The sequence below is a fragment of the Oryx dammah genome, unplaced genomic scaffold (genome assembly GCF_014754425.2).
Source record: "Oryx dammah isolate SB20612 unplaced genomic scaffold, SCBI_Odam_1.1 HiC_scaffold_8, whole genome shotgun sequence".
NCBI classification, from domain to species: domain Eukaryota; kingdom Metazoa; phylum Chordata; class Mammalia; order Artiodactyla; family Bovidae; genus Oryx; species Oryx dammah.
In genome coordinates this window covers 39,018,743-39,158,136 of record NW_024070192.1, presented here as the reverse complement: position 1 = coordinate 39,158,136, position 139,394 = coordinate 39,018,743, and the positions used below count along the sequence as shown (strand labels likewise).

The 139,394-nt window shown below is 54.0% G+C and overlaps 5 protein-coding genes across 8 annotated transcripts in view; 3 read left to right on the top strand and 2 right to left on the bottom strand.

Annotated features, from left to right (window-relative positions):
• Positions 1–21,914: 21,914 nt before the first annotated feature.
• Positions 21,915–99,398, bottom strand: RTN4RL1 (reticulon 4 receptor like 1). Its single transcript, XM_040244454.1, has 6 exons — positions 99,336–99,398; positions 99,226–99,283; positions 98,644–98,863; positions 98,162–98,288; positions 79,185–79,269; positions 21,915–27,932 (listed from the first exon to the last, which is right to left on the bottom strand). Exons 1-6 carry the CDS (start codon positions 99,396–99,398, stop codon positions 26,605–26,607), a joined length of 1,881 nt encoding a protein of 626 aa, XP_040100388.1. The 3' UTR covers positions 21,915–26,604.
• A 4,036-nt stretch (positions 99,399–103,434) lies between these two features.
• DPH1 (diphthamide biosynthesis 1) lies at positions 103,435–113,656 on the top strand. Its single transcript, XM_040243782.1, has 13 exons — positions 103,435–103,527; positions 105,324–105,476; positions 105,623–105,686; positions 107,337–107,458; positions 107,847–108,004; positions 108,124–108,245; positions 109,828–109,896; positions 110,297–110,453; positions 110,570–110,670; positions 111,344–111,422; positions 111,697–111,837; positions 111,994–112,101; positions 112,824–113,656. The coding sequence occupies exons 1-12, from the start codon at positions 103,467–103,469 to the stop codon at positions 112,081–112,083; spliced, it is 1,317 nt and encodes a 438-aa protein (XP_040099716.1). The 5' UTR covers positions 103,435–103,466; the 3' UTR covers positions 112,084–112,101; positions 112,824–113,656.
• Positions 112,113–113,656, top strand: OVCA2 (OVCA2 serine hydrolase domain containing). The gene is made up of 2 exons (XM_040243783.1): positions 112,113–112,460; positions 112,824–113,656. The coding sequence occupies exons 1-2, from the start codon at positions 112,148–112,150 to the stop codon at positions 113,321–113,323; spliced, it is 813 nt and encodes a 270-aa protein (XP_040099717.1). The 5' UTR covers positions 112,113–112,147; the 3' UTR covers positions 113,324–113,656.
• A 9,216-nt stretch (positions 113,657–122,872) lies between these two features.
• On the top strand, positions 122,873–127,484 carry HIC1 (HIC ZBTB transcriptional repressor 1). Of its 2 annotated transcripts, none has more exons than XM_040243781.1 (2): positions 122,873–122,997; positions 124,469–127,484. In XM_040243781.1, exon 2 carries the CDS (start codon positions 124,489–124,491, stop codon positions 126,631–126,633), a length of 2,145 nt encoding a protein of 714 aa, XP_040099715.1. In that variant the 5' UTR covers positions 122,873–122,997; positions 124,469–124,488; the 3' UTR covers positions 126,634–127,484. The 2 variants fall into 2 exon arrangements, with proteins under 2 accessions (XP_040099715.1, XP_040099714.1); XM_040243780.1 differs by lacking the exon at positions 122,873–122,997 and adding an exon at positions 123,887–124,127.
• Positions 127,485–127,628: 144 nt separating this feature from the next.
• SMG6 (SMG6 nonsense mediated mRNA decay factor) overlaps positions 127,629–139,394 on the bottom strand; it is a 198,714-nt gene continuing 186,948 nt past the window's right edge. For all 3 annotated transcript variants that reach the window (XM_040243774.1, XM_040243775.1, XM_040243776.1), the window contains 4 exons: positions 135,862–136,015; positions 132,803–133,014; positions 132,470–132,551; positions 127,629–129,322 (listed from right to left, as the gene is read on the bottom strand). In XM_040243774.1, coding sequence (XP_040099708.1) covers positions 129,192–129,322; positions 132,470–132,551; positions 132,803–133,014; positions 135,862–136,015 — 579 coding nt within the window. In that variant the 3' untranslated portion in view covers positions 127,629–129,191. The remainder of the gene's footprint in view (positions 129,323–132,469; positions 132,552–132,802; positions 133,015–135,861; positions 136,016–139,394) is intronic.

Sequence of the window (139,394 nt, the reverse complement as noted above, 5' to 3'; positions counted from 1 at the left end):
GTAAGCAGGTGTGTGAGCACGGTTTGTGAGGTGGTGTGTGTGCACATGTGTGCCCTTGGCTATAGGAACCTGGGCTCAGCGATGGCTGCTGCTCCCTCTGGGGGGCCCACTTCAGTCCTCTTGTTCTCAAGAGAGCTGGTGCATGAGCCCACCTTACCCTGGTCTTCCTGAATTTCCCAGGTTCACCCCCAAATGGAAAAGCATTGATGACCTTATTTGTAGGGAAAGGAATGGAGACGCGAATGTGGACACGGTGGGGGAGAGGAAGACTGGGACGAATGGAGAAGGCAGCATCAACGACATACAGACACTCAGGTGTCAGAGGGACAGCTGGTGAGAAGTTGCTGTGTGGCACTGGGAGCCCAGTTGGGTGCTCTGCGGGGGCCTGGAGGGATGGGATCGGGGGAGGGATGTATGTATAATTATGGCTGATGTTGTTGTTGTTCAGAAACCAACACAACATTGTAAAACAATGTTTTAAATTTAAATTTAAAAATAGGGGAAAAAAAAAAAAAGGAAAAGCGGCCAAGTGGATATGAACATCAAGGCAACTTTCTGCTGCGCCTGAGTGAACTAGGAAATGCACCCCCACACATCCCCCGCCCAGGCAGAGGACGGCGATGGGGCCGGAGAAAAGGTATAGGTGCGGAGGGAGAGAGGTCATTTTAACCTAAATTAAATAATGGAAATGACAATTATGAGCAGCACTGAGAGCGATGACTAGGCAAGCCGGGGCTACCTGACCATGACGAATGGCTCTCCGGGGTGGGGGGTGCGGGCGCAGCCTCCTCCTGGTGAAGCCGAAAAGGGGTCCCTCCACCCGCTGGGGCGAGAAGGCAGGGCGGGCGCTGCCTGATTTAGCCTGGAAGTTAAAATCGCTGGAGCAGTTTATAGAAACAGAGGAGTGAGCTGTACCGCACAATCAGTAGGCAGGATCCAGAGATGATGGCATAAACGTTTCAAATGTGCTCAGGGTAATTAGTTTTGAATTACCATGTGCATATTTTAAACATTTAAATGATCATCCCAGGTTTTCGAAAAACAGTTTCACACGGCCTCACGTCGCTCCCCCTCCCGGCGCGGCCTGCCCGCGGGAAGGCAGCCGGCGCGGGGCTGGAGATGGAGCCAGGTGGATGGAGCGGAGCGGTTCTGCGGCAGCTTCGGTGGAGAGAGCAGAGCGGGAGCCGCGCTAACCCCGCGGATCAACGGGGATTAGGCCTCAGCCCAGGTCCTGGCGCAGACAGCTCGCCCAGGACTCTCCTTCCTCCAAGCCGCTGTCGTCTGTGCCAGGTGTTTTTTTTTTTTTTTTTTTCAAAACGATTTGTTCAGCTTTCACGTTTTCCATTGTGCGTGAAAATGAAATTCCATTTGGGTAGCTTCTCCCCACCTCCTGCCCCATTTTATTTTATGAAGACCTGGACAGCTGGGAAACGTGAAAGATGGTTAGCCAGGTAGGAATAACATGAGGGGTTGTACACGCGGGTCCATGTCCACCAGTCAACTTCCAGCGACTTTAGTCGACCCCTGTGTTTGGGCCAGAATGCCAATAGAAGTTTCTAAAATCCCTAACTCGGTGGAGAGTGGAAAGGGCAAGGGTTTTTCAAGCTACAAACCTGCAGTCTCTCTCCTCTTACAGGAATTGCTAAAGGAGGTGCACGCTGGTGGTATCTTTTACAGGACCTTGCTAGGTCCTTCCCGTTTGGAGAAGCGGGTGTTTATAAAGTCAGGTCTCTAATAAAGGACCTGAATTTAGTGCAGAGGCTTAGAAAGCAGCCCCGCCATCCTTTTCTCCCTGTTAGATGCTGTTCTTCCAGCAGGGGGAGCTGGGAGAATAAAAACTAGGAGCCCTTGTCTAGGACCTTTGGAGTGGGAGCTATCTTTGCTGAGATCCTGATTGAATGAAAATTGTTCATTATGCAAACTGTGTGGTGATACACAGAGGCGGCCCCCAGGCACAAACCCCAAGTAGTTGCTTTTTCTCTCTGCAGATTAAAACATATGAATTGCTTTGATGTAATCTTATAACAAAGCCTAATAGAAATTTTATTTCTTCTGAAGTTGCCTGTCATTTCTTATTGCCCCCCTTCTTCTGTCCTATTAATACCCTTACAGTCAGGGATACGCGGCTGAGTTTAGACTGTATCTGAGGATGGGAACAGTGAACAGTGTGCTTTCCTTGGCAACGGCCGGGGTTATTTAAATACACGTACACTGCTTGCGATATGTTTAATCTCTTGGTTTTTCCCACCCCCCCACCACTGCTATTTATCATCTTAATGGAATGCTACAGAATATCACATTATGCAATGTGTTTAAATTGATAAATTATATTAGAAAAATATTGGATCGGATTTTTTAATGGTAAGTGGGTTTTGTAGAAATATTTCCTCATTAGTAGATCAGCTGCTTGCAGGGTAGACATTGTAAGGATTTGGGAATAAGCTATATTTATGACCTATTTGGCTAATTAAAATTAAAGCATAATTTTAGCATGAAGTTCCTGCAAGACTTTGCAGAGAGGGTGGAGGAAGAAACTTGCCCAAATCCAGTTACTTTTAAATGTCAGTTGCCATAACAACTTCACATGAGCCATATTTTTGCTTGAAAATTCCTTTTAGGATTCGGTTGCTATAATAATTTGCCTCAGCTCTTTTTAGGAGGCATATTTTCCTGTTTTCCTTTTGTGATCATTTCAAGGCTTTCAGTACTGTAACAAAAATGACCATGTAAATAGCACCACTCTTCTTTCCTTCTACAGGAGCAGAGTACCCCCCCACCCCAAAATAGAAGTGTAGGTTACAGGGGATTCTTTTACATGGAGGGGTCTCCCAGACCACAGGGGAAGAGAGCAAAGTTCTAGGGCTCCGTTGCTGCAGGAGCCTGTGTCCTTGTAGTTGGGAATCATTAAGCCCACAGAATTTTCTGAAGTGTCACTGTTCAGCTTTTCTGTGTCCTGGGGGTTTTGCATAAGGCAAAAGCAGGTCTGACCCTCTGAAGGAAGTCTAGGTCCTCTCATGTATTCTGGAGGCCTATCACCTGCCATCAACTTGTTGTTCAGAGGAAATACTGGCATTTGATGACTGAATGAGGCAATCCCCAAAGTATTTACTTAGAAGCAGAGTGGTAGCAGAGTCAAGTTCAGTGGCCTTTCTTTAGCTGTTTAAGCTGTTAACCTTAATTCATTAGATGATGTGACCTCAGAGAAGCACTTGCATCCAAGATCTTCTGGCCACAGGCACACCAGAGGGGACCAGTTGCCGCCAGCCTTCCAGCTCTCTCCGGGCCCGACACTGTCTTTGCTGAAGGCAAGCTTGGGGTCCCAGGGAAAAGGTGTTGCAAGTGGGAAGAATATTTAATTTCAACAGACTTGTGGTCCTGTCTCCTTGGAGGAGCTCTGCTGTTCTTGCTCACTTCCAGTGTCCCTTCCCTGGGGCAAAAGTTGCAATCGAGTCTCTGAATTGACCCCACCATGACTTTAGTGACCCCAGCTTATCTTCTGGGTTCTCACCATGGTCCTTCTTCTCCCTTGACCATCTTTCCTGTTCTCACCCCAGCTCTTTGGCAGGATCTTGAATTGTCACATTTTTCCTGTGACTTGGAGGCTTGCAAAGGAACAGTGGGACTCCTGCTAGGAGAATAATAAAGAAAAGAGAGGATCTGATGGCTCCCCTATGGTCCCCAGGGACTCCGCAGTAGGCAGCCCACTTGGCTTTCTGCTGTCCATGCCTGTGTGGAGAGGGTAACCCCTGCCACGACCTCCACCTCTAAGGGTGGAAGTGAGCATCAAATGCAATGATTTGTGACAAAGAGAAAGCGTAAAACCCTCATAAATGTGCCGGGGAATAATAAGTATTATATTTTCTCCTTGGAGTGAAAGCAGACTTTGGAAGTATGGAACTTATACTCTAGAAAAATCAGCTGGGCTGCAGACACGAGCTTCTCTTTCCACACCTTGGCGGTGTGTCTCCAAAGGAGACTTTGGTGAAGGTCTGCGTCTGTTTGGGGATGTTCAACCTTTTGATTGTTCTGTACACGTTCGCTGAAATGTAATACTTGACATTTCTCAAGCACTGGTTGTGCTTTTTTTCTTGTTTTTCAATCTGAATGTAACTGAACTATACGTTCAGGGAAGTGGAAATAAAACATGATTGCTTGGTTTCGATGTGAAGCTGGAGTTTCTGCTTCATTCTCATCCTCCTTTGAGGATTTTCATCCTTTCCTCGAGTTTCAGTCCCCAGGCACTGAAAGCAGACTGTTCCTTCACACAGGAGGAAGACAGAAGTGTCGGGGTGGGGCACAATCTGAGGCCTCTGCGGTTAGATAGATATGGGTTCAAATCCCACAACCTCCACTTATCCAATGTCAGAATTCAATCCCTCATGTGAAAAGCATGGATGATAATGACCCACACCTTTCAGACTGTTGGGTAGATTAGAAATAATATTTATAAATTTCTAGCATATCTAGCATCAGTTCATTGGAGAAGGAAATGGCAACCCACTCCAGTGTTCTTGCCTGAAGAATCCCAGGGATGGGGGAGCCTGGTGGGCTGCCATCTATGGGGTCACACAGAGTCAGACACGACTGAAGTGGCTTAGCAGCAGCAGCAGCATCAGTTCAGTTCACTCACTCAGTCCTGTCCGAGTCTTTGCAATCCCATGGACTGTAGCACACCAGGCCTCCCTGTCCATCACCGACTCCCAGAGTTTACCCAAACTCATGTCCATTGAGTTGGTGATGCCATCCAACCATCTCATCCTCTGTCATCTCCATCTCCTCCTGCCTTCAATCTTTCCCAGCATCAGGGTCTTTTCCAGTGAGTCAGTTCTTTGCATCAGGTGGCCAAAGTATTGGAGTTTCAGCTTCAGCATCAGTCTGTCCAATGAATATTCAGGACTGATCTCCTTTAGGATGGACTGATTGGATCTCCTTGCTGTCCATGGGACTCTCAAGAGTCTTTTCCAACACCACAGTTCAAAAACATCAGTTCTTCTGTGCTCAGCTTTCTTTATAGTCCAACTCTCACATCCATACATGACTACTGGAAAAACCATAGCCTTGACTAAATGGATCTTTGTTGGCAAAGTAATGTCTCTGCTTTTTAATATCCTGTCTAGGTTGGTCATAGCTTTTCTTCCAAGGAGTAAGTGTCTTTTAATTTCATAGCTGCAGTCACCATCTGCAGTGATTTTGGAGCCCGCCAAAATAAAGTCTGTCACTGTTTCCACTGTTTCCCCATATACTTGCCATGAAGTGATGGGACCAGATGCCATGATCTTGGCTTTCTGAATGTTGAGCTTTAAGCCAAATTTTTCGCTCTCTTCTTTCACTTTCATTAAGAGGCTCTTTAGTTCTTCTTCACTTTCTGCCATAAGAGTGGTATCATCTGCATATCTGAGGTTATTGATATTTCTCCCGGCAATCTTGATTCCAGCTTGTGCTTCATCCACCCTAGGGTTTCTTATGATGTACTCTGCATATAAGTTAAATAAGCAGGGTGACGATATGCAGCCTTGATGTACTTCTTTCCTGATTTGGAACCAGTCTGTTATTCCATGTCCAGTACTAACTGTTACTTCCTGACCTGCATACAGATTTCTCAAGAAGCAGATCAGGTGGTTCTGGTATTCCCATCTCTTTTAGAATTTTCCACAGTTTGTGGTGATCCACACAGTCAAAGGCTTTGGCATAGTCAATAAAGCAGAAATAGATGTTTTTCTGGAACTCTCTTGCTTTTTCCATGATCCAGCGGATGTTGGAAATTTAATCTCTGGTTCCTCTGCCTTTTCTAAAGCCAGCTTGAACATCTGGAAGTTCATGGTTCACGTATTGTTGAAGCCTGGCTTGGAGAATTTTGAGCATTACTTTACTAGCGTGTGAGATGAGTGCATTTGTGCGGTAGTTTGAGCATTCTTTGGCATTGCCTTTCTTTGAGATTGGAATGAAAACTGACCTTTTCCAGTCCTGTGGCCACTGCTGAGTTTTCCAGATTTGCTGGCATATTGAGTGCAGCACTTTCACAGCATCATCTTTCAGGATTTGAAAGAGCTCAACTGGAATTCCATCACCTCCACTAGCTTTGTTTGTAGTGATGCTTCCTAAGGCCCACTTGACTTCACATTCCAGGATGTCTGGCTCTACGTCAGTGATCATAACATTGTGGTTATGTGGGTCGTGAAGATCTTTTTTGTACAGTTCTTCTATGTATTCTTGCCACCTCTTCTTAATGTCTTCTGCTTTTGTTAGGTCCATACCATTTCTGTCCTTTATTGAGCCTGTCTTTGCATGAAATGTTCCCTTGGTATCTCTAATTTTCTTGAGGAGATCTCTGGTCTTTCCCATTCTGTTCTTTTCCTCTATTTCTTTGCATTGATCACTGAGGAAGGCTTTCTTATCTCTCCTTGTTATTCTTTGGAACTCTTCATTCAAATAGGTGTATCTTTACTTTTCTTCTTTGCCTTTCATTTCTCTTCTTTTCACAGATATTTGTAAGGCCTCCTCAGACAGCCATTTTGCTTTTTTGCATTTCTTTTTCCTGGGGATGGTCTTGATCCCTGTCTCCTGCACAATATCCATAGTTCATCAGGCACTCTATCAGATCTAATCTCTTGAATCTATTTCTCACTTCACTATATAATTGTAAGGGATTTGATTTAGGTCATACCTGATTGGTCTAGTGGTTTTCCCTACTTTCTTCAATTTAAGTCTGAATTTGGCAATAAGGAGTTCATGATCTGAGCCACAGTCAGCTCCTGGTCTTGTATTTACTGACTGTATAGAGCTTCTCCATCTTTGGCTGCAAAGGGTATAATCAATCTGATTTTGGTATTGACCATCTGGTGATGTCCATGTGTAGAGTCTTCTCTTGTGTTGTTGGAAGAGGGTGTTTGCTATGACCAGTGCGTTCTCTTGGCAAAACTCTATTAGCCTTTGCCCTGCTTCATTCTGTACTCCAGAGCCAAATTTATCTGTTACTCCAGGTATTTCTTGACTTCCTACTTTTGCATTCCAGTCCCCTATAATGAAAAGGACATCTTTTGGGGGGTGTTAGTTCTAGAAGGTCTTGTTGGTCTTCATAGAACCATTCAACTTCAGCTTCTTCAGCATTACTGGACAGGGCATAGACTTGGATTAGCATGATATTGAATAGTTTGCCTTGGAAATGAACAGAGATCATTCTGTCATTCTTGAGACTGCATCCAAGTACTGTATTTCGGACTCTTTTGTTGACTATGATGGCTACTCCATTTCTTCTAAGGGATTCTTGCCCACAGTAGTAGATATAATGGTCATCTGAGTTAAATTCACCCATTCCAGTCCATTTTAGTTCTCTGATTCTGAAAATGTTGATGTTCAATCTTGCAATCTCCTGTTTGACCACTGCCAATTTGCCTTGATTCATGGGCCTATCACTCCAGGTTCCTATGCAATATTGCTCTTTACAGCATCAGACTTTGCTTCTATCACCAATCACATCTACAACTGGGTGTTGTTTTTGCTTTAGCTCTGTCTCTTCATTCTTTCTGGAATTATTTCTCCACCGATCTCCAGTAGCATATTGGGTACCTACCAACCTGGGGAGTTCATCTTTCAGCGTCCAATCCTTTTTTTTTTTTTTTTGCAATTAAAAAAAAATTTATTTACTTATTTTACTTTTGGCTGTGCTGCATCTTTGTTGCTTCTTGAGCTTTCTCTAGTTGTGGTAAGTGGGGACTGCTCTTGGTTGCGGTCCGTGGGCTTCTCGCTGTGGTGGCTTCTCTTGTTGCAGAACACAGACGTTAGGCACATGGCTTCAGCAGCTCTGGGTCATGGGCTCTAGAGCAAGGACTCAGCATTTGTGTCACATGGGCTTAGTTGCTCCACAGCATGTGGAATCTTCCTGGACCAGGGATCAAACCCATGGCTCCTCCTTGCAGATTCCTATGCATTGTACCACCAGGGAAGTCCTGGTTCTGCAGTTCTTGTGACCACGTTTTCCCTATAAGGCTAGTGGATGGCTGCGAGAATTACTGAGACAGTGTATACAAAAAAACCTAGCGCGGTGCTTTCCAAACAATGGATGAATTTCTTAGGGTTCTTCCTTTCTAAGCACCTGACTCTGCTGCTGCTGCTGCTAAGTCGCTTCAGTCGTGTCCGACTCTGTGTGACCCCATAGATGGTAGCCCACCAGGCTCCCCCGTCCCTGGGATTCTTTAGGCAAGAACACTGGAGTTGGCTGCCATTTCCTTCTCCGAAGCACCTGACTCTAGATAAGCAAAAAGTGGAAAGCTATAGAAAGGCCATTAGAAGTTCACAGACATATAGAAGGCTAGAAAACCAGGCTTGGAAATGGGTAGGAACCAAGGTAATTAGAGGAAGAATCTATCCTCAGAACTTCATATGGGTCAGACACCAAAATTTAGTGATACATCAAAATGAGACATAATGCTGTAAAAGAGATTTCCCAAAGGAAAACACAGGAAGAAGGAGTGAATGCTGGCCAACAATTTATGACAACTGTCTGACCTAAATAATCTTGCTGGTTTCTCAGTATCTACATCCACGTGCTTTTCACTCATATACTCCCCAAAATGCTCCTGCCTCACATAACACTGTTATCAAACCTGCATGGTGTGTGCGTCCTCACTGTGTCTGACTCTTCACAACTCCACAGACTATAGCCCGCCAGGCTCTTCTGTCCATGGAATTTTCCAGGCAAGAATACTGGAGTGGGTTGCCATTTTCTTCTCCAGGGCAGCGTCCAATCTTTTTGCCTTTTCATACTGTTCATGGTGTTCTCAAGGCAAGAATACTGAAGTGGTTTGCCATTCCCTTCTCCAGTGGACCACATTTTGTCAGAACTCTCCACCATGACCCGTCCATCTTGGGTGGCCCTACACAGTATGGCTCATAGTTTCATTGAGTTAGACAAGGCTGTGGTCCATGTGATCAGATTGGTTAGTTTTCTGTGATTGTGGTTTTCAGTCTGTCTCCCTCCTGATGGAGAAGGATAAGAGGCTTATGGAAGCTTCCTGATGGGAGAGACTGACTGAGGGGGAAACTGGGTCTGGTTCTGATGGGCGGGGCCATGCTCAGTAAATCTTTCATCCAATTTTCTGTTGATGGGGCGAGCTGTGTTCCCTCTCTGCTATTTACCTGGCATATATGGGCTAAATTTAAAAACTGCAGTAATGATTGCTGCCCATGACTGTGGACGGGTCGAAGTTCCTTTGGTCAGTCTGGCCCAGCTGCCAGTGCCCTGTGACCTCTGGGGGGAGGGTATATTTTTCACCCCCTCAACTGATTAGAATAAAACCTGAACTCCTGAGCCCAAGAGTGACCTTCATTTGCAGAGTTCTTGAAGGTAAATCTGGGCCAGTAGGAGGACAGCATTCCAGGTAGGTCACTTAAAAAAAAAAAGTCATTTATTTGGCTTTGCTGGGTCTTAGTTTTGGGATATGAACTCTTCTTTGTACCATGTGAGACCTAGTTCCCTCACCAGGGATTGAGCCCTGGCCCCCTGCTTTGGGAATCAAGGAGTCTTAGCCACTAGACTACCAGGGAAGTCCTCCAAGGAGGTCACTTTGAACTCAACCACAGAAAGCGTTTTGTAATGATCAGAACTAAGGAATGACATAAGAGGTCACTTTAGAATATAATGAGCTTCTATCCATTTTCCGTTAAGAAAAGGCTGGTAAACATTTGCAAAACCCCTGAAGGAGAGGAGCCCTGTGCTTGGCTCTTGCAGCTCAGAGCTTGGGAGAGGACAGACAGTGAGGAGGAGCATTTTGGCTGCAGGGTTCGGCTGACACTCCCCTTTGATTCTTTCTCCCTGGGGATTCCTGTGGGGAGGCGCTCTGTGGTGGCTGCCATCTTAGAAACCGCCTCCAAGGTCTCTGAGGCTCTCATGGTTGAGTAACAGTCCAGAGACATGGTTTAGAAAGGTGTGGCCTGGCTCTGAGGAAAGGCTTGGTGTTGTGGGGGCTTTGTTACAGAGCCAAAGTCCCAGGCGCCTCAAGGGTAGGCAGAGGGTACAGTGGGAGGTGGACTAGAGAGAAAGTTTTGCCCGGGAAGCAGTTCCCCAGATGACTTCTAATGTCACTGTGAGTTGAATGGTGTTTCCCCAACAGATATATCCAACTGAATCTGTGAGTGTGACCTCACTCAGAAAGAAGGTCTTTGCAGATGAAATTATGTGAAGGCTCTTGAGATGAGATCATTCTAAACTAGAAGGTGGAAATGTTAGTCACTCAGTCATGTCCAACTCTTTGAGACCCCATGGACTATAGCCTGCCAGGAATACCCTGAAAGAGAGGAGCCCTGTGCTTGGCCCTTGCAGGAATACCCAATTCTCCAGGCAAGAATACAGGAGTGGGTAGCCATTCCCTTCTTCAGAGGATCTTCCCCACCCAGGGATCGAACCCAGGCCCCCTGCATTGCAGGCAGATTCTTTACCATCTGAGCCACCAGGGGCATTACCGTCCTAAACTAGAGTGGACCCAAAAGTCAATGACCAGTGTCCTTAGAAGAGAAGGCTTGAGGACACAGAGGAAGTAATGTGAAGCTGGAAGTAATGCTGCCTCAAGTCAAGGATGCCAAGGATTGCTGGCAGCTATGAGAAACTTACAGAAAGGCGTGGGGCAGCTTGTCCCTCAGAGTCTTCAGGAGGAAACAAGCCTACTGACCCCTAGATTTCAAACATCTGGCCTCCAGAACTGGGGAGAATAAATTTCTGCGGTTTTGAGCCACCCAGCTTGTGGTTATTTGTTTCGGCAGCCCTACAACACTATGCAGCTGCTATCCTGCTGTCTTGAATTCTCTCACGCTCTTTGCAGTGGGGCAGTGAGGGGAACCCTGGACCCAACCACCCAAGTGTCCATCATATCCTATTAACAACGAGCTCCCTTGCTCCTGGGGCTGTTCTGTGAGGTGCCTCAGTTCAAACTGTCCCTTCTCTATCTCCAAATGCTCCCTGGGATCTGACTCCTTCTGCACTAAGGTACAATTGCATTGTATTCTTAGTGGCTGGGGTTTTATTACTTAACAATGTCTGAGCCACGGCATGAAGAAACACAGGGCCACCGCCACAAGGCATAAGCCCTGTGCAAAAATCACCAGCAGAAATAACATTTTTGAAAATCACCTAAAAAATAAAGGTAGCACCAAGCATGCAATAAACAGCTTTCAGCCACAGTCTGCCAGCCATAAATTTAATCTGTTTTGACCTGGACACAGCTGTTTTCCTCTCCTTTCTTCAGCATCTTATTCTGAGCTGGCAGCGGCCAAGTGCCCATTGTCATTGGCAGTGAGTTTTCATGTTGAAAGACACTTTAATGAGAGAGTTGGCACCACATTCCGCACCTCGATGGGTATTGTTCCCTCAGCAAAGTTTGCAGTTAACGAGTTTGGGGTTTTGATCTCAAAAGCACTAGGGAGATAAGCTAGGAGGCCTGGCAGTGACATTCCTTTGGAGACAGGCAGGAGCCAGCACTGTTTTCCAGGAGGTGCTGATCAGCCTGGGAAAAGTCTGCAGGCAGACCACACAAAAGGGGTGAGCATGCTGGGCTATTTCATCCCACTCATCATAGCACCCACCTGAGCTTCTGCTTTCTCCTGGGAGAGAACACCAGAACCCCTGGGTCTGCTTCCTTGAGCTATGGTGGCCCATCTTGCTTTTCAGAAAGATGCCTTTCTTCCCAGGGCAGCCCAGCATTAGCATGGAAATTGAGACATCATTCTTGAGGGGACCTCTGTTGACATGTTCCTTACACATCAGTGCTGGGGAACCAGTCCCTCGGCTGTGCTCTTAGCAGAGAGGATACATTTATCCTATCTCCTGGCAGGTGGTACCCAAGGAGCCCTTGCATTGGACCCTGTCACCACAGAATGTCAAACAACACGCCAACTTGGATTCTCCGAGCCTGGCTTGGATGTCTCCGGAGGGAGCCTTTCTCCTTCCTGGGACTAATGAGAACCTTTCAAACCGTCTTTTTCTCTTTCTTTCTTCTTCCTATTTTTTCCTTTCAATATTCTTTTCTGTCTGTGTGAAAGTACTGAGTCCTGAGTGCTGCTGAGAATGGAGTTGTCAAAAGTGAAAAAGGCAAGGAAAAATCAAATGTTACTCTCATCAGCCACAGCTGAAGGTGTATGACAACTGTCTCCCACGGAGGGCCCATGCCAGGCACATTGCCCCCTGTCTGCAGCCCTGGGTGGTCACAAGGAACTCAAGCACCAGGTACACTTAAAATGACTGAACAGTTAAACCACGGCCAGCTACCGCCCACGCACCTCTGCTTGGCTTTTCTTTTTTGACCGTGCCATGCAGCATGTGGGATCCTAGTTCCCCAAGCAGGGATCAAACCCACATTGGAAGCACAGAATTTAAACCACTGAACCATCAAGGAGGCCCCTCTGCTTACTGGCCTCACTTGACTTCCAAGGAAGCCTCTCGTGCCCATGGAATCCATTTCCCATCTTTGTGTGAACATGGGGTGGCCTCACGTACAGAGCGGGGCGGCATGTTTGGTGGGCAGGGGTTGTGATTTGGAAGAGAAGGTTGGGATCCCTGAGGCCAGAGAGAGAGAGAGGCTGGGAGGGAGGAGCTGTCCTGGGCGGAAAGGCAACTTGTCTTTAATGGAGTCCTTTGCGGGAGCAGAAGAAGAGGGGCTAGAGGGAGACGCGGAAGCTGCAGCGCAAAGTGTAAACAGGCTGATTGCTGTCTCTTTCTCGGGAAGTAAATAAATCAGTTCCGTGTAGATTCGAGAGGTGGCTGGCGATGCTGTGTACTTACACGGCGTCCTGGACCCGGCCTCTTCATCGCGCTCCCAACGTTGATTCATGACGCCTTCACCAGCCCACCGAGGGCGGGAGGTGGAGAGAGTTATTATCCTTCCTCTAAATCCAGAGACTGAGAGAGGTTAAGAGGCAGTAAGTTGGGAGTCGAAGGTGGGGTCCCAGCAGCCCTTCCAGCATCTCCTCCACTAGACCATGCTTCACTTAGAAGCAAGTAATTGTTAGGTAACCTATTTTTCGGGGGCTAATTTCAGCGTATGAGGGTTTTGTCTCCCCCGTATATTTCTTTGCCTGAAAAATGTATGAGCTTATGGAGCAGGAAAGAAGAATTTTAGTCATGTGCCCGAGCTCATCTGGGGACCAAAGGTCCAAGAGAGAGCGAGCAGAGGATGGGATTTCCCGCCCCACCCCACTGGAATGGAGTACCTTTGGCACCCAGGTGAAATGTGGACGGGGAAACGCCTGTATCGGTGGAATCATGGGGCTTCTGGCCTTGGGTTTCCTGAAAATGTGGATCTGAAATGATTTTCTCATTAAGAATCTGTTGACCAAGTGTCCTGGGGGAGGGCTCAGTGTGGGAGAAGAAGTCAGACGCTTTGGCTGTGGGTTTTTTCTCAGCAGTGGTGCTGTGGCAGTGGAGCTGGCTGCTGGGGTTTGCAAATGGGTGGAAAGGGCATAAGCCTCTGTTATCCCAGGCCTGGAGTTCAACCCTGGCTGGAGGATGGAAAAGCCTGGCAGTGAGGAAGGGATGAGACTCAGATCTCAGATGCCAGAAGGGAAAGTTCTTTGGAATAGTTCTCCGCAGCGCTATTGCTATACACTAGGCCATCCGGAGCTCTTCTCACCCCAAATCCTGCAGCTCTCCCCAGGTTCCTGAGAACGGGCGGGGGTAGGGGGAAGCAGGCGAGCTGCCGGTGGAGCTCTGTCTTGTGTGTTACCAAGGAGCAGGTGAGCAGAGGAAACTGCCTTCTGTCCCCAAAGACCAATTTCTTCCAGCACCAGCAAGTGTGCAGAGCCTCCACCGGGTCCCACACGTCAGGGTGGCCCCGGCTGGAGCCTCGCGGATGGCTCAGAAGATGGATGCAAACTCCGCATCCTCAGGCCCCCTGGGGAGACGCATGGCTCCTTCTATGAGGAAAGGCACACCTGAGTATGCCTGCCCCGCCATCTCCTCCGCCCCCCGCATGCACACCATGGGGAGAGGAAGCTCTAGGCAGGCTGGGCCCTGTTCCCTTATCCTGAAGCGGCAGGGCCCACACCGATCCGTCTATATTGGGTAGGCCCTGCGGGGACCTAACAGTGTGTGTTTAGCACCATTGCAGGGACCTGCCACCATTATAGCCGTCTGACGTCTGACGCAGTCTGGCGCCACACCCCCCCAATTGCTTCCCTTCATTCCCTTCTTCCCCTCCCTGCCTCGCTTCTCCATCTCTTTTTTTCTCTCACTCAGCCTCTGCTGAATTCTGCATTGACATCAGCACTTCCAAAAACAACAACAAAGGAAAGTAGGTCACTGGCGGTTTCAGGTTGGAGCTGGGCCCTGGTGCCAGCTGAGTCAGGGGGTACGACTCCTCCCATGGAGAGCAGGGAGACACCCCAAATGCTGCTCCTGCTGCTTTGTAAGTGGGGCTGGGTTCCCACCCCTTCCCCGTATTCTCTGGGAAGGGTAAGACCAGGCACATATTCTGTGTGTTTGCACGCTGGCTCACCGACAAGGCAAAGTTGGGGCTCTGGGACTGAGAGCCACGCTCTGATCCTGGTATAGGGTTGGGGTTCAGGGACCCCGGGGTGTGCACAGCTGATCTTGTGAGGGGGAAGGCAGCCTGAAAATCCACATGTTTATTCACACATGTGTACATAGGCCCGTTGCCTCGGCCTCTTCTGCCCTGTTCCTCGGAGGCATCACACGTAATATTTCCTCTGCTCTCTGTGGTCATGGAACTCCCAGTTCTACTTGAAAGATACCCAACATGCTAATTGGGACTCCTGCTATGATTAAAAAGAAATTTCAGATTAGAGCCACCGCGCTCTAGAGCCGGGGAAGAAAACAGCTCTTTATAAACGCAGCAGGAGCAGACTTTAGAGTTGTTTTTTTTTCTTCTAACTTTGAAAAAAATTGCATCTTGCTGGTGTTTTGCCCATGACGGCTGATGTACAAATAGCCACTGGGTAGGGCCCAACCCATAAAGAGAGGGGCGCTCACAAGGAGATGAAGTTGCAGCTTCCCCCGACCCTTTCTAACACAACAGCTGCAATGGAGTTCTTTCTGTGAGCCTGGATCCTGCCTCACCGGCATCTCTGGCCTCCTGACTTGGGAGATGGCAGCATCCATTCTAGGGCAGCCTTTGCCCAGGATAAAGCATTTATGAGCAGCCAAGGGTGAGGCGCACATTTCAATCAAGCTCCCTGAAGCGATTAACTCTGGAGGTCCCCAGGGCTGGCCTGGGGGGCGATTTAAGCTGTGGTCAGTCAGCGGCAGGAGGCACACCAATGAGGGCAGCGCTCCTGAATGATTTCACTGCAGGGCTGAGCTCATCGCATGGGTACTTTTAGATCTCATTAGCTTGGGGAGAGCAAGAGCACACTGTACCGGTCCCGGGGGCTCCTTACCTTCTCAAGCAGCTTCTCTTGTTTCAAGAGGGATCAAGTTCGCCCCACCCCTTCCTACCCCCAGCCCTCAGGTATGATGTTTAAATTTTAATGTTGAACTCAAACCCTCCTCAAAGGGGACCATTTGACTCTATGTAGATGAAGTGTCTCCTTTATGTCGGTTTCATTAAAAGACCCAAGAAAAGAACATCAATGTTTGCTGATAGAAGAGTATAATTGTCTTTAAGGGTAATTGGGTAATTATTGAAGATAATTGTCTACAAATAACGGAGAGGCAGGTAATAAAGAGAGAGAAGGCTGCATGGAGGGGCTGGGGCAGGTAAGGAGACCTCACTGCTTCAGTGGGATGAGGTTGAGGCTAGGAGAGTATAAGGCCAGGACTGCACTGTCTGACTCCTCCAAAATCACCATTTTCAGGGTCTTGCGATTCCCCAGAGCAGGAAAATTCCAGAAAGAATTTGGAGGTCCTCCCTGGGATGGCCAAGGAGAGACGTGCAGAAACAAGAGCCCCTGTGCACTAATTCTATCAGTTCACAAAAGGAGGGGTCCTTTCAGGACCCCTCTCCATCTCCCAGCCAACACCTGGACTCAATTTCAGAAGAAAGGATTATCTTTATATTGAATAACTTTGGTTTAATGAAAAGTTTGCTACGTTAACGTTTCATGCAAATCAGTAATATCACAATCACAGGCTCCCCTTGTCTTCAGACCACTGTTTCCCAGAAGCAGTTGCCACATCTTTTGGAATGAAGAGGAAGCAGAGAATCTGGGTTTGGCATGTGGGATCTTAGTTCCCTGACCAGGGAGGGATTGAACTCGTGCCCTCTGCAATGGGCGCATGCAGTCTTAACCAATGGACCAACAGGGAAGTCCAAGAACCTGGGTGTGAAAGACTGTCACCATTTTATTCTCGTAGTCTTTCAATCTTCCCTGCCCACTCCCCTCATTTCCTTCGTGTGAAGTAGACGATTTGGTCAAAGCCAAGCTGGTCAAGAAGGACTATTTCCACTACCGCCTTAGCCTGGTCTCTGTCCAGGGCTGCCCTGAGAGCCAGGGGTGGCATCTGGAAGGCAGAGCGCCTCCTGTGGGCCAGGGTGGAGAGTGCAGCAAGGATTACTTGAAGCTTTAATTAGACTCCCAGTTTTTAACTTTTTTGAGGATCTGATGAAAAGCTCTGTGTAGAAACTTGCACATACTCAGAGGGCCTTGCATCAGTGCCACACAGTTTATGGACACACTCCCTCATTCCCCAACTCTGTTTCAGAATCCTGAATCTTGACAAAGCTCTCTCATCTTTCTCATTTCAATGACATATTTACACTTAAAATCCCAATGTTTCATTCAGAAACATCCAAGCAAAAGTGTAACCATTTATATCATTGTCCCTAAAGTTGAATAAAGTTTCAATAAAGTTGAAAACTTTGTTTTTCCTAATTAAAGTTGTTTAAATAGAAAACTCTACCTAAATACGTAAATAGCATAAATTGAAAATAAATTGAGAATTGAAAAAGCAAAATAACCTGAAGTTATACAAGATGTTACCATTGGGAAAACTGGGTAAAGTCTGGACCTCCTTGTACCCTTTTGTGGTGGGATAGGGGATGGGAAACTTCCTGTGAACCTATATTATTTTTTTTTAATGTTTTTTAAAAATGGAAAAAAATTTCACCAAAATAAATTATTAAAAAAATACTATCATCTACAATAAATTATTACTTGAGCTAGTGATTGCCTGTTCATGTTTTACCCAATTTGCTATTAGACAATTTAATATTGGAACCAAACTTTCAAAATTCATGAAAATACTCCAAACAAATAAAAAGCAGATATATTTGACTGAAAATATTATGATGATGGTAAGTTAATTTTCCAAATGAATAAAAACAATGAAAAGAAAATCTAAATGTCCAAAACAGTCTCAACAAAGCTCTGAGGAGAGGCCAAAAATAAATTATCAAAAATGCTGAAGGGGAATTTCCCTGGTGACCCAGTGGCCAAGACTCCATGCTCCCAATGCAGGGAGCCCAGGTTCGATCCCTGGTCAGGGAACTGGTTCCCACATGCTGCAACTGAGACCAAGTGGGGCCAAATAAATAAATGAATTTTAAAAAATGAATACTGAAGAGACTTCCCTGGTGGTCCAGTAGTTAAGACTCTCTGCTTCCACCGCAGGAGGTGCAGGTTTGATCCTTGATTGGGGAACTAGGATCCCACATGCTGTGCTGTGTGGCCCAAAAATAAAACAAAAAAATGCTGAAAGCACAAAAACTTGTAAAAAATGCAGGCGCTTGAGAGGAGCAGCTAGGAAGGTACCTGCTTTCTGTTTGTACATAGGGAATTCCACGTTGTTCTCACAGGTCTAATTGTCGACTCTGAGTGGCTCTTACCCACTGTCTTCCTGTCACAAGGCGGGAGGTGTGCTGCAGGGGAAAAGAACATGGGGCTGGGTCTTCTTTCTCTGCCTTTACCATTGGAATTACTCTGCTATCAATATGTGGGGTCCTTTCAGAAATGGAGACACAGATACCACTGTCAAGAAACTGGAGAGGGGCTTCCCTGGTGCCTCTATGGTGAAGAATCCATCTGTCAATGCGAAAGACACGAGCTCGATCCCAGGTCTGGGAAGGTCCCACATGCCGTGAAGCAACTAAGCTCATGTGCCACAACTTCTGAGTCTGTGCTCTAGAGCCCAGGACCCGAAACTACTGAGTCCATATGTTGCAACTACTGAATCCCGTGTGCCTATGCTCCAAAACAAGAGAACCCACCCCAATAAGAAGCCTGCTCCATGCAGCTAGAGAGTAGCTCCCACCCTCTGCAGTTAGAGAAAACACCCGCACAGCAATGAAGACCCAGCATAGCCAAAAATAAATAAATAAAATTATTTAAAAAACAAAAGAAGAAAGAAACTGGAGAAATAACCCCGCCAGTGTGGAAGTTCATTGTTACTGTACCCCGGTACTTGTGGGGGTGTCTGCCAGCTCCTCCAGCCACTGGCAATCCCAGTGACTCAGTTTGGAAAAGTTTAGGGGGTCAGGAATGCAGAGAGAACCTCTAGGAAAAGATTATGCCTTTTGATTGATTCTGCAAATCAGTTCTTCTGAGGGTAAAATTCCTGAAGGTGGGAGGAAAGAGTTGAGTCCCACCCCACCCAGGGTGGTCCCACTCTTAGCGCTGAGTCATGTGGGAGGGAGTCTTCCACTAAGAAGCCCAGAGCTGTGTTGGGGAAGACCCCAGTATTGGGCTCAAAAGCATAGATTTGAACTATCAGGAGACTAATTTTTTCCATCTGCAAAATGGGGATTGTGATCCAGTCTCCTCAGAGGTGACACTTCCCAATTAACTCTGAGGTTGTGTCTACAAGGGGACTTTAAAAAACTCTGAAATTCCACCCAATTCTAAGTTGCTTTTTTATTGTCACTCATCACTGGTCTTAGGAGAGAAAAACAGATGAGGAGGAAAGATTCCCAAGAAGACAGGGTCATGACCTTGCTGGAGCTGGTCTCATGGGCTGAGGTGGGTCAGCGACTCTGAGAGAGGAAGCTGTCCCTGAGTGAGGAGGCTGAGGGGAGTGGGCCACAGGAGGCCACTTCTGATGATGGCTGGTGGCCGCTGGCGAGACCGAGGCCAGGCTGGGCCCAGTGTGGGGTTGGTAGGGAAGGAGAGAGGAGCTCCAAAGACAGAGAATGGTTGCAGGGAGAAGCCCCCCACCCCGCCCCAGGAGCATCACCTGTGAGGCCAGGAGGGACGTTCGTCTGGTATAGGGAGTGGGGAAGGGCTGCTGCAGGACAGGTCCAGGCGATCAGGGACAGCCTGGCGGTGTGGAGTCCACAGCAGTCACTCCTACATCACCTTCCACCCAAGATATCCAGTCTCCACCCTTCCTGCCTCTGTGGGCACAGAACTGAGGGCACGTAGGGCCCCCAGGGTGGTCTGAGTCACCTTTCCGATGAACTCGGTTCACAGCCAGCAGAGACATAGACGAGATGAGCCTGGAGTGGCGTCGGGAAAAGAGGCTGGTGTGGAAATTCAGAAGAGCCTGTGCCTTAGACTTGCAAAGTGCCAGACACTCGGTGGCACTTTAAATGCCACAGATAAAACAGTGAGAGACTCTCTGGGCGGCAGGCGAGACGAGGGGTCAGGGACCTCAGGGCTTCTGAGGCTCAGACGCTGGCATAAAGAATAAAAACACCTTGGAGACCTCAGTGATCCTGAGCATGGGAGTGGAATGCCAATACGGAGAGGCACCCGTCACATGCCCATGGACATGGCCTCCAGGAGATTCAGGACTCAGCCCCCTGGAGCCGCCTCGGGGCTGGGAGGCACACAAGCACTTTCAGGGTCAAGGCTCAGTGGGAAATGCCGCCCCCCAGGGCTCACACCAGGTTCTGTCTCCAGCCACATGCCTACCAGTCCCTAAAGAGTGGCCACCAGCGTGTGGGCAGGGCAGGACTCGCGCCACCTTCCACTCTCCCTGGGCAGCGGGGAGTGGTGTCTACGTGACAAACCCCTCCACCCTGCTCCTGGCTATGCTCCTTGTAATCCTCCCTGGTGGCCCAGACAGCAAAGAATCTGCCCACAGTGGGAGAGACCCAGGTTCAATCCCTGGGTCGGGAAGATCCCCTGGAGGGGGCATGGCTACCCACTCCAGAATTCTTGCCTGGAGACTCCCTATGGACAGAGGAGCCTGGCAGGCTACAGTCCTTGGGGTTGCACAGAGTTGGACATGACTGAGTGAATAAAATTTTCACTTTTTTTTTTTCAGTCAAACAAAGCGGGGTGTTGGTGGCTGGAAGGTAAGTTCCTCATCAGTGCATGTGGCGGGCATCCAATCTGGGGACCACGTGCATGTCCCATGCTCGGATGCACAGGGGCAGCGACAGGACACGGTGCCTGAGAGACGCAGTTCTTTCCCTACTGTACCCTCCTGTCTGTCTGCCTGCATCTTTCCTGCCTCTGACTCTGGCTTCATGATGCCCCAGAGGGTTGTTTTTTCTTTCTCCAAGTGACACTATGTGTGTGTCTTTTGGGGGTCTCGCTTGGACTCCACCAGTCCACAGGGGGACCCCATCCCCTCACCACAGTTCCCTTGGTGGGTTTGTCCTGCCGGCCCTGGTCCCTGAGAATGTCTTATTTGGTGGCTGTCCCTTGCATCTTTCTCTGGCTGGAGCAGTGAGCAGACACCTGGATGCTGCCATGTCTCCACCTCTGGTCAGCTGCCACTTGGAAGGCATCCTTGTCTTGCCCATGACCGTCCTTGAAGCTGGGGGGTTGGGTGATCTGGAGCCTCTTGCCTTGGAGGCCTCCCACCTGTCTAGGTCCTGAGCACTTGTGTTTCCTTCTTCCTTAGAGTCTGTCTCCTGGGAAATGGTACTTACAGAGATTGAAGAGTTTAATACATCTCTCGCTTCCTCTATTTTCTGAGAGGGAGCTGCAGAAACTGTGGTTGGCAGGGGCTCCCCAAAATGCCTGGGTGAAGGAGGAGGTGGGGGTGGGGTGGAGCCTCAACCAATCTGGACCGCACTGTGACCCAAGCCCGCTCTGCAGCAGCAGTGTCAAATTCTACTGTTCAGACATGCCATTAATGTGCACGCTGCCACACAGGAATCTGTGACACAAAAGGCACAGCCTTCCCCACCCTCCTGGTGCTTAGAAGCAAAGAGCTGTAATGAGAAATAAGAGCTGAAAGCAGAGAGATGCAGGGCAGGCCACATCCGTGCAGGAGGGTGGCGTACCTTGGAGGAGGCTGACCCACTTCTTTTGGAGGTAAGGGGCCTTGTGGGCCGGCTCACTGAAATCCCACTTAAATTAGCCACTGCTACCCACACACGGGTCTCCTTTGTTCTCACCCCTCCTGCATTGCTTTTGGAGAATGTCAACACGGACTCACAGTTATCCTGCGCTCACTCCCCCTCGGGGCATCCTCTGCTGCCTCGCCCAGTGGACATTTTAAGACCACAACCCACCCTGATTCTAGGGGCCCTCTTAAAAGAGACAGACTGAGAGAGACAGCACAGGTAGGTATGTCTCACGCTGAGCCTCCCTTTCTTCCTGGCTTTTTGGGCAATGGCACCCCACTCCAGTACTTTTGCCTGGAAAATCCCATGGACGGAGGAGCCTGGTAGGCTGCAGTCCATGGGGTTGCTACAAGTCGGATACGACTGAGCGACTTCACTTTCACTTTTCACTTTCATGCATTGGAGAAGGAAATGGCAACCCACTCCAGTGTTCTTGCCTAGAGAATCCCAGGGACGGGGGAGCCTGGTGGGCTGCCATCTATGGGGTCGCACAGAGTCGGACACGACTGAAGTGACTTAGCAGCAGCAGTCAGTTATTTAGCCAACAGTAGATCCATGGGATTTTCCAGGCAAGAGTACTGGAGTGGGGTGCCATTGCCTTCTCCGAGATGTTTATGTATACTTTTTTAGAGCTTGTATTTATTAACAGCCTGCAAAGAGGGGAGACGGGGAGATTTATACTGAAAGCACAGTGAGTTAAAAGGGACAATTAGAGGAGCAGAAAGAGATATCGAGTAGAGAGTTGAAAAGGATATTTTAATGCACAAAGGTTCTTGAGATATTTCCCAAGTAGACAGAAGGTAAAAGAAAATTGGCCCATTACAAGCTGATGGGGGGGAATTGGTAACATGGGATGGGAGTAATAGCTGATGGGCTAAACTCCTACTTAGACCAGAAAGCCAGGCTGGGAGGAGGTGAGCTGTAATGCGACCACAGTCGCGTCAAGAGGCTGAACATTAGATATTGAGAGGGACCCCATCAAAAGGTATACTCGCTGTGGATCCAGCAAAGAAGATACACAAAGCAAGGCTGCCATCTTCCAGGTCAGGATGGAAAAGGCCCCTGTGGAGCTGGGTCCCAGAGTTGGGTCCACCCAGGGGCTGGTGGGGACAGTCTGAGTGGTGGAAACTCCAGGGCAGGTTTGCTGGGAGCCACCAAATCCCTGAGGCTCCCAGCCAACTTCAGGGAGCCCCACTCCCAGAGCAAACCTGTTCTCTCTGACCCTAGATGCTGCAGCTTGTCCTCCAAGAAGCCTTCCTGGCTCCTCCCAGCCCCCTCAAACCTGCCAACAGGCCTTCTGGAACCCCTCATTTGCCATAGTGGCAGAGTGCTGAGTGATTAGTTAGGTGACAAGTAAACATTTGCTAAATGGGATTCTTGGCTCCCTGGTAATGAACAGCCCCAGCAGGAGAGGCAAAAAGGGAGGTGCAGTCTGTGGGGAGTTCTGGGGATCACTGATGGTCTGCTGGAGCCAGCACATGCGGAGGTGTCTGGGCAGACCTGTGGAAGTGCGGAGAGGGGCTGAGGGGTGAGCCCTTTGTGGATGGGGAAGGAGGGAGTCTGGAAGATAAAACAGCTCTGGGGTATTTCCGAGTTTGGAAGCAGCAGGTGTCTGGGAATGGGACTCTGGCCCAGGCACACTTCCAGGGAGTGCTCCAGCCTGCTGGCACAAGGGGAGGATCTGGCTGAGCAGAAAAGGCAAGGTTTCGATGATTAAATCCACTGCTGAGGAACATTGGCAAGTGTGCCACGGGTGCGGGCCACGTGCTTGCAAAGGTGCTGGGGGTCTGGAGCAGGGACGAGGACCCCAAGGTGGGGGGCTCACACCCCCACTTTTGGAGTAGAATCCAAGTTCCCCAAGTAGGATCCCTGGGCCTTTCCCTTGCCAGGCTCACCTCCCACACCTCCCCAAACAGCATTCCCAGTCTTCAATTCACAGTTGGTTGCAGATAGCCCAAATGTGATGCTATTGTATGCCTCAAGCCCTCTGCCTGGAATACTCCCCACACTCTTCTCTGGCTGCCTCCTCATCCTCTGAGACCCATCCAAGTGTCACCTCCTCCTGGAAGCCCTCCCTGACAGCCCCCACCCTGCCTGAGTTTCTCATGGTGGTAATGGGGTGCACTTACAGAGACACCACTCCCACTCTGGTTTCACCCATCCCATACTTGTTTCCACATCTAGGCTCTGAGGTCCTTTTGGCAGAGCCACGTCTTCACACTTTTAGGTCCCCAGAGCCTGGGCCAATAGTTGGCGTAAGTAGATCCTTGTTTAAAGCTTGCTGAATGAAGGGTAGGGAGCTGGCCAAGCTCTGGGGTCTGGGGAGGAACTTGTGAAGAGAAACGCTGAGACCACTGGTGGCGGGTGAGCAGATGGCTCCCTCCTGGGGCCTGGGGACAGCAATGAGCGAAGATGGCAGTGGGGCTGGCCCCGCCAGGAACAAAGGGGTGGGGGATGGCCCTAGCCTCTGGGAGGAGGATGGAGCTTTCCAGGCAGGAAGCCACCCCTCCCTGCCCTGAACCACCCAGAAGAGATGCCGGGTCTGGTGAACTGAGGGGCCTTGGCTTAGCTCCCAACTTGTCAGCTTGCTCCGATGCTCTGCACAATGGTGTCACTGTGCCTGCGTAGCGTCTGAGCCACTGAATGACAAGTGATGTCATCCACCACAGAGCTGCTTTTATTCCCTCTACTCTTAGAGGAGCAAGCTGCTGAAACACACCTGGCATCCTGGGCCCCTCTGCCCCGGCTCTAATAACAGTCGGCAGCCAGAGACTGCGCTCTGCTTGACAGAAGAGGATCGTTTATAAAACATTAGCATTTCTTGTCCTGACATTTCACTCCCATATTACAGGACTTACAAAGTCTTTAAAAAAAAATTTAATAAAGTGCTTGGACCCTTGATTTTCCCGCCGAGGGCTGTGCTGTCTAAAGTTGGAAATGAAATCAACAACATAACAGCATCCTCAGGTTCTAAAGGGGACAGCTAGGCCCTGGCACCGGCCTGGGTAAGAGCAGGCAGACCACTGGGAGCAAACGCAGATAATTTGTTCTGCCGCCACCAGACTCCCTTTAGGGCACATTTCCAGCCCTGTAATTAGGAGGATTTGTCCAGGCCTGGAAACACAGCCTCTTTCTTCTATTTGCGGGAACTCGCTCCTTTCTTCAAAGCCAGGGAGGTGGGTGCAGCCTCCAGACCCCACATACATCCACCTCTCCATAGAGCAGTCTCTGGCTTCCTGGAACACCCTCTGGGTCCTGGGAACTGGCAGTTCCCTTCCAACTAGCCCCTGGAGCCCACTTAAGAGTCGACAGCTCAGCTGCTGTGGGTGAAGCTCTTAGGAACAGGCCAGGAGTGGTCCAGGGCCAGCCTGCTCTGGGGACAGCCAGTGCAGCCAGAGCATGGGAAGTAAGTCACGTCCTGTGTCAGTGAGCAAAGAACCGAGAACGTGTGCATGCGTGTGTGTGTGTGTGCAGGCACACGTGTCCCAGTGAGTCAGTGTGCCCCTGCTTCAAACAGCTCTTCCCACCGACAAACGTGCTTGTGTTTGCAGAGCTGAGCCTAGCCAGGCTCGCCCACCCCCACAAAAGCCTGGGATCTGCCACTCCTTTAGGAATGCGGGGTTAGGAACTGAGAAACAAGGTTCTTTCCAAGAGAATTTTTTTATTATTATTATTTTTCTCTCTTAATTGGATTCAATGTTTCTTGCACCTGACACACAGCCTCTGTGGTGGGGAATTCGGGTTTGTGCAAAGCCAAAACCAATCTTGCCCGCTCAGACCCCAGCCAGCAGCGTGGCTGACCTTGACTTGAGCCCCTCTCCCCTGTCTCTGGGCTTTCCTGCTCCCTTCCCTGCATGTCCCCATCTTTTGACCCCTGAGTCTGGCCACCCCCCCCGAACTCTCCCTGTCCCCAGGGCATCTTCAAAGGGTCCAGGAGGGATGGGGCCTCCGTAATCCAAAGTGCCTGAGATGGTTCTTGAAATGCCCTCTTTGTTCTCCTTCTGCTAAGGCCGCCAGATGCCACCCTCCTGCCACTCTACCCAGGACCCTTGCTGGGACACCCACCAAAGAGCCTCAAGGAAAAATTCAGCAGCTGAGCCATGCTGGAGGCCTGGGTTCATGCCCAGAGTCTCCCTGGCCGGTCCAGACTGTTGCTGGCAAAGTCCTAGGCTGACAACACTGCCCAGCCTATTGGACTAACACTGTGGATGCTGCCTCACCTGCCTGCCTAAGAAATCCAAATCGCCTTCCTGCCCCTTCTCCTTCCAGCCCCTTCCCAGAGCCTGGCTCCCTGATGTTCAACAAGCTGCTTCTAGCTTCTCACCCTGATGCCAACAGCTGCTGTACTGGGAGTGAGCGGGTGCTCTGGGGTAGCAGACGGTCTTGTGTTGCATATAAAAACATGGTGATGCTCTAAATAGCTAAGAATATTGGTCCCCTGAAGTGATTCTTGTGGCATCCCCTTCTCCCTGACCCTCCCCACTGCCCCTTGGCCCCAGGCCCGGGAAAGCCCAGGTTACACGGGGAATACCGTTGCCAGGTTGGGATTCTAGACAAAAATCCTAGAACTCCTTTCTTGCTAGAAATCACCAATACAACCCTTAGTTCCGCAGATCTAGTTTTCCGTATAGTTTATAAACATGATAAGACATACAGTTAGGTAAGGGAGTAAGGGAAGGGCCTGTGCATTTGTGTATATATATGTAGAGAGTGTGTATATATATATATATAAGTGGACATAGTTATAAAACTGCACCTCCTGTGAGAACCCCATTGCACATGATGAAGTTCTAAATTTCAGCCTCTGATGATCTTGCCTTTGGTAATTGGTTCTTGGAGCCCAGCAGCTGGGCCTGGTCTGCCAGGGTTGCCTGAGACATCAGGAATGAGAGGCGTTACCCCCCAAAGGAGGGACTGAAGGTGGCACATGGTTGGATTCAGGGCAGGGTGACTAAGTGGCCTCAGGCAAGAGCCAAAATGCCACCTGCTCACGTGCCCCCACATAGCTGGTGGACCCAGCCTCTCGTCTGTTCGCTGAGTCCTGCTTCCTCCAGGGGTGGCGGGGCCCCTTCAGACATCTCCAAATGACCAGGATTCCACAGAGCTCAGCTCCCGTGGTGCACTGTCCCATTGTTGTTAATGAAGGATTCACCTTGTGGCTTTAACTGCCTTGCTGGGTGGATGCTGTCCGTGGTTGCTCGGCGAGGGGGCTGGCTGGGAACAGCTGGGTGGGATGCACTAAACCTCCCTCTGCTTGGGGCTGTACACTTTGGGTTTTTAATCCACTGGCCAGGGCCCAGACAGCAGCCGAAGCCTCTACCAGCCTTTGCCTGAAACCCAGCAGATCCTCCACTTGTAAAAATAGAAAAGAAATCCTGTTCCTTGGTGGACATGTAGCAGTGCTGGGTGCTGGCACCCCGTGTCCTCAGCGGAGAGTGACCACCAGCCCCAGTATCCAGGCCAGGAGCGAGGCCCTCAGGGAGGTGCCCAAGGAGGCCTGCTGCACCCCGCTGGGGGCACGGATGGGGGTCCTTCGGGCACACTTGCCCTTCCTCTTGGGCCGTGACGTGGGCATGAAGTCAAAGCTGAACTTGTGCTGGTAGTCGGGGGCGTAGTCCTGCAGCTCGGGGGCCTGCTTCCTGGAGCCTGCCTTCGAGACCTGGTTGCGATTCCTATGGCTGGTGCAGTTCTTGCCCGGCTTCTTGGAGCCTGACCGAGAGCCGGGCAGATGGCCGTGTGGGTGGCCCTTGTCCCTGGCAGGGCCGTGGGGGGGCGGGTGGTGCTCCTTGCGGGCAGCCCTGTCGGTGGTGGTGAGCGTGTGCGACTTGATCTGGTGCGGGGACGCCGGCCCCGTGCAGTTCCGGAAGTCCTCGGCCCTCAGCAGCTTCAGGTCCTGGCCTTGCAGACGCTCGGGGGACACGCAGGGGACGGCCGAGCTGGAGCCCCGGAACCTCTGCAGCCATTCCCACAAGGAGCGCGCCCGGCAGCCACAGTCCCAGGCGTTCCCATTGAGGCGGAGGAACTCCAGGGCCCCCAGGGGTGCCAGGCAGTCACCTGGCAGCTCAGAGAGACTGTTGTTGAAGAGGAAAAGGGTGGTCAGCCTGCGGAGGTCGTGGAAAGCCTTGTGATGGACCCACTGCAGCTGGTTCTCATGCAGCAGCAGCCGGTCCAGATTCACCAGGCCCCGGAAGGTGTCCTGGCCCAGGCTCCACAGCTTGTTGCCGTGGAGAAACAGGTGGCTGAGGTTGACCAGGTCCACAAAGATGTCATCCTGGAGGTACTCGATGTGGTTGTCCTGCAGGTAGAGGTACTGCAGGCTGTGCAGGCCGCCAAAGATGCCGGCCGGCAGGGCGCTGAGCCCACACTTATAGAGGTAGAGGGCGTGGAGCTTCACTAGGCCCTGGAAGGTCTCGGGCGCCAGCGTCCGCAGCTGCCGGTTGTCGCCGAGGTCTAGCTCCTCCAGGTGCACGAAGCCCTGGAAGGTGTTGGGGTCGATGAAGGTGATGTTGTTGGAGTAGATCCACAGGGTGACCATGGCGGGGCTGAAGTGGCCCTGCCGCAGGAGGGCGATGCGGTTGTTCTGCAGGAAGATGCGCTCGCTGTCCTCCGGGATGCCCTCGGGGATGGCGGCGAAGTTGTGCGCCTGGCAGCTGACTGTCATGGGCGCGGGGTAGCACACGCAGTCCCGCGGGCAGCCGCCGCCCAGGGGCAGCTCCCCGGCCAGCAGCAGCAGCAGCAGTTCCACACAGCACCCTGGAGGGGGAGAAAGAGAGCACAGCCAGGTCACGGGGGCGCTGCCCGGGAGGTGAGACACTCCGAGACACTCGGAGAAGCCAAGCTCCACGGGTATGTGAGCCTCCTTGGTCGCCGGGGCTCTGTCCTCGTCTTAGCCGCACTCAGCGATCTGGGGTCTGGGGTCATGGCCCCCTGACTCCTGATGGCTTCCCGCCCTGGCGCCTCACCTCTTCTGGGGGTTTCTATTCCAGCCTGGGTTGTGAGGTGGGTTGGTGCAGAGGCTGCGGTCCCGCTACATCTGGCAGACTTCTTTAGCCCCACCCTGCAAACCCCTAGCCCCGCCCACAGCTTCTGAGCCCCTCCCCCTTAGGCCCTGTCATCCTGGCCAGGATTGGGGTCACCGCTCATGCACCCAGCAGCCCGCCTCGGGGGTCCTGTCCCCCTGGGGTCCCAGCTCTGCCACTTACTTGCCTTTATCTGCATGAGCAGATAGTGGGGCAGGCTCCTGTTCTAACAAAGTAAATATCTCATATGGGCTCCTGAAGCGTCTTTTTATTTCAATTATTCCCAATAACAAACAAAGCGAGCAGGCATATCACCAAAGTTTATCTTGAAAGATTTCTCATTTACAGTGCCTTCCACGTCCTCAAGCATGCATCATTCCCCCATGACTTAAGTTTCCTCATTCCTAAGTAATAATAGTTGCTCTCTGCAAAGGACACGTGTGTGTATGTATGTGAGAGAGAGAGAGAGGGACAGAGAGAGAGGAGGACTGCGGGAGGCACCAGGACTGATGGTTCTGGGGTCCTAGGAGTAGCCAGAGAGACACTGCCCCCCACTGCGATCCACCGTCTGGTCCCTCCCCTCTCCCCCACCTCTGGAGATCCCAGGCTACCACTGCAAATCAGGCCTTGCCTCTCGATTGTCCAGAGCATTTCCTCTGTAGCTTCTCTCTAATTGGGCATTAATTAGGCATTCGTTAATGGATCCTTAAAATAATTTATTTTCGGATGTGTCCAGCCTGTGGTCGGATAACAGCCACGCACTCATTATCGCAGCAGCCTCATTATGGATGATCGTCATTACCTGCCTTTTTCCAGGGTTGCAGCTGCCCCGGGCAGCCTGGCAGGCACGCCAGTGTTGTGGGGACCGGCTCCAGGCCTGTAGACCCCCGCCCTGCAGGGCCAGGCCGTCATCTCATCCCTGCCAGGGTTGGCTTCCTGATCCTTCCCTTCCAGCTTGGCTGATCACAGGCCTCTGGGGAGAGCTGGGTGCCTAGGGCAGCTTGGCTGGTTCTTCCGGCTGCCAGCTGTACCCAGAGCATATTGGATGAGAGGACTAGCCCTCCCGGCCACTCTCAGGCTGGCCCCTACTCCCAGTCTCAGGCCGGCCGCTGCCCCAGCGCTGCCTGCCCGGGCTCCAGCGGACCTCACCACCCCTGCTATCCTCTCTTTCCTCCCAGAAACGGCATCGTAAATAAGTGACAGCTCCCAGCTGTTGGGAGTTATGGGCTCCCAGAGAGTGGCAGCTGCTTCCTGTCCCCCTGTAATCACCCAGCTTCAACAACGTTTCCAACACATAAAAATCATTGCACATAATTCGGTTTCTGCATAATTGTGTTGGGTTGCGATTTCAGAGCAATTATGACCTCGGCGGTTGTGGCGATGGTGGCAGAGCAGCTGTGAGTTCCCATTCTGGGCTGGGCCATGCTCTCTGCGGCCGCTGCCCCGCTTCAGTCATCACCACCATTGAATAGTCTGCAGCCCCAGCCCCAGGCAGGGGGGCCTTTTCAGCCTCAGTTTCCCTGTGTGTAACAAGAGTAGGAGAGGATTGCTACGCCAGCACTCCCTGAGTGAAGTCTGTCCTCACCCATTACTGCCCACCTAGGTCTGGCCAGGGAGCCCCAGCCCTTCAGGAGGAGACTCTACCTTGGGAGGACCCCCTAGGAGCCTGGCCCCCCAACCCAGGCTGACTCTCAGGGAGCCTGCCCACTGCCTTGAGCTTCCAACACTAGGGCTGGGAGGAGGGCCCAGCAAATACCGGGTCCACCTTCCACACAGCCCGCCACCCCATCTCTTGCTCATCTCTGCTCCTCCGCCCGGCCCAGATGGCCCTGGGGAGGCGCTGCCACCCTGCCACCCTGAGGGAGCCCAGGGTCCCCTTCCTAGCTCAGGGACATTCAGGGCGCTCACTGTGCTGAAGAGGACAGGGCCACAAAAGACCCCCACCCCACCCCCACCCCCACCCCCTGGAGTCCTGCAAAGACAAGGCACTTCCTTCCTTTAAGTCAGGCAGGGAACGCGGCCTGCAGCGGGAGCAGGCTGAACCCTGGCAGGCTCAGTGTTAATACCACCGACATTTGTGCAGCTTATAGAGTTTACAGAGTGCTCTGCTCACATTCCTCGGAGCCTCAGAATATCCTGTGTGGTGGGGGGTGGGTGGGGGAGGAGGTTTCCTGCCCCCTGACCTGGGGTGGGGCAGATAGCCCTTCTGCCTGCTACTGTGGCTCTGTCTCTGAAAGGCGCTGGGTGGGGGTTTTCTGAAGTCGTCCTCAGAGAAGCTGGGGGTGCTCCATAAAAGCCACACCTCTCCCTCAGGCAGGTGCCCCTGGGGGTGCTGGGGTACAAGGGAAGCCAGGCAAAGACCCCGGTTTGGGTAAAAGAGCCAAAAGTCCAAAAATCTAGGTATGGCCTTAGCGGTTGGCATATGAACACATTTTGGCAGGTGGGAGGGGTCAGATATCATGGGTGGGGGAAGGGGTATAAAGGTGGCAGTCAGGGCCGGAGCCTGAGAGGGGCTGTTCCCCTGAGAGGGGCTCAGGAGGAGGCAGGGACCCCAGGTGATGCTTAGAGCTGCTCTCCATCCTCTGGTACCATCCAGATGCCAGGGGACCCGGGCCAGTGGCCGCTGCCCCCTCCCACTGGGCACTGCAGTGGGTCTCAACTGAGTCTGCTTCTCCAACCTGGAAGCTGGTTCCATCTCCAAGGCCCTGGACCTACTCTCCCAGCCTACCCCACCTCCTCTGCCCGAGCCAGCCTGTGCCCTGGTCATGGATCATCACCCTGCCTATTTCTTCCCAGGGAGGCTGGCACTGCTTCACCACAGCTCCTCCTGTGCCCCCATGCCCGCTCTGTGTGGCCCATGGGAGCCCCGAACCACTGATTACTGATTAATGTACTAACAATGACACTGGTGCCTTTGCTGTGCGTTTTAAGATTGCAAATTAGCATGGATACAAGTCTCCGTGGGGGAGCCTTATGCTTCCTCCCATCAGCTTCCTTGCCCCCTCCTGGGGAGCAAGGAGGTCACTCTACCTGAGGGGGCTGGAGAAAGTAAGGTGCGGACTCAAACTCTGGACTTCCTCTGGCTCTCATCCTCCACTGTCTCCTCCCCTGATACCTCTCCCTCCCCCTGCTGCCCGCCTACTCCAGGGGCATGCACCTGATTGTCTACTCGGCTGCTCCCAGACCTCCTGGCCTCCCACACACAGATCTGCAGCCTCATTCATTCCTTCTTCCATTCAACACTTGCCGCCAAAGTCCTGGAGTATGCAGAGTGCCAGGGTAGGGAGGGGCCTGGGAAGAAGTTGGCAGGTGGGTTCTATTCCTGGGTTGGGAAGATGCCCCTGGAAAAGGAAATGGCAACCCACTCCAGTATTCTTGCCTGGAGAATCCCATGGACAGAGGAGCCTGGTGGGCTACAGTCCATGGGGTCACAAAGAGTCAGACACGACTGAGTGACTGAACACACACACACAAGAAGATGGGGGTCTCAGTGCCAGACTGTCCAGCAGGCGCCAGGCCCAGAGTAGGCGCCTTGGTGTGTGCATGGCAAAGGCACTTGCTGCCTTGTGCCACTTCCTCCATGAAGTCTTCTTGCTTCCTTGCCAGCACAAAGGATGTGCAGAAAAGGAGAGCCATTACTGTCTTCATGTCCTATGTGTGTGTGTGTGTGTGTGTCAGTGCGTGCTCAGTCGTGTCTGACTTTTTGCGGCCCCATGGACTGTAGCCCACCAAGCTCCTTTGTCCATAGAATTTTCCAGGCAAGTGTGTTGGAGCAGGTTGCCATTGCCTACTCCAGGGGATCTTCCTGACCCAGGGATCGAATCCACATCTCTTGCATCTCCTGCATTGGCAGGTGGATTCTTTACCACTGTGCCATCTGAGAAGCCAGTCTTCATGTCCTCTTTGCCTCAAATCCCCAAATCCCTCACCTGCTGAGCAGGGACCTATGAGTAGCCTGGGTGAGTAGCCTGGGCTTGGGCAGGCCCCTCACCCAAACTCAGCAGCCCATTCTCAAGCTGTGCCTATGAAAAGTTCCATAGGGGCTGGACCTCGTGGGCTGGGTGGAAAGGGCATTCCAGGCAGAGGGCAGCACGGGCCAAGGTACTGAGGTGGGGAAGTAGTCAGCAAGCCCTGTCTTACCTCCGCCCTTCTCTTAGCCTCTAAGCAGCTTGAACTCCCCAGAGAAGGCAATGGCACCCCACTCCAGTACTCTTGCCTGGAAAATCCCATGGATGGAGGAGCCTGGTAGGCTGCAGTCCATGGGGTCACTAAGAGTTGGACACGACTGAGCTACTTCACTTTCACTTTTCACATTCATGCATTGGAGAAGGAAATGGCAACCCACTCCAGTATTCTTGCCTGGAGAATCCCAGGGACGGGGGAGCCTGGTGGGCTGCCGTCTATGGGGTCGCACAGAGTCGGACACAACTGAAGTGACTTAGCAGCAGCAGCAGCTTGAACTCCTTACGAGGCTATAACTACGGCTTAAGCTGGGTGAGGGCTATCCTGGGCTGGGGAGGCCAGAGAGCTCCCCACTGGGACCAGGACCACTAATAGGGCCCCTGCTCCTCTCTCAGGGGCCCTGCAGCTCCCCTGCCCCAGAAACAGGAAGGGAGCTAACCAAATGGGACCCAAGCCTGTACCAGAACTGAGTGGCAGGTTCCTTACATAGCATCCTCCTGCTACCCCACAGGTGGGAAGCACAGAGGGGAGGGGCCAGCCAAGGCCATACGGCTGGCGAGCAGGACAGTGGGGGCATCCTTGTCTGAGGACTGGTCCGCCCTCCCTGGCCCCAAGATCTCAGGCCTCACTCTGGCCTGAGTCTGGTGCCTGCCCCTCCCCACACCCATGCAGGGTGCCAGCCCGGTGGGCTGATATCCCCCGGAGCCACCAGGCAGCTCCATGGGTTCTGGAGGCTTAGAGACCAGTCAGCTGTGTGGTCAGTCCTCCTGCCTCTGCAACCTGCCCCCCCCTGCATGGGGCTCGGCTCCTGGTCCCCCTGCTGCCCCAGCCTGCCCTGGCGCTCCTCTCCAAGCCAATCGATGCTAACGGGATGGCTCTGCTGCCAATAATGGCCTCAGGCCAAGCCAGCTGTGTTCACAGAGTGACTGGCGCCTCCAGCTAAGCGGCACTGCCCCTCTGTGCCACACCCAAGCCCAGGTCACTTCTGGAGACAAAGAAGCCAGCCAGGGCGGAGCTGGGTTTCCCTCCTCTTCTACTTTCCAAGCCCAGCTCGTCCTGCCTCCAGCCTTCTGCACACGCCGTCCCCTCTGCTGGAAGCTCGCCCCAGGACACCCGCAGGGCTCCTGCCCTCACCTCTCTGTTCAAGCCCCTCCCCTTGTCACCTGCTCGGGGAGGCCTTCCCCAGCAGCCTTTGAAAATATTTGATTATTTCTTTAGGGACTTCCCTGGTGGCTCAGACAGTAAAGAATCTGCCTGCAATGCAGGAGACCTGGGTTGGGAAGATTCCTTGGAGAAGGGCCTGGCAACCCACTCCAGTATTTTTGCCTGGAGAATCCCATGGACAGAGGAGTCTGGTGGGCTACAGTCCATGGGGTGGCAAAGAGTTGAACACAGCTGAGTGACTAACATTTTCAATCCATTTATGTTTTTTGGCCACACCACTCAGCTTGTGGGATCTTAGTTCCCCAACAGGGATGAAACCCAGGCCCCTGGCAGTGGGAGCACAGAGTCCTAACCACTGGACTGCCTGGGAATTCTGCCCACCCCATAGCCTATTTTAAATGACCCCTTCCCTGTTTTACTTTTCCCCATAACATTTCTTCTTTCCTAATAAATTCCCGTCACTTTTTAATTGATGTTATTTTCTGTCTTCCCTCACTTGAGGGGCAGTTCCATGAGGAGCGATCTTGTCTAGTGTTCCCTGCTGTGCCCTCAGGGCCTAGAACAGTGCCTGACACACAGTGGATACTCAGGAAGAAAACCCTAGGCCCAGAGCCTGGCTCATAGTGAAGTCCTCAGTGATGTCCGACTCTTTGCAACCCTGTAGCCCATCAGGCTCCTCTGTCCATGGGATTCTCCAGGCAAGAATATTGGGGTGGGTTGCCATTTCCTTCTCCAGGGGATCTTCCCAACCCAGGGATCGAACCCGGGTCTCCCGCAGTGCAGGCAGACGCTTTAACCTCTGATCCACCAGGGAAGCCATAGTAGGTGCTCAACAAACACAATGGTCTTGATTAGTACACAGGCCTCCGGGGTGAGCAGAGACTCCGCCGTGGCTCTCTTTCAAGGGGCCAGCACAGAGGTGACCGAGGAGGACTGGGGAGGGAGGGGGTGCGCCGGGCCTGCCTGGGGCCTGGGGCAGGGTGACCAGCACAGGTTTGTCTGGGACTCAAGAGTTTCCCAGGACACAGGACTTTTAGTGCTAATATCTGAAAGTCCCAAACAAATGTCAGTCAACCTATCTGGGGGCCAGGAGTGCCGTGGCCCCCCAAAAAAACTTCTGGCCACAGGATGAGGAGTGAGTAAACAGGCAGGCATGAGGCACGATTTTTCTCCAGACCCACACTTCAGGCCCTGTGGCTGCAGCTTGGGGCCTAGACAGAGCCTGTGTGTGTGTGTGCGTTCGTGTGTCTCTGCACATCTACACGTATGTTTATCTATGTGCGTGGACATGGCCGTGTGCACATACCTGCGTGCCCGCATGTGCATATTTCAGCAACCTTTATCTCTGGAGACCATCGAGGGGGCTGGGCACCCAGCCCTTTCATCCTGAGTGTTCCTGAACTCCACCCCAGGGAGGGGGCTGGCCTCTTCCGAGGAGAGGCACGCCCGCCCATGACATTCCCGTCTTATCTCAGCGCCCACTCTGGCTTTGCCTATAGCTCCCGCTCTCCTCCTGACACGCTGAATTATGTGCCCACCCCAAGCCCCTCCAGCACACCAGGATCACTCTCAGCTGGGAAGTGGGCGGCACCTTATTGGAATAACCTTTCAGCTTTCATCTGCTGCAGCTAGTCCCCCGAGCGGGCCTGGCCAGGAACGCCGTGCTAATTGGGCCGCCAAGCTCTCAGGAGGCCTTGTTGGAGCAAACTCAGCCTCCTCTCTCCTCTGTCTAACCGTGTCTATCACTTCCTCGCTGCGGGGGTCCCTGCGTGGGATGGAGAGGTTGGGGGGGTACACTGCAGGCCGGCACAGGCAGCTCTGTGTCCATGAACTGCCTGGGCCTGGGACCAGTCCCAAAGGCAGCACGTTTCAGCTGGACAAGCTCAGACAGGTCACTAAACCTCCACAGCCTCAGTTTCTCAGTCCGAGAATGGGGACTTAGAGCACCTGCATTCTTGGGTGTTGGCAGCACTCATTGAGGCTGTGCTCTGAACTGGTACCCAGACTGGCTGCAGGGCAGGGCATCCCCAAGGCTGAGGGCTGCCATCAGATGAAGCCACTGCCTCCCTACTCCCCACCCTGTGGACCCTGGCTTTCACCCCACGCACCCTGGCGCTCCCAGACCCCAGAGGCCTGACAGAAGGATCTGATGGATTAGATTCCAAGTCAGGGCTTAACCTCAAGTTCCTGCCAGGTCTTGGCTGCCCCAGGGCATAGCAGGTGGGGGGGGACGAGGTCTTGACCTTTGTACTTGGCTCTCTCTCCCAGTCCATCCCCCCACACACTGCCAGCTCTCTGCACAAAGCCCTGGTCATATGAGCTCTATCTTCACTTTGCAAAGCTGCCCTGGGGCTTATAATATGTGTTCAGTTCAGTCGCTCAGTCGTGTCCGACTCTTTGCGACTCCATGAATTGCAGCACACCAGGTCTCCCTGTCCATCACCAACTCCTGGAGTTCACTCAAACTCACGCCCATCGAGTCGGTGATGCCATCTAGCCATCTCATCCTCTGTCGTCCCCTTCTCCTCCTGCCCCCAATCCCTCCCAGCATCAGAGTCTTTTCCAATGAGTCAACTCTTCGCATGAGGTGGCCAAAGTACTGGAGTTTCAGCTTTAGCATCAGTCCTTCCAAAGAAATCCCGGGGCTGATCTCCTTCAGAATGGACTGGTTGGATCTCCTTGCAGTCCAAGGGACTCTCAAGAGTCTTTTCCAACACCACAGTTCAAAAGCATCAATTCTTCGGCGCTCAGCCTTCTTCACAGTCCAACTCTCACATCCATACATGACCACAGGAAAAACCATAGCCTTGACTAGACAGACGTTTGTTGGCAAAGTAATGTCTCTGCTTTTGAATATGCTATCTAGGTTGATCATAGCTTTCCTTCCAAGGAGTAAGCGTCTTTTAATTTCATGGCTGCAGTCACCATCTGCAGTGATTTTGGAGCCCCCAAAATAAAGTCTGCCACTGTCTCCACTGTTTCTGCTGCTTGAATTTGCTTCTCCGTCTGTGGGCCCCAGAACCTGGGCTGTGCCACCAGGACTCCGAGGCTAGGGACAAAGGCCTCTGAAAGCCAGCCCTTCCCAGGGGCTTCGGAGAAGGTTCTGGGCCCTCTCTGCTCCATCTGGAACCAACTGTCTGTCCCCACAAACCCCAGAAAACTGTAGGCCTACCTGGAACCGGACAGGCCCCCTGACACCCACGTGGTGTGATTACTGGGGCTGGGAACATTTGCAGGGTTGGGACAGTCCTGAGGGGCAAGTGTCCATTCAGATGCCTTCCTAGGGGGCTCCTGAGGGCGTGTGAGAGAGGGGAGTTGGGGGAGTGCTCTGCCAATCCCTGAAGGAAAACAGAAGATGGAACCCAGCCTTTGAGAAGCAAGAGTAGAGCTCTCTACCTGCGCCCCTCATTCTGAGTCCCTGGAGCAGCCACTCCTTCCTTGCTGTTTATGAAAAGCCTTCAGAACTCACGTCCTGTTTATCGATCACCCCATTCTGAATCTAGCTTCCAGTTCTTTCATTCATGTGAGGAACAGCTCCGCGCTTGGTGCTACAACAGTAAGAGACGTGGCTCCTTCCCTCGTGGAGCTTACAGTCTAGGGGGAGATGATGTAAACAACCAGAGATGCCCAAACTGACACAGAGTGCTGGGCACTGGGGACACAGGAAGGCGGTTTAAGACAGCTGAATGAATGAATGGCCTCTCTAAGCAGTGGGTGACACTTGGGTTGACACCTAATATTAAGAAGGAGCTGAAGAACAGCTTTCCAGGCAGTGGGAACTACAGGTGCATAGGTCCTGGGGCAGAACTGAACTTGATGTGGATGAGAGGGACATGTGATGGGGTCAAAAAAGGCTTTAAAAGGCTCAGTCAAGAGTTTAGTTCTGGGACTTCCCTGGTGGCACTGTGGATAAGAATCCACCTGCCAATGCAAGGGACATGGGTTCGATCCCTGGTCGGGGAAGATCCCACAGGCTGCGAAGCAACTGAGTCCGTGTGCCACAGCTATTGAGCCTGTGCTGTAGGGCCTGGGAGCTGCTGTGAAGCCTGCGTAACCTAGAGCCTGTGCTCCACAACTACGGAGCCCGCGTGCTGCAACTACTAAGCCTGTGCGCCTACAGCCACGCTCCGAAACAAGAGAAGCCACTGCAATGAGAGGCCGGTGCCCCACACTGACGAGCAGGCCCAGCTTGTCGCAACTAGAGGAAGCCGGCACACAGCAGTGAAGGCCCCACACAGCCATAAATAAACAGAGTTTAGATCTGATTCTGTTTCTGGCAGGAAACTGAAGTACTAGCAACCTGATCAGATTTGGGGGGAGCATGGATTTGTGGGGGCAAGAAGGGAGGCAGGGAGGCCTACGGCTGTCATCCACGAGAGACATGGAGGACTCAGAAGGGGTAGAGGCCATGGAGACAGATAGCAGTGGACAGGTTGAGAAACATCTGGGTTGCAGAACTGACAGGACATACGGATGGACCGTTGTGAGGGAGACAGGAGGCTGCAGAGGGTGAGAGCACAGCAAGATGGGAGGAGCCTAGGAAAACAGGCTTCGGGGCCGCGAGGAGCTCTGCTTAGGATGAACAAAGTCATAAAACTTATAGAGATGATTAGCTGGAAGCTGGGTGTCCAAAACTGAAGCCCAGAGGTGAGAAGCACACCGGGGAGGCATCGGCATAGAGATGGTATTTCCATCCATGGGAATGGATGAGGTCACCTCTGAGAGTCAAGAGAGAAGTTAGAGTCAAGACTTCCCTGGCGGTCCAGTGGTTAAGACGCTGCACTTCCAACGCAAAGGGTGTGGGTTCAATCCCTGGTCAGGGAAGTTCCACATGATGCATGGCACAGCCAAAAAAAAAAGAGAGAGAGAGAGAGAGAGTGCAAGAAGATAAAGGATTGAGGACTCTGGCAACACAGCAGAAGGTGTGTAAAGGAGAAGGAATGGGCGATGAGGTCAGAGGAAAGCCCAGAAAGTGTGGCATGACCAAAGCCAAGAGTGTTTCGAGAAGGAAGGAGGAATCAGTCATGATGAGAGTCGCTGAGAGTTTCTGTGAGGACTGGAGAGTGTATTTGACAACGTGGAGGTAATGGGTGATGCTGGAAAGTTCACTGCTGGTAGAAAGGTGATGCTGGAAAGTTCACTGCTGGTAGGAAGGTGATGCTGGAAAGTTCGTTGCTGGTAGAAAGGAGGGGGCAGAAGGCACGTGAGAGTGGGATGAAGAGTGAATGGGAGCTGAGGAGGGGAGACATCACTGTATCCGTCAGGACAGGCTGGGGCACGCTGATGTGACAAGGGACCCAGAATCTCCACGGCCACAACAACAAAGACTGGCTTCTCGCTCAGGCAGGGCAGCTGCCGCTCTGCTCAGGGATGCAGGGGAGAGCTCACCCTCCACCCAGGACACTGCTGGTCTCCTGGCACTTGAGGCTTTCGTTTCCAGGGGTGCATGTCACTCCGGTTCACGCTTCACTGGTCAAGGTCCTTCAGAGGGCCCAGCCTGTCATTGGTAGGAGAGGGATGAAGGCTCCCAAGGGACTCCGGGATCAGCAGCTGGGAGCACCCAGAGGCCACTCACTAGGGAAGCTTGGCTGCAAAGGGAGCAGAGAGTCTGGGTAGGACCTGAAGGGGTGTTGTTTGTTTCCTAAGATGGAAGAAAAGACACTAGAGTCTGTTTGCATGTTCCTGGGGGTGATCCAGGAGGAAAGGGAGAGAGAAACTAATGCCTTAGGAGTGAGAGGACCAAAGAGACCAAGATCCAGAGGTCCAAAGAACACCTCTGGTGCAGGTGTTCCTCCTGAAGAGAGGAGGATGTGTTAGCTTCTGAGGGCTCCTATTTTCTCCCGGAAGTAAGTGGGGTCATCAGCTGAGAGCGGAGAGAGGGAAGTGGGAGGGAGTTTGAGGAGGAAGAAAACGGAATGAAACAGGCCCTCTGTGTGGTGAGAAATCAAGCCACCCTGGTCACACACAAGGTCTGTGGGGACAAGGAGACAACGTGCCTGCAAACCCAGGCTTCCACGGCCACTGCCCCAGGCTCTGCCCAAGTTCTCCTTACCTTTCATTGGACAGGTGGGGCTGTCTGGCCCCTCCCGTGAAACCTGCTCAGGTCACTCCCCTGCTGACATTGTGCACTGTGTGTGCGCGCGTGTGTGTGCTCAGTCATGTCTGATTCTTTGCAGCCTCATGGACTGTAGCCTACAAGGCTCCTCTGTCCATGGAGTTTTCCAGGCAAGCATACTGGAGTGGGTTGCCACTTTCTACTCCAGACCCAAGGATGGAACCCGTGTCTCTTATGTCTCCTGGATTGGCAGGCGGGTTCTTTACTACTAGCGCCACCTGGAAGCCCTGACGGTGCATTAGCTCAGCAAATATTTACTCCCCTACTTTCCTCTGACCAGGCACCGTGCCAAGACGGCTCTGGGGATAAAAGATCCCGTTCCTGGCTTCCATGAACTGAAAGTCTTCCCCAGATGCCTTCAGGAGAGTATGTGTGGACATCTGTCACTCTTGCCAGCCACCCAGCAGCTAAACCCTCTTCCTGTACTTGGCAGATCTTCCAGTTGAGGTAGATGAGCCTTTCCTTCCCTGTGGAAGCTGAAAAGGTCCAGCCCTCATTTTCCCAGCCTCCCTTGCAGCTCCGCCAAGACCCAGGGTCAGGGCTCTGCCACTCGACATGACTACCTCAAACTTCTGAGCTGGGAGTTAATGAGGTAGATACACGGGGGGCTGAGCAGGACCCACGCTTGCCAGGATGGCAGCAGCAGCAGAGCCAATGGGGGCAGAGGCTGTGGTGAGAACCTTAGAGGTGCTCACTGGAGGTGTCTTTGCCTTCACTTGGGCTGTTGTTCCTACCTGTGGAGTCCCCAGCCTTCTGGGAGATTCTGTGAAGGACTCAGTATACTTCCAAAAGAATTGCCTTTTATATAAGTTAGTCAAGGCAGGTGTCTGTTGCTTGCAAATAAGAATCCTCACAGATGTGAGGTCCCTCCTGCTGAGCATGACTCCCAAGCCCTCCATGGTCTGGCCCTGCTCCCCCAATTCCTGCTCTTTTTGTGGGAGCAGTGCCCTATCCTTGGGGTTGGGGGGAAACACCCCAACTAGTGCCGGGTATGTGGAGCTTACCCAAGCATGTCTGGTGAGTGCATGAATGAATGATTTCACTGATGTAATTCTAGCCCAAAGCAAGGAAACCAGGTGCTAGAGTTGGCTGAGATGGCTTGTTATGGGTAAATGCATGCGTGCGTGCTCAGCTACTTCAGTTGTATCTGACTCTGTGACTCTGTTGACTGTAGCCCGCCAGGCTCCTCTGTCCATGGGATTATCCCAGCAAGAATACCGGAGTGGGTTGCCATTTCCTCCTCCAGGGGAATTTCCCCACTCAGGGATCGAACCTGCATCTCCTGAAATGGCAGGCGGATTATTTATACCACTTGAGCCACCTGGGAAGTCCAAATATATATTTTACAGTAAGTTCTAGCAGCAGGAGAGACCTCGTGCGGAAGAGGGTAATTTACCAGGCATTTCAGGCCTCACCTCACAGACCTTTCTCTTTTGACCCTTTTGCAGAATCTCTCTTGATTGGCTCCTGAAGACACTTGGTAGGGAATGCTCCCAATGGATGTGTGGTGTTCTGTGTGTTAAACTGAGCAGTGGGCTCAGGGATGTTAACTTTCTTATTCTTTATGCCTTATATTTGCTTACATTTACTCTTCAATAAAATAAATAAATCATACAGAAAAAAAAATAGCCTGCCGAGTTTAGCTGAGAATCTTAGGTCCCAGGCCTTGAACTGCTGTCTCCTCCCTGCTGGTGGAGCCCCCTGCTTTCTTCAGGGACCTTCGTCTGGCCAGCCAGCAGCACAGGGCAGCCTCTGACCTTTATCCAGAGAGTTTTAGTCCAGGTGGCAGGGGGCTTCCCGATATCCCCAAGCCCTACCTATTTCCCCCCACAAGGTTTTCCTTTAAAGTCACTCTTCCTCACTTGTTTTAGCTTTAAAATAATACTTGCCAATTGTGGAAAATGTGAAATGTATAGAACTAAAAAGGGAGAAAAATCACCACAATCCTATTATCCTTGACAATCATCCATGGGGCCTTCCTGTACCTTCTTACGAGACTTCCTTCATTTATGTAGGGATATATAAAATTTAAATAAAAATTTTATTTAAAGCAATAAAACTGGGATCATGCTATATATGCAGCTCTGTAGCCTGCGTTTTTCTGCCTAACTTATTCATTCGTTCAGCTGCTCTCCAGGTGCCTCCATCTGTGAGTCTCTGCTCTAAGGCAGCCTTGGGGAGCCCAGCAGACAGACTGACCCCACCCTCCAGGAGAATACAGTCTGATGGGAAAACAGACACTCATTGAAGGGCCATATCCATATCTAATCACACCCTGTGCTTGGATGGCATCACCAATTCAATGGACATGAGTTTGAGTAGACTCCGGGAGTTGCAGATGGACAGGGAGGCCTGGGGTGCTGCAGTCCATGGGGTTGCAAAGAGTCGGACACGACTGAGCGACTGAACTGAAGGAGGAGTATAAGGAGAGAGATCCAGGTAGCCAGGAGAACTGTGGGGGCTCCCCTTGTCCATGGAGGTGGGAGGGCTTGGGGTCTGAAGGTTGAGCAGGACTCCAGTGGGGTGAGTGGGCATTCCAGGCAGAGGGAACAGCAGATGCTGAGGGTCAGAGGCAACACACAGGCAAGTGACAGAAGATCGGGTATGGTTTTAGAGACTGCAGAGGCTCCTACTGTATGGACAGACCATAGTTTATCTTTCTGAGACATTTAGATTGTTTTCCGTTTTTCGCTGCTATAAATTATCATGGCAAAACTGGTAATATCAGTTGCCTCCTGGGAGACTCTCCTGGAAGCTTAGGGACTGGTGTGGAGGGAAATTCACTTGTATACCTGTCAGGAGTTCTCGATTTATTACCATGTGAATGTACCTATTGATTCTTTTAAGAGTCAGTTAAGCTAAAACTAAATAATATTGAAATGAACATCCTTATGCATAACACTTTATCCAAATTTTTTTTTTAACTCTTTCCCTAAATCAGAGATTCATTTTCAGTCCTTCTGATACACGATGAGAGGTCACCCAGAAAGGTTAGTCCATAGAGCCTTACGTTCCGTGCCCAGGAAGTCACCAACCACGGGGTTTTCAGAAACTTGAACTTTTCCTTTGTCTGCCTTCCCATCTAGGCTGTGAGCTACTCAGGAGGCAAAAGCTGTGTGCCTCCTACAAAGAGGAGACCTCTGGGGTGCGGAAGCAAAGATGGACACGTGCTGAATCCCTCCTGTGTGACAGATGTACCATCCTGGCAGCATCCACATATACTCTTTAGAAGGGTATGTGTGTGTGTTCAGTCGCTTAGTCGTGTCTGACACCTTGCGACCCCCTGGATTGTAGCCCGCCAGGCTCCTCTGTCCATGGGATTTTCCAGCAAGAACACTGGAGTGGGTTGACATTTCCTCCTCCAGGGGATCTTCCCGACCCAGAGATCAAACCCTCAACTCATGTGTCTCCTGCACTGGCAGGCAGATTCTTTACTACTGCTTCACCAGGGAAGCCCACTCATTAGATACCCCCCCCAAAGATTATTTGTTTATTTATATGTGTTTAGTTGGCTGCATCCAGTCTTAGTTGCAGCACACAGGATCTTCGTTGAGTCGTGTTGGATCTTTCATAGCAGTGCACTAGCTCTCTAGTTGTTGCATGTGGGCTTAGATTCCTCTTGGCATGTGGGATCTTAGTTCCCCTACCAGGGATTGAACCTGTGTAGCCTGCGTTGCAAGGCAGATTCTTAACCACTGGACCACCAGGGAAGTGCTTCCCCAAAAAATTATTAGGAAGGTATTCATATCCTTATTTTACAGCTGAGAAAAGTAAGGCTCAACAAAGTACAGTGATTCACCCGAGATGGTGGAACCAAGATCCAGACAAAGATGGATCTGGCATTGATCGATGGGAAGACAGCTCTCTCTCTTCTTCGAGACCCCTGGCCCCTCAGGGACCCTCACCCGCGTCCCACAGACACTGTCTCTGCTCCCTTGCCGACAGCTTCACCACCCCCCCGCAACCCGCCCCATCGTCATCATTTATTTCCTCTCCTTGTGCTTCTCACTTGCAAGGCTGGGGAAATGGAGGAGGCGGATGGGGAAAGAAGTGGCAATTCAGTGTAATACCATTGACTGTTATCACAAAACTTGTCTTAAGTGCCAACCCTGGGGATTTGCCAGAGTTGGTGCGACAGAGGCGGGGCCGAAGGTCAGATTAAATTGGGCTAGTAACCCCAGGGGGATGTTTGAAAGGGGTAGCTAAAGAAAGCATTTCCAGCAGGAACGCGAGGCAGCCGAGGCAGGCAGCAAGCCGGCCGGCCAGGTCAAGCCTGCTTAGAGAAGCTTAGTGGTGACAGGCCTGGGTTCACACATCCTCCCCCAGAAACCTGAAATCTTGCCTTTTCCCCCCAATAATGAGTTGGTATAAAAATGGATCCTGAATAAAATCGTCTGCAGTTTTCAAATTTCAAACTGCATTAGTCAAAATATATCAAATTTCCGTGTACTGACTTACCACCTGCTCAAAATCGGATCCTTTTTCAGCTGGAATATATTGAAATATGAATCACCTCCTGAAGGAAAAGGGGAGACGTGGAGGGAAGGCCCTCACAAAATGTGCGGATGGGCAAGCCAGCATCCTGTGCTTCTTGGGCTCCCCGGCCTCCACCAGCCTCCCAGCCTCCCTCAGTCTCCTTGTGACAATGGGCTCCCTGGTGGCCCATGCTCCTCAGCCACTTCCCCTTGATAGATACCTGATTTCTAGCTCTAACTCTGATGCTCTGGGCAGTCTATGCTGCATAGTCCAGAACATGCTCATTTCAAGTCCTCCAGCCTTTAAATAAGCATCTACTATGTGTTGGGTGACACAACTGAGCAACCAAGCTCAGCACAGCACACAGGTGCTGGGTGCTCAGACTCACAGGTAAAAGTGGAAGTTGCTCAGTCATGTCCGACTCTTTCAGTCCATGGAATTCTCCAGGCGAGAAAAATGGAGTGGGTAGCCTTTCCCTTCTCCAGGGGATCTTCCCAACTCAGGGATCGAACCCAGGTCTCCCACATTGCGGGCGGATTCTTTACCAGCTGAGCCACAAGGGAAGCCCAAGAATAATGGAATGGGTAGCCTATCCCTTACTCCAGGGGATCTTCCTGACCCAGGAATCGAACTGGGGTCTCCCGCATTGCAGGCAGATTCTTTACCAACCGAGTTATCAGGGAAGTCAGACTCACAGGGAGCCCAATCTCTAGTTACACTGCTAAATCCTAAGATGACTCCTTTGTCCCCTTCTCCTCATCCTCTCAGCAGCACTCACTGAACAGTGTGGGCCCTCCCTTCTGGAAACACTTTCTCCACTGCAGAGGTAGAATTGCCGTTTTTTTCCTCCTGCCTTGCTGGCTGCTTTTCTTGGTCTGCTGTGCTGGGGGCTCTTCTTTGGCTTGATTTCTACATAGCCTGACTCCCTAGGCACAACCCTGGGATCTTCTCTCTTCCATACCCACACCTATCCCCAGGGGAGCTCACCCAGGCTCAGATTTTAAATACTGTCTCCATGGGGATGAAGATCAGACATGTGTCTCAGTCCTGAACTCCAGACCTGCCCACCCAATGGCTCCCCTGACATTGCACATGGATATCTAATAAGCTGCTCAAACTCTGAGTGCCCCAAAGGTATTCCCTGCACAGGCTTCCTCATCTCAGTAAACGGCAACCCCATCCTTTTAGTTGCTCAAGTTGAAAATGTAAATGGCATTCTCCATTCTTCCCTAGCCCTCAGTCTCTTTCCCTTTAATCCATCAAGTCCCACTAGTTCTACCTTCAAAATAAATCCTAAGTCTGTTCTCATCGCTCCATCCTCACCGCCTGCACTCTGTCCCAGGCCACCGTCGTCTCTCCCCCGGACCCTAGCAGCAGCCTCTCCACCCAATCTCCCTGCTTTTATTTAGGTCCCATCACCACCCACGGCCCACACACAGCCACCAGCATCTTTAAAAATGGTAAGTGCTATCTTGTTCCTTTCCTGCTTGAAGACTTCCCAGTGGCTCCCCCACTGCACCAGAATAAAATGCAAGCTTCTTACCAACCTCATGACCAGCTTTCGTCACATCTCCAGCCCCATCCTCTACCGTTTTCCCCACACTGGCCTTTCGGTACCTAGAATACAGCAAGCTCATCCTTTTTTTTTTTTAATGTATTTATTTATTTGGCTGTGCTGGGTCTTATTTGTGGCACATGGGATCTTTGATCTTCATTGCGGCATGCAGGCTCCTGAGCTGTGGCATGTGGAATCTAGTTCCCTGACCAGGGATCAAACCTGTGCCCCTTACACTGAGAGCTTAAGAGTCTTAGCCACTGGACCACTAAGGAAGTCCCAGCAAGCTCATTCTTTTCATCATCCCAGAAGAAAACCCCATAACCGTTAGCAGTCATTCCCATTCTGCCTCCCCGCTCCCCCCCCCCCGCCCCCCGCCTCTGGCAACCATTAGTCTGCTTTCCATCTCTGATTTGCCTGTACTGGAAGTTCCATACAAATGGAATGATACAATATGTTTGCCTTGGGGTTTTAGCACTGACTATTCCTGCATGAACCACCCTGCCCCTGGCCCTTGTGGGACCACCTCCCTCTCAGCACTCAAGCCACAGCTCCAGCATCGCCTCTTTGTCTAAAGCAGACGCCCCCGACCACCCCAGTCCCTCTTGATTGCAGAAGTACATTGCGCTATTGCCCTCTTAGCCCTCTTACTTAATTATTTGTTTACATGTTTATTGTCTTTCCTCTCATCTGCCTGTTCCCTGTCATGTCCCAACCCCCAGGACAGTGCCAGGCACCTGGGAGGCACTCAACAATTATTTGTGGATTGAGTTACCAAGGGCAGCATCAGTGCCATGATGGAGCATTGAAAATGCTCTTAGAGACATGGGTGAGGGTGGGAGCCAGTTGTGCTGCCAGGGAGTGGAGGGGTCACAGTGGAAAGGCTGCCTCCAAGGGCGAGTAGAAGCTCCCCCTGGCCTTTGTGTTAGGTGGAAGGAACCGCCATGGTCAAAGGCCTAAAGGCAAGAGACAGCCTCTTTGATTTGGAGTCCATGAGGTCTCCTCTGGTTTGCAATTTGTCCCCTAATTCATCGGTCCCCAATCTTTTTGGCACCAGGGACTGCTTTCACGGAAGACAGTTATTCTCTGGACCAGGGTGCAGGGGATGACTTTGGGATGATTCAAACACACTACATTTATTGTACTTTATTTCTAATCCAACACCACCGCCGACCTCACAGGAGGTACCTGTCTGCAGCCCACAGGCTGGGGGCTCCTGCCCTAACTCTTTCACTAGCTTCCCACAATGAGGAGACACAGATATGTCTAGGAGTTGGGTTTGATACAAGATGCAAGGTACTGAGGAGAAAGAAAAGATGGAGTCTTTTTCATGTTTCTTCTCCCCCAGCCTGGTCCTGGCATGGGCTGGACACCCGCACAGATGCAGAGAAAAACAGACCGGTTCCAAGTTTTCTGATTCTGAGTCATTCGCAGCTACCTTTCAGAGACATGGGAAGGTGGGAGGAGATGGCAATGTATATTACAGACACTTGCAACTGCGTTTTGAAGATGGGGCTGAGCCAACGGCCCCTCTGGGCGCTGGACTGTCTGTGAGTCCCACATCCTTTATTTCTCCTGATCCAATCAGGCCCTGCCAGCCTAGGCCCGGTGGCTCTGGGAGTCCAACTGGGCTCCCAGGAGGAGAGGCCCTTCCCCAAAGCCAGGAGGCTCAGGAGGGCAAATTCAATTGTGTGCAAGGCAGGAACCATTAACCTGTCTGTGGACTGCAGTCCCCCAGCCTTTCTCCGCTTGGCCAGCCTGGCCTGTTCAGGCTGCCTCTGCCAGAAAACAGCCTCCCACCATCCCGAGGGCCCCCTGCTGCCCCGGGGCTGTGCGAAACCTTTCCTGTCCCTTGGTGCCCCATAGCTCCCATCACCCCTGCCTCTAAGATCAGAGCAGGTTCTGAGCTAAGAAGAAAAACCAATCCATGTGGCACTCACTCCGCAGTCAGAGGCAAGCCTGTATCTTGGTGCTTCCTGCCCCTCAAACTTCCAGGTGGAATCTGCCCTTGTGTGTCCATGTTCCGTCACGTCCAGCTCTTTGCGACCCCATGGACTGTAGCCCGCCAGGCTCCTCTGTCCATGGGATTCTCCAGGCAAAAATACTGCAGTGGGTTGCCGTGCCCTCCTCCTGGGGATCTTCCTGATCCAGGGGTCGAACTCAAGTCTCACATCTCCTGCCATGGCAGGCTGGTTCTTCACCACTAGCGCCACCTGGGAAGCCCATCTTGGCAGGGATACCCAGCACATTATGTGGGAGGGCAGGCTGGGAGCACTCCGAGTGCATCTGCCCGCCCCTCAAGGGTGCAGAGGAATTAGCTCAGAGCAGGGCTGGCCTGCACCTCTCCCAGGTGGCTCTCCTGAAAACTCCGGGCCCCTCTCAGCCCAACCTCAGGCCTTGGCAGGCCTTCCTGCCCACTGCCCTGCCAGCCACACACCCAGTCCACACTCCAGAAAGTCTGGCTCCTCTACCCCACGATTTTCCGTCCTCACCTGGACTCAGTTTATCAAATGGCTGCATGCCACCATGGATGATTGTGGCTTCTTTCCCCCACCCCAGAAACACACAACTTGCTCGCTTTCTTGTTTCAAAGCCCAGAGTACCCTTTCAGGCTCTCCACTAAATCTGCTGCTTTCTGTTCAGGATCGGGCCAGCTTATTTAGGCAGCTGGAACGAGGAACAAATCAGGAGCACCTCCAAAGCTAATGAATGATCCGAGCCTTCGGCTCAGGTCAGCAGGCCCCCGCCAGCCTCCTGGGTCCTCTGTGATGGCTCATTATTCCAATATTCCCAGGAGATAGACGGAATTTTCCCCAACATCGCCTAATTACATTCCGGCTCTACGTGATTCTGTGACATGTGTGCAAGCTCGCACCGTTCCCCACACGACGCAGACCGGAGCATCCCTGCAGAGGGCGCGGACGGGATGTTTTCATCTCGAGGTGTGTGCTGAGAGCTGTTACCTGGGGAGGCTCAGGGATGATACCCACCCCCGCTCTCCTGTCAAGAGCAAGCCCCATCCCAGGTGACAGAGAACCAGCCGCAGAGGCACAGACAGAAGGGACTTCAAAGGGAGGACAGCTGTAGGGAGGGGACCTGTGTTTCCTGAGGGCCTGCCGCAGAGGATCGGAGATGGCTCTGATGTGGAGTCTCGGGAGCACTCATACGCAGGGCCCTCCTGGACTTGAGTCCCTCAGGGTGCCATGTGGAGCTTCCCAGTGTGCTCCCAGCCTGGGAGGGTCCCTGGGACAGAGGAGGGCAGGCTCTCTCTTCTGGGGCCCTGTCTGTGTGGCCCCAAGGCCTGGGGACAGCCCAGACCCACTAACAGAGCCAAAGGACACGGAGGTGGGTGCGGAGGCTCCTAGAGAACCGAGCAGCCTCCTTTGCGCCCTCCCCTCCCTCCAGCTTCTTTTCCATCACCCGGGGGTGTAGGCTGGATTGAAGGTCCCTGCCCCCCCAGGCTCACTCCATGCAACCTTCACAGCCTCCTCTCCCGTTCTCCTCAGTGGCCTTTCCAAACCTTTCCCACTCTCCCTAAATCGCTACCCTTGGCCTCCAGGCCTGCCTCCGCACCTTCTCAGCACCCTCCCTCATCAGACCTCCTGCTGAGGCTGGCTCTGGTCTGCCCTCTCACCTCTCCTCACCCCAAGGTTTCAGTGCAAATGTCTGTGCTGTGCTCAGTTGCTTCAGTCGTGTCCGACTCTTTGTGACCCTGTGGACTATAGCCCCCCAGCCTCCTCTGTCCATGGGGTTCTCCAAACAAGAATACTGGAGTGGGTTGCCGTGCCCCTCTCCAGGGGATCTTCCCCACCCAGGGATCGAACCTTCGTCTCTTAGGTCTCCTGCACTGGCAGGCAGGTTCTTTATGACTAGCGCCACCTGGGAAATGTCTCCTGGGGCCAAACAGGAAACACAAAGAGTGAGAAGGGCAGGTAGGATGAACGGGTGGCCACCTGGAAGCCAGGCCCATCTGGAGAGGACCAGGCTCCAACCCCTGCTGCCTGTGGAAAGGGGAGGAGGGGAGGGCTTTGGTTTTTCTGGACAGTGGGAATGAAAATTTCCACATGTCATTGTTTAGCAGCAAATTCCACCCAAAACAAAACACGCTGTGGGCCAGCGCAACCTCACCTGCAGCCGGATTCTGCCCGTGGCCATGGTTTCTGACAGGGGCCTCCCTGTCTGATGTGCGCCCTCTCAGCATCTCCAGTTCCCTGCCCCCACTATTGACTGCTCCCCTCTCCGCCTTGAGACTCACTCTAGCCTCTCCCATTGAACAACAAACCCTGCCAAACCAACATCGCCCTGCGGCCACTGCCTCTCTCCTCCCGACTCAGGCCAGTCAGAGGCAAACCACTTGAAAAGTCTCTCTCCTCGCAGTCAGCCCACTTCCTCTCACTTCCAGCCCCTGCCCTGGGATTCCACCTGCTTCTCACGCACAAACTCCCTGCTCTGCCCAATTCCAACCGTTTTCAGTCTCTCTCTTGGATCAATTGCCCCTTGAAATCTCCTCCGCCCTCAATTTCCTCAACACAGCTCTCTCCAGGGTCAGCGCCGCTCAGGTCTACTCCGGACGTTCCTTCTCAGCCCCTACCATGGGCACCTCTTCCTCTTCCCATTCTATCCGCAGTCCTTGTGGGGCCACCAGAACCCATACAAATCCATCCCCCACTGAGCTCACTCCTAGCTCCAAATCCGAATCTCCAAAGGCTCCGTGCACGTTTCTTTGGATCACCCAGACTCTTCCTACTCAGCATTCCCCAAACGAGTATCACCCCCTCCAAACCTCCTCCTCGCTCCCTGAGTCACCTTCTCAGGGACCACTGACTCCTCAGTCTGCACAAAACCTGGACTCTGCCTTCTCTTCCCTTCCCTTGAGTCCCATTCACCCCTGTAGCTTCCACTTTCAAAACTCCTTCCCAAGACAGCAGCTGCCTGCTCATCTCCTACCTTCATCCTTTCTCCCTTCCAGCTCCTCCTTCTGACCCTATCACTCCAACGGCTGTGACCCTTTTTGTCCAGTGCCCTGGATCCCAAGGCAGCATTCAGCCCCTGTCAGAAGCCCAACCTGGTCCACCTGGCGCAGCGTCTCCCCCATCTCCAGGCCTTGGGTCATGCTCCCCTCGCCTTGAGATGTCCCTCCTTCCCTCATCTACCTGCGAGTTCTCACCTGTTCTTCAAACTTAGTGCAAGCTAAGTGTGATTTTCCTTCTTTTGGGCTCCCCTAGAAAGCTCTGTTCCTTCCACACGGCTTCACTATCATCAGTTCACTTGCAGGAATCTGTTGTCATATGAGAGACTGAATATACAAACAGGTGTCAAACCACATAGAAAAACAGAACTCTGACACTCAGGCTGCAGTAACCAGCCCAGGAAACTGTCCCCTTACCTGCAGTAACCAGCCCAAGAAGGCAGCCTGCTACCAACAAGTCAGACTTGTAGGAAATCAGTCCACATCTCTAGCAAACAGCCCAGGAAGCCAAACAGTAACCCCTGAGACAATCAGCCCCAACCGGCAAGAACTTGACTAGCTTCCCTAATTTTTGTCCCCACTTGCAACTTAAGGTCAAGCAGGGGAAACCAAATATGCTCCTAACCACACATAGAGGATACCCTACTTCTTTAAAAAAAAAATACTTATTTATTTGGAGCTGCACTGGGTCTTTGTTGCTGCTCCACACTTTCTCTGGCTGTGGTGAGCAGGGGCTCCTCTCTAGTTGCAGTGTGCAGGCTTCTTGTTGCGGTCAGGAGTTTCTGTGTTTTCAGAGCATGGCCTCTAGAGCTCTCGGGCTTTGTAGTTGTGGCACACAGGCTTAGCTGCCCTGAAGTATGGGGAACCCTCCCTCCAGACCACGGATTGAACATATATCCCCTGCACTGACAGGTGGATTCTTAAGCACTAGACCACCAGGGAAGTCCAAGGATGCCCTACTTCTAAAGAGTCCATCCCTAGCTTCCCCAGGCCAATCAGGGCACAATTGAGGCCTTCCTTTTATTCCACTCTAAAACTTTCCCACTCCTCTGCCCGCCTCGGACTCTCTGCCAAAATAAGTGATTGTTACTTCAAAAAGCAAGCTCTGAATAAACTGCCTTTACATGTTCTCATTCAGTTGGTCCATTTATTTCCACACGTGTAACAAACTATCCCAGACTTGAGCCATTAAAACAAAACTCATGACCTTGTGCTCTGTGGGCTGAATGGGCTCTGTGGGATGGTTACTCTGTTGTTCTCACTTGGGGTATCTCTTGTGCTTGCAGACAGATGGTGGAGAGCCCTGGGTCCTCTGGGCTCAGGACTAAGAAGTTGGGACTCTTGAACCCCTCTCTCCTCCTCCATATGGTCTTGGGGCTTCTCCTCTCAATGTGGTCACTGCCTGTGATCTCTCCAGAGGAGCCTGGGGAGCCAGACTTCTTACACCATGGCTCAGACCTCCCAAAATCTTCTTCAGACTTGGGAAAGTGAAGATGCTGGCTTTGATCAAGAACTGGGGATGGGAATTGGCACAGCTTCACTTCCACTGCATCTGAGTGGTTAAAGCCAGTTGTGTACCAGCCCAATTCCATGTGGGAAGGGACCCTTCCAGGCTATGACGACAGGAGGCACGGGGGCCACCTTTGGAGACTGGCTTCCACACATCTTCCCTCTCACTGACGTTGTTCTTAGTCTCTGGATGTTGGCATTGAGCAGGAGCTTGGCTGAATCAGGGCTCAGCAAGGCTTGACAATTGGATATGAACCGACAGAGGGTTGGCGTGTCCAAGAGATGAACAGAAAGGCTCCGCACTGGAGGCCCTGCCCCCAGGCCCACACCACCATGTGTCATTCACATAAACACTGCTCTCTGCTGCTCAGCACACTGCTATTTTTAAACCTCTCAAGCAGTGAGTGGTGCTTAACATTTTTTGAATCAGGGACCCCTTAGGGAATCTCATGAAAGCTGTAGGAGACCCTCTCTCTGGAGAAGTCACTCACAGTTCTGCAGCATATTAATGACAGCTGCCCTTTACCGAGATCTTTAGAGCAAGCCAGTGACCGTGTACAATGCAACATGTCCATGATCTGGACTTATTACCCCAAACATACTGCAGGCTAAATGCTACCATTTAGATCCATTTCATAGAGGAGAAAGCCGAGACTGAAAAATATTGAGGAGTGGGACTTCCCTGCTGGTCCATTGGCTAAGACTCTGAGCTCCTAATGCAAGAGGCCTGGGTTCAATCCCTGGTCAAGGAACTAGATCCTACATGCTGAAACCAAGACCCAGTGCTGTCAAATAAATAAAAACAAACACTAATTTTTAAAAAAAGCTTCCTGGAGAAGGAAATGGCAACCCACTCCAATATTCTTGCTTGAAAAATTCCATGGACAGAGGAGCCTGGTGGGCTACAGTCCATGGGGTCACAAAGAGTTGGACACAACTGAGTGAGTGAGTGCACGCATATTAATTCCTACTTGTAGATGCTTTATGCCTTTCAAAACTAAAGCCTCCTCTTAACAAGAAAAACTTCACAGACCCCTGTGGTAATTGTGTGCTTTAGTCCTTGATTAGAAAAAATGGACAGTGACAAGAAGCAACTACTCAGACATTTGCAAATGAGAACTATTTCATCATCTGGAACAGATTAACACTTATTTGAAAACAGTAGCCTAGTAAGAACCTGCTGTATGGTGCAGGGACCTCTATTCAATGCTCTGTACTGACTTAGACGGGAAAGGAATCTAAAAAAGAATGTGTGTACGTATATGTGGCACTGATTCACTTTGCTGTGCAGTAAAAGCTAACACAACATTGTGGACCAACTACACTCCAGTAAAAATTAACTGGGAAGAAAAAAAGGTTAAGGAGTAACTAGAAAACAGCACTAGAACTCGGTGCAGGAAGGTCTGAAGACAAAGCCCAGACCCTTCAACCACTGCACCCTACAGTTTCGGGGTTTCTGGGATGCTCTGAGTCCATCTGGGAACCCCAGGTTAAGAATCCCTTCTCTACGGGCTCCCAAAGTCCTACTTCCTGATCTAAATACCCTACCTGTATTTAAGGCTCTGAATAAGCCAGACCCACTCTTTGCTTCCCCCTCCCCACCCCCAACACCTGGATTTCCAGCTACTCCCAGGCCACACTTAACTGCTGCCTCAGCCTGGCTACCCCAGACTCTGAGCTGGCCTCCCTTGAAATGCCCTCTCCACACTCTGTCCTCACCCAAAGGTCAAGTCCCCTTCTCCCGAGAGCTTTCCTTGACAGCCTGCCCTGGACTAGTGCTGGCTTATCCCTCTCCCACTTGGGGCTCTCATCACTTCTTGAGTAACTGCTATTTTCCCAACTTAGCTCTGATCCTCTTGAGAGCAGAGACCCATCCTCCCTGTCTTTCTCACCTTTCTAGATAGATACTTTCGTAAACACTAACGGTTCACAGACTCCTCACCAGGCCCATTTCCTCTGCTCTCCTTTTCATTCCTGGACCCTCAACCCCAAAGGCTGAATGAGACTCCAGAGTAGACCAGGTCAGAGAGGCGCTGCCTAGACCCAGACATGTTTCCTTTTCGCAGAGAAGCAGCTGCTGAAATACAGTTTTAGAACCCAGTCCAGGATCCAACCCACACCTGCTGCTCCAGCAGGAATATCTGGTATCATCTGTTTCCTTCTTTTGCATTCTCAGGGGACACTATATTGCAGGAAATCTGTGACTGTTTTGTTTCCTGATAACAATAAATAAAGACTGAAAAGAATGTGTATCAGTTGGATACACAGCTTCTGTGGAGCAAACAGGACAAAAGAAACATCAGCTTCTCAGACTTCTCTGTGGTCCAGGGGTTAAGAATCCACCTGCGAAGGCAGGAGACACGGGTTCAATCCCTGGTTGGCGAAGACCCCACATGCCTCGGAGCACCTAAGCCCGTGCACCACAACTGCTGAAGCCCATGCATCCTTCAGCCCGTGCTCTGCACGAGAAGCCACTGCAATGAGAAGCCTGTGCGCTGCAGCTAGAGAACAGCCACGGCTCACCACAACTAGAGAAAAGCCCGCACAGCAACAAGACCCAGCACAGCCAAAGTCAGAAAAATAAACAAACAAAATTTAAAAAGAAAGAAATACCAGCTTCCCAGGTTCCATGAGAGTCTGCTCTCCTGGTGCCCCACTCCTAAACCAGGCAATCGGTCAACAGGCCCTGGCTTGTGGATGGAAAGCTGACAGCAGGATGTAAGACCGTCACAGGCAGAAGACCAGGACAGACAACTGCCAAGGACAGAGATGACTGACCAGTGCCCCCAACACACACCATTTCTGTCCCCGAAGGCTAAAGTTACTGTCCTCCAAGCCCTGGGTCAAGCACTTTGCACTTGTTACAACCACATGAGCAAACTGTTGAATAATAAAATTCATTTTATAGGTGAGAGAACCAAAGCTCCAAGAGGTAAGTGACGTGCCCAGGACCACTGAGTCCATCGGGTGCCATTAGGTATTTTGAGAATAGTTCAGTAAAGGGACAATTGACCAAGGTATGGGCAGGGCCTAGGCAATCCTCAGGGATAGCAAATAGCAGGCAAGGAACCACCAGTGTCACCACCCCTAGGCCTGAAGAGGGGACAGGGGGGAGGGGATTGAAAGTCAACCCAGAACACAGAAGCTGTGTGAGGAGGGCAAGAGTTGAGACATTCAGTCAGGGATGAGGATAAATACCCAGCAAGCACTTTCCTCCCGGCCTCTAATTGCCTTCCCTCCCCATGCTACCTGTTGGCTGGGCAGGAGGTCACAGTTGGGAACAAATAGGTCAGACTCCAGGGGTGGGGTGGGGGAAGGGCTAGCACCTTCACCCTCTGGAGAGGGGCACATTTCTATCGGGTGGAGGCCAAAGAGGCCCAGAGGGGCTTGTGCCCAAGTCTGGGGTCCTGCACTGCCCTGGGTGTTGGCACTCCCATCAACTCCAAGCACTGAGGTCTCACCCCTCATTTGTTCCCAACACGGTCCAGAGCCCAAAATGAACCTTCTAGTTCTTTGAGAAAATACTGTGCGGGAGGTTTGAGAAGTCCCCAGCAGAGGGGAGCTGTGGTTTTACAATTAACCTAAAAGCCTCTTATTAGCATCTTGGCCTAAAAGTCTCCAAACACCCACGCAGAAACAGGTCTTCCCCCACACCGCCTGGCTTTCAGCTTTCGGGTAAAGAGAGGGTTTCAGCAGAGATGTGGGCTGAGGCTCTGCAGTTCAGCACAGCCCCTTTGGGGGTGGGGGTGGGACCAGCCTGCACCCTTGTGACAGGAGGCTCAGGGAGGGCTAACATCACATCAGCTCATCAAACCCTCCTTCATTTGCAGATTTATTAAGTCGAGAGCCAATTCTGACACAGTTTCTTTCAAGCCATTCTACCTTGCAGGTGTGCAAAATTTATCTGAGATAAAGAAAACCATTACAGAGAGAGCACAATCTTCAAAGCCCACCTCTGAGACCAGGAAGAAATAAAAACAGTAGCCTATACAAATGTGCAATTAAGTTTGCAAATACTTGGGAGCCAGGAGAAACACCTTCCCTGTGGAGAGCAGGTCTTTAAGGCAATTTTCTTGAACTCTATTCAACACTTACTCAGAATGCCTTTAAAAAAATAACATATGATTTTCTTCTCTCTCCAAAGGCTCCCTTATTCTTTCTCTTCCAGGTAAGAATGAGCCAGCTCTGGAGTGAGAAAAGCAGTTGCTCATATTGATAGGGGATGATGGACTATGTTTCAGGGGAGGTAGAGAAGAAAGACAAACATCCTTGGCCAGGGAGCAGGGTTTTGCTGAGGTGTAGGGAGGCCCAGAGCCTAGGGGCTGGCCCTGGGGGTCTTCACCCACCAACAGAAGGCCGTGGTTCCAGAGATCAAGACTCAGCTCAGAGGAAGTGTCTATCCATAGCCTGGCCTGGGCTCCACAAATGGTCAGTTTCCCCAGGTGGGGATTTGATTCCCCGTGAGAGGCAGAGGGCTTGTTTCTGCTATAGTGTTTACTAAGCATTAGATTCATTTTTCTACATGAAGTTGTGTGTGTGTGTGTGTGTGTGTGTGTGTGTGCTCAGTTGCAACCAACTCTTTGCAGTCCCCTGGACTGTAGCCTGCCAGGCTCCTCTGTCCATGGGATTCTCCAGGCAAGAACACTGGAGTGGGTTGCCATTTCCTTCTCCAGGGGAATCTTCCCGACCCAGGGATCAAATTCACATCTCTTGCATTGCAGGCACATGAAGCAGAGCTACAAACAGGTATAAGATGGAGTCAGTGCCGCAGAGATAGGACTCACATTCTGGCTCTGCCACTCAGCAACAGTGTGACTTTGGGCATGTGGCTTGGCCTTCTGAGCCTCAGTTCCCTGAGCTGTAAAATGAGACACTTCATAGGGCTGTTGGCTGAATATGTGGTTTAACTATACGAGCACCTAGCAGGTTATACGTCCTAGACCCAGGAAAAAACCACTGCAGCTGGGGCTCAAAGCATTGTCCTAATTCTGGAAAGGGCCACCACCCAGTTACCAGGGCAGAGAACCAGAGGTTGAGACAGCACAGTTTTTGGATGCTGCTGCTGGTGCTGCTAAGTTGCATCAGTTGTGTCCGACTCTGTGTGATCCCATAGGCGGCAGCCCACCAGGCTCCGCCGTCCCTGGGATTCTCCAGGCAAGAATGCTGGAGTGGGTTGCCATTTCCTTCTCCAATGCATGAAAGTGAAAAGTGAAAGTGAAGTCGCTCAGTCGTGTCCGACTCTTAGCAACCCCGTGGACTGCAGCCCACCAGGCTCCTCTGTCCATGGGATTTTCCAGGCAAGAGTACTGGAGTGGGTTGCCATTGCCTTCTCCGAGTTTTTGGATGGGACTCAGCTTTTTTTTTTTGGCTGTGCCTGGTCTTAGTTGCGGCACATGGGATCTTTGATCTTCGTTGCAGCAATCTTTAGTTTCAACATACAAACTCTTAGTTGTTGCCTGTCAGATCTAGTTCTCTGACCAGGGATTGAACCTGGGCCTTGGGAGCCTTGGGAGCACAGAGTCCCAGCCACTGGACCACCAAGGACTCACCTTTGAAACTTAGTTCATAATTTAGTGCCTATCTGTCCCTTGGCCAAAGCCCTTAGCTTCTCTGTATCTCAGTTTCACTGTCTGTGAAATGGGAACATGAATAATATCTGATCAAAAGAGCTAATCCATGTAAAATGTTTAGCTAGTGTCTGGCACAGAGTAAGCATTAATAAGCATTGTTTTGTTGTCATTATGGCTTTCCCAGATCAGACTCCATGTGCTAAAATTTAATAACATTTTGTTTTTTTGTATTTATTTCTGCAGTTACTTTCTATTTATGGCAAGTGGTACTGTCTCCATTTACAGAGGTGTTATCAAGTTTCCCTTTTAAATACATCTATTTAAGCTAAAGTGGGTCAATATACAGAAGAGAAAAGAAATGAAAAATTAGTGCAGGTGGCTCACAGATGGGTGAGACGCTGAGACGGTGTGAAGCATAAATTGAAATTTGGGAAACACCCAGATAGTAAGCCGTGTGTAAAGCCAGAAGCAGACCCAAGCCATGCCCCACGCCCGCCCCAAGGCCATCCCAAGGTCGTTCGGAGGCCAGCGACCTGAAAGCCTGCTCTTCCCTGCCTTCAGAGTACTCCTTGGATAGCCCACCCTGCCTCAGGCAGAAGTCCCCAGCTCCCCTGAGGATGATTCCCAAAATGAGGGTGCTGTGAGGAGCTCCCAAGGCCCCTTGCATTCCTGACTCCCTGGGGTGCCTGGGCCCCAAGAGGGAACCATGGAGCCGGAATCTCGGGGCAAGTCTGGTGGAAGACCTCCAAGCTGGGGGCTGGAAACTGGAAGGTTGAGGTGTGTGGTCCCTCTGAGGAGGTAAACCGAATGCCATTTTTCTACAACTTCTAAGGAGAGACTTGGAACTGCCTGGAAAATAAAAACAGAAGCCTTGCTCTCGTCGCCGAGGTGTTACAACTCAGTCCCAGTTGCCTGGCAACTGTGCAGGTGTGTGATTGGGTGAGCAGCGCTCCCAAGGAGCCAACCAGCGCCCGCCGGGCCGGCCAAGGTGGGAGCCGGTCCGGGAGCAGGCCAGCGGCCGCATCCGCATCCCGCATCCGCTCGCCGCCCGCCGCCACCCTCCTGCTGCCCCTCCTGCCCACTCCGCGAAAGAGGAATCGCTATGGCCTCTGGGGGTCGCGGTTTGGCCGGTTGCCAGGTACAGGCACCCGTGCTGCGGCCTCCACTGCTGTCTCTAGCCCAGGAGGGGTCACCGATTTCAGAATCCGTGTCCGAGAGCCCTGACCCGCTACAGACTGGCCTCCCAACCCAGCCCAGCCCAAACCCGGCATTTCAGAGAAACCCGAGAATGAGAACGGGTGGGACCTCCGCCTCCGGGATCTAGGCTCTCTTTTGGTACATAAATACACCTTCTGTCCCCAGAGAAGGTGCTAAGGGAGCAGAAGCTTTCAGAGGAGGGTTTTGGTGGACTTTTTTGGTTGACTCCACTCTCCAGGTGGGTTCTCCCAGCGCCAACAACCAGGAGGAATAGTGGCTAAGACGGCAGGCCTGAAAGCAGGCCTGCATTTGAATTCCAGCCAATGACCAACGGGGCTGTGTAGCCCTGAGCAAGTCACGTCGCCTCTCAGTTTGCTGATCTGTAAAATGGGGGGAAACATCTGCTTCCTAGGGCTGCTGTCATGGTTAAGTAATAAACAGAGCATTTAGCATGGTGCTTGACAAATTCTCAGCCCTCAGTCCCAGAAAGATAAATAGTTCCATTAGGGCCTAGAAGCTGGTGCCACCAGGCATAAGTCACTGATGCTGGGGTGCCTCCCACTCAGCACATGGCATTCCAATCCCCACCCCTTTTTCAGTAACCTGTGCAGGTGGCCTCTCAGAGGTGGGTCCCTGTGATGAAAGGTGGGCTGGCTACCTTGCTCCTCATATGGTGGCCCCTCCCAGCCAGCATCCCTGCATTTGCCACCTCCTGGCACCATTTACAACCACCCTAAAGAAATGCTGAAGAACTTCTCCGGTAACCCAGTGGTTAAGAATCCACCTGCCAATGCAGGGGATACGGGTTCGATCCCTGGTCCAGGAACTAAGATTCCCACACACCATGCAAGAGGCAACTAAGCCTGTGTGCCACAACTACTGAGTGCACGCTTTAGAGACACCCCAATGAGAAGCCAATGCATGGCAGCTAGAGAGTAGCCCCCACTCGCTACAACTAGAGAAAGCCCACACACAGCCAGGAAGACCCAGCGCAGCCTAAATGAATAAATAAAAAGGAGTGCTGAGTCAAGGGGCAGGGGGTGGGGGCAATCAAGGCTTCTGCCTGGCTCCACCTGCTGTTTGCTCCACCCGCTCCTGGCTCTGCCTTTTCACTGTCCCTCTGAGGCAGCGCTCTCCATGGGGTCCTCTGCAGCCTGCACTAAGGACTCATCTTCTCAGGGCAGGTGTTGCTCACTTGCAGTTCAGTAGGACTGGGCACTCCCCACCACCCCCACCAGGAAAGAAAAAGGGGAAGCAGGTCAGCTGACTCTGCCCCTTGGCCAGTGGATAGCTCTTCTTTTCGGAGAGTATCACCCCCCCACACACACCAATCCCTCTCTTCCATCCTCTACCCTTCACTGCCTTCCACAGACCCCAGGTGGCAGGCGGAGAGGCCAAGTGTGAAAGCACTCCTGCCGGGCAAGAATGTAGAGAAGGAAATCTCTGAGATTGAGGCAAACCCCATCCCACCTTCTGGGAGGCTCCTGGAAAGACTTGCTGAACCCCAGGGGCTGAAGACCCAGACTTTGTTCACACTCCCCAGCCTGGAGGGGGTGCCTGCAAATCCCCTACACTCCAAATGCACTTGGTTCAGATGTGTTTTCTTAAAAAGATTAATTCCATGCAGTCCCAGGCAGCCTTTGACACTGATGTTTACATGGGGTTTTTAAAAGCTTCTGCTTTTCAGCCAACATATTAACATGTTAACAGTTGTGCTTGACTCTGCTTTGGTGTCTGGGCTTTTTCTCCTGCTTCTTTAGAGTTTTCTACACTTTTTTTTTCTCCAAAATTTCCACAGATGGCGTGTATTACTTTCATACCAAAAAATTAAAATAAACAAAAACAAAAGATTAATTAGTGGGCCCGCTCAACAACCTGTTTAAATCCTTATCGGAAGGGTAGCAGAGTTTCCCAGAGGGCCAGAAATGGCCCCTGTCTCTGGATCCACGCTGCTTTCTGAAGCCACTCTGGGCAAGAAGGGCAGGGAGGCACTGGTGGGACAAAGTGATCCCAATGATTCTCCTGGGACCCTCTAGGGAATGGCTGTGGTCCTACCAGGGAGCAAGTGGCCAGCAGGTTCCTGGAAGTCACTTACCCATGGTACCCGGCAGAAACTACCCTCTTAGGAAACTGGCAAATGAAAACTCTGGTTTTCCCTTTGTTCACCTCTGCACTTCCAGGAGGGCTTCCCAGGTTGTTCAGTGGTAGAGAACCTGCCTGCCAATGCAGGAGACATAGGTTTGATTCCTGGGTCTGGAAAATCCCCTGGAGGAGGAAGTGGCAACCCACTCCAGTATTCTTGCCTGGAAAATTCCATGGACAGAAGAGCAGGGTGGGCTAAACCATCCATGGGGTTGCAAAGAGTTGGACTTGAATGCGTGACTGGGCACACATGCACGCCCTTTCAGAGAATTAGGGAAACAGGCTGGAAGGGCAGGGTCGGGAGGTGGGTTGTCCATCCCTCATTCCTGCAGCTTCTTCATCTGCCCGTCCTGACCCAGCCCCGCCCAAGTTACCAACCCCTTCCAGCTTGGCCTGCTCCAATTTGTTGCAACCAGTACTGCCCAAGGCACTGCCCTAGGAGATCCATCCATGCCTTGGCCTTGACCAGTCTTCTCCCAGGAAGCTCTAGGACCCAGCAGAAAAGGAGACTTGCCAAGCTGCTAGAGAGAAAAGGGTGGAAACTCCAACGGGGCAGGGATGGCTCTTCCAAAACAATAACAGTAAGTGAAAATTTAGAGCCACTGACCACAGGGTCAGCACTGTGCTCAGCCCTACATGTGTGAAATCCCTAACCTTCTCAACACTCCAGCAAGGCTGGTGTTATTATCCATTTTCTAGATGACAAACTGGAAGCGCAAAGAGGTTCAGAGGCCTCCACAAAGCCCACAAGTACAAACTGGCAAAGCAAGAGCCAGATCCGGGTCCTCTGGGGTCAGCCTCTTGCTCCCAACAGCATCTTTCTTGCCATCATATCTTCAGTGTCGTGCAAATACCGGTGAATAGATAAGGCAAGGATGGAGGGAAGGGACTTCCCTGGTGGTCCAGTGGCTAAGACTCAGCATTCCCAATGCAGGGCGCCCAGCTTTGATCCCTGGTCAAGGAACTAGATCCTACATGCCTCAACGAAGCATTCATAGGCTGCAAAAATCAAAGATCCCTCATGCTGCACCTAAGACCCAGCACAGCCAAATAAATAAATATTAAAAAAAAAGAAAAAGAAAAAGATGGAGGGGACTTTCCTGGTAGCCTACTGGTTAAAAATCCATCTGCCAGTGCAGGGGACACGGGTTCTATCCCTGGACCAGAAGATTCCACATGCTGCCACAACTACTGAGCCTGTGCCAGGAGAAACCTGTGCACTGCAATGAAGACTAGTCCCTGCTTGCAGTAACTAGAGAAAGCCCTTGCAAAGCAAGGAAGACCCAGCACAGTCAAATAAATTACATTTAATTAATACATTAATTTTTTAAAAAAAGATAAAGGTAGCTTCTATGCCCCCTAACCCTCCATCTTCCAAAGGGCCTGCCCCAAACCTGGGCCTGAACAAAGCATCATACTCAGCTCATCTCAACAGAAACTATGGGAAGAGACCATGCCACAGACATGGGACCCCTCCTTAGAGGCCCTGCCGACAGCCCTCTCCCCTTCCTGCACAGAAGCGGATAGCCAGGACCCTTTTTCTCAGTGGGATAACCCTGAAAGTGAAGCCGGGGAGGCCCCACCACTTGCTGAGCTGGGGGGATGCAAGGTGGCTCAGCAGGCAGCAAAGCAAAAGCTGGGGGAGCTGCAGTGGCCAAGGGGTCATTATTTACCCGTAAACTGGGTCTTCTGTCACTGGGAGCTCCTTGAGGGTAGGCTGATCTTTTCACACATCCATCTCAAGCACCCAGTGGGGCAGCATCCAGAAAACTGGGTCAGTGCCCCTGGGAGGCCACAGACCTTTGGCGGGTGAGCAATGCTGAGACCCCATATTCTCTTGAGGACACTTGTTTAGTAACAACACCAGCAGAGGCAGATTTACAGGGATCCTAATAAAGCATCCACAGTCCTCCCAAGACCCTGCACCTAGTTCTGTATTCATGACTTTTTTTTTTTTAATATTTACTGATTCATTTATTTGGACTTCCCCGGTGGCTCAGTGGTAAAGAGTCCACCTGCCAATGCAGGAGACACAGTTCGATCCCTGGGTCAGGAAGATCTCCTAGAGAAGGAAATGGCAACCTCCTCCAGTATTCTTACCTGGGACACCCCATGGATAGAGAAGCCTGGTGGGCTATAGCCCAAGGGGGTCACTAAAGAGTCGGACATGACTTAGAGATTAGCCACAATGATTTGTTTGTTTGTCTGCCTCAGGTCTCAGCTGCAACCCATGGGATCTTCACTGCACCATGTGGGATCTTCCTTCAAGGCATGAGGGCTCTAGTTGTGGGTCCCGGAGTGCACAGGCTCAATGGCTGTGGAGTGTGGACCTAGTTGCTCCTTGACATGTGAGATCTTATTTCTCCCACCAGGGATTGAACCTGCATCCGCTGCCTTGCAAAGTGGACTCCTAACCACTGGACCACCAGGGAAGTTTCTCATGACTTGTTACACTTTTTCATAAAAAGGGGAGTCTTAACTGTGTAAACTTCACAATTGCTGGAACCAGCCCAGAATGTCAAAACCTGGAACCCGCCCCCGCCGACCACATACACACACCCTGCTCCTAGCTGGCACATGTAAGCTGGTTTTCCAGGGAAAGAACAGCAAGAACCAGGGTAGAATGAGAAGGGCTGGCAGGGCCCTGAGGCCAAGGAAAACCCCAGATCACAGCCAGGTTTGGATCATGATCGAAGATGCGTAGAACATCAAATGCAGGTGGGAGGGTTGGGCAATGCCCCCTCCACCCAATAGTCTCAATATCAGGGTCCAAAAAAGCCTTCAATCTTTCTGAATGGGGGAAGCTTTTTAATGTTATATGACTCTCTCTTTCTTTTTTTAAAAAAATGTTTAATCATTTATTTTTGGCTGCCCTGGGTCTTCGTTACTTTGTGCAGGCTTTCTTCAGTTATGGTGAGCAGGGGCTACTCTTTATGGTGGTGTGTGGGCTTCTCATTGTGGTGGCTTCTTTTGTTGCAAAGCACAGGCTCAGTAGTTGTGGCACATGGGCTTGGTTGCTCTGCAGCGTGTGGGATCTTCTCGGACCAGGGATTGAACCCATGTCCCGTGCATTGGCAGGCAGATTCTTATCCACTGTGCTACCAGGGAAGTCCTTGAATGGGGGCACCTTTTGAGAATCTGATGAAAACTCTGGCGGCATTAAAATGCACTCACACACAGAATAGTGCATATCTTTGCAGGGGGTTATGGCTCCTGAGGCCCATTGGTTGGCCCCGCCAGAGGCAGGGAGGCCCAGGTTGAGGCCCCTGCAATGGAGGCAGTATGATGTGATGATGTACAGTGGTAACTGTCAGGAAATTGGGTTCCATCCAGCTTCTGCTACTGCTGCTGCTAAGTCGCTTCAGTCGTGTCTGACTCTGTGCAACCCCATAGACGGCAGCCCACCAGACTCCTCCATCCATGGGGTTTTCCAGGCAAGAATACTGGAGTGGGGTGCCATTGCCTTCTCCGATCCAGGTTCTAAGTCTCTTCAATTCCCCAAACCTCTACTAAACTTTGCATGAGGTGTTCTCTAAATTCCTTCCAATTCCTTCTAGAATTCTGATTATTTCTGTGACTTTCATCTTCTGCAGGCCTGAGCACTGCCCTAGGCCTTTAGGGAAAAAAAAAAAAAAGAACCAAACCACCCATTCCATGCAATAAGAGCTTTTCATATGTTGCTTGTTTAATTCTCTCAGTTACTCTATGGAGCAAATATCCTTTGCTCCATTTTACAGACTAAGAAACCCCTCTGTTGGCATGAAGGGTAAAGGAACTCCCCCAAAGTGACAGTAGGTAGTGAGGTTCAGATTTGAACCTGGATCTGCTGGGCCCACACAAGCCTGTGCCTTTGCTATGGGCACACTGATGTCCTTAGTCCCCGCTCCTTCTCACACCCACTGTCAACTAAGCCTTGAAATACTGGTTTTTCCCCCCACCTCTTGGCCTCAAGCCACTTGCTTCCCACTCTCTGTCCCTAGGGGTCTGCTTGCCACCCAACAGATGGGGAATGAAGACCCCAATCCCATCCGGCTGGATCAGATCCTATTGAACCTGATTCCTCCTGGGGCCACTGCTTTGTCAGGGGACAATTAATGGCCATGGTTGATTGTTGGACACTTAGACATGGAGCAGCATCACCCAGGTTTGCCTTCCCAGCTTAAAAGCCCAGATTAATCGCCCTGGGCTGGTTCTGTCACACACGGGGATATATTTTCCTCTTGGAATTTACAAGTAGTTTCATCTGAGAAATAAACAACCGGAGATAAAAATTACATTGTCACAGTGCAGGTGTGATAGATGTAAGAAGCAAGCCATTGTCGTGGTTGCCACGGAGGTGCTCTGCAGACAGAATCCACCAGATGAGACCTGGAGGAGCCCCAGGGAAGGGCAATGAGATGCTGATGGGACCTCAGCCGAATGAGAAGCCTGGACTCTCTGCAATTTACATTCCATCACTCTAAATCATAGGGTTCCAGGCCGGCCTCCCGGAGCCAGGGTGAGTTTGATTGACAGGAGACCTCCTCAAAAAACTCCGCCTCTCAGCTGCAGGCCTCAGGAAGGGGGAGCCTGGACAACAGAACAGGCCCCAACTGAAGAGCCAGCAGGGGACACTTGGCTTAAACTTGGCCAAAATGTCTTCCATCAAGAGACCAACTAGGGACGTCCCTGGTGGACCAGTAGTTAAGAATCTGCCTTCCAAGGCAGGGGACGTGGGTTCGATCCCTGGTCGGGGAACTAAGATCCCACTTGCCACCAAGGACATATGTCACAACTAGAAAGAAGCCTGCTCACCACAGACAAAAGCCTAGATGCTGCAACTAAGACCTGACTCAGCCAAATACATAAATATTAAAAAGAAAACAAGACACCAACTACTTGACTTGTCTCTACTGCTACTAGTTGAGGGAACCCAAGCCTACCTAAGTCTACTTGTAAAGAAGGCCACTTCAGAGAAGCCCACAAGAAGACCAGACTGGACCTGGGTTCAGAATAACTAACCTTTACTGAGTACTACATGCTCGGTCCACTGTGAAGGACCCAGCAAAAATTATCTCATATTAATCCTCAAGGCAATGCTATGAAGTGGTATTATTCCCATTTTGCAGATGACAGACTGAGGTTCGGAGAGGTTAAGTGACTTGTCCAAGGTCCCTGGAATGGATTCAGTCTTGTTGTTTAGTGGCTAAGTCGTGTCCAACTCTTTGCAATCCCATGGACTATAGCATGCCAGGCTTCCCTGTCCTTCACCATCTCCTGGAGTTTGCTCACAAACTCATGGTCATTGAGTCAGTGATGCCATTCCATTCAACCATCTCATCATCTGTCACCCCTTCTCTGGCTGCCCTCAATCTTTCCCAGCATTAGGGTCTTTTCCAATGAGTCCTCTCTTCACATCAGGTGGCCAAGTATTGGAGCTTCAGCTTCAGCATCAGTCCTTCCAATGAATATTCAGGGTTGATTTCCTTCAGGATGGACTGGTTTGATCTCCTCGCTTTCCAAGGGACTCTTAAGAGTCATCTCCAGCATCCACAGTTTGAAAGCATCCATTCAGCACTCAACCTTCTTTATGGTCCAACTCTCACATCCGTACATGACTACCAGAAAAACCATTCAATGAATGGCCCCCAAAATATATGTCCACATCCAAATCCTTGGTACTTGGAAATGTGACTTTATTTGGAAAGAGTCTGCAGATGTAATTAAGGATCTTGAAATGAGATCATGCTGGATTACCCAGATGGGCCCTAAATTTAACGGCGAACGTCCTTCTAAGAGAGAGGAGAGGAGAAGATAGCGAAGAGAGAAGCCTGGTGAAGACAGGGGTGGAGACTGGAGTACCACGAGGGCCACCAGCCTCCACCGGAAGCCACCGGCACCGGAAGCTCCCCCCAGAGCCTTTGGAGGGAGAACAGTCCTGCCAGCACCTTAAGTTCAGATTCTTTTTTATCTCCAGAACTGTGAGAATACATTTCTGCTGTTTTAAGTCACTCAATTTAGGATTCGTTGTTGCTTGTTTCTTTGTGAGTGCCTGCGTGTGTGGTTGTTTTTTTTTTTTTAAGTCGTGTCACACAGCTTAAGGGATCTTAGTTCCCCAACTGGAGACTGAATCTGGGCCCCGGTATAATGAAAGCACGAAGTCCTAACCAGTAGACTGCCAGGGAATTCCCTAGCCACTCTATTTGTAGCAATTTAGAATACAGGGCCACAGCTGACAAATGGCAGAGCCAGGATTCAAATCTGGCAAGTTGGCCCCAGACTCAGGGTCTGCCCACCAGGTGATGCCTGGATGCCAATCCTGTCTCCACTGCAGTCGTGGTGTGTGACCTTGAGAAAGTTGCTAAGCCTCAGCCTGCTCACCTGCAAAATGAAGAGGTCAAACAAGACAAGTGGGGTGACTCCGGGGCTGCCATGGTGACAAGAAGGACAAATGGGGTTCTGAGTACATCATCTAGTGTACAAAAAGAAAAAGGGCTTTCTTAGCAAACCACTTGCAGACTGCAGCTTCTGTGGGGTTTTTGCCACCCATGACACAGTCCCCACCTTCTGGTTACAGTCCCCCATCAGCACACTTTCCCAGGCCTCAGTGACTGGTTCAGGGCCAAACCAAGGTTGTGACGTCAGACCCAGAAAGATAAGCTTTCTCTTTCTGAGAGGGAGGGGGGTGTGAACTTGGAGTTGCTGGGCCTTTTGAGCATGTGCCAATGCAAGAGAAGTCATGCTAAGATGCTAAGAAGCAGAAACCAAGTCCTGGTGGTCAAGTCACACCTGAAGATGAATCTCACAGTTTTACGAGCCTGGGAAATTTCTTTTTTTGTTTCAACAGTCTGAGTTTCTGGCCTTTCTAAACTGAGTGTCCCAACCCTCAAGGAAAGTGTGGGATGCACTGACAGAATAGCAAGGAAATATATACATTACGATATGTAAAATAGATAGCTAGTGGGAATTTGCTCTGTGACAGGGAGCTCAACCCGGTGCTCTGTGACAACTGCCTGCAATGCAGGAGACCTGGGTTCAATCCCTGGGTTGGGAAGATACCCTGGAGAAGGGAAAGGCTACCTACTCCAGTATTCTGGCCTGGAGAATTCCATGGACTGTATAGTCCATGGGGTTGCAAAGAGTCGGACACAACTGAACAACTTTCACTCACTGACTCAGGATGTACAGGTACGTGGAAGGGAGGTTCAGGAGGGAGGGGACATATGTATACCTATGGCTGATTCATGTTGGTGTATAGCAGAGGCCAACACAGTATTGTCAAGCAATTATCCTCCAATTAAAAAAAATAAGAAAAGAAAAAACATATAAGCCAGTTTTCTCTATGGGTCTCCATCACCCTGAGGATAGCCTCCTGTGATCGCCCCATGACCCAAAAGGTCTCATGTGAACTGAACACTCTGCCCACACTCCTTTCCCCTGATCCCTGTGCCCCGGCCACTGGGGCCATCTTGCTGTTCCTGGAACACGCCAGGCACACTTCTTCTCAGGGACCTGGCTCTGGTTTTCCCCTCCGCCCAGTCCCTCTCTTGCCCCAGCATCCACATACTCCATCCATCATTCATCTGGCTGTCTGATCAGTGTCACTTCCTCCTAAGGTTTCCTTGAGCACCTTATCTCAGACTGCCCACGCCCACTTTCTGTGCTGTCACCTCCGAAGTCCTCATCAGCCTGCCATTGCTTTCTCGTCCCTTACCCACCCTGGAATGTGGGCCTCATGACAGCAGGGCTCTGCCGGTCTCATTCACCACGGTGTCCTCACCATCCAGGCTCCTAGTATGGGGCAGGTGTCATTACATGCTTGTTCAGTGACCAAATGAATGAGTGCTGGATGCCCTGGATGCCTGTAACTGGGGAACCTGCTGTAGTCTGGCAGGCTCAGGGCCGCTTCTTGAGAAAGGGTCATTTGAGCTCAGCTCTAAAGGAAGAAAAGGAATTATCCAGGCGAGGGGGTGGGGCAGAGGCAATATTACAGGCAGCATCATCTGCTTGTGGGAGGACCCTGACCAGGATGAAGACTGACACAGTGAGGGACCGAAAATCAGTAAGAGGGGTAAGTCGTGTGAGGTGTGATCAGAGGCGTAGGCAGGAGAGGTCAGTTTACACGAAGCCCTGAAAGCCCTGTTAAAAAACGAAGCCTCTGATCCCAGAGCCGTGGGAAGCCACTGGAGGATTTTAAACAATCAAAATGATCAGATCATTTTCCCTAACATCACCTTTCTGCAGGGCAAAGCCTGGAGACAAGAGAAGAAGCTAGAACATCAATCAGGAGACTACTGCAATAGTCCAAGCGTGAGATGCAGGGCCCTGGTTTAAGATGGTAGAAGCAGGGGACGTGGAGAGAGGGGGATACGTTTGAGCAATCTGCAGGGGATGGGCTGGACTGGTGGAAGATGACGAAAAAGCGGATGACTCAGTGGGTGCGCAGCAGATAGCAAAGCAGGCCCCTCAGTGTCCTAGATTTGGACACTTCTATTAATGTGGCCAAAGATTATAGCTGCTTGGTTTCTTTTTTTTTTTTTTGGAAGGCACATCAAACTTTCTGACTCACTGCACTTGCAGGCAAACTCTTCCTCATCAGAACAACCCTTATGGGGACAAGAAGTCTCTACTGTGAGGGAGGTGGAGCCCGCAGCAAGTTGCTGGATCACAGCCTGGAGAGAGATGCTGGGGCATCACACATTGGCAAGGTCTGGAGAACCGCTGGGGGCGGGGATTTTATTTCAAGAATGAGAAAGTGATCATGGGCAAGGGGTATATACTCTTTCCTTCCACTAGGCTAGAGAATTTTTGCTGCTGCTGCTAAGTCGCTTCAGTCTTGTCCGACTCTGCGACTCCATAGACGGAAGCCCACCAGGGTCCCCCATCCCTGGGATTCTCCAGGCAAGAACACTGGAGTGGGTTGCCATTTCCTTCTCCAATGCATGAAAGTGAAAAGTGAAAGTGAAGTCGCTCAGTTGTGTCCGACTCTTAGTGACCCCACGGACTGCAGCCTACCAGGCTCCTCTGTCCACAGGATTTTCCAGGCAAGAGTACTGGAGTGGGGTGCCATTGCCTTCTCTGAGAGAATTTTTGAGATGGGAAAAAAAGAAATAAATAGTTGGAGCTGCTGCTGCTGCTGCTGCTAAGTCGCTTCAGTTGTGTCCGACTCTGTGCGACCCCATAGACTGCAGCCCACCGGGCTCCCCCATCCATGTCACCAAATTATGATACCTATATCACTGTTTGTAGAGTCTTCCATGACCCCCTCCCCGCTTTGGTGTTCTACCGGCCTGTCAATGCCTGTGGATGATTATAGAGACCAGAGAAGGAATCCCCTGGATGGCAGTTTCAGAAGCTGGAATCTGGAAGACTTATGCGGGACACAGGCCAATCCTGAGCAAGGATGAGCTCCTTAAGCAGAAATCAAGTGGCCATGAATTTGGTGGCCTTTCTCTGCTTTTTAACAACCATGCCCCATTAAAATCGGTCATCATGGGTTGCAAACCAGTGTGAAGGTACTTAACGCTATAAAACGGCACACTTTAAAACCTCTCAAAATGGTACATTTTATGTTATGTGAACATAAACACGAAAAATGTAGTCCACCAAAACAACTGACTACTGAAGCTTTCATTTCTCCTATACCTGCCTGCTAAGTGGCTGTCTTCCAGCCTCAGGTTGAATGTATACAGCAACAGGTGAGTCACTGCCATGGTCACGGAAGATGCCATCTTTTCTATCACTATTAAAAACTTCTCAGAATAAAATCAAACTGGCCAGGGACTTCCCTGGTGGTCCAGTGGTTAAGAATCTGCCTGCCAATGCAGGGGACCCAGGTTTGATCCCTAGTCTGGGAAGATCCCACATGCTGTGCACCACATCTACTGAGCCCGTGCTCCAGAGCCCATATTCCAAAACAAAAGAAGCCACCACAGCGAGAAGCCTGGAGACTGCAACCAGAGAAAGCCCCCACACAGCAACAAAGACCCAGCGCAGCTAAAAATTAATATTTTTTTAAAAAAATCAAAGCGGCTAATACCTAAAAGAAAAAAAGAGTCATGGAGTTTTGGGGCCCCTCTCCAGATGCTCTTCTGAGTCAGAATTGTTCCAGAGCTGGACCTCCCTGTCGATCACACCATTGTTCTGTCCCACTTCCTCAAGTCCCTCTGAGTTGTGTCTCTAGGAGAAGAAATGGTATACACAAAAAGTGCCCCCAGGTCATGTTGGAGCCAGGGTTCAGAATGCATGCAGGGAAAGAGCCCCTCTCTGAATCCAGTGAGCCAACCTGTGTGGGATTTGGATGGCTGACCTTGGCCAATTAGTGCCTTGCTTGGTGTAACCAACCAAGTCACAGATTCAATTCAATTCGGCAAACATTCATCGAGCATCTCAGAGCCAGCTGATTTCTGTCTGTTCTGTAAGTGCAATGAAGCTCAACCTTCTCTCTAGATTAGAGTTATTTGTATTTCGAGGCGAAAAGGTAGGTTTTAAGTACCTCTGAGAGGTGGTAATGGATCCTGGAGGAGGGGTGGGGAGGGGTGGGCATGGGCTGGGGCTGAGAGAGCGGAACTGAGAAAAGGCCTGTGAGTCAGGACCTGAGCACAGAGACAGGGAAGAAAAAGTACCTGAGAAGCCAGATAAAACCTGAGGATTTCTTTAAACTCCCCCTCCCCTACACACACTTTCTTTTTAATCAAAAAGATAATGCATGCACATAGTTTAAAAAAATTTTTTCCCAAAAAACACAAAAGGGAATACAATGAAAAACAAGTCTCCTTTCCTCTCCCAGACCTCCAGTCCCTAGTATCTTTCTTCAGAGGCATCCCACTGTTAATAGTTTCTTTTGTGGTCTTTGCAGAAAATTTCTATCACATACAAGCATATCTTTCTTTTTAAAATCCAAATGGGAGTGCAGTATATTACCACTGCTTTTTCACTTAGCAATGCATCTTGGCATCTAGCCCATATCAGTGCTACACAGTCACCCATTCCTTAGAGCACAGAATCCGATTGTACGGGGCTATTGTAATCTACCCAATCGATCCCCTACTGATGGACATTTAGGTTGCTTCCCGTTTCTGCTATTACAAGCAGTGATAACGTGCATGCTCCTATATGTGCATTTCTGCCCACAGGTGCAAGGGAATCAGTAATAATTTCCTGGAAGTGGAATTGCTATATTTAGATAGATGTGACTGACTGTGGCTGAGAAGTCCAGTTGGAGCTCTCTCTCCGGGAGAGGAGCTGCTGTGTACTGAGCCTCTACCTGCACCCCTTCCTTGCACGGGACCCCAGTTCCCTCACTGCCATGTGGCCATATCAGAGCAAGGGTTCAGACTGCATGTTGGGAAAGAGTTCCTCCCTGGATTCTGGGTTCAATCCCTGGGTAGGGCAGATCCCCTGGAGGAGGGGATGGGAACCCACTCCAGTATTCTCGCCTGAAGAATTTCATAGACAGAGGAGCCTGACAGGTTACAGTCCGTAGGGTTGCAAAGAGTTGGACACGATTGAGCGACTTTCATTCATTCACTGAATTCAGAGGAGCCAACTTGCATGGCTGAGGACCCAACTGGGAGCTAAGAGTATGCAGACCCCCTCCTCCAGTCAAAGAGGATAAAAACATGCAGAGAGGGAATTCCCTGGCAGTCTGATGGTTAGGACTCTGCACTGGAGATGTGGGTTTGATCCCTGGTCCGGCAACTAAGATCCCACAAGCCAGTGTTTCGGAATCCGCCTGCTAATGCAGGGGACACTGGCTCAATCTGTGGTCCAGGAAGATTTCACATGTGGTGGAGAGCTAAGCCCCTGGGCCACAACTACTTAGCCTACGTTCAGGGCCCTTGAGCCGCAATAAGAGAAGCCACCGCAAGGAGAAGCCTGCACACCACAAATAGAGAGTAGCCCCCACTGTCACAACTAGAGAAAGCCCATGCACAGCAACGAAGACCCAGTGCAGGCCAAAATAATTAATTAATTAAAAAAAAAAAAGATTCTGCTAGCCTTGAGGCAAGGCCAGAAGAAAAAAAAGAGGGAGAGAGACTATACAGAGAGACCAAACTATCATGGTAAGGCATTTGCATAATGCCTAGAACATAAGGAATATTCCATCAGCATGAGTTATCACTGGTATAATAATAATAGGAGCCCTGTCTTGCCAGTGGTGAGGGTCGGTCTGTCCAAGCATCCAGCTGACTCAAAGGCTCAGACCTGGGAGCCTGCTCCATGTTTGGAGCCGAGACAGGCAGTTTCCACTTATCACAACTTGGCATCTGGAACTCTCAGGCCTTTGCCAGTGCCTAATAAACACCATACTTCACGCCTTGCCATTGTCACCCACGCGTCCCCTGACGCCTGCTGACGCCGCCTGCCACCGCACACAGTCAGCATTTCGGCCAAGCACATGACTCCTTTATGACCTGCTTTCTTTTTTAAAGTGGTAGATGTAGCCTAAATGACGTCACCTTGACATAATGAAACTAAATCTGTGTTTGGCGGGCGGGGGGTGGTCGCAGGGGGCGCGGAGAAGAGGAGTGTGCTGGGCACACCAGAACTTACCCAGCCAGAAAAGAATCAGCCTTGAGTTTGAGGCCAGTCAGACCTGGGTTTGAATCCTGACCCTGACACTTACAAGCTCTTAAGTCATTTAACTTCCCTGAGCCTTAGTTTCCTCACTTGTGAAATGGGCTAAGCACTTGTTCTAACAGGATTACAGTGAGAAGTACGGAGTACACAAGATAATGGATTATTGATGAATTGTTTTTTATAGACAGGCCTTATTCCAAAAATGATTTCAGGCAGCTGAGATAATGTATGTAAAGTGTCTGGCACACACGCAGTGCTTCCATAAAGGATCAATTCCCCTCCCTGGCCCTTCTGTTAAAGTGGTCACCTTCAGACCCCAGCACCCCGACACACACTTCAGTTTCAAAGTACTGCCTTCACTTGAAATACTTCTGGAAATTTCTTGTGAGAAAAGTGGCTTAATTCTCTCACTCTCTTTTTTTTTTTTTTGGCTGTACCATGCAGCTTGTGAGATCTTAGTTCTCTGACCAGTGATTGAACCCAGGCCCTTGGCAGTGAAAACAGAGTCCTAGGAAAGTGAAAGGAAAGTGTCCGACTCTTTGAGACCCCATGGACTGTAGCCTGCCAGGCTCCTCTGTCCATGGGATTTTCCAGGCAAGAATACTGGAGTGGGTTGCCATTTCCTTCTCAAGGGGACCCAGGGATCGAACCTGGGTCTCCCGCATTACAGGCAGACTCTTTACCATCTGAGCTACCAGGGAATCCCTCAATCCTAACCACTGGCTAAAACAATAAAGCTTCTGTGCTGTGTGCTGTGCTAAGTTGCTCAGCTGTGTCCCATTCTATGTGACCCCATGGACTGCAGCCTGCCAGGCTCCTCTGTCCATGGGATTCTCCAGGCAAGAATACTGGAGTGGTTTGCCATGCCCTCTCTCAGGGGATCTTCCTGACCCAGGGCTTGAACCTGTGTCTCTTACATCTAATCTGCATTGGCAGGTGGGTTCTTTACCATTAGCACCACCTGGGAAGCCCCCAACCACTGGACTGCCAGGGAATTCCAAAAGTGGTGCAATTCTTTAGTCCCATCTTGCTTTCAACCTTAAAAAAAAAAAAAATTCCCAACAACAAAACAAACCACATTCTGAAAATGTCTTGTCTGTTTATTCATAATACACAGCTTCAAATTATTCTTGGCCTTTTCCAAAAAATCAAACCTACCCTCAGTGGCCAAGGATTCACCACCATCGAGGCTATTAAGGGGAAAATGCTGAGAGATCTGAGGCAATTTCCAAGAACTGTTGTGATCTAGCAGAACTGGAATAATGGCAAAGCCTTCCCAGTCCTTACCTCCCCTCCACTCCCCACCCCCATGACTCCTTTGACCTGGCCCATTTCTGGGGACACTTGAAGTCAAAAACCTCCTCGCAGGAAAGTCCACTTGCTGCTCCCTGGTCCCACTCGTGGATCACACTTCCAGTCTCTGGGGTAACAGCAGACTGCTGCCTCTGGACACTGAGTGCAAGGACAAGGTATCGAGGATGGAGTTGCCTTCCTTCCATCTTTCATGGGGACACTGAGAAAGCAGCCTGAGGATTGGAGCCCAGGGGTTGGAGACAGGATGCTTCAAAAGCAGAGAGCAGGGTCCCTCTGTGCCCACGTCCACTGTGGACAACAACAGCCACCAACTCTCCTAGCGGGAGACCCACTTGACCCCTCCGAGAACCAAAGGAGGGCAAAGGCTGCCCATAGTCAGAATTTCCTCAGCCTCATCCTTGCCAGCTGGTGAGCTTGTTCCTCCTATTCCCCCAGTTCCCAAGAAGGCCCTGCCCGTACTTAATCTTGGAGAAGGCTGCCGGCACTGTGGCCAAGCGGAAAGATCTAGCCTCCAGAGTGAGCCAGGCCTGGGTTCAGACAGCTCAGGCAGCACAAGCAGACAAGTTGCCTCCCATTCCAAGCCTTAGCACCCTTGTCTAGGAAAGGGGATAACACCTGTTTGGGTTGCGGGGAGGGGTATTCAGGAGGCGGGCTCATAAAGATGAGATGACTTAGCCCCTTGGCAGATGGCAGCTAATATTCCCAAGGCCCTGGGTGCAGGCCCTGTATCTGGAGTGGGTGGTTCGCCCGCTCTCACAGGAAGCCTGGGATGATGCCTTGATCCCACTGGGATGGAACTCAGCCTGCTGAACTCTCACTGTGTATCTGTGAAAGGAGGGTGGGGGAGGGGAGCTTCCACAAGCAGGAGAACCTAGAATTGGCTCTGGGAGGACAAGACCTTGGTGTTCCCTCACACTCCTCCCCACAGGCTCACCCCGGAGACAAGATGGGCTGACTCTTGCCGTGGATGGAAGCACCATCTGGAAGGTAGGACAGCACATTAGTTAAGCCTGGTGCTTGGGAGCTCTATCAGCCCTCTTAGATGGTTTGTTGCAAGATCTCCCCTTGGTTGAAGATAGACAAGTCCTTATCCTCTTGATCAATTGACCTTCAAGTGGGCCTAATATACAAGTGGTAAGAGATGGCTTGTATGCCAAGCAACCCGTGCACTTAACTAGCTGTTGCTCAAGCAACCAAATGTGACACATGAACCCAAATTTCTCAGAACACCTCCTAACAGGCTGCAAAGCTGGGATCTCCCCCATCGGCCTGAAACACTTGGTGGGTCCACAGACCTGCTTAAAGGCACCAGATCCTATTAGGCAGGTGGCGATAACACGAGTGCAGATTCCTCAGGGAGGCACAAGGGGGGCTGAGCCTGGTACCATGGTCCCTAGGCCCTGCTTTGCCCTGGCTCAAGCCACCTGGCAGGAGAAGGGGCTGCATCCCAAGTGTTGGCAGAGGAGGGGGAGGAAGGCGTATTCCTGGCACTCTGGCTCCCATCTGACATTTTTTGGGGGGTCAAGTTTCGAGGCTTGTCGGATCTTAGTTCCCTGACCAGGGATTAAACCTGCACCCCCTGCATTGGCTGTGCAGAGTCTTAACTGCTGGATCGCCAGGGAAGTCTCTCCCATTTGCATTGTGATCTGTTTCCTTGCTCGGCCTATTCCCAGAAAAGTGGGAGTCTGTCTCACTGAACCCATCTCTGAGGTTAGGTCACTGCTGATTTTCAAGTGGGAGCTGATGTTTAGTCTTTTATTGCTGCCAATTCCTGAAGTGGTCTGGAAACAGGTAAAGACACCAGGAGAGGGCCTAGAAATCTTGGCCAGGCTGGGGGTGGACAGCAACTCTCCCCATCTTTCATCACCCCCTCTGTGGCGTCCCCTCCCCACCCCGAAGAGAGCTAGCTGCTGGCCAGAAGTATCTCTCTGCCTGCCAGAGTGGAGGTCAGCCACCCCTAACTTTCCTGGGCTCTATTTATAAACCTCTGCTGTGTTCATTCTGAGCCCCCTCCTCAGGGTTTGAGCCGAGCTGCTTTGCCTTATCAGCCTTGCTTTTCACATGCGCTTAAATTCATGAGAAAAGGGAAAAAGTGAAATCAGATAGAAACGCAGGTCTGTTTGCTGTTTTCTCCAATGAAATGGTTCTGGATAAACAGCAGACGCCTTTGATGAAATCCCAGCAGGCTTAAACAATAAAGCTGGTTACAAACTCAATCTGGCCGAGATATCAGATCTGAAATTGTTTCAGAAAACATGTCAACATTTTCTAATGCTCCTTGAAAAAACTTCCTGGCTGCCCTCTGTGGAGTCTGGGTCGAGGACAGAGGATGGGGGCAATCCAGGCAATCGGCTTCTGCTCAGGCCCCATCGGACTTAAGCAGCCGGGAGTCCAGGAACAGGCTGTTCCAGCTGCTGGGAGGCCCTGCTAGGGCCTGCTGTACACATCTAAATGGTCACTTCGCAGTCCTTGTCTGATCCAGGCAGAACACCAGCCTCCTTCCTGTCTGCCACTTCACCCCCCTCCCCAAGCTGGCCTGTCAACCTCCTCCCCTAACTCCCTACCTTCTCTTCTCCATACCACAGCCAGCAGAAGCTTTTAAAAATGTAAATCAGATCATGCCTCATGCCATTCCTTTGCTTAAAACCTCTAATGCCTTCACACTGCACTTAGAATAAAATCCAAACTCCTCCTGTGGCCTACAAAAAATCCTACGGGATCCGTCACTGCCAGCTTCCTTCGGCTCACTACTACAATTCCAGCCTCCCCCCACCCGCTTCTCTCCAGTCCTAGAAGCCATACCCATTTCTGCTTCTGGGCTTTTGCACTTTCTGTAAACTGCCTGGGATGTTTCTGTCTCAGTTTGTCAGCGGCTCCCTGCCCACCGTAGCTAAAGTTGGTCTCTCCTGGCCAAGCACAGTATCACCTCACAGCGTATTCTCTACACTAAGTCCGACCACTCTCTGAAATCACCTTATGTGTTGACTCATTAACTATTTCCTCCTTTGGAATGCAATCTCTCTGCAGGCTCCCAGCCTGTGTGTCCCCTTACTGGTAGCTTAGGACTGGCATACAGCTCAATCATGAACTGCTCTGTGAATGAATGAGTAGCAAGGATGTCCTCACCCCCTTAGGTATCCGGCAGGAGGACCCCACCATAAAGATACCTCACCAAAACACACAAAAGATACCTCACCAGCCTCTCCCGCCTGGTCACCCTGGCTATCCTTGCCCCCCCACCCCCCCAGCAGGCCTCACCCAAGGTAGCTGCAGGCTTTGGGCCACCAGGCCTTGGTGGAGCCTGAGGGCGGGAGCTCAGGATTGGGCTGTCTTCCCTCTCTCACTGCCTCCCTTCCTCCTGGCTGTTTCTTTACTCTTCCCATCCCTTCCTCCCCCAGGACCCAAGCTCACACAGGCCTGAGACAGGGGTGGACAGGGGCGCAGCGGCCCCCCACCTCCTCCTCGCTGGCCTTCTTGGACAAGCTCAGGCGCCCGGTTGGCTCGAGTCTCCTGGGTCTGGGATGGCGGAGCGGGGTGGGGGGCGGACAGCGATGCCACCCGAGGGCTCGGGCCCCCACCCCCACCCCGCCCGGGCCGCGATCGATCCTTGCTGCTCGGCCTCATTACCGGGGAGAACGGCCGGGGCTGGCAGAGGAGCCAGACGGCTGCCGAGGGAGGTGGGGAGGGCTCCCGGCTCCCTGGCCCGGATTAAATATTTACTATGTCTTGTTTGGCCTTTGGGGGAGGGGCAGGAGGGCTGTCGCATCGATCCCGAGCTGCCGGCGGGGCGGGGCCCGGAGGCGGGGGCTGGGCTCACACTCGGCGCCCCGCACCCCAGCCTCCCTGGGCGGGCCAGGTCGGGAACCCAGGACCCCCGAGAACCCCCTTCCCGGTCGACCCCTCTCAGGGCGAAGATTTGCTGCAGAGACGCTGGGCCGCCTTGACAGATCTGGGTTACCGCGCGGGAGCGACGGGCCGCCCTGGAAACGCTTCCCACCCCGAGGGCGCCTAGGCCGGCGGCCCGGGAGGGGCCGGCGCTCGGCGATTCGCTCCCTCGCCCACCTGCGTCCTGCCCACAGACCCCAGCCGGGATCTGAAACCGCTGCCGGGAGCGCCGGTCTGGTCTCATCCCACCAGCAGCCCTGAGCCGGCTGCACTCGCCCATTGCACAGATGGGAAATCCGAAGCAGAGCAGACGCGGGGCCAGGCTGGACACCCGGGCCCTTCCTCACCAGGCTCGCCCAGCATCTGGTCGAGCTTTACTTTTCCACCGAAGGCGGCGCCATGCCGACGCCCTGGCGAGCTCCCAGCACCCGCCTGGCGGGTTTCGGAGAAAGGGGGAGAAATGGGAGTAGTCTGGGCCTCGGGGGGCTCTGGGAGTGCTCTAACACTGCTCGCTGGATGCGCGGGCTTGGCACACTCCTCCGCAGCCAGAAAGGATCCTCCCGGAGGCCCTCTACTCGGTCACACACACAACTGCTAGTGATCCATTTAGTGTTCCCCCAATCGGATCAGGTGCGGTGGGGGCAGAGTGCTGCGTAGACAGGGTCACTGCCCTCAGCGAGCCTATGGTCTGCTGTACACACAATAAGAGTTGTCATCTCTTTCCAGCCCTCTACCCGCATGCGCGCGCACACACACACACGGACACATACACACGGTGACTGCTGCTGCTGCTGCTGCTGCTAAGTCGCATCAGTCGTGTCTGACTCTGTGTGACCCCATAGACGGCAGCCCACCAGGCTCCGCCGTCCCTGGGATTCTCCAGGCAAGAACACTGGAGTGGGTTGCCATTTCCTTCTCCAATGCATGAAAGTGGAAAGTGAAAGTGAAGTCGCTCAGTCCTTATCTGACTCTTAGCGACCCCATGGTGACTACTCCCCCACAATCCTGCTACAGGACATAGACCCACCCTAAAGGACTGCTCCAGGCTTCCCTGGTGGCTCAGGCAGTAAAGAATCTACCTGCAATGCAGGAGACTCAGGTTCAATCCCTGGGTGGGGAAGAGCCCCTGGAGAAGGGAATGGCTACCCTCTCCAGTATTCTTGCCTAGAGAATCCCATGGACAGAAGGGGCTACATTCCATGGGATCACAGAGTTGGACACGACTGAGTGACTAACACACACACACAAAGTCCTGCTCACATCACATTCTACATGGGCAGGTGCACCCACAAATTCCCAGCCCACTCCAACCCCATCTCTACATGTGCACGTGTACAACTAAAGAGTGGCTGCGGCACTCATCACATGTGTGTCCACTAATAAAAACACACATGCGTACAAAGAGCTGCCCCATCCCTAGACATGCATGTGCCTATGCTAGTACACACACGTTCACACACAAAGAACACCCCTCTCCACCTCCACACAAGTTGGTGAGCGTGCCCACAGAGCTGACTGTCCCCTCATCCCATCCCTGAACACACACACATATGCACACCCACTGACATCTCATCCCTATACATGTGTGTCCCCCTGCACACCCGCACACACACAGGCACACACGCATGCGCACTGACTGTATATAGGCAACTGGGGAAGAGCTGCAGCCTCCAGCCCTGCTCCTATTTAAAGAGAAGCATTGCTGGAAAAGGAACAAAAGCAAAGCTGGCTATAAATAGCCACCTCCCTCCCTGCTTTTCCTGCCCTCCGGCCTGGCGGCCTTGCCTCTCCTCTCCTGCCTGGGGCCCAGAGCAGCCAGGGCAGGGCTGTCCCCAGGGGTGGGCAAGGGGGCCCTCAAAGCCCAGTGGCCAAGCACAGAGCACTGGGGCCCTCCAGGGGCTCTGGGCCCAGGTGGGTGCAAGAGCTCACAGCCTGCCACCTGCAGCCAGCCCTGCGTACATGTGCCTGGCTCAGAGGGAGGGAGGCCCACTTGGGCCTGGCGGGGCTGCTGCCTCAGCAAAACTGCAAAGGCTGGCAGCTGCAGGGGAGGAAGGCGGGGCTGCTGAGGAAGGCCACAGCTGCCCCCTGCCCGGGCCCTCCCTTCCTGGCCAGGCCAGACCTTCCTGGGGTTGATTCCTGGTTTGGTACCTGGGCCCAGAGTCAGGGATACTGGGTGCCCTCCCAGAAGTCACATGCGCTGGAGGAAAGGTTGGCAGCACCAGAATGGGAGATGGGACACAAGCCCTACTTGGAGTTCCAGTTCTATTTCCTCTGATCCACCAGCTTTAGGCAAGGCTCCTAACCACACCACTCAGCCTCAGTTTCAACCCCCTCTTCTTGGGGTTCTAGAAATGACGCACAAAAAACCAGTGTGCCTAGCAGGCCCTTGGAAACTGGAGGGCCACTAGGATGGCGGAGACTACAGACTGCTGTCTGCAAGAATCTGCCTGCAGTGCGGGAGACCAGGGTTCAATCCCTGGGTCAGGAAGATCCCCTGGAGAAGGGAATGGCTACCCACTCCAGTATTCTTGCCTGGAGAATTCCATGGATAGAGGAGCCTGTCCTGTCAAGCTATACAGTCCATGGGTTCTCAAAGAATCAGACACAACTGAGTGACTAACACTTGCTTTTTAACACTTTCTGTGTCGGAGAAGAACTGGATGAAAATAATAATTTTGTTTTGTATTTGCCATGTGCTAGGCACTGGGCTATCTTTATTTTATTCCATCCTCTGTGAAGTAGGTACTATTTATTCCCATTTTACAGATAGAGAAACTGAGGCTCAGGGGCTTACTCTAAGGTCACACAGGACCCTAAAGCACAAAGCAAGGTCGCAAAGCCAAGCTGGAACAGAGACTGAAGGCCTCTGTTCTATGTTTTATACTGTGGGGGACTGGGGAGCCCTGGTTCTCAGGTTAGCCCCTCCTCAGAGACCAGTGGAAGGCTGGGCTGGGCTGGGCTGCCTGGAACTGGAACTGAATGGGCTGCAGGGAGGGAGCTGGTGTGACCCTCAGCTCCTGAGGCCCCCACCAGGGTCTTGTAGCATGAGCCCGCCTCCTGCTCACCCTTCCTGTCCCCTGAGGGGCTTTTCTCCACCAACCCTGGGGGAGGGAGCGGGAGGAGAAGAGCTCAGGCAGACCTACTTTCAAGGCTTTAATCCTTTTTGCTTAAAGGATTTTTTTTTTTTTGCTTGGGGAAGACTTGGTCTGATCAGACGAGAGACACAGGGAGCTGACAAGCTGCGGAGGATTGTGGTGGGGGGGGGGGGTTGGTGAGGAGAAAGAAATACATATTTATTACCCTCAATTATTGAAAAATAGATAGTACCAGATCTTAGGTCCTGGCAGACACTGCAGTGGCATTTGTGCAAGGACTATTTTCTTTCCCTTTTCTATCTCTCTTTTTCTTTTTTGGTTATTTCTGTCGAAATTGTAATGCTTGTAATGTGGTGAGCTTGTTAGTAAAAAAAAAAAAAAAAAACTCCCTGGCCAGTTCCCAGCGGGTTGGGAAGAGCCTGTGGCCAGGGAGCCTCTGTACTCCAAGTACTGGGAGGAGCTGGACCCCTTCTCAGTGGAGGAGAGGGTGTGGACAAGAAAGCTCTGTGCCCTCATTTGGGGCGGCAGGGGCTGGGCCCGGGCAAGCATGTGTCCCCAGCTGATCTCCATTCCGTCCTGCCCCCTGCTCTCTCAGGCAAACCCTCCACCAATTCAGCCCCCACTCCTGCCCCTTCCCTCATTGCTGCTCTTTTCGAGGGAGTGGAGAGAGAGAGAGAAATCGATTCTGCTTCTTCTGTGAAGGAGGTGACAGCTCTTGCCCCAGGCTTCTGAGGGCTTTGCCCAGGGGCACTGCCAGCTCCCCAGACACACCCTTCTCTTGCCAGGGCCTGATCAGCCTATTGAAAAGGGGGCGGGGTGCAGGGCACCAGTTTGGTACAAAGATGTGAGGCATCCTGTAGGGCAAACTGAGGCCTGAGCCCCTGTCTGGTATACACCCCTAACCTCTTTTGTTGTGGATTCCACATCAGGGCCAGATGGGGCCCTAAACAGAGAAAAAAATAAATTAATAATGAGGGAGAGGAGGGGGGATCTACAATGAGGAAAAAGACCAAGAGGCAAAGCCACTGGGAAGCGAACCGTGGCATTCATTTTGGTACTTGAAGACTCGCAGAGCCTGGCACACAGTCAGCCTCAGTCGAGGACTGTTGGCCAACAGATGGAGCTGATGAAGTCAGAAGAGCAGCAGCATCTCATGAGGTCTTGCTACCTGCCAGGAAGGCCCTTTCCACCTACCTTGTCACGATTTCTCAGAACCCCGAGAGGCAGCTGGCATTAGCCCCAGTTTTCAGATGAAGAAATCGAGGCCCAGAGAATTAAAAGTGACTGCCCAAGGTAGGGCAGCTGGTAAGTGGCAGAGCAGGGCCCTGGTTCCCGCCCTTCTGGCTGCACAGCTTCGGCTCCCAGCTACTCAGCTCGATATACAAAGACAGCAGGCAGATGTGAGCAGACCAGAGATACTTTTGAGAAGAAGCAGGCAAGAAGACGTATCTCACAGGCCAAGAGACACAGTCAACTGAATGGGGGTCGGGTTTTCCTTTCTGATCAGGGAGAACCTGCTTTGGGGGGAAGGAAGAAAGAGCTGAGGAGTCAGGGCTATGAGCCGGTGGCTGGTGGATGTCCCAGTTTTCTGGGGAGGCTTTCAATCTCTTCTTACTTTCCTGAGCCATTGAAAACCCCATGGGGATGCTTTGCAAAGCCCCGTCCCCTGCACTGCCTTATGGGGCTTCCCCCAGACTCTAGGCAGAGGGGCAGGAAGTTGAGGACATACCCAGTCTCCCCCAAACAAGGTGACCCATCCCTGAGACTCCTCCCACTGGCCAGGGCTGGCCTGTGTCATTTTGTCCACTCACGCGGACTCAGCCCTGGACACAGAGAGGCAAAGCTTCAAAGGGCGGCCAGTTCTGGCCTGCAGGAAGGAGGGCGCAGGGAGTTACCATTCATGCTGCTCATACTCCGGCCACATCGGTTGAACTCCCATTCTGGGTCAAAGTAAAGTGCCACGAACTTCATCAGCATCATCTCACTTAAGCTTCACAACCCTCCAAGACAAGTACTCTTAGTAGCCCGATTTTACAGATGGAGTAAGTTAAGCTCAGAGAAATAAGGTCATTCCTAGGACTTGAACTTGGGTCTGACCAGATCTCACATGCTTGATCCCCACTTGGAGGTGAAGGGCTCGATTGCTGACCCCTGGACTGAGCTCTGCCCACCAGACTCATCTTTCGGAAGCAAGCCTCCACTGAGCAAGGACAGCCACAAACATAGCTGCAGAGGTCACCACCGAGGGCCCCTCTGAAAGAGAGGTACAGGGAAAGGCTGGCCTAGGGCTCCTGGACAGATGAGGGGTGTGGAACCAATCTTACCAGCCAGTGTGCTGTGGACAAGCTTTGGGACGCAGCAACCTGATGCTGTATGATGCTGGGCAAACCACTTGGGCTCTCTGGGCATCGGTTTTTCTCAGCTGAGTTTTAAGGTCTTTTCTAGCACCAAAGAGCCTGCAAATCTATAAAACTCACACCAATTCCCTGGTCCAGATCAGAAGCTAGGGACCTGCCCTTTCTCATGTTCCACCCTCAGGAGTTTTTGGTGCCAGAAGCCACCCCAAGTGCAAGGAGAGCCAATGCCCTATTCATCTTCCCCCTCTGGTGTGCTCACAGCCCTCTTCACTGGACACCTGTGCTATGTCCACGGCCCCAACACACACTCTCTTTCTCTCACACACACACACCCTCCTCTTTGAATAACCAGAAGACTTAGGGTCTGGCTGTCTTCTGCTTGGGGTAGTGTCAAGCCCACCTACCTAAGGGACATTACTACTTCCCAGGATGGCTTCCCTAGGAAGCCCTTGACCTTTCACCCTTCTCTTTTCCTGTCCAGAAGCCCACACAGCACATGGACCAAGGCATATACAAAGATGTAGGCTGTGGTATGGTCTCCAACAGCAAAAAGCAGCAAACAGCCTCCATACACAAGCTGGAGGATGGGCAGTCAGATGAGGCACCTTCTGCAGCCATTCAACAGAAAGGCATTTGAGAACTACTGTTAATTCATCAAGACAGGGCACATTTCATGCAACAGGAGGAAGGACGCACCAAACACCCTGGGAGGGGTAAGTGTTCCCACTCTTTGGGTTGTGGGATTACAGTGATTTTCTTCTTTCTGCCAGTCTGTGGGTTTCCAGTGTTTTCTGCCATGTGTACGCATTAGTTGCGAAGTTCCAAAATGTTACTCTGGGGAGAGAAGTTTGGTGTATGAATGAGGCAGCAAGTGAAAAAGATAAGACATTACAGAAAACCAAGTTCTGTGTAAAAGGCAAGGTCTTATGGGAACTGACCTCGGGCCTTGTGCCTGGACCCCATTAAGAGCCAAGGAGGAGAGGTGTCTGACCTCAGTGGGAATGGGGAGCCCAAGACCCACCACTCCTTCCCACTCGCCATAGCTGTCTCTTTGGTCTGGGTTTTGGCTCCTCCCCCTTGGCCAAGTGACTGATGGGCTTGGGCTGACCCTGAAGCTCTGGTCCTCTCCAAAGGAACCCAAGACTATTCCACGGGCTCATCTCAGAAAGTGTGCCCTGCTCACAGCTCCAGCCCCCAAGGCAGCAGGTATTGTGTTAAGCACACTCCTGCCTCAGGCCTTTGCACTCACTGCTTCCTCTGACTCGAGAGGTTTTCCCAAGCAGAAGCAGCTTTGGTAGCGAAAGAGAGCCTTCCCTCACTTCCCTTAGGCTTCTGTTCAAATGTCACTTTATCAGAAAGACTTCTTAGCCACTCTCTCTAAAATAACAGCTCTCTGGTCACCCTCTGTTCTTTAATGAACCCTCTGTCACTTTTCTTTTTCTAAGCACCTATGCCCACCTAACAGAGTATAGTTGATCAGCAGTTTTGTTGTTGGGTGTTTGTTTTTTTTTAAACTTATTTTTTGACTGTGCTGGGTCCTCCTTGCTGTATGTGGGCTTTCTCTGATTGCAGTGAGTGGTGGCTTCTCTTGTTGTAGAGCACGGGCTCTAGGGTACATGGGCTCAGTAGTTGAAGCTCGCGTCCTTGGTAGTTGTGCACTTTGCCTACAAAGGTCCATATATAGTCAGAGCTATGGCTTTCCCAGTATTCATATATGGATATGAGAGCTGGACAATAAAAAAAGGTTGAGCACTGAGGAATTGATACCTTCAAACTGTAGTGCTGGAGAAGATTCTTGAGAGTTCCTTGGACAGCAAGGAGATCAAACCAGTCAATCCCAAAGGAAATAAACCCTGATTATTCACTAGAAGGACTGATTCTGAAACTGAAGCTCCAATACTTTGGTCACCTGATGCGAAGAGCTAACTCACGGAAAAGACCCTGATGCTGGGAAAGATTGAAGGCAAGAAGGAGAAGCGGACGACAAAGGATGAGATGGTTGGATGGCATCAATGACTCAATGGACATGAATTTGAGCAAACTCTGGGAGATGGTGAAAGACAGGGAAGCCTGGCGTGCTACAGCCCATGGGGTTGCAAGGAGTCGGACATGACTGAACAACTGAACAGCAACAACAGGCTTCGTTTCTCCAAGGCATGGGGGATCTTCCCAGACCAGAGGTCGAACCCTGGGTCCCCTTTGTTGGCAGGCAGATTCTTAACCACTGGACCACCAGCGAAGTCCCTGATTGCTCGTTTATTGTCTGTTCTCCCCACTAGAATGGAAGTTTCATGAGAACACGGACTTGGTTTTTGTTCACTGCTTCATTCTCAGGGCCAAGCCAGCAGAAGGCAGGCACTCAATAGATGTTTAATGTTTATCAAACGGAGGGAGCCCTCCCAAACCTCTCTTGGCTGACAGGATAAAAGCTCATCTATGGACAGATAATCCATGGTCTGACATGGGAAAACATGGCTGGCTCAGCTGGGGTCTTCCTTCTGGGAAATAAAGCTGAGAATACCAATAGGAATTCCCTAGTGGTCCAGTGGTTAGGATTCAACACTTCCATTGCTGGGGGTACGGGTTCAACCTCTAGTGGGAGAACTGATATTCTTCATGCCGCACGGCATGGCCTAAATAAAGCTGAGAATACCAAGGATGTGGGGCAATTAAGTGGTGGGAGGAGGGGGGTGAAAGGCCATCTTGAAGAATAAGCAGTCCAGAGACTTCCCTGGTGGTCCAGTGGCTAAGACTTTGTATTCCCAATGCTGGGGGCCTAGGTTCAAGCCCTGGTTGGGGAACTAGATCCCACACGCCACAGCTAAAAGATCGCACATGCTGCAATGAAGATCAAAGATCCTATGTGTTGCAAATAAATCAAATAAATAAATTTTTAAAAAAGAAGAGGAAGAGGCCATCTTGGGTGGCCATATTGGGCTTTATGAGAGGTGAAAAGTCATGAGTGCTGACAGTGGGGTGAGGGCAGTAATAGCTGGCTTGGGTGGAAGAGGAGTCCATGAGGGGAATCACACAGAGGCTGCCCCTTCTTAGAGGGACCCCCTTTCGTGGAGGTTTCTAGAGTCCAGGTCATGCATCTCTTTGCAATAATTCCCCATTTCCAGTGAGATATCTTGAATCGCTGTAATCACATTTGTTCACTGAAGGCGGAAATACCAGCCCACCAGGGGCACTGGGCCAATTACACGGAGATGATAAACATTGCTACCTCGAGGCAGCCCCAGGGCCAGTTGCCGCCCCACAGTTTGGTGGTACAGTTCCCCCTTGGGCTGGTGTGTTCTCCTGAGCGTGGCCCCGTGAACTGTCCCAGCCTCTCTCCCCTGCTCAGAGACTCTATATCAACCTCAGGCTGGGGCAGCAACCTGGGAGCCCTCCCTGCAAGGAGAGGAAGTGGTTCAAAGTAAAAGTTGTTTTCACAGACGGGAGAGAAGGCAAAAGAGGCAGCGTGTTCTCACCCCAGGCACCATCTGAGCTCAGCTTGGCCTGGCAATTTTATCTCCTCATGTTCGGTCCAGCCTCATTTAAACATTTCAGATCTCTGAAGCCCAGAAAGTCCACGAGAGGTTTCTCATTTGCCACGGAATCAATAGTGCAAATTTTGTTCCATACAAACCTGCCAAGTCCAGCCCTAAAGTTTTTTGAGCGAGAGTGCTGCCTCTTCCCCCAGCACAGTTCTTGCCCTGCTGGAAGTCCTCTGTGGCCTGGTTGCCCGGTCTTCCTCTGCCTTTTGGCTTCCTTCTCCTACAGAGGAGCGGAGCTGGGCCGGAGTGAGGCAGCAAGCGCCCTGGGCCCTGATGAGCTCAGTGGCCCTTCTGTGCCTCAGTGTTCTCATCTGTAACTTGGGGCTAATACTACCTGCCTTTTCTGCTCTTAATGAGACATTGCACAGAGAAAAATGTGAGATACATTTCTCCACCCTCCTCACTAAAAAAAATAATATTAGGGCTTCCCTGGTGGCTCAGCGGGAATGCAGGAGCTACAGGTTCGATCCCTGATCCAGGAGGATCCAACATACTGAGGGGCAGCTAGGCCTAGGTGCCACAACTGCTGAGCCTGTGTTCAAGAGCCTAGAGCCACAACTGGGCCCATGTGCCGCAACTACTGAGGCCCTTGCTCCCTAGGGTCTGTGATCCACAACAGAAGAGGCCACCGCAGTGAGAAGCCCATGTACCGCAACCAGAGAAAAGCCTGTGCTGCGATGAAGACCCAGCACAGCCAAATATAAATAAATAAAAATTAACATTGAAAAATAAATAAAAAGAAAAAAATATTTTCTCCTAGTTCCTGATATAAGGTTTTTTTTTCTCTCTTTGTTTTTAAGCCCTAAGTTATCATGATTTAATTTTTCTTGCAGTTACAGAGCAATTTAAAAATTGGGTTTCGATACTAAGTTCCTTGTGTTCCAACGTATGTGTACAGTCATTCAATCAACATCGCTAGTCAACTCATAAAGACACAACTTCAGTTATTGATTCAATACTCTTTGCCCAATGTCATACTCGCGCTACATTTTATTTTCTGCAGGATGCTGTATTCAGTCGGGTCCTGGTAGGAAACACAGAGCACTGTCAGACTGAGTAATCTGATGAGCACATAATGACGATGAGAACGGCGGGCGGGGGTGTGTGCTGCGTGCTCAGCCTCTCAGTCCCGTCCAGCTCTTTGCGACCCCATGGTCTGTAGCCCACCAGGCTCCTCTGTCCATGGGGACTCTCCAGGCAAGAATACTGGAGTGGGTTGCCATTTCCTTCTGCAGGGTAGCCTCCCAACTCAGGGATCAAATCCAGGTCTCCCGCATTGCAGGTGGATTCTTTACCACTGAGCCACCAGGGAAGCCCCAGGAAACCCTAATAGATAATGTCTTTTACAGCCCCCTGCCTCCTCCCACGGCACCCCCTCCCCTAACCCCAACTCCCCCATCCCTCCAACCCCCCATCCCTGGGGCTGAGTGAGGGGAGGGAGCTCTTACTGAGCGTGGAGACAGAGCTGCTGGGAGAACTTTCACTGGTTCAGCACAGACCAGACTGACATCCAATTGCCAGAACCTGCATTCCTTTGCCTGAGGGCCTTCTCTAGCAGAGAAACTGTCTTTGCTCCCTTCAGGGGAACAACACTCACCCAGTGAGGGACTGGAGTTGTGTATAAACACCCAGCTCCCTCCCCTTGGGGTGAAATAACTTTGAGGTGCATGTTCTAGACTGTATCTGAAATTCCCCAGTGGGTCTGAGTTCTGGGAGAGGTGGGGTGGGGTGAGGTGAGGGGCTCATCCGTGGGTCCAGTTCTCCGACTGACGGTACCTGCAAGGATGGTGGTGCAGATGCTGAAATGGGAGAGATGGGGAAGGGCGAGGGTGCTCGGAGCTCAGGCAACACAGCTGCCACTGGCTTCTTCCCTTCCCTGTCTCACTTCCACGCTCCTCTCCTAGTGTTCCCCAGGATCCTTCCCAAAGAGACTGGCGCTTGAACCCTTGTCTCAGGCTGTACTTCTGGGATGAACTTTGGGCAACCTGTGATGGAGGGACACAGAAAGTCCATCGTGACCCACCCATCGGTTGAACTTGGCTGGAAGCTCATGGCTGAACTTCAACAGAACAAGCTCCCAGGACAGACAGCACGTGGAGAAGAGTGGAAAACAGATCTGGAGGGGTCAGGGAGGGGGGTAAAGAGGAAGCTGTTTCCTCATGCAACTTGCCATCCAGTGGGGAAGGCTAATGAGATAAAGGTAACTGCAATAAAATCGACTGAGTACTGTGACCTGGGGTACAGGGAACAGTGGGATACCAAAGACCACTCCCCGAGCCCAGGTAAGTTTTCCTAGCGGAAGTGACGTGAAAGCTGAATCCTGAAGGATGAGCGTGAAGGGAAAGAAGGAAGCAGACAGTGTTCTGGGCAGCAGGGGGTGCTTGTGCAAATCTTTAGAGATGAGACAGAGAGAGAACAATTCCACTGGGGGATTGAAAGAAGGTCATTAGACCTGGACCTCAGAGTTCAAAGTGGGGAGTGGGAAGAGGAGAGCTTAGTGGGGCTGTAGGTGGGACAAGAGAGGAGGACTTGACCGCCAAGCTGGGACGTCTAGACTAGCCCCTGAAAGACAAGGAATCAATGAAGGTTTTTAAACAAGGGAAGGACAAGATCCTGTGGCACTGTTGACTCTGACCACGTGAAGGCTGGATGGGGGAAAGGCAGTAGACGCAGGGGGCCTGGGAGAGGATGGTGGCAAAGGCTAGGGTGGAAGCAGGGAAGGGAGGTGCGAAGGATGCTGACGGAGAAGGGGCATCACTGCTCGATGGATTTGTGGGGAGTGGTGGGCTGAGGTGAGGGGCTCATCTGTGGATCCAGTTCTCTGACTGATGGTACCTGCCAGGATGGTGGTGTAGATGCTGAAATGGGAGAAATGGGGAGGAAGTAAGGGTGCTCAGAGGTCAGGGTCAAAGTAGGAGCATCATTTCACACATGCCAGGTTTGAGGGTCCTGTGCGGCTGCCAGTGGAGACATCTGGGGGTGAGGGGTCAGCTGGATGGATGGCCCTGGAGGTCAGAAGTAGCACCTTGGCTCTCGATAAGATGTGGAGGGGAAGCGGTCAGTAAATGGACCCTGCAGCTGTAGACAAGCTGACATCATCCCCAGGGCTGAGCTGACACCCCTAGAAGGCAGGCCCAGGGCAATGCCCCCAGGAGGCACCACACTGAAAGGATGGCAGGCGGTAGTGAAGCTGGCAAGCAAGGCTGAGAAGGAGCAGCCTCAGAGGCAGGAGAAAGACCAGGGGAGCCGCCATCGGGGAAGTCGAGGGAAACCATGACCAACAGAGTCAAGGGTCACCAGGTCAGGCGAGATGAGGAAAATGTCCAGCAGGGTCAGGCCAGAGGGGTGGCAGTGGCGTGACCACTGAATCTCTCCTCCCTGAGGGGTGAGCGGTAGGTAAGGGCAAGCGGACTCCAAGTGCAGACAGCTTCTCCCAGCGAGCTAAGTGGTTACAAGGGGTCCAAGTCCCGCTGCACGAGCGCAAGCTCCAACCCAGGCCTGGGCAGTGTGCTGTCCTCTGGGTCAGCACACAGCACACGACACAGCCAGTGGCCTTCCTGCCTGCACTGCTTGCTAGTGGGGGACCAGAGGGGACTCCCCAGCCCCCAAACTGGAGGAGCTTCAGGGCAGCAGTAAGGCCAGAGGAGGAGGCCCCTTGAGCCAGGTGTGACCAGGGCCACCTGAGCTATCTGCTTTATATTCTGGGCTCTGACACTGGACACCATTTGAAGAAACTCTCCTACTGCCGAAAAACATTTGCCAAACTGTCAATCTAGTTATATGACACATGGGGAAACTGAGGCCCCGCCTCCGGGGTCCTAGTGAGTCAGTCACAGAGACGGAAGCAAATCCAGCCCTGGGGCTCCAAGTTTGGGATCCTGTCCACAGCCCCAGAGTCCACAGCAAGAAAAGGACCTTGGCCAGGCCAGAGCCAGGATTGTGAAAGGCTGCTGCTGCCGGTGGAGCCGGGCAGCCAGTGAAGACAGAGACAGACAGCAGAGTAAACAGCACGTGGCGGGCCACCCGCAGCACAACCACGGAGGTGGCCGGCGTGCCGGCCAGCGGGCTGCCAGTCCGTGACCACAGCCCTCGGCCCGTGCCCAGCCTGCCCCACACTGGCCACTGAGTGACCGACTGTCTCCCCTAAAGCCCCCCGCACCGCCTGCTCCTTCCTCCTCCCAGCCTGCTCAGACAAGGCCATGAATAGAACATTAAAGGTAAAACCTTCTAAAAGAAAAAGCAGCTCCCTGGTAGGAGTCGCCTCATGAAATGTCAAAGGCAGAGCAAGGCTTCCTGCCTTGTGTGCTTCTCACTAATGGAGGCACCTTAGTCTCCGTATCCCCATCATTCAATCGCCGTATAAATAAATCATCGTAAGAAGAATGCCAATTTTCCCCCTAGGGCCTCATGAATCTCTGCATAAAAGCCCCCTTCATGATGCACGCATTGGCTCAGGTGCCCAGAGAGAGAGATGGCAAACTGTGCTTCCAACAATTTCAGAGGCAGTAGCAACTCTCACGCCACCTCTGTGGGCTGAGAGTTGGGAACTTTGCTTTCCTCCTGACTTGGGGAAGAATTTTTTGCTCCATTTCCTGCAAATCCACCCCGACCACGGAGCCACTGCCCTGTGGAATCAGCCCAGGGGACTACCAGGAGGCCTCATCTCCGAGGGCTGTGGTCCTGTGTCCTTTGGCAGACGTATGATGATGAGTTGTGCCCACCCCCCTGCGTGGGTGGGAGAGCCACGTACCCACTGAAGCTCTGTTCCCGACATGTGGCACACACAGTGCTGGCCCACCCGCCCACTCCCAGGGGGCCCCCCACTGAGTGGCTCGCCAGCCGCTCATGGTGCCAGTGGTCCCGGAGGAGGGAGTGCCAACCTAGGCGCCCGGGAAGCTCAGCTCTGCTGAGGGGGGCCTCTGGCGAGCACTCCTGGAACCTGTTGCACGCTCGCCAGGTGTGGTTCTGCGTGCAGACACACACACAGCATTGTACCAACTCTCTTGCTGGGTGGGCCTGGAGGCCTCCACAGCATCTCTTCTGAATCACCTCGCAGGGGATGTTTGCAGGTTTGGATCCCAGCTTCACCGACTGATTAGACCGTAATCACAGGTTCCAAAGCACCCTGCTGAATCTGTTAGCTCTGACAACCCGTCCCACCCCCACCGAGGAGAGGGACGCTCCTCCCTGAAAGGTGGGAACGTGCTCTTCTGCACCCAAGATGAGATCCACTAGACTCGCTGCCTTCTCTTTTCTTTTCCAAACTGCAGGAAGAATAGGTCTCTCGGGTACACATCTGTGGCTGGAAGTGGGCAGGAGAAACCCTGCGTGGAGGTCCTGCAGTTACTGCCCAGCTGACTGGCCAGGGCTGGGCCATGGGAACTCTCCAGAGGAGGAAGGGCAGGCGGAGGGACCCCCGCCCCTGCCAAGTGCCACCTCCTGGGGCTATTGCTCCCCAGTCACCAACCAGTCTGGGGTGTGGCTGTGTTAGCTGCCCCACCAGGACAGCCTGGAGAGCAACATATGCAGAGTGCCCCGCCCCCTGATAAGCCAGGGCCCCGCCTTCCTGAAGGGCCTGAGAGCAGACAGGATGCTTCATTGTCTGATCTCTGTCTGCAATGAAGACAGCAGTGCAGGAAGCAGTAGGGGAGAGAAGGGTCGGGGGACAGGGTAGAGGAGGACAACTGAGAGAGGGGTTCGGGGTCTCAGGAGCCCCAAGTCCCAGCCAGAGACGTTCCTGGAGGAACACCAAAAGAAGAGTGCTTGGGAACTACCAGGGAACTCTGTAACAAGACACGAGTGATTCATATTCAGCAGTGCCCGGCACCTCGCAAAACAAATGTCACATAAATCAAGGCACATGGGCATGTGAGGCAGTGGAGCTGAGAGGTTAAGAGGGCGAGGCAAAGAGCGTGGCGGCACACAGATCTGGGGTGGCATCCTGACTCAGCGTGCCAGCTGGGTGACCCAGGGTCAGGGAGTTCATCTGGCCTGCGCCTCAGTTTCCTTATCTGTATGGCAGGGACGAGCACAGACTGATCTTGAAGGGTGGCTGTGGAGACTGCCTGAGGCTAGGCATGGAGTCCACTTAGCCTGGCCCGTCGCTAATTATAAGCCACTATTGTCAGCATGTGGACAGGGAGCGGTGGAATCGGATTCAAGGCAGGTGAGGAAGAACAGTCCATTCTCTGCTGCTCATTCCTGCTCACATCCATGCCTCCTCCCAGCAGGCTTAGCCAGGCATGTTCAGACCACAGTGGCCTCCCCTTGCTCCAGTGATGGACCTCAAGTCAACTGTACCTTTTCGCCCCAGTTCAACGACATCCAAGGAGGTCCCTGCTTCTGGTCCCCCCTTCGCCTTGGGGTTGACATCTTCCTAGGTGTTCTCTTGGGCTTTCCAGGTGGCACTAGAAGTAAAGAATTTGCTTGCCAATGCAGGAGATCCAAGAGACGTGGGTGACCCCTGGGTCAGGGAAGGTCCCCTGGAATAGGGAGTGGCAAACCGCTCTAGTAATCTTGCCCCGAGAATCCCATGGACAGAGGAGCCTGATGGGCTACAGTCCATGGAGCCAGAGAGTTGGACACGACTGAGTGACTAAGTAAGTACACATGAGGTCTTCTCCCAAGCCTCGAGGAAGCCCTCACCCTGGGGTGCCTGCATCACCTCTCTCTCAGACTCACTTCTACCCAGGTGGCCTGGCCAGTGCACCCCGAGGAAAAGGCCGCTTCCGGCATTCTGCATGGAGGTCCTGCCTTCTGCTGTCCCTGGAGGCTCTGTTCCCGTTTCGCCAGCTATTTTGCTTCCTCGGCCATCTGTTCCCTCCCTGTCATCTCCTCTCTGCTTTAACCTTAACCACTACTTCGCTGCAGATGGTACCAAACAGATCTGTTCTTGACATCCTTCAGCAGGCCTGCCCCCTCCTTCTCATCTCCAGAGAGTGAACTTCTGCTCTGTCCTTTCTCAGGCCCTGACTTCAAAGCTTGGAGTTGGACTCACTGCCCCCCCCCACCAAACCTCCCTCCTAGATCCCATCTGCTGTCAACTCTGCCACAGGTCAGGGGGCAAAAACTCCTACCAGTCTCCCCTGTCTTTTCCATTTCCTAATGAGACTTCCTTGCTTCAAACTTGGCCAAGAACCTCTCCCCGTGTCAAGCCACTGTCTGCTCTGGTTATCCACCTGGTCTCTTAAAACAGAGCCACTGAACCCTCCAGGGCGGTCGGGGTCGAGCTTAGCATCCTGAGTCCGAGACCAGAAACTCGGGTTCATGCCTGCACTAGAGGAGTCAGTGTGTCCATGCTGGGAGTTTGGGTCCTGAACAGTTCCTCTGCAGCAACTAGACCTGGAAACTATGGTGAGGAGTAGGCCTCATGTTGGCATGACAGGGGCAGAACCAAAACACCTTTTCTACATCGTCTTAGCTCACAAACGGGGAGCAGTGCATTTCTTTCCTTGCTTTTATTCTGGCTACTGGTGAGAAAATGCATGCAAGGACTTTATTTAGCAACTCTGCCTCTTCTCTCTGTTGAGGTGACCTGGTGCTTCCTTAAAAATTTCTCATCCTGGCTTCTCTTTGCTGGTGTAAGGACCAGGAACTTTGATGGGAAAAGCAGTCCAGAAGCTCCCAGGTAAGGAAACTGTCTTAGTGTCACTGGTTTCATTGGGCTGCTTTCCTTGAACGGGACAGACTTGTGCTGGGAAGACTGGAACTCCGCTTCCGCACCTGGATTTGGGCTAAAAAGGCTTGTATCTCATCCCTCTATACAGGGTTCTTGTAATTTCCCTCTCTACACTTTCTCTAGTAGAAAGGGGAATGTCTTGGCTGTCTGTGGAACACTCTCCACTTCCCTTCACCGTTCGGGTTAAGGAGGGCCACAACACCAACAGCTCTAAGGGGAGCCTGCTTATACCTGGACACATGGAGACTCTCTGATTCCCTAGGGGACCTCTGAATGCAAATCAACCAAGCATCTGACAACCCCATGGTCCCTTCTTTCTCCTACCTTCCCTTCCCACAAAAGAGACCAAATCCAGCCACCAGGCCAACCGATCTGGCTATGGAAACCAAAAGAACAAAATGCATTTTACTGGCTTGTAGGCCTTAATCTAGCTCTTGCTGAATTATTCAGGGATGGCATTAACTTATAAATGAGTGTGTTTGACTGATTTTGTGGTTGATGTACAGATAAATTCTAATGAAAGACAGCTACACGATTTTAAATTATTAATTAGACTGCCACTTAACAAAGCCTATTTGGCACTCTATTTCCTTGCTTAACAAGACAAAAACTTTAAGGAAAGGTTCTGTATTCACCCAGAGGCTGTTGATTTGCATTCTGTTTTTTATAGCTCTACAAATGAAAACCATAGATCCTGACCTTAAGCAGGCCACTTCTGGCCAAGCAAAAACCCAGCAGGCCACTCTTCCTTCCTAGATGGTGCTGAGTGGCTCGGGGCCTTGCTTGCCCTGCCTGCCTCTCATCTCTGACCAGAGATTTGCTTTTTATATCCCCGGTTCTGCCAGGCTAGGCTGGGAGATGGAAAAGCCAGCAGGGCAGCTGCTGAAGCCTTCAGCTACCAGCGCGGTCAGCAGCAAGATCCACTGAGGACTCAAGGCTGTTCAGGTTCACAGAGGTGGGGCTGTGGCCAGGAGAGTCTGTGCATTAAGAGATGTAAGGCAGCACCCCCAGTTCTTAAAATGTCCTGCCCAGGGACAACACCATATTAACTGTCATAGGACAACCAGAAATCAGAGACGTGACCCTTGTGGTCCAATGCCTACTCTCACCCTCTTCCTTCTCTGGGGTTTCTCCGCAGGATATGTAGGGTTCACGGTCCTCTCTCCTCCCGGGATCTAGGAAAGGCTACTCTTTCGTCATCTTTCAAACCCTTTTCCAAATCATAATTAAACTATGAAACTCCTCCCAGGGCCAGGAACCCATGCAGGGTTCTGCATCTGATGGGCAGGGAAATTGCAACAAATACCTGAATCCATCCTATGACCTTTTTTTTTTTCTTCCTATGACATTTTTGCCAGGAGCTTTTGGGAACACTTGAGAAGCAGAAACGTCAATGGCCACCTCTCTTGCCACCAGCCCCAGGCATATCTTTGTCTCTGGGCACATACCTAGAATCCACACAGAAAATCTGAGTGCCCTGTATTATGTATGCACAAGAGAGACCAATCCTGGTGACCAGAATCAGGGGCCAAGAGAGAGATTTGCCCAGACCAGGACCAAAATAAAAGCCCTTTGCCCACACAATGGCCCAGAGCAGCAAAGGACTTCTCTGCTCTGCTTCCCTCTGGCCAATCCAGGTGAAAACCTCTTTGTTGGTAGAATCTCTCTCGCCAACCAAGCTATGCAGGAAGGGAAAAATAGCCCAAGTGGCAAACACACGTGACTGCCAAGCCTCCAGTGGCCATCTCTTGGGCAGGGTAAGGAGCCTCCCGCTGGGGAGCAGGCCCCAGAATGCACTGGGTTCATCTCAAGCTGGGTCTCTGGCTAGCGAGGATGGGAGAAAAGGCTCTTGGAGGCTGCTCAAGCCTCCCTGGACACCTCAACCATATAAATAAAATGCGTGGGCTGCTTCGTGGCTCATTTTTAACTGTAAACTGACAAAAGACCAAAAGGGAAATGAGATGTTAGCTGCTCTCTATTATCTCCATCACAGACCTGCAGCCTGGACATGGAGGCCTTTAGAACTACTCAGGAAGCCTTCCCCACTGGGGCAGGTTTGCAGGATCCAGGTCCAGGCTGCCCAGCTCTGTAAAAAAAAGGCACCTTCTCTGTGCAGACACACTCTGGCCAGCACTGGCGGGTGCTGAGAAGACTTTTGGTCCCTTTTTAGCTGGGGAAAGGAACTGGAGTGTATCCTTGAAGTGGTGTCTCCAACCAGCAGCAGAGACTTCCCACCCACAGTGAAAGGCAGTCAGCGTTCCCCCAGCCTGCACCGCACCGACCCACGTGGAGGATACAAGTCACACACAAGTTGGTGGCTATTCACACAGTGGGGCGACCCAGATTCATCGGTCGGCCTGAGCCAGCCAGGACCACCACACAGCCTTTAAAGGCTTCCAGCGCAGACGTGGTTTCTTCACGCACCTGTCCCACCAGCTTATGGGGTCTCTTCCATCACCCCCACACCTGCTCCTCTCCGCCCATCCCTGGGCTTCGCTTCCCCCTCCTCCCGTCACCTCCCCTTGCCCATTTTCTCCTTTCCCATCCTACTGTGAGGTCAGAATTCCGTGCTTACGACACCTCGGTCTGTTGCCATGGAAACAGGGGCGGATTAAGTCTGGAGCGCGGAGCTCAGGGATCAGACCCCTCCGCTACCTGAGGTCCCACCTTAGCTGTCTCCCGTAGGGCCAGGGCAGACAGCCGCAGGCGCGGGTGGCTCACCGGTCGCTCGGCCCGGGCCAGGGACGAGGGGGTCCCGGCGGGGCGCCGCAGCCCGCCCGGACTTGGGAGGTGAGAGAGGTAGACGCAGAGGCCAGAGCGGCGGGTGGCGGAGCCCGCGGGCTCACGGCGTGGTCACCTGCCCTCCCTGGGCCCTGGGGACCGCTCCCCGCGCGCAGCCACGTGGGGGCGCGGCGGGACTTCCCCAGCGCCCGCGCCAACTTTGCAGCGCTCGGCTAGGAGCCCGGCGGCCCGAGGGTCGTGGTGAGGTGGTGGGGGGAGGTGAGGGGGGGCAGCTGTCCTCAAGTTAAGCCTGGCACCGGCTGCGCACACTCCTGGCACGGCCTCCGCCTTCCAATCCCTCCTCTCCAGGCAGAAGGAAAGTTTGAGGAACCGGACCTCTGGCGCTAGCCACCAACCCTCGGCCGCTGGATGCCCAGAGCCCATCCCTGGGGACCACCAAAGCGCGGTGCAGGGAAGGTGCCGGTGTCCGGGCCCCACCTGGGAAGCCGGGACGCGCGGTGAGTGAGCGCAGGGGCTGCGCGGCGCCTGATCGCCGGCTGCACCGGAGCGCGGGTCGAACCCGGCCCCGCCTAAGTGGCGGAAGCTGGCGGCGTGGGTCCGCGAGGGGGATGGAGGCTGCAAGTGAAAAACTTTATACCGGCAAAGCTAAGGTCCCAGGAGGCCAGCTCCCCTTCCATTACGGGTAGTTCACTGTGGTCTCCAAATGACCTCGCCGAACCAGATCTCTAGGCCTGGCTGCTGGATTCAGGGAGCAGATTCCGAGTCTCGCTACTAGCCCCCGTCGGGGGCCGAGCTCCCCCAGCAGCACTCCCGCCGCGGCTGAGTCCCCGCGAAGCCCGCTAGCCTTCCCAGAGCTGCTTCCCAGACACGGAGCTCCGGCGCCGGGCGGCTCTCGGGCAGCTCTCGGGCGGCTCCCAGGCTCGCGGCTCTGCCCCGTGCGCATACAACTCCAACTTGCCCCTGCGGCTCCAACTCACCTTTGCGAAGCATGTTGGCCGCGGGGCCGCCGCTCTGAGGTCGGCCTAGGCGCGCTCCCTCCCGGGGTCCGGATTCAAATCGTCGGGCGCCGGCTGCAGCTAATCCGTGCGCGTCGAGGCGGAGGCAAGCCGGGGATCCGCTGGTGCCCGGCGGCCCGGCCCCGCAGGGGCATGGTGAGCCCGAGCCCCGCGCCGAGGGCACCGGCGCCCACCAGCAACCGCGGCTCTGCCCGGCAGCTCCCGGGGCGAGCGGCTTTCTCCGCGGAGCCGGCGGCCTGCTTCTGCAACCTCGAGCACTTTGCAGGCGGTTTTGAGGGGGGACGCCGCCCCCTGGTCCCCTGGCCGCGGCCCCCTACTCTCCGCCCCCTCGGGTCGCCGCGGCCGCCGCGGCTGCTGCAAAAGGGCGCTCGCACGCACCACCGAGCTCCGGGGAAAGCGCCGGGCGCGCGTTTGCAGGACCGTGCGATCGGCGGAGCGGGGCGCCTCCCTTCCTCCCCCCGGCTTCCCCCACCTCTCCTCCTTCCCTCCCTCCCCCGCTCGCTAGCTCCCTCCCTCTCTCTCTGCGCTCCCCGCCCCCGCTCACGGAGCGCCTCCCATACAAAATTTATGAAAGTGCTCTCAGCTCGCGGTGCCGAGCGCCGTCCTATTCCCCGGGCAGCGGCGCTCAGCCGCGCGGCGCCGCCTCCCAAGGTGTTTTCGCCGCGCCCGGCCCCGGGGACGATCCTCGGCCCGCGTCCGTCCAAGTACCTGCCCCAGTCCCCGGGCCGGTCGTCGGGCCACTCGAGAGTCCCTCCCGGGCTCCACCGGCTTCCCGAAGCTCGCACCCGCAGCCCCACCCCCTCCGGGCGAGCGCCCTTCGCAGATGGAGGTCACCGAAACAGGCGGCTGGAAGCGTGAGCTCTGCCCACCGGCTGGGATGCGAGGACCGCCGCCCAGAGTCCCCGATTACAAGTCCGCACTCCTGCCCATTTCCTCACTGGCCGACTCCGCTTTTTCTTCGGAGGTTCGACGGCTCCTCCTTGCCCAGGACAGCTCCGGCAAACCCAGCCGCATCGCATCCCGCGTCCTAGGACACTGTTCTTTTTTCGGGGGAGGCGAGTGCGATGTGACCCCTGGCTAGTCTAGACCTGGCAACAAGCATTGGGGAGGCCCAGCTGCATATCCTAGCGAGGGAAAGACCGATGTGGGGCTCAGCCAGACTATCTCTGCTTGGGGGGGTGGGCACTGTTGTCCCGCAGTCTATACAGACCCAGCCCAGGGCTTCGTGGAAAATGGAGGAGGCACCGCCTAAAAAGCAGGTCCAGCTGGGAACCAGTTGGGCTGAGCTTAGAGAAGGTTAAGGCCAGACCAGTCCCGGGTGGAAGCCGGCACCCCCTACTGGCCTGAGATAAGAGGGGTCCTGAACAGGGGAAAAGAGTGGCCCAAGTCACCTATTAAAGGTACATTTATTGAGGGACTATCAGTATAGAGCTTTAGTCTTCCGGGATTCAGTCAATGAAAAAGGCAAAGTCCCTGTCCTTGTGAAATTTACGGTTATTAGGGACCAATTTAGGAAAGTCCAAATGAGATCTTGCTTGGAAGAAAAAAAAATAAGTCAGGTGTTGTTCTGGAGCTAATAAGAGGGGATCAGGGAAAGCACTCTGAGCAGGTGACATCTAAGCAGAGATCTAACTGAAGTGAGAGAGTCGTGTGATTCCTTGGAGACAAACTTGACATGTTAGGAACCTCAAAAAGAAGGCCGGTATCATTCATTCACTCATACATGCATTCAGCAACACTGAGGTTTGTGCTAACTACATAGGCTTGGTATTCTGCAGTCCATGAGGTTGCAAACAGTCAGATGCGGCTTAATGACTGAACAACAACAACAACATAGGCTTGGGTTTTCAGAAGCTTATGGCAAGCTTCTGTAGGGGAAGACCCATAAGCTGTCTTAGAATGTGCTAGGAAGAGACAGTGTGGGAGGGGACTCTGCTAGCTCTGTAAAGGGCTGAAAGACCATCCAAAAAGATTTCACAAAAGAGGTGCCATTGGTCTTGAGGGCTGAATTCATCAGGCTGAGAAGGGGAAAGACTAGGATAGGCAGGAAGGAATGTGTAGATGGCTTGGAGGTGAGAAAGTAAGCTTGTGCTAAAGATTAAGAAGATTGGTCCATCTTGCAATAGAAACCCCTGGTAAGGCATTCTCTTAGCCTCTGCCAGCTGCAGGACTGGACTGAGCAATCCTGTCTGAGCCCTGCCAGGCAGACACTAGCTGAACTCCGAGGACACTGAGAGCTGCCGAGGCCCTCCACCAGTAAAAACCCAGGTCAGGGAGGTTGAGCAACTCACAGCAGATCAGCGCTGAAGTATGAGCCTGCATCAGGATATGCTAATCCTCCTTCCACCTCCCCAAGCCGCCTCCCCATGACCCCCTGCCCCGCAATCTGCAATCTCCAGTATCTTAGGCAAGGTTGGCTGGGGCTGGGCGTGAGTGTGAGAAGCAGAGTTATTTCGGGCCTCTGGAGGGCTGGGTGCTGTTTTGGAGTCCAGCCAGGGGGTGGGGGCGACTGTAGGCGGTGCTGTAGTGCAAGGTGGGGGTGCGTTGTGCCCGCCTTCTTGTCAGGCAGTAATTACTCAGACTGCTGAGTAACTCTGGCAGGGAGACCCCCGCGGACAGATGGAGGTGTTCTCAGCCTAAGCTGAATGATGGCCCCCAATGTCCTGCACAGCAGGGTCTTCAGGCACAGGCTTGTTTCGTAATGGGGGCCACACAATTCATTCAGGCCAGAGGCTGTGGGGTGGCGCTATAAGAGGAGGGGGGCCCTTCTATTACCACTTCTGCTGAGGGAAAGGTCCTAAGGGGTGCGGGCCTGCTAGGGAAACGCCATCACTCTGTACTGAAGCGAGTCTTTCCCTCTTGGGACTCTCAGCTGCATCCAGAGCTAAGGCTGCCCACAGACTGGGCCTTCGTGTCCTGAATGTGGAGGGGCTGGACTCAAGTGGACCCCAGAATTGAGATCCTCCACACTGGGGGTCTGGAGAACCTGAAGGATTGAGAACGTGCAGGCTGGACTCTCATCACACTGATGGGTTGTTCCTTGGGCCACATTCCTGTCCAAAGGTGTGACCGTCCTAAGAGCATTCTTTGGAGTCTGAGGGGCAGAGCACTGACCCCTTCTGGTCTGCCCCTCTGCTGCTCATTCCCAGCCTGCCCAGCCAGCCCTCCTCTCTGGGCAGTCTCCCAGGCAAAGCCTGTCCCTGGCTGCTTGTTTTTCACTTCTCCCTGCACCTTAATTAGGAGTTTCCAAGCAGGGAGGGCCTCCAGGGGAGCCTGAGGCCACAGAGCTGCCTTAAAGGGCCAGCTGTGTTCACACAGAGCAGAGAGGAAGATGGTGCCAGAGGGCTGGGTGGGCAAAGCGCCCTGGGGGTGACTGCTCTGTGGGGCAGACCTTGATGAAAGCCAGTCCTGCAGGCAGCCTGCTCTTCCAAAGGTCAAGGCTGTCTCACTGGCCACTTTGCCTTCTCTTTGGGATTCCAGGAGCTTATAGGCCGGCTACCTAGGCTGGAGGGGCAGCCAAGGCAGGGTAAACGTTGGCCAGAATCCAGAAGGTTTAGGCAGTCGAGTCCTTGGACTTCCCTTTTCTCCCAGGAAAGCATCCTCAGGCTGGAGTCCTTCCCCTGGTAGCAGTTTTTCACAGTGAACCTTGCACGCTGTCGGTTCTAGAGGTGTAAGGGCATCCCAGCACTCCGGAAATCGGCCTCAAGACTCGATTTGGCACTGGCTCAGTGGGCTCTCAGTTCTGTCCTGTCGGGACAATGGGATACTCTGAGGCAGGGAATGCGGCCCCGCCCATAGGTGTCCAAGGCTTATCTGGAGGGGAGATAGGGGAGCTGAAGGAAGACCCAGGGGTGCTTCTATTTACAAGACTGCTCCCCCCGAACTAGGGCAGCGAGTCTTTTTAAATAGGAGGGCACTTGTCCAGGAGAGCCAGGTTCAGGCTGCTCGCAAAGGGAGGAGGGGACAGGGTCGCCGGGAGAATGGAACCGCAGTGGTCGAGGACCACTAGGGGCTCCCAAGAGTCCCGACCTTCCCGGCTGAGACAAGCGGCCCATTCTGGCCCCGCCCCTATCTTTCTCCTTCACGGTCCCCGCCCCGCAAATCCCCGCCCCTCGCCGGCCGATCGGCGATCTATCGCACTGTCTGCGCTCTCTGCGTTCTTCTAGCGCTGTCTTTTTGGTCCCAACGTGGGTCCGCTGGCGATGGCGGCGCTCGTAGCGGCCGAGGCCGCAGAATCTTGCAGCCGAAACGGCCCGGGCAGAGGTGGGTGCTAGGACGCTGCGGCCTCCGGACCTCGCATCTCGGGGTAGGGCCCCTGAGTCAGGGACAGGACCAGCCCACTTTGACGGCGGCGATGCCGTTCTCCGCCAGATCCGGAAGGACTCGTAGTCACTCGCTCAGAGTCACTGTCGCTGGAGTCCAGGGGGACCGGTCTTTCTTATGCGACCTTAGGGCACCATCGGGAGCAACCCCTCCTAGAAGCTTGTCGTCCTCACGCCAGAAACGCTGCCTCCCTGCCTTGGCGGGTAGACAGACTCATGAAGACTCAAGGATGAGACGGACCCGACGGGGAGGGAAGGAGCCAGGCGTGTTGGACGGGGCATTCCTCCTGAGTCTGCCTTCAGGGAATGCTTTACGTAAGAGGCACCAGGTTTCACTAACCCGGCACTTATGGAGCGCCCGCTGAATGCCAGGCCTGTGCTAGGTGCAGGGACTAGATTGCAACCCTGCTCTCAGGGATCTCACCGTCTACCGGGGATTCTGAAGTAAACGGAAGGTTACAGCCAAATTGTAAAGAAGGAGGAGCTTACTGGCCTTTGGGACAAATTGAGCTGCTGGGAGTAGCAACTCTCACAACCCTGCAACCACTAGGGACGTGGGCCTGTCAGAGGAGCTTCTGACAGGGCCGGCCCAGAGACACTGCTGTTCCAAGGCCTTTGAAACAACTGAACAAGTACCATAGCAGTGGTTACATTCAGATCAGGACTTAGGGTCCCAGCCTGCCATTCTGCTTCTCCACTGCACCATCACCATCATCACCCCTATGTCTACTGCTGCCCCAAACACGTGCCCACACACAGAGGCTGAAGTGTCAGTCTAGCAGGATCTCTGGTAGAAGTTCTGGCAAATAGTACAGGCTCAATAAATATTCGCTGAATGAGTCCATTTCTCACCTTTTCACACTCTTGAACTGTCTGGTGCCTAAAGAGATGCCCAGGTTGGGGTAAACTGAATTGTGGGGAGTTGGATGCTGAGTAAGGGGCTGCCACCTTCCTAAAGGACTACAGTGTTTCTTCTCCTTTAATCTTGGGGGTGGGGGGGTTGTAATTATTTGTGTCCCTACATTTCGCCCTCTGGACTACAAGCCCTTAAAGGGCAAGATCACTTTTCTGTCCTCACCTGTTTGCCCACAGTCCTGACTAGAGTGTATTCTTTTCCAGCCTTCCAGGAGTGGGAAGTTGGGGAGAATGATGGAACTAGGGAACTTAAGTCGGTTAAATGTATGGTGCTTACCTTTTGAATGAGAGGGAAGAAGCAAGAATTAACCAGTGTAGACATAGTCAATGGGACTCGAGTAAGAAAGGAAGTCTTTTAAATTAGTACTTATAACAGTTTGTTTATAGATCTCATATCTAGGATCTCAGAACTTCAAGGCTTTCTCAGGGGCTGGGAGCAGAGGGACATTTTCCCAGACTGATTGGGTTGGCTGGGCTCTTGGGTTTTCCTCAGGATTGTTCTCAAGGAACAGTTGTGTGGATATTTTTCCCATTTGCCCTTCAGTTGTGTCCCCTGGTGCCACCTCTACGCTCAGGGTGAGCCACACATTCAAGTCCTTGATTCCCAATAATCTCATAACATGGAAATTAGTTACACAGATTTCCTCCTAGCTTAATGGGTTGTCTCTCCAGCTTCAGGATGAACTCAGTGGGGAAGAAGGCTGGGTCAATCCCCTTGGCTTCTGGGATCTGGGCCTTAAAGTTGGGTGGCATTAACAGCTCCATCAGGTCTGGCTGTGATTTAGGCCAGGCACCAACTCAGGCCTCTCACATTTATCCTAGGTCGAGCCCCTCGGGGCCGCTTGGCCAATCAGATCCCAGCTAAGATCCTGAACAATCCTCAGCTGCAGGCGGCCATCCAAGTCCTGCCTTCCAACTATAACTTTGAAATTCCCAAGACCGTCTGGAGGATCCAACAGGCCCAGGCCAAGAAGGGTGAGCCCTGCAAGCTCTGAGCTGGAGTATGGGTGGAGAGGTTGTCTGACCCAGCCGGGGGTCGGGGGGTGAGGGGTGGGGGTGGGGTGTTCCCATCCCAGCCTTTTCCCAGCCCTGTGCTCTCCTGTCTTTGCTCTGTCTTGCAGTGGCCTTACAAATGCCTGAAGGCCTCCTCCTCTTCGCCTGTACCATTGTGGATATCTTGGAAAGGTGAGCCTTGGGGCACTGAGGAAGCTGAAGGAGACCTTCCCCGCGTCCATTATAGCTCTGGCCATCAGCTAGTTCAGCTAGTGTCTGCCTGGCACGGCTCAGACAGGATTGCTCAGTCCAGTCCTGCAGCTGGCACCTCTGCCTTACTGTGTTCCCTCCCACAACCATACACACACCAAGGGAAAACCCCCAATCTAAACTCCTAGCCTGCTACAATACCTCGTCTCTATAAATCTCCCCTTCCCTAAAAAAAAGAAATTGGGAGGGAGAAATGAGTCAATTTCATTATCTTCAAAGCTGGGCCCAGAGCAGAGGGTAGGGCCTGAGGAAGAAGCTGAGAGCCCCTAGAGTTGACCCTAGAATGGGCTGGGTGGTCAGCATGGGGTCTGGCTATGGGGGAGACTTTCTCTGGCACATTTGGAGGAGTGGGGCAAGGGGGGCTTGGCAGCAGGAGAAGCGCCTAGGAGATGGTATTCAATTCCTCCACCTCCCTCATCTAAGTTTCAATACAATGAGCCATCCTCAGGAGGGGGGTGAGCGCTCAGCCATCTGGAACCAGCACAGGAACAGGGAAGGCGAAAGAAGAAAGGGGAGGTCATCTCGTGATGGGAACCTCCCACTTCCCTGCTGCCGCCCTCCCCTCACCCTGCTTCGCATCCCTCAGCCACAGACTCGCTTCCCTGCTCCCACCCTCTTGCCCCTTGGGGATGCTCTCTGGGGCTCGGCCAATTTGCATACATTTTAATCTATAAAAAATTAAGTGCTCCGGCTGACTCAGACGCCTGGGCTGCATTCTAAGGAGCTGAATAATCTGCTTCTGTGCACCGCCTGATTTGGGGAAAGGGGTGGTGTAGGGGGAGGGGGCGCTGCCTGGCAGCAGCTCAGCATTCCCCACCACACCCCCAGGAGAAGAACAGGGAGACCCCCCCACCTCCCCGTCCCTGAGCCAGACTCCATGCCCCAGGGGTGGGTCTCAGGGAAGAGCTGGGCCTCTGGCCTCATTCCTGTAGTGAGTTTAGGGGCCGTGGGGTCTTCCTCACCCACCCCCATCCCCCAGTGACTCAGGCCTGGCAGCAGATCCCATGGCAGTGTGCTGGCCATAGCCCACTCTTCCTGACGCATGAGGCATGTGGGTGGCGCCATGTGCCGTGGGGGAGCTGTTCATGGGTTCCCCCATCCTGGCACAGAGGGCCTTGACTAAGGGTGGGGAGGCAGCAGGGGTTCTGGGCGACTGGGAGGTTATGTGCATCCACCACACATCACAGTGCCAGGGCGTGGAAACAGATGTCTTTGGCTGTATGTGCATGCACCTGGCTCTGGGTGGCATGAGTCAGGGCAGCGGAGGTCTGTGGTTGACCTGTACATATGCCAGGCTGAGGCCTGGGCGGTCCTTCTTGCAGTCGGAGTCCGGGCAGAAGAACCAGGGTGCTGCAGAGTCCATCCGCATACAGCTAGAGTTCCAGGAGCTGCTGCCAGACCTGGGGGAGGTAGCAGCTGGGCCCTCCTACTCTGTTGGCAGAAGTGGCAGTTGCCAACCCAAGGGATTGGGAGAGGCAGGGAGAGCAGAGCTGGGCCCTGAGATATGCCACATTCAGGTCTCTCTGCCACCTCTCTCCTTGTGTCACTGTCCCATCGTTTCCACCCCCACAGGTTCACAGAGGCCCAAGTGATGGTGATGGGCGACGTGACCTACGGGGCTTGCTGTGTGGACGACTTCACTGCGAGAGCCCTGGGGGCTGACTTCCTGGTGCACTATGGCCACAGCTGCCTGGGTACAGGCCTCCAGGATCCCCAGACCCGGCAGGGAGGCGGAAGTGCACGCTCATCTCCGCTGCAGTGCCTGGTGCTGCTTGCACGCCTGGGGTCCCTCCTGGCGTCTGGGATGGCCTTGGCCTTCCTGCTCCATGGCTGGAGCTTGCCTTTGGACTTGGTTGCCTTGGAAACCATGCTGCTGTCCCAGTTGTGGGTGTTTGAAAGGCTGTTGGTGGTAGAGCAGGCTGGACCCCCCAGTTGAGTGGCAGAGATGCAGCTTCTAAAAGACCCATGACACCACCCTCCCCACCTCCCCAAACCCCCCCTGACTGTCCTCAGGCTGAAGCTGCTTGTCCTCTGCCCCTCTTGCCTTCCAAAACAGTCTCCTGAACTCTTCTTTCCTCCCAGTTCCCATGGACACCTCGGCCCAAGACTTCCGGGTGCTGTATGTCTTTGTGGACATCCGGATAGATACTGCCCACCTCCTGGACTCTATCCGCCTCACCTTTCCCCCAGCCAGCACCCTCGCGCTGGTCAGCACCATTCAGTTCGTGTCAACCTTGCAGGTGAGTGAGCTGGTCTCCGGGCTCTTCCTGGGTCCCCACGTCAGGCGCTCCAGACTGGTCCTCTGGGCCTGGCTCTCCCTCCCCATCCACTTGCTCCCCTTCCCTCATTCTCCCTACAGGCAGCCGCCCAAGAGCTGAAAGCTGAGTATCGTGTGAGTGTCCCACAGTGCAAACCCCTGTCCCCTGGGGAGATTCTGGGCTGCACGTCCCCCTGCCTACCCAAGGAGGTGGAGGCTGTGGTGTAAGTGGAAAATGGGGGGCCAGTCATAGAGACATAGGAAAAGTTCCCTAGGTTCCTTTGGACACTGAGGTTCATCGTCCAGGAAAGGAAACTGAGTCTCAGATTCCTTAGCCATTCGCTCAAGGTCACCCTGCAAGATGGGGAACAAAGAGGGTTTCAGGTTCCCCAGCTCCCTCTCCAGTGCTCTGGCCAACATCCCCAGGGTGGGGCAGGAATGAGGGCCTGATGGGGAGGGGGACAAGGGTGGGGCTCAAAATGGTGCGAATATAATTGGAGAAGATAGATGGGCACGCCCAGGCTGCAGCGCCATTAATTTAGCATCTGGACAGCTAACAAGCAGGAGCAGCGTGTCTCCTGCCGCCTAATTATTTTAGGTAATAGAAATGCTTAATGTTGTGTGAATGCAGCCAGCCTTGGAGCCGACAGCTCCCCCACCCCGGCTAAGACTGAGGAGGGGAGCCCCATTCTCAGCTAATGGTAGGGAGGGTGGGGCATTCCCCTGACTCAGCCCCACTTCCGGGGCTGCTGATGCTGTTCCTACAAGCTTTGCTGAACCCACATAGGACACCCCTGCCCCCAGAGAGGCCCACATCAGGGCCTTCCCTTTTTGCCTGAGCATACATAACTCAGCTCACACATGCCTGCCCCTGGGGGCTTCGGGTGTCTGTTGGAGGGAGGAACACCCCGGGTGTGTGTTGGCCATTCATCACAATTTGGTGTGGTCTCCCAAGAGAAAAGGAGCTGCCATGTGGACTGTCTTCCATGCTGTGGCCTCTCCATGATCTGGCAGGGTACAGTTAAGGACAGCATATCCTAGCCCTGCTTGGTACAGCCTGGTGTTTAAGCCTAGAATCAAGTCCCAGGCATACTGCTTAAAAGAGCTGCGTGACTTTGGGCAAGTTTCTTAACATCTCTGAACCTCACTTGTATCTTTTTTGAAATGGGGATTCAAGTTTCTCAACATCCTTGAACCTCACTAGTATCTTGTGAAATGGGTAGCTTGGAGGATTACCTCCAAGGACTGAGTGAAGTCATACATGTCAGGTGTTTAGCCCAGGCCTGGTACACGGAAGGCACAAGCCCAGTAAACAGTGGCTCTTATTACAGTTCAGTAACTGGACCCAAGAGCTAGTTTCAGCAGAGAGTAGTCAAACTATATATACACCCTGAAAGCTCATTTATGGCCCAGATGACACCCTGGACACTACTTCCCACATCCATACTGAGCTAGGTGAGGGACAATCTGTCCTCCCACCTCCACGTTAGTCTCTCTAGAGCCTTCCCATGACCCTGGCTGGCTCTTACCTCTTCCCCTAGAAGGTTCGAGTGGGGATAGGGGCAGTTCTTAGACTCTGCATTACATAACTAGAGGGGCCTTAATGGTCCTCCAGTTCAAACTCCTATTTTACATGTGAGACAGCCAGGGCCGCGGGGGTGGGAGGAGGGGTTTTAAAGGATGGCTTGTCCCAGTTCATATACACCGCAGTGTAGCCAGCCAAGAACTCAGTCCTCTGGAGCTCCAAGCCCGTGCCTGCTTCTGGTGCCCCATCCCACCCTCATGGCCCCTTTCTCCCCGCTGCAGGTATCTTGGAGATGGCCGCTTCCACCTGGAGTCTGCCATGATCGCCAATCCCAACATCTCCGCTTATCGGTATCGGCTAGACTGGGCTGACCAGCTGGGAAGGGGGTGGAGTCCCCTGCCCCTGAGACCCCTCAGTCAGCCCCAAAGTTCCTCACCGCGGGACCACTTAACAGCCCCCAGCCCTGAGGATCTGAGGTTCTGAATCTGGGTCCCAGACATAGGGTTGCTGCTACAGAGCACCTCCTCATCCACTGGATCCACACCCAGATCCTAGCACCCTCTCTCACTCGTGCCTGTTCCAGCTGTGGAACTGATCTTCCCAGTAGCAGTCTCTGCTCTTGCCTCTGTTCCTAATTGCCTGCATGGAGCCTGAAGGTTCCGAAGACCAAGGGGCTGCATGAGGGGGCTGTGTATACAGCACAAGTTCTGAGAGTGGCTGTCCCAGTCACCCTGACAGCTTCTTTTCCAGATATGACCCTTACAGCAAGGTCCTGTCCAGAGAGCATTATGACCACCAGCGCATGCAGGCCAACCGCCAGGAAGCCATAGCCACTGCCCGTTCAGCTAAATCCTGGGGTCTCATCCTGGGCACTTTGGGCCGCCAAGGCAGTCCCAAGATCCTGGAGGTCAGAGGGGCTCTGGGAAAGGGGACTAGCTGGGAACCCAGCTGAGAAAATCAGGAGGCCAAGGGATTTACTTTGGCCGCTTGATCACCCCAGCTCTGCCTCCCTCTCCCAAACAGCACCTGGAATCTCGGCTCCAAGCCTTGGGACTTCCCTTCGTGAGGCTGCTGCTCTCTGAGATCTTCCCCAGCAAGCTCAGCCTCCTTCCCGAGGTGGATGTGTACGTTTCCCCACCTTAATCTATCTAGCGATGACTGGCTGAGAAAGCTTAGAATCTGGTTTCTGCCCATTACCTATTGCAGGCTGGAGTCAGTGCTTCCGTGACCATGAAATTTTAATGTTTAGAGAGCACTCATCTCGCAGGGGATACTTTTGGCTGTGGGTCAACCCAACTTTGTCTGGCTTGGGGGCTCACAGGCAACGGCTATATCATAGTCGTTCTGTGTGAGATGAGTTTAAGGGGTGGTTGGCACCTGCATTGGACCAGGCGCTAAATTTTATCCTGGGGTCTGATTGCAAACATGCTGCCCAAGCCCTCTCTTCAGAAAGTTCATAGTCGGGGACTTCCTGGCCGTCCAGTGGTTGAGACTTCACTTTCCAGTGTGGGGAGGCTGCAGGTTTCAATTCCCTAGTTGGGGAGCTAAGATCCCGCATAAGATATGCAATATTGTAACAAATTCAATAAAAACCTTAAAAAAGCTCACAGTGGAGAAGAAAACAATGCTATTCTAAACAGCAGTGGGTTAGTCTTTACTTTCGAATTAATAGTAAGCTCTTTTGAGTGTGTTGGGGACACAGTCATGTTCTTCAGCATGCTGCCAGGAACAGGGAGGCTACCCAACCCCACTCCAACCCCCTGCCCCTTGGATCTGACCTGATTTCCCTTCTTATAGGTGGGTGCAGGTGGCATGTCCACGCCTGTCCATCGACTGGGGTACAGCTTTCCCCAAGCCGCTGCTCACGCCCTATGAGGTAACACTAGGTTCTGAAAATCCCTGGGGGAGAATGGACTTTACCCTTAGTTCTGTCCTGGAAGGAGTCCTCAGTGGAGCAGCACTTAAGTTACAGCGGAGGCACTTCCTAGCTGTGTGGCCTTGTGCAAGTCCCTTCCTGCTCTCTGAACCTCACATTTCCTTTCTATGCTATGGGTATAATAGGACCTTCGTAGGTCATCGTGAGGACTGAATTAAATAATCCTGCGTAGAAAAATGTTGGCAAATGTTACTGTCCAGATTTTCTCCCCCAGGCGGCGGTGGCCTTGAGGGACATTTCCTGGCAGCAGCCCTACCCTATGGACTTCTACGCCAGCAGCTCCTTGGGGCCGTGGACGGTGAACCACGGGCGGGATCGGCTGCTTCAGGTCCAAGGCCGGCCGGGCCTGGGGAAGGTAGGAAGGGACACCAAGGAAGACCGAGGGGTCTGGGCGCGGCCGCCCAGGCGGCGCGAGCCGAGGCCGCCCCCCTGCGGCCGCTAAGGGAAATGCACGACAGCAGGGTAGGGGACGTCGCAGAAGCGGGACCGTGACCAAAGTCTGCCACCCCAGGTTCAGGGGGGGCCCGCGCGCCCCTCTTCAGCCGCGGCTTGCGAGGCTTGCAGCTGCAGAGGCGAGGAGGTGTCGGCGATCGCTCCCTGAGACGCTCCTGGTTCCCAGGTATCCGCCCTACCTCTGGACCTGCCGCACCCGCTTCCCTGTTGTCATGGCAACGTCCGCTTGCTCTGTGGCCCGCCTCCAGGGTGGTGGCTGTATTGGGTCCCGCCCTTCGCGTTCAACTTCCGCTCGGGGAAAGGCTGCTTCCGGTTCTTCTGGCGCGCAGGCGCCATGCATGATGGCTGCGCAGCCGCTTCTGCGGATTTTGTGTCTGGCGGGTTTTCGGCAGAGTGAGCGGGGCTTCCGTGAGAAGACCGGAGCGCTGCGGAAGGCGCTGCGGGGCCGCGCAGAGCTCGTTTGCCTCAGCGGCCCGCACCCGGTCGTGGACGTAGCTGGGTCGGAGGGCGCCAGGCCAGACTCTGGTGAGAGGAGCCCTGCCCGGAAATGCGCCCAGAGTCTTCTGTCTTGCCTGGTCCGCGTAACACCTGCCTGCACACAGCCACCCTGTCCCTCCCCACATTCCTGTCATCCTCCCACTTCATTCTGCCCATACACGCCATCTCTGCCAACCTAGCCCCTTGCTCAAATTCCTGCCTGGCTCTCCCAGACTTCTGCCCATCTCCTCTTCAGGTCAGTCTGTTCCGCCTCATTTTCCCCAGACTTTCTACTCTGCCTCAACCACCTCTGTTTCCCTCGTTCCCAAACCCTCCCTCACTCCCTTTATTTCTGTCCCCCTGGATTTCCCCTTGCCTTAACTCTGTACTCTTCCCCTTTCTTCGCTGTAGGACCCTGCCCTCCGGAGGAGCAGCCTCGAGGCTGGTGGTTTTCCGAACAGGAGGCAGACGTTTTCTTGGCCCTGGAAGAACCCACGGCGTGCAGAGGTCTGGAGGAAGCTCTGGGAACGGTGGCACAGGCACTGAACAAGCTGGGGCCTTTCGATGGGATCCTTGGTTTCAGCCAGGGGGCCGCGCTAGCAGCTCTTGTGTGTGCCCTTGGCCAAGGCGGTGATCCCCGCTTCCCTTTGCCCCGGTTTGTCATACTTGTATCTGGTTTCTGCCCGCGGGGCCTTGGCCTCATGGAACCCATCATGCAGGGCCCCTTGTCACTGCCTTCCCTCCATGTTTTTGGGGACACTGACGGTGTCATCCCCTCTCAGGAGAGTATGCAGCTATGTAGCCGATTCGATGGAGCCGTCACCCTTACCCATTCTGGTGGCCACTTCATTCCAGCAGCCGTACCCCAGCGCCAGGCCTACCTCAAGTTCTTGGACCAGTTTGCAAACTGAAAGCTCTATAAAGGCCTTTGCCTTTGCATCCCCTTTCCACTCCCCCCCACCCACCATGACCTTGATGCAACCTCTGTAATCCCTGCGTTTCTTTTTCCACCTAGAAATCTCCCCTGCTGTTAGGGCACCTCACCATCTCCAAGTAAGAGACAAATATCAGTACTTAAGACTCAAAGCATATAAGCCTAGCTCTGCACTCAAAGAAAAAAAGAGGGGGAGGATTAGGAGGCCTCAATGGACTTTGACCTTGGCATCCTGAATGAGTGGGGGGTGACAGGAAAAGCTGAGACTGGCAGCACTGACTGCCACACAATAAAGTGATTTGGATTTTGAGCATCTTTTTCCTGGAAAAGATACACAGGAAAACTCGTTTTATCTTTTTTAGAAAGTGGATTCCTGGCCATCAGCACAGTCCTCCAGGGCAGCAGCAAGCTGGGAGGTGTTTGCAGTTGCAAACCCCTAAGACAAGCTCATGCATATGTGCACATAGACACAGTTTTGGTGGAAGTCTTAAGTCCCAAGCTGAAGGAAAGGACTCCTCCCTGAAGGAGGGAAGAGTTTACATCTGAGAAGTTTAGAGAAGAGACCAGTTGGCAAAGCTTTGCCTGGGCCATCCTGGGTTTTAGCTCCTTGGATCCTGATCCCTGAGAGTTGTGTGTGGGCCTGTCAGAACCAGGTTCATGTATTTGTTTTCTCTACCGTAGCTGTCAGCTTCTTTGAACTGTGAGTTTGAAGGATGGGATGGTACTAGACCTAGCTGGAAACAAAGCACAGAGGTAACCTTTTTCCAAACTTAACCCTGTTTGCAGAGTTGGAGATGGATGCTACTCTGTAGTGGTCACAGCCAAGGCCTAAGCAGCCCAACTGGTCTGAAAATGCTGTTATTCTTGTGAAAGTGGCTCAGTCATGTCCGACTCTTTGCGACCCCAAGGACTGTCCGTGGAATTCTCAAGGCCACAATACTGGAGTGGGTAGCCTTTCCTTCTCCAGGGGATCTTCCCGACCCAGGAATCAAACCGGGGTCTCCTGCATTGCAGGCGGATTCTTTACCAACTGAGCTATCTATTCTTAGGCACTCTAGGACTGCTCGCTTTAGCTATTCCCTCCACTTCCAGTGCCTTCTTCCCCAGGCTGCCCTGCCTCTGCAGATTCACCAGTTTGTTCCTTTTCTGGAAGATTGTAACATACCCTATCTGGCCTGCAAGCATGGCTGTCCCAAGTAGTTAGTAACTGAGCAGGAATTGGGGTTAGGGAACTGCAGCACAAATGCCCTAGCCCATCCTGAGGCAGCCAGACTAAGAGCCTTAAATCACCTGAGATCCTGAGTTCTTCACTATGGATAGCAGCTTTCTGAGACTTACAAGGGCTCCCTGGGTGCACTAGTAGTAAAGAACCTGCCTGCCAGTGCAGGAGATGGTAAAAGACGCTGGCTCGATCCCTGTGTCAGGAAGATTCCCCTGGAGGAGAGCATGGCAACCCACTCCAGTATCCTTGCTTAGAGAATCCTATGGACAGAGGAGCCTGGTGGGCTACAGTCCATAGCATTGCAGAGAGTCAGACACGACTGAAGCGACTTGGTAGGCACCATGCAATATTAAAAAAAAAAAAAAGCTAGAGTAAATGCTTAGGCAGAAAGGGGGGGTGGGAAGAAAGTTCTTTGGTACAGTCTGATACTGCCTTGCTCTTGGTGTTTTAAAGGGACCCCTTCCTTGGCAAAAGGAAGAAACTGAAATGCTCTGAATTACTCCTACAGACCTGTGGGATTTGGCCCATAGAATTTTAGGGGAAGAATTGGGTTTGTGATAGTTAAAATTTTAGGAATGTCACACAAAAATTCAGATTCCTTTCTTCTCTGGAAATAAGCAGTGAGTAAGTCTGCAGTTAAGGGCTCACAAGCCCTCTTGGCAGTCACAGGCTTCCCTCTTTAGCAAGGCCTCAAGAGGTGAAAATGTCTTGCATACCATAGTTGCTGCTACTTGGAATTATTAGGTGGAGTAAATGAGAGAGGGAAAGACATTTGGGGAGTGAATATTAAGGCAGTGTTTAAAGCTGGAAGGGTGAAATTGAAGACCAGAGCAGGATCTGGTGAAGCAGAAGTGAAAAAGGTGGAAATTCCCCTGAGGATCAAGATGTGTGATGGGCTTCCCTGGTGGCTCAGATAGTAAAGAATCTGCTTGCACTGTGGGTTCAGTCTCTGGGTTGGGAAGATCCCCTGGAGAAGGGGATGGCAACCCACTCGAGTATTCTTGCCTGGAAAATCCCCATGGGCAGAGGAGCTTGGTGGGCTACAGTCCACGGGGTCGCAAAGAGTCAGAAAACTAAGCACAACATAGAAGGAAACATGATATGGTCTATGTGTTCCCAACAAGTGTGATAGGTCATCTCCCATCGTGCCCTCCAGGAACAATGGGGAATCTTAGGGGGTTATTCCCCTCCACACAGATTCTATGGACCATTTTGCATCAGGATCATGTTAAACCTTGGGTTCCTGGGACCAACTCCAGACCTAGTGAGCTAATCACTAGGACCCAGGAATCTGCATTTTGACAAACCATCCTGGTCACTGTCATGCAATGAAATGCTGGAAAACCACTGTCTCTATAGAGTGTAAGTGTCTGGTGAGTGAAGTTGCTCAGTTGTGTCAGACTCTGCGACCCCGTGGACTGTAGCCCACCAGGCTCTTCCATCCATGGGATTCTCCAGGCAAGAATACTGGAGTGGGTTGCCATTTCCTTCTCCAGGGGATCTTCCCAACCCAGGGATCGAACCCAGGTCTCCCGCATTGCAGGCAGACACTTTAACCTCAGTCACCAGGGAAGCCCAAGTCTCTGATAAATACGTGTAATTTGGAAAAAAAAAAAAAAAAAACAAAACAGTGATTCTCAGGCACTCCACTAGGAAGAGGGAAACAAGCTCTCTGGCTAAGAAACATTGATCTAACATTTTCAACTAAGGATAATGAGGCCCAGAAGACAGGAAGAGGAATATCATCTATTGAGTGCTAACTATGCAAGGCCTTGTGCTAAGCAGAAGCTTTAGTTACCTAGTTTAATTCCATAGCTTCATAAGGTAGATGCTAACCTAGTTTTACAACTTAGACAAGAGGCACTGAGAGGCTAACTTCCCCAGAGTTGGATTCAGATCCAAGAACTGCCGTTTTTGACTTTGACTAGTCATTTTCTTCTCTGCTGCTGCACAGAAGATGAGCAGAGAGGCCACTACTCACTACTGGACAGCATGTCCTGCAAGGGCCTCGCCTTCCTAATCCATAAAGTAGGTTGTGGGTGTGGTGCCCTGAATGATTTTCAAGATACTCAAATCCTAACTACAGTCAGTCCTCTGGTTTTTCCCCCTCCTCTGACCACTTGCAGATGGGTTCAAACTGCAAAAGACTTCATCTCTTCTTTCCAAATCATCCCTGCCATTTATCTTTTCTACCTGTCACTCCACCTTAGTTCCTAAAGCTCTTGGGAGAGAGAGTCCCTAAGCAGAGAACCCTCAACAGCCTCAGTCCTAGAGCTTCTGCTCAGAGAAATGTGTCCCCCAACTCCCCTGTTCATTCTCAGTGCCCAGAGCTGGGGTCTCCCCAGCACCACCACCTCCTTACAAGGACATAGTAGCCTAAGAGAATACTTAAGATCAAAATAGCGATCTGCAGTTTTCAAAGGTTTTTACTTACATGATCTAATTTGGTCCTCACAACAGGCCTGCCAGAAAGGAGGGATTATCTCATTTTACAGAAGGCTTGGACACAACATGGCCCCTTAACAGCCATTTGGTGACGCCAGAGGGGACCTCCTGCCTCCCTGTGCTCTCTTGGCAGGTGCACACAGTCTGCCCACCGATGTGCACTGGATGCCAGAATCAGGTGCATTTTCATCTAAGCCTTTAGTGTCCTTGGGTGGGGGACAGACAGTGTGGGTGTTGATTAGCTGTGAAACCAGCACCAACTGTGTTAGAAACAGTTTAGAAAAGGGGAAATGGAGAGGTCAAGAAAAATTGCATCAGTGGGTGCCAGGGCTGGGTTGCATTAATCATCCCAGCACTGTCCCTCGGTGGTCCTGCACCCAGTATTCCAACAGTCAACCCTGAAGTGGGTGATGGTGGTGGCGGCAAGTGACAGGCAGAATGTTTTTGAAGAGGTCATTGCTTACACTTCACTAGCCCAGGAGGACTTCTGCTCCTCTGGTATTTACTCGCCCTCTTTATGGCTAATTTGAGACAGTCTAAAATTGGAATCCAGCACCTAGAGATAGAGTGAGGTGAGCATGCAGGCATGTTCACACAGCCGTTTAGGGACGGGTTAACTTTACAAGCTTTATGCTTCCTGAGGGTCGGGGATCCTTCTTATCCTTCAAGATTCGGAGGGAAAGAGAAGGAGGGAAGGCTGTGACTCCATCAGGCAATGGGTTCAAGGTTTACCCTTTGCCCTCTGCCTACTCAGCTAGGGGTTCCTGGAAGAATGAGGTCGTGGCGCATTTCGAAAACCATTCCTCCGTCAACCCCGTTCGGTTCCCAGGATGCAAACATTTTTCCAGGTGCCTGCAGCCTCCCTCCCTCCCTCCCTCCAAGGAGGTAAAAAGAACCCAAATCCCAGAACTCCCCATTCTCTCACGATCCCTTGGCTGCAGTACCTCGGCTAGGAGGACAGGATGGTCACTGAGGGGGACAGTCAGACATACTCCGCAGAGCATACTCCGCTTCCTTCTCTGCCTCGTTGGATGCCCGGCTCCGGAGTAGCCCGCCTCCCTGTGCGGCACCTCCCGCCACCCCCGCAGACACAGGGGCTCTCGACTCGCCGCCTCCGCTTCCTCCTGTTCTGAGTCTCCCCCATCCCGCCGGGCGGTGCGCTGCGGGGCGCGGCGCGTGGGCGTGCTGCGGGGCGACCATGGCTGTAGACTGTTACCTCCGGTTCCCACAGTAACAATCGAAAGCCACGGTTGCCCTGGAGACGCGGGGGCGGGGCGCGCGCTGCTGACGGCACCACGGCAGCTCGGGTTGGGCTGACGTCAGGACCGCGGGGTGGGGGGACGGTGGGGGACGGCGGCGGTGCGGGCGGGGGCCGGTGCTCGCTGCAGGGACGGGGCTCTGGGCTCTTGGCTCTGCGAAGTGCATGTGGGCCGGCAGCCCCTCAGTAGCCCCTGGGGACCGGGGACGGGACAGCCCGATGGCGGTGCCCGCGCTGGATCAGCACCGCGGACAGCGGCGGCGCGGGCAGCGAGCGTGGGGCTGAGGGATCTTCGGGGACCGAGGGGCCGGGGGCGCGGCAGGTGGCCGGGTCCGCGGTCCTGAGGCGGGGCCAGGCGTCGGTGGCCGTGACTGGAGACTGTTACTGAGGGCGGCCCGGGCAGTAAGCAGTCTAGAGCCAAGGTGCCGGCGCGCTGCCCGGGCAGGGTGGCTCCGTCGCCCACAGCTGGGGGCGCTGCTGCTCTTCCTGCCCCACGTCTCCAACCCTTCTCGGCCCCGGCGCTTGCGGACAGGCACGCGGCCCTTGACGTCAAAACACTGTGACGTCAAAGATGTCCCTGCGGAGAGGCACTTCCGGCTGCGGGGAGGGGGGGGAGGGGCGGGTGATGGGGGCGGGGCGGGGCAGTCTGGCCGAGGCCCCGCCCCCGCGTGGTCCTGAGAGGACAGCTCCTCATGCAGAGGCGGGAAGTTGGGGGCGCTTAGGGACCAGCTCGACGGGACGGGGAGGGGGCGCCCCAGCTGAATGAGGGGAGGGATCCCGAGGAAGCTGCGGCAGGGGGGCGGGTAGGTGGGGGTCTGTCTCTCGCCGGCGCCCCAGCTCAGCAGACCCCGGACAGCGAGGCTGAGTCACCGTTCTGCGGGGAGGAGAGGAAGGGGCGCGTCTCCTGGGGCGCCAGCACCTTCGTCCCACTTTCTTGGGAGGATGGCGCAGGAGCCCCAGGAAAAGCCGCAGGGACTCTGGTCGGTCCTCTGATCGATGCTCCTCCGAAGTGGTTGCGTCTCCATCCGGGCGCAGGCAGGTGCTGCTCGGGGTTCTGCGTACGCCTCTGGCTCCAGCTCCAGCAGTTGCGAGGGGACCCTCGTCCCCTCCACCCTGTCCCCAACCCCACCCCTTTGGGGCCCCTCTAACCTGCCTCCTGTGGGTCTCCTCCTTGCTTTCCAGTCCATGTCCGTGCATCGTCCATCTGTCGCCCATTGGTCGGTCGGTCCCGCTTACCTGTCGGCTGTGTTGCGCCCGCGCCCGCTCGCCTCCCGCAGCCCGGCTGGCGCGGCGGCTTTTATAGGCGCGCGTAGTACTCGTGCGGCGGCTCATTCATGCGGCCGCGGCTCCTACACACTGACGCGTTGCCGACGTCAGCAGGGAATTTAGGAAACGGGAAGAGGGGCTATTTATAGTGGCGAGGCGGGGGGGTGGGGTGGGGCGAGATGGTGGAGACTGAGGCGATGAGGAGCTGGGAAGGGGAGGAGGGCGCACGGAAGCAGGAACGGGGAGGGGAGCTCGCGCCCCCCGTACGGGTCTACAAGGGGTTAACTTTCCGGAACTGCGGGCTAGGGGCCAGGGAGAGGACAGTGCAGGGAGTGTGGCCAGGCCCATTATAAATGTATTCACTCTGGGACAGATGGGGGCTCAACCCCAGCCCACCACCCGGCTTTCCAGGGTCCTCACCCAGTAGCCTGTAATCCCACTCCTCAGTTCCTGGACCCGACGGCTCTGTGACATCACTGGATGCCCCGCGGTGGTGGCGTTATACCCCTCAAGGCTATTGCGGTGTCGTCACCCTTGGGCGAGGCAGGGGGTAGAAAAAGCTGGACCCCCGGAGGGGCCTCTGACATCACCTAAAACGGTGGTGTCAGGGACATGAGGGGAGGAGGGGGAGTCCAGGGGGTTGTAGGAGGAGGCTGGGCATGGAAGAAAAGGCTCAATGGGAATCCAGGAGCTGGAGACCCAAGGGAAGGGAGAAAAGTTGAGGAGAGTGGCTTGGACTCCCCAGAAATGAGCAAGAGGGTGCTCTATGGGGGAGGTGGGGGAGAGGTGGCAGGAGAAGGGAGAGAAAGGAAGCCTCAGTAAATGGAAGGGAGGAAGACCAGACCACAGTTTCAGAGCCTGACTCCCAGAAAACCTCATTTAAGACCCATCTGTGGAAGGAGGGACATTGACAGCTCAGCAGAGAAGAGTCTCAGGGGAGGGTAGCTGGGCTGACAACCCTTCCTGTAGGAGTAAGAGTTCCTGTAGGTCAGAATTGGTAAGAAGAGTCCATGCTATATTAGGCAAAGTTCTCCTGGACAGGAGTAGAGAAATGAATGAATGAATGGTCCTGGCCGAGCCTAGCTCAATCAATTGAGTAAAGTTCTAAACGAGGGAGGAGAGTGTGTTCAGAGAGAGGAGCTGGGTTAGGGTGGAGAGAGGGCAGGCCAGGCCAGGCCAGGTGGAACTAGGGTGGAAGGGAAAGGTCAAAGATTAAAGGCAGCTAGGCTGGGGGCAGGTATGTAAGACCCTTCCATACAGATGTAAGGACAGTGTGAGGGTAGGGACTGGGGGAGCAGGAATCTGGGGAGATTGTTAAAGAAATAAAACTGGCACAGGGGACCCTGGCGTGGGCCTACAGTGGACAGATGCCACTGCACAGAGACTGGGCTGATTGGATCCTTGTGGGGCTAGGATGTGGCCTCATCATGGGGAGAAAAGATTACAGCAGAAATGGGGTCAAAGAGGTCCTGCATACCCTTTGCCATCTGACCACCTGGAGTTCTCTATTTTTGGCCTCCAGCCTTTGTCCTCCTACTTCTCTTCCCCAGGAATGTCTTCCTGCCTGGGGGAGAACTCCTATTCATCCATCAAAGCCCAGATCTAAGAGCACTTCACAGGAGTCTTCCTGCCTCCCTGCCCAGTACTTATACACTTTTCCACCTCAGTGTGGCAGCACATCTCTCTGCCTAGATGTCGGATGTCCACCTCCCCTGGAGGCTCTCAGCTCCGGACCCCACCATTTTCATTCTTGGAACCTCACTATTTCCCTAGTGAGCACCCTAGGGCGGGGTCTGGGGAAACGGAAAAGAGGACTGTGATCAGATGCACCCAGAACACAGAGTGGAAACAGGGTAAAGACTCGGGACGCAATGAGTGTCAGAAGAACCCGTGGGGACCAGGAGCCGCCTTCTGACTGTTGAGGAAAGGGAGCCTCTGGGGGGCGCCCGAGACCTTGGTGTCTGGGACCGCGGGTGGCCGCTCCGGCGGCCCCTCAATGAATGACTCAGCCACTACCTCTGGCGGGGGCATGGGGGCGGAGGATGGCGCGGAGCGGGGGGTAGATTGGTGAACGCGGCCCCCACGGCCCAGCGGCCCTGCGCGGTTGCTAAGCTTTCCAAGGCCTCGGAGAGACGCGATCTGGGCGAACCTCATCGGTTACCATGGTAACTCTGCGCCCCAGCCTCTCGCGCTCGGCGGCTGAGGGAGGCGCAGCCAATCAGAAGCTGCAGGCGTTCTTGGGGACCCACTCCTACCCACCACGTGTGGGCGGGGGTCAGGAGGTGCGGGGAAGAGGCGGAGCGTGGGCTGCGGAGGCCCACTCAGCCGCTCAGGCGCTGGCTGCCGGCCTGATGTGCTGGGGCGGCGCGGGGACACTTCCGGAGTTAGCTGTGCAAGCGCCCGCGCTCCAGCGCCGGGTCTCCTCCCTCCTAGAGGGGGCGTCACCTGAAAGAATTGGACCTTCACATGGGCTGCAGGCCCTCCTGTGACTTTTCTCTCGACGAGGTCGCTCAAGCTGGTCGTCCCTCAACACAGCTCACACGGGAAATCTGGGGGCTTGGGTCGCTTCTGTGGGACCCCCAAGAGGCGCTGTCCAGCCATTTCGAGTCACCTTTCCTGGGTTCCCTGTAGAGGCCTGCAAGTTCACGGTGGGGTTTTGGGTACCACCTCTGCCCAGGTCATGGAGGGCTCTATATGGCAGTACCCTGAGTATGACAGAAAGCCCGTTCTTGGACTCCGGAAGGGGACAGGTGTGCGTCTGCAAACATGCACGCTCACGGGTATCAATGCATGGAGAGGGTCTGGGTGCAAAAGGGTCTATTCTGTGCATACCTATCCCACGTGGCTGAGTGAGGTTGGGTGTATTGGGGGGCCGGTGTACAAATGGACAGTGCCATCCAGGGATATCTAATGAGAGACCCTTAAGAGCTTGTCTATCTTCTTCCTTAGGATTTCGGAAACCTCCTCCCTTCCACTGCCCCTTCCTTGAAGGCCGGACTTATCTGAATTGGGGCAATGTCAGAATTTAGAAATATGTACACAGGAACATTCAGCTCAAAACCCCGGTTTTTGTGGGGCTCGCAGGTCCGGGGCTGGGGCCTCCAGGTGGACACATCTGGAAGGCTGAATCTGAGAACGGGCCCCACTCCTGGGTCCACTTCGGCATCTGCGAGCCTCCCTCCATCTCAGGTGCGCAGGAAGGAGGCCTTGTCTGTGCCGCGCAAAGTACCGCACGGCCGCGAGGTGGCGCCATAGCTGCAGCAGCGCCTGCCGGCCCGGGCCGCTCCAGATAAGAGTGTGCGGAAAGCGCGGCGGGGCTGAGACGCGACCAGGACGCGGGGAGGACGGACCAGCAGGACAGACCGACCGGGGGCCCGGCGGGCGGAGGGCAGCGCAGCGCAGCCACGTCCCCCCTGGATCCGCCGGCAGCCGGGCCCGGGGCTTCCGACATGCCCCCCAGGTGGGTCCTAGGGCTGGGGACCGGGGAGGGACAGGGGACCCGAACAGCCCGGTCCTCGCGCGCTGGCCGCCTGGGGCGCATCCTCCAGCGCTGGCGCCCCCAACGCGGCTGGCGTTCAGGGCTCCGGGTGTCACCCCTAGAGGACTCAGGACCGCCGGGCCGCTGCTCTGCGCTGGGTTCACGGCGGGGTCAGCGGCCCGGGGCCGGCTCTGCCTGCACATGGGCCGGAGAGGCGAGGGGAAGGGAAGGGAAGGGGAGCTGGCGGGCGGGGCTGGCAGGGGCGCTGCCCTGGCACAGCGCGGCGCCTGGCAGCGGGGCGGGTGGGGCGCCGACTAGGAGCTGCCACCGCCGCGGGGAGGGAAGCCCGGCCGGGCTGCGGCCGCAGGTAACGGGCCGCGCGCGAGGCCCTGGGGACTAGGCAGCGAATGGGGTCGGGCGGGCGAGCGGACGGCCAGGGAGCTCAGGGCTCGGTTCAGGCCTGGCGGCCGCTTGGCAGCCGAAATTGGGGGCCGAGAGGAAAAGCTGGGAGCCGAGGGACTGGGGCTGGCGCGCTCCTCCCGGCCTGTCTGAAGTTGGGAAACTTTTCCCCAAGTTTGGGGCGGCGGAGTTCCCGTGGAGAAGGGGCCGAGGGGAGCCGGGGAGGGAGGCGCCGGCCCGCGAATGCAGAGCGGAGGCCGAGGCCGGGGCCGGGACGCGGGTGGGGCGCAGGCCAGGGTCAGGGCCGCAGCCGGCTGTGTGCCGTGCCCGCCCGGGGCGCTGCCCCCTCCCTCCCCTGGGAGCTGCGTGGCTCCCCCCTCCCCCCCACCTGCTTCCTGCCTCAGCCTCCTGCCCCGATATAACGCCCTCCCCGCGCCGGGCCGGCCTTCGTGCTCTGCCCGCCACGGCAGCCGCTGCCTCCGCTTCCCGCGCCACGGCCGCCGCCCGGGGCCCCAACCGAGGGTCTGACAGCCCCCGGCCAGGGCGGCGGCACGGCGGGCACCGCATTGCCCTCCTCCGGACCTCTTCCCCCAACTGGGGCAACTTCTCTGGAGGCGGGAGGCGCTTTTTCACTCGGCTCCCTTGTATCCCACTTGGGCAAACTTCTCAGCCCTGAATGACTTTTCCTGAAGCGGACATTTTCCTCAAATCGGGTAACTGTTTCCACAAGGGTCGCTTCGCCGCAACAGTTTTCTCCTCGGAAGCCCCCAGAACCCAGGCAGAGTGCCCGGCTGCATCCGGGCCTGGGGGTGCCGGCCAGCCTGGCCTCCTCTCCGCCGGCTGGTCTCGGCTCCTTCTTCTGGTCCAGGCCGGCCGGCCCAGGCGCCCACTCTTGGAGGCCGCGGATTCTCCGCCAGTGCCCAGGCCGCCGTGCTCCATGCCCCTGCCCCTGCCCAGCTGAGGGGAAGGGGAAGTGCAGGGGAGAAGCGCCGGGCTGGGTGCAGGCAGCCAGGGCTTGGTGCGGCTCTGACCCAGCCGGTGTGTGTCCCCGCAGGAGAGTGTGCTGGGCAGACGATGCTGGACACGATGGAGGCGCCCGGCCACTCCAGGCAGCTGCTGCTGCAGCTCAACAACCAGCGCACCAAGGGCTTCTTGTGCGACGTGATCATCGTGGTGCAGAACGCCCTCTTCCGCGCGCACAAGAACGTGCTGGCGGCCAGCAGCGCCTACCTCAAGTCCCTGGTGGTGCACGACAACCTGCTCAACCTGGACCATGACATGGTGAGCCCGGCCGTGTTCCGCCTGGTGCTGGACTTCATCTACACCGGCCGCCTGGCGGATGGCGCGGAGGCTGCGGCGGCAGCCGCCGTGGCCCCGGGGGCCGAGCCGAGCCTGGGCGCCGTGCTGGCCGCCGCCAGCTACCTGCAGATCCCCGACCTCGTGGCGCTGTGCAAGAAACGACTCAAGCGCCACGGCAAGTACTGCCACCTGCGGGGCGGCGGCGGCGGTGGCGGCGGCTACGCACCCTACGGGAGGCCGGGCCGGGGCCTGCGGGCTGCCACGCCCGTCATCCAGGCCTGCTACTCCTCCCCGGCCGGGCCTCCGCCGCCGCCCACCGCCGAGCCGCCGTCGGGCCCCGAGGCCGCTGTGAACACGCACTGCGCGGAGCTGTACGCCTCGGGCCCCGGCCCAGCCGCCGCGCTCTGCGCCCCGGAGCGCCGCTGCTCCCCGCTCTGCGGCCTGGACCTGTCAAAGAAAAGCCCGCCGGGCTCCGCGCCTCCCGAGCGACCGCCGGGGGAGCGAGAGCTGCCCCCGCGACCAGACAGCCCTCCCAGCGCCGGCCCCGCCGCCTACAAGGAGCCACCGCTCACCCTACCACCGCTGCCGCCGCTGCCCTTCCAGAAGCTGGAGGAGGCCGGACCGCCTCCGGATCCGTTCCGAGGTGGCGGCGGCAGCCCGGGATCCGAGCCCCCCGGCCGCCCCGACGGGCCCAGCCTCCTCTATCGCTGGATGAAGCACGAGCCAGGCCTGGGCAGCTATGGCGACGAGCTGGGCCGCGAGCGCGGCTCCCCCAGCGAACGCTGCGAGGAGCGCGGCGGGGACCCGGCCGCCTCGCCCGGGGGCCCTCCGCTTGGCCTGGCGCCGCCGCCGCGCTACGCGGGCAGCTTGGATGGGCCTGGCGCGGGCGGCGACGGCGACGACTACAAGAGCAGCAGCGAGGAGACGGGCAGCAGCGAGGACCCCAGCCCGCCCGGTGGCCACCTCGAGGGCTACCCGTGCCCGCACTTGGCCTACGGCGAGCCCGAGAGCTTCGGCGACAACCTGTACGTGTGCATCCCGTGTGGAAAGGGCTTCCCCAGCTCGGAGCAGCTGAACGCGCACGTGGAGGCGCACGTGGAGGAGGAGGAGGCACTATACGGCCGGGCGGAGGCGGCGGAGGTGGCCGCAGGGGCCGCCGGCCTCGGGCCCCCTTTTGGAGGCGGTGGGGACAAGGTGGCCGGGGCCCCAGGGGGCCTGGGCGAGCTGCTGCGGCCGTACCGCTGCGCGTCGTGTGACAAGAGCTACAAGGACCCGGCCACGCTGCGGCAGCACGAGAAGACGCACTGGCTGACGCGGCCCTACCCCTGCACCATCTGCGGGAAGAAGTTCACGCAGCGCGGGACCATGACGCGCCACATGCGCAGCCACCTGGGCCTCAAGCCCTTCGCGTGCGACGCGTGCGGCATGCGGTTCACACGCCAGTACCGCCTCACCGAGCACATGCGCATCCACTCGGGCGAGAAGCCCTACGAGTGCCAGGTGTGCGGGGGCAAGTTCGCCCAGCAGCGCAACCTCATCAGTCACATGAAGATGCACGCTGTGGGCGGCGCGGCCGGTGCGGCCGGGGCGCTGGCGGGGCTGGGGGGCCTCCCCGGCGTCCCGGGCCCCGACGGCAAGGGCAAGCTCGATTTCCCCGAGGGCGTCTTTGCAGTGGCGCGCCTCACGGCCGAACAGCTCAGCCTGAAGCAGCAGGACAAGGCAGCTGCGGCCGAGCTGCTGGCTCAGACCACGCACTTCCTGCACGACCCCAAGGTGGCGCTCGAGAGCCTCTACCCGCTGGCCAAGTTCACCGCGGAGCTGGGCCTCAGCCCCGACAAGGCGGCCGAGGTGCTGAGCCAGGGCGCACACCTGGCCGCCGGCCCCGACGGCCGGACCATCGACCGTTTCTCTCCCACCTAGTGCGCCTCTGGCCTCCGTGTGGCCCCGGGCGCGCCCCCCGGCGGCGCCAGCGGCCACCAGCAGGCGGGTGCCCCCCACCTCCCCGTGCCCGGACGACAGTAGCAGCCGCGGCAGCGTCGCCACAGGGTCGGCGGCCTCACCTGGCCTCACTGCTTTGTGCCTTAGCCTGGAGGTGGGGGTGGGGGTGGGGGAGGAAACCCCGGGACGGGGGTGGGTTTGGGGAAGGGAGATTTATATTTTTGATATCAGCTTTGACCAAAGGAGACCCCCGGCCCTTCTCCGCCTCTTCCTGTGGTTCGTCGGCCCCCACCTCCCGGCTCCGTGCTGCTCTTGTGGGGGGAGGGGTGCCACTGTTGGGGCGCTCCCAGCCCTACCTCCGGCCCTTGCGACCACACCCATTCTCACTGTGAATCTCCCCGCTGGGGTCGGAGCGTCGGGCAGAGCTGGGAGCGGGGAGGGGACTGAGCCGGCCGGAGGGCCCCCCGCCCCAGCCCCCGCCCGCCCCGGGACGGATAATGTGAAGTTCCTCATTTTGCACAAGTGGCACTAGCCCCAGGGCTCACCTTTCCCGCCCTCTGGAGTCAGAGGGCTGAGACGGCCCTGGCCTACCCGGTCTCCTACGCCCGCGGTGGTCCCCCCTCCCTTCCCTGGGGCCCCGGACCATATTTATTGCATGCGCCCTGGGCGGCCCCCCACCCCGAGCCCAGGCTGGGCTGGGCTGGAACGTGGTCTCTTTAGCTCCCTCCTCCTCGTTTGTATATTTCCTACCTTGTACACAGGCTCTTCCAGAGCCGCTTCCATTTTCTATACTCGAACCAAACAGCAATAAAGCAGTAACCAAGGACCCTGGACCCAGCGGCTCTCTTTGCCCTGCACAAGGAGCTGGGTGAAGCGCACGGGGGTGGGTGCTGGGGCCAGAAGCAGCACCCTCAGACAAGTGCAGTGGCTTGGACCTTCCCTCCCCAGCCCCAGAGACAGGTCAGCAACAGTTCAGGTATGTTTTATAACTAAAAATTTATTCAGGAAACAAAACCAGGGCTGCAAATGGAACAGAAAGGAGGGATGGGGGTCATTAACCTTCATCCTGGAGAAGGGATCTCAAAGAAGAGGCCAGGGACCCTATACTCCAAAGCCCAGTCTTCTGAGCCCTGTACCCTCAAATCACTGGCTGTGGCTCTCCTGCTCCCCATCTTTCTGGCATAGTCTTGGGCTTCGGGGAGGGCACTGCCTTGTTCCCATCGTCTGGGCAGGCTGTGTAGTCAGTCAGGGGCCTCTGGGGGACTTCCCCACTGGTCCCATTAAAATTGACTCCTGGCTTCGCCTCCAAACCCTGTCTTCCCCTAAGTCTTCCTCCAGCCCTGTCCCTGGCTTGGGAGAACACAGTCCCGGTAGGAAGCCTTCAGAGGGAGACTGAACACAGGTGCCAGGCAGAAGCAACAAAAAACTCCAAGCATAGCCAGAGGGCCCCTGTGCCTTCCAGGGCAGAGCTAGAAATGAATGAGGTGCAAACCCCAGGTCAGGCAATGCTCCTCATGGGCACTGACCTGCCCTACCCTCAGACTAGTCTGAGCATTGCTCAGAGCACAGGGGCCTGGGAAAGGTCAGGGGCAGGAAAGCTACATTAGGTTCCTGCCACAGGTACCACAGAAGAAAGAGTCAGAGAAGCTCCATGGCAAGGGACTGAGGGGCCAGGAAGGTGAGAGGGAAGGACTAGAAGCGGGGGAGGAGGGGGGTGGCTCAGGAGGGAGAGGAGGAGGGGGAGTTGGGAAGAAATTTTGTGAAGCAGGAAGAGAGCAAAAGGAAGGCCACTGAGGGAAGAGGGAGCAGGCAAAGGCAACCCAGGGGGCAGGGGGCTTGGGCCTGAGTGGGCAGAGGGCCCTTCCCTACAGACCCATGACCAACTGAGGGAAGAGCAGGTGGCCAAAAACAGGGGACCCGGGCGGCAGGGCAGGGAGAAGAGCAGCGGGGTGCGGGGAGAAGAGGTGAGGGCCTAGGGCTGCTGTTCCGGACATGGTGTTCAGATCCCAAATGGGGTCTCTGGGGGGCAAACAGGCATCAGGGACCCTGACAGACCTCCTGGGTGCTCTCCTCATGACCAAGGCCTCTTGGACACTTTCGGGCCAGGGCTTCTGAAGACTGAGGGGACCCATGGTTTCACCTGCAACTGATGGAAATGTTCCCCGCCCTGCGCCACCTCCAGCTGAGAAAGTGGCTGCATCTCCGGGCTAAGAGGCCTTCCGCTGGCCCTTGACCTGGACAGGGGGAGGGAGAAAGGCTGGGCATGGGGCGGCCCATCTGGCTCGCCCGCCTGCCATCACTGCAGCCAGCCACCTCCCTGCTAAACCCTGGCAGCCCAGGAGGGTCCCAGCACTTCCGCCCACCCTTAGGAGGGGCTCTGTGAGGAGCAGCTCCCTCACAGCACGGCCACGGCGTGGGTTGGAAGAGGATGGTTTATTGTCTGGGTGGACTGGTGGCTCAGGCGCGTGGGCGTCTTCTGTGCTACACCGGGCACCTGGCGGCCTTCTCAGGAGCGCTTCCGTGGGGGCGGCTGCGCCCCCTCAGCCCACCTGGGCCCACGTGAGGAAGGCCGGGATGTCCCGCACTGGCACGTTCCTGGTCAGTGCCTTCACACGCAGGTTCCGGTCGTCCGTCAACAGCACCACCTCCCTCAGCAGCCGGATGGGCTCCTCTGTGGACACGAGAGAGCACGGGGACTCAGAGAGCAGGACGCGGAGGCCCTGGCTGCCTCTCCTCTTCTGGAGGGGAAAGCAGTCCGGGGGGCTCAAGGCCAACCATTTCTTGGCCCTCCCACAGGGCCTTTCCCTCACGCAGACCATGAGCAGAGGGCGCCCCTCCCCTGCGGGCTGAGGGAGGGCCATCATGGGCCTGGGCTGGCCTTCTGTTATGCACTCCTGCCCCCGGCATGGGACTGGGTGAGCTCCCCAGCCCGCCAGCCTCTGCAGACCCCTCTTCTCAGGACTCTGAGCTGAGGCAGGAGAAGCAGCCTCCTGTCCCTTCTGACTGCAGGGCTAGTTCTGGGCTCATAAGACTCTCTTCTGCATTATCTTGTCCGCCCCAAGGCCAGTAGCCTGATGCTTGAGGTATTCAGAAGTAGGAAATGCAAGATGGAATATGAAACGTATCCAGGGCTCCCAGGATGTGAGGAGGGGTGCTAGCTCTGAGGAGAGGAGGGCAAGGGTCCCCCGGCAGAGGCCAGCCAAGCTGGCCCTGAGGCTAGAGCCCAGAGATTCCCACCACTGAATAAAAGTAATCCACGTCTGTGGTATAAACCTTTTAAGCACAGAACAAGGAAGGTAAAGTTGATTGTCCCCCCGCCCCCTGTGAGCTTCCTCATGTCTCTGTCTTGTCCCAGGGTAAGCTGTGTATGTTTCCAAAATTTCTTTATGCACATTTACAAGTATAGATACTTGTCATATAAGCTTTTTTTTCCTGTAATGTTACAGTCATACTAGCTGTACTTCACTGAAATTCTAAAGATCTATGTCAGCAGAAACAGAGCGCCTTCATTCCTTTTAGATGACCTTTTTTTTTTTAAAGCAGGATGTCTTTCCCCCCAATTCCTTAACCTTTTAATACTAATGTATCGGGGAGAATTTAAACTGGGGCCAAGGACTCTCACAAGTGACATCCCACCCCCGCTAAGGTCCCCCGGGTGGCAGGTCCACTCCTCATCCCCAGGCAGGCAGGCAGGCAGTGAGGCCCAGGAAATGTCCTGCAGGGCTTCCTGACCACGGGGGCCTGGCGGGGCTGGGGGACTGCAAATATCCGTGTCAGACCTGAGCAGTTTCAGGCTTGCCAGCTCCAGGCAGGGAGGCTGCGAGCTGGCTGTCAGCCTTGGGAGGAGTCTGGGGGAAGAGGGAGGAGAGGCTCGTGGGGTTGATGGTGGTGAGAGAAGAGGAGCGGCGGAAGGAGGGTGTGGTGGGAGGTGAGCGGCCGTGGCGGACTGAGAGGGTGAGGAAGGCGGCCATGGGGAGAGGAGATGCTCTGAGACGCCCAGCGGCTCGGTGGGGGGGGTGGGGTGGGGGGCGGGGCGGGGTGACGGGCAGTGCCCTGTGGGGCTCGCAGCAGGCGGCCCAGGTCTGTCCACGGCCCCACTGCTCCTGCCCTGGGACTCAGACCAGGCGAGTCCCAGGCCTCACGGCAGCCAACCGAGGCCCGGCGTTGCTGGCAGGGGTCTGCAGGGGTTTCTGTGGATACTTTGAGACATTTTGAACAATAAACATCCTCTGTTTTGACACTGGTAACTTCACTTTGTTAGAAACCAGAGACTGTCATCCTGTCAGGCCCCATCCGCCATAATCCACATGATTTTAAAATTCAACATCGTTTACACATAAACATTTGGTGATGGTTTCTCTGTGAATCTGACAAGTTAATCTGCTAAGAATTCACACTGACAAATGGGGTTTGATTACACCAGCCCTTGCTGATGTAATTCTGATAGGGGCGGTCCCCAGGATGCCAATGGGTTCCTGTAGGCTGTTGGGGGTGAAGTGGGGGCTGGGGAGACTAGGGCCAAAGCCAAAATGTGTCTCTGCTGAGAAAGAAACAGCTCTGAGGCTGGGTGGGGCCACAGCGGTATCTGAACCGTACTTCCCAACAAGGCCTTCTGCAGTCCGGCCGACCTTGCCCTCAGAAGGTGCCCCTCCAGGAAGCTGCCTGGGAGCAGAGCCCCACCCCTCCGCTGGGCTCAGCCGGGCTCCTCTTTGCCCCCTGAATGCTCTGGATCTGCCCCTTAGGGACGGTGCAGGTGTACCACGTAGCTGGGCCCCTCTGAGGAACAGCAGCTGTGGGCGCGTCACCCGCCTCAGGTACAGGGCCGTGGGCGGCATGGGCGGTGCTGAAGCGGTGCGAGGAGGCTGGAGGGAAGGCAGTCCCAGGCCCACCGGGCAGCAGGGCGGGGAAGCCAGCAGCGATGGGCTGGCTGGGTGACCTCAACGCAGAGAAGAGGACAAGAAGGCTGCAGACATGCAGACAGGAGACCAAGAGCTGGGAATTATCCCCTGTGCAGATGACACTGAGCTGGAGAGCCTAGGGATTCCTTCCCGAAGAAGAAAGGGCTGGAGTCCCGGGAGCCAGGAGCAACACCTGAGCCTCGCTGACTCTCAGAGGCCAGCTCAGGCAAGAGACGGTTCTGGGATGAGGGTAAGGTGCTCAAGCACCCTGAAGAGAGTCTCTGACCCGACGGGTTTCTGCTCACCAAAAGGGTTTTGAAAACCGGGCTGAGGGCTCCATCTGCAAGGTCCCACCTGCCTCCAAAGTGCTATGTCACACAACCAGAGAGACAGGAAGAGAAGGACCACTACTAGTTGGGGAAGTACTTCCACCCTGGCCTGATACAGACTAAACATTCACGGATGAACTGAGAGGGTGAGCATGGCCAAGGACAGGGAGGTGGGGCCCTAGGGACCGCTAGGGACTGTCCTCCGAGCGGCAGAGGGCTGGGCTCAGGAGACCACGGCCGGAATAAGCCACAGTGAATCATAAAGACATTCCTGCTGTCAGAGAACTCACTGAGGACCCAAGAGAGGAGATGGATGTGTGCAGAGCAGGAGAGTTCACTGCATGAAGCCCAGCTTCCTGGGCGAGGCCGTCCTTAGCTGGCTGAGGGTCCACCTGAGGCTGGGGGAGTCGGGGGTGGTGTGTGTGTGTGGGGGGGGGGGGGCGGGACCTGGGTTGGCCTCAGGCTTGTATCAGGCCTCATCCCTGATTTTTACACTTCCCAGGCCAGAGTCAGGGAAGGGACCTAGGGCTGAGGCAGGTAGGACGAGGTAGGGAGGGAAGGGAAGGTCCCGAGGGGGAGGGAGCGCGCTACCTTTGTTGGTGGGCATGAAGTCCTTCGCCTTGTCTTTACAGTAGTGGAGGCAACAGGAGAGGATCAGGTCATCGTTGTTACCCTGGAAGAAGACAGGGTGAGTGCCGCTGGGGTCCCATCTCAGTGGCCCGCCCATCCACGCCCTGGACCTGCTTGGCCAGGTCCCACTGTGCTGAGTTACCCGGGGGACAAGGAACCCCTTCCTGGGCCTCGATGGTGGATGCCCCCTAGGGGCAGGAGGTCCAGGCTGGGGGGCCTGCCTTGAGCCCCTCCCTCCCAGGGCCCCTGTTCTGAAGGCTGGCTCGAGCGCTCCCATTTTGCCCTGGGTCTCACCAGCTGGCCAGTGATGTCCTCGCTGCGGAAGGCGATAGATTCGAGTTCATTGCCACGGCTGGTCAGGGCCCGCAAGCAAGAGTCCCGACTCTCGAATCGCCGCTCGAGGAACTCAATGGACTTCCGGGCCTTTTCCTGCACCACGCGGGCATAGCCCCCGGCCCGGTGGTCTGTCTCCTGGCCCTTGGCCAGGCCATCCAGCTCATTGATCACTGAGGAGACACAGTCCCACAAGGAATCAGCCTCAACAATCACGTCTGTCTTGTCTGTCTGCACCCAAGGCCTTGCTTTCGCAGGCAGCTTCTACGCAACCCCGGAGGCCACGTGGCCCCACAGGAGTCTTCCCATGAAACCGGGGCCCTTGGAGGGCAAGAAGTGCTTCGATGTTCCAAGTGTTCTCTCTTTTTTCTGCCTCTTCCCCTGGGCCCCACCCTTCTCCTGGGAGGGATTTTCTGGAGCTGCTGTATTCAGAGGAAGAAACCTGGCCCCTCCATCACATTCCTCAGTTATAGAATCAAATCAAGAGGGTCCCTCAGGAGAGGCAAGGGTATGCAGCAGCTAGAGGGAGAGGGGCACCCTCCCTCATCCGCCCGGGCCCCCAGCTGTTCTATGCCTGTCCTTGGCAGAGCGCGAGGAGGTCACGGGGTGGGAAGTGGGGTCACGGCCTCGCATGCAGGGACCCTGTTAGTCCACTGAACCATCCCCTTGGCACTTCTACCTCCTCTGATACTGCACGTGTGTGTGTGTGTGTGTGTGAGTGTGTGTCTGCCTGCCTATGTGTCTGGGACACGGCTTCATTTTCTGGTGAAGATTCTTTCCAAAATTCCAGCCAAGAGCCTGAGGTCAAGTGGGAAATATGCACTCCTTGGGGGCTCCGGGAGAGTTTGGGGTCTGAGGCCTCTCCTCAGCACAGTGATTCACGGCTCGGGGAGTCGGCGTGAGCACGCTGTTCCATGGTGAGCCTGGCACTCACTGTCTGGGTATTCAGAGACACTTTCTGGAAAGGGCCCATGTGGGAGCACGAACACACACACACACACACACACACACACACACACACACACACACACACCCCATGCCTTCAGCAACCTGAAGCTGCAGCGTCCACACGACGTATGGCTGAGGTTGCGGAGTAGTGGTGGCTGAGTGTATGGTACACCAAACAGAACATCAAATGTGAAAAACTAGTATTCTATCCCAAAATCTGCTTTCCTGCTTCCAAACTAAACAGGCTTCAAAGGGGAAGCTTGTTTGTGCTTCTGCACCAGGCGGGGCTTCTTAATGCTGGGGTCAGGCCTAAGGAGCATGGAGCAGGTTAAAGAGCACAAGAGACAAGCGGGGAGGCTGTCGGCTTAACCCTCTGTGCTCTGGGCACAGGGCAGGGGCCTGCTCTCCTGTGACAGAGCTGGCATTTCCCGGTGCCCCTGGGGGCTGACTATTCTATAGCTGCCATCTCCTCTGGGCCCCCTTATATATTTGCTCCCTCCCCACATAATCTGGCTTCCCCCACTGGCCCATAAGCTCACCAAGGCCAAGGGCTGCAGCTCTGCCTTTCATGGGCGCCCTTGGGAACAAGGAGACAGAGCACATGGTGGGCCCCATCGGTGCTGGTGACCAAGAACTCGTCGGGCTGGGGTGGTGTCTGAGGCTCCTTCCAAGACTTAGGTGAGCAGCCTGAGACGTGGCTGCCTCTCAATTACCCCATTTCCTGACCATCCAGCAAAGAGCACCCAATTCACTTTCTCACTCCTGAAAATCTCCTGGGCAGGAGGGCACGGGGACTTGGTCTCCTGAAAGCTGCCCCACCTGGGACCCGGTGAGGGCAGAGGGGTGGCTCCAACAACACGAGGGTCCGGCTCGGCCCCGGGGAGACAAGCTGCTTTACTTCTGAAGAACAGAAAACCTTCCCATGGGTCTCAGGGCCTGGGCTGAAGAGGCTCTGGCCAGGCCACATGGGGAGGGGGAAGGAAGACAGGGAGGGTGGAGGCAGGCCGAGGGCCGCTTCAGTGCCAACATTCTCAGGTGGTGCTAACGTGTTTCCCACAACCCCCCAGGGTTCTACAGCCTCTGCAGGGGCGGATGTTTCCTGCCCTTTGTTTCCACCCTCATCTGGCACTAAGACACTGGGGACTGGGAGGGAAGGCCCAATGGAACATCTTGGCATGGATGTCAGAGGTGGCTTGGCAGGCAGACGGCCAGTCTGGCAGACCATCCAGAGGCCAGGGCTTCCAAACTTGCTCCAAGTGGCTGCTGAGAGGGGACATTAAGCAGCCCTAGCTTCCCAGTCATCTTCCAGACCCCCTCCCTCCAGAGGACAGCTCTCGGCGCTAGTGGCTGAATGAGTTGTACAGAAGCCCGGGGCCCCTCCTGAAGCCGACCCACCACAGGGCTCCAAGAACCAGGGGTGCCTTAGACAGTCCCTGGAGATGGCCCAGCTGGGCTCCTCCAGCCTGAGGGTGGAAGCGCACGAGCCGGCCCTGAGACGCTGACCCTGTACCAGCAAACAGCGACCAGACAGTGGTGAGGGCCCAAGTGGCAGGAATCCACAGGCGGGAGCCGAGGGCCTCCATCGGTCCGGCCTTGGGGTGACACTGGCCAGAATAACGCTACCTCGAACCAACAGAATGATCGTGAAAAGCTACAAGCCCATCAGACCAAAGGCATCTAACCACTTCAAAATCCTCCCAGCCTCCCTGCCAGACCACCCAGCAGCACTGCCGTTATCTGCCAGGGCTGAGTGTTTACCAATAACGGGAACCAGCTTTGCTGTTTTACTGCGAGCTTTATAAGGATAAAAACAAGGGCTGGGCTCGGGCAGCCTCTGGTTGCTGGGACACAGGAGTCCATTTGCTCAAGCAGTTTAAGCCACGGATCAGCCATAATAATTCGAACTGCTTTGATTATTAAACAGTCTCCCTTGCCCCACGCATTCCCAACTTCCCTGCAAATCCCGTCTTACACACACGGCGAGGCTCTGCCTGCCGGGCCCCCGGGGTGCGGCGCGTGCGTGCAGAGGGGCCTCGCTGCGCATGTGCAGGGCGGGCCCGGCTCCGACTCACCGATGAGGGGCACCACTAGGATGTAGTTCCTGCTCTCCAGCAGCTGTGCCAGGCTGGCCAGGTGGTCAATGAAGCCGTTGGTGTCTGGTACGAGGAACAAGGGTCTGATCTCGAGCTCCATCTGCCTCACGTGACTCTGGTCCTCCAAGACAGCCTACGGGGACACAGAGTGGTCGATGAGCAGGCCAGTGCCGGGCAAACCCGGGCCCTGACTCTACCGTGTGCATCAGCACCCTGCCCCCTCAGCCTCAACCCCTGCTCCAGAGTGACAGCCAGACTCCCGTGGGGCTGGCCCAAGACAAACCCACGGAGACCAAAGGCTTGGGGAACAGGGTGTGACTAAAACCCCACGTGGGACTGAGAAGGGACCCTGATGGCATTCAAAATAAAGGGGCTCTGAAAGGAAGACCTGGGGCTAAAAATCAACAAGGCACAGGAGAGTGGCTTCACACACGTTACTGAGAATACAGGAGGTACTTCTTAATCTAGATACTTTAGACACACACATATACTCAGAATTTGTCATTTCCACTTACTTCACTGTGTAGTTAAGAAGAAAAAAAAAGAACCACCTCAAAACCTATGCAAAAAAAGTGATGCTGACAACTAATAATTGACACCAACGTCTCCCAGAGTGGCAGGAGTCCACACAGCGGGACAGACGACATCCCAAGCCACATGTCTGTACAGAATGCCATCTGGACTGACGAGAATGAAGACCGTCTTCCCCCGACCAGCCGGGTGCTCCCTAGGCAGGGATCGTCTGTGTCCCACCCGTGCTGCTTTGCCACAACTCTGCGCAATCTATACCGTTTGTTTACTTGGTGTTTTTCTTTAGATGGACTTCAAGTCAACTTGCTTTTGTGGCTCAGCAAATAATATACGTGGTATCAGGAGTCTGAGCGCCCAGGCAAGCTGAATTTCCGCAGTAAGGAGTCAGCGTGCCTCCTACGCATCACTAAAAACCCCTCGGGCGGCACCAGCGGTCTGGGCAGCACACCTCAGAAAGCTCCTGGCCTGGAGCTTGTCAGTCTTACGTGTTCCCATCTTTCAAGGTCGCTTCCAAACCCATTTGGAAAAGCCCAACTTTCTCAAGTCTGACAGGGCACGCATGGCGGAGGCCCTGGGAGATAGGCTTTGGGTCCACCTGTCACTAGGGGCCTGATCACTCTCTGGCTGCTTCGTCTTCTGGGGACCATGGCCAGGAAGCAAGCTGGTTTGTGGGCATCTGCCCAGAGCCCGTGCCCCGGTGTGTGGAGCTGGAGGACACCAAAACAAGCCTGGCAGGGGCCCGGCGCGGAAGTCCCAGCCCTGCCCTGCCCTTCTGTGGCCTCCTGCCACACACCAACTTGCAGGCACACAGACACGAGCCCCGAGCAAGGGAGATGTGCGTGCCAACTGAGATGGGGCCCATGGGCTGGGCCCTGGCCACTAACAGTCAGTGAGGAAGGTGTTCAGGTTTCACTGGCAGTGACAGTAAAACTGAAAGGGCATGCCTCCGAACGCTGGGGGTGGCGCCTCTGTGACCTGCTGGGGACCTTTCCCTTTGAGTAAGTCGCTGCTGCCACTGCCACCAGAGCTGGTGGAAGGCACAGGGCGCCGGCGGGCATGAGAAACGTGGCCCAGGGGCTCGCCTGCAGTCTCCTGCGGCTCTCACTTGGGGAGGGAAAGCACCTGGCCTGCGGGCCACCTTCCCAGGAACCCGGGTCCCCGGCCCTCGCCCTGGGGCTGCCAGCCAGTGGGTGACACACATTCCATTGAACTCAGCCTGGGCATTTAAAAAATATTACTTCTCAGTGTGAGTGAGTCGACACAGAACGTGTGATGGCGTGGGCATTTTGTGAGGACAAGAAACGGCCCCCGCTCAAGCTCAGCGAACGCCCCAGCCTCTCCTCGTGGGCGGGGCTCCAGCCTCTGCCCCCATCGCCCCTCTTCCCAGGCCTCAGGGCTCTCCAGCTCCCTTTCCACTGCCAGCAACGTGCTCTTGGTGTCCCGGGCCCCCAGATCTCTGTCTTTCTCGGTGAGAAGGGGCAGGATGAGCCCTCTTGTCGGGTTCGCCCGAGGATGGCATCTCTGCCGCTGCCTCCCCCACTCAGACCCATCACGTCTTAGTTTTCCTGCCTCCAGAAGTGACCCTCCGGCCCTCAGGCTGACCCTAAGGAAGTGGCACTGGCTGCCCTTTCTACCCTGTGGGAACAATGAGCTCCCAAGACCTCGGACCAGCCTTCCTCACGGAGGGGGGGGGGTGCCTTTAGGCCAGGTGGCTGAGGGAGGCGGGGGCTGAGCCTGCTTGGGTGTTTTGATGACAGGACGGAAGAAAAATCTAGGCACAAGGTCCAGGGAAGCGTGCGCCGTCTGAGTTCCTTGAGTGCTGGCTCAGGGCCAGAAAGGTGAACGGAGGCCACGGTGTCATGGGGAGGTGGCAGCCTGGCTGGGTCCCCAGGGGTGGGTGGGACTGAGCTGCTGAGGGTGGTCGGGGCTGTGCTGCCACCATCCGGTCCCGGGGACACCCGCGGACAACTTCCCTTAACCTGGTTTCTGCCCAGTGACTCACCGCACCACTGCTTCCTGTTCCCCACATGCCCTCCTGGGTCTCAGGAGATTCGATGAAGCTGCTCCCCCTTCTTTTGGGGGTACCAGTAGGCCTCTGGAGGGGGGGATCATGCCTGGGTCATGACACTAGCCCAGTCCCCTTAAGAGAATTCAAATGAGGAAGGATTGGGAATCGCAGGCCCTTGTCTGTGGGTGTCGGTGTTTCCGGTCCTCTGAGTGGCGCTGTGTGTGTGTGTGTGTGTGTGTGTGTGTGTGTGCGTTTAGCATTTGCCCTCCCAACTTTTCCAGATTTTACCCGTCAGATTCCTGGCAGCTGTGCACGGCGCCTGTGCCGGCCGTCACGTCCCACTCTGATCCCTGGGTCGCACGGTGAGAGAAGGACACAGGATGCGCAGGGAGTGAAAAAGTGATGTCGGTGGGGCGAGTGCCAAGTCCCCACTCAGAGCCATGGGACGCTCGGGGAGAGGGGAAGCATGCTGCCGCGGAGTTCAGAGGCCGGTAGTGAGATTTATTTTTGTTTGTATGAGCAAAAAGCTGCAGAAGCCTCTGGTGGGGGTGAGGGGGGCGCAACTGGAATGCTGTGATTCAGACAGACTGGCCCTGGCCCGGAGTCAAGTGTGCTGACCCGGAAGGAGAGGTCCTTAGGAACCCTTCTCGCTGCGGCGAAGGCTGGGCCGCAGTGGTCCTCTGATGCAGAGCTGGGAACCCTAGGGAAAGCGTGGACATGCTGATCAGACCAGGGGCAACAGGGACCATGAAGTCATCCAGTGTGAAGAAAGAAAGAAGTAACCGTGTCTGAAGGCGCTCAGTAACTGACTTTCTCTGAAGCCCGGAGGCACCCTGGAGCAGGCTGGTGGGGACCTGGGAGGGGGCTGGTCCACAGCGACATCTGAGGAGGAAGCTGCAGGGCCGGGGTCCCCAAGAAGGGCTCCTTCACAGGTTAAGTTCCTCCCGTGCTGGGGATGACTGGGGGAGGCTGA

Bases quoted from the DNA above. Each gene is read 5' to 3' on its own strand.
- OVCA2 (XM_040243783.1), top strand. From the start codon at position 112,148: ATGGCAACGTCCGCTTGCTCTGTGGCCCGCCTCCAGGGTGGTGGCTGT. The intron at 112,461-112,823 runs GTGAGAGGAGCC...TCTTCGCTGTAG, and splicing joins GGGCGCCAGGCCAGACTCTG to GACCCTGCCCTCCGGAGGAG.
- HIC1 (XM_040243780.1), top strand. From the start codon at position 124,091: ATGACTTTTCCTGAAGCGGACATTTTCCTCAAATCGG. The intron at 124,128-124,468 runs GTAACTGTTTCC...GTGTCCCCGCAG, and splicing joins GGACATTTTCCTCAAATCGG to GAGAGTGTGCTGGGCAGACG.
- DPH1 (XM_040243782.1), top strand. From the start codon at position 103,467: ATGGCGGCGCTCGTAGCGGCCGAGGCCGCAGAATCTTGCAGCCGAAAC. The intron at 108,246-109,827 runs GTAAGTGGAAAA...TCCCCGCTGCAG, and splicing joins AAGGAGGTGGAGGCTGTGGT to GTATCTTGGAGATGGCCGCT. The intron at 111,838-111,993 runs GTAGGAAGGGAC...CTGCCACCCCAG, and splicing joins GCCGGCCGGGCCTGGGGAAG to GTTCAGGGGGGGCCCGCGCG.
- RTN4RL1 (XM_040244454.1), bottom strand. From the start codon at position 99,398: ATGCCCCTGCGGGGCCGGGCCGCCGGGCACCAGCGGATCCCCGGCTTG. The intron at 98,864-99,225 runs GTGAGTTGGAGC...TTTCACTTGCAG, and splicing joins GGCCAACATGCTTCGCAAAG to CCTCCATCCCCCTCGCGGAC. The intron at 79,270-98,161 runs GTAGCGGAGGGG...GAAACCCGCCAG, and splicing joins CAGCTAAGGTGGGACCTCAG to GCGGGTGCTGGGAGCTCGCC.